The sequence below is a fragment of the Ranitomeya imitator genome, chromosome 7, assembly GCF_032444005.1.
Source record: "Ranitomeya imitator isolate aRanImi1 chromosome 7, aRanImi1.pri, whole genome shotgun sequence".
Classification (NCBI taxonomy): Eukaryota; Metazoa; Chordata; class Amphibia; order Anura; family Dendrobatidae; genus Ranitomeya; species Ranitomeya imitator.
This window is the reverse complement of record NC_091288.1, coordinates 224,470,690-224,614,868: the sequence shown is the minus strand read 5'-3', so window position 1 is coordinate 224,614,868 and position 144,179 is coordinate 224,470,690. Positions and strand designations below refer to the sequence as shown.

The window sequence follows — 144,179 nt, the reverse complement described above, 5'->3', positions numbered from 1 at the left end:
ATACAGGATCTTAAACAGCTGCATGAAGGAAACATATTCAAGAAATATAACTGTACTAGGGCAGAGATGACTGTTATTCAACAACTTGAACAGGACAACCACATTGTCATAAAGCCCTCAGATAAGGGCGGCAATGTGGTTGTCCTGGATACAGCACATTATCGTAACATGTGTGAGTCTCTTCTAAGTGATCGTGGGAGTTATGAGGTCTTGAGCAGTAACCCAACGGCGGAGTACACTATGGAGCTGAAGACTATCCTGGATGAGGGTATTGCTGTTGGAGTTATTGATAAAGTGGAGTATGACTTCTTGTTGCCTAAAAATACAGTTATGGCTACGATCTATTGCCTGCCAAAAATACACAAAGGGGTTTCCCCTTTGAAAGGGAGACCGATTGTGGCAGGCATAGACAATGTTACTCAAAATGTGGGAGTGTATCTCGATCGAGTGCTAAAACCATTTGTAGCATCTTTACAATCTTTCGTACAAGATACGCCTGATCTGCTTCGTAGATTGGAGGGGTTGTCTGTGGATCCTGGGGTACATTTGGGTAGCGTAGATGTAGAGGCTCTCTACAGCTCGATACCCCATGATAAGGGCCTTGAGGCAATTAAATACTTCCTGAGTACAAGGGGGTGTCAGTTCCGCGAGCATAATGAATTTGTACTGAGATTAATGCGGTTCTGTTTAACGCGCAATTTTTTCCTCTTTGACCAGAAGATCTACCACCAGCTCAGGGGCACTGCGATGGGGTGCCCTTGTGCCCCCACGTACGCAAATTTGTTCCTGGGCTGGTGGGAGGAGACGTGTGTGTTTAGAAGCGAGATGGACTTTAGTGGGTCCATTGAATTATGGACCCGCTATATTGATGATGTGCTGGTAATTTGGGGTGACTCTGCAGCAAATTTTTCATTATTTGTGGATCATCTTAATCGCAATGACTTAGGTCTTTACTTCACATCTGTGATAGACTCGTCAACACTACCGTTTCTGGACATCTTGATCAAGAAAGGTGATAGTGGGATCTTGACCACACGTACGTATAAAAAGCCAACCGCAACGAACGCATTATTGAAATGGGAAAGTAGTCATCCGACCCATCTAAAAAGAGGAATACCCAAAAGCCAGTACCTCAGGATCCGTAGGAACTGCTCCACAGAAGACGATTTCGAAGCACAGGCTAAGGAACTCCGTAGTAAATTCCTAGAAAGGGGGTATCCCCCTGATGTTCTCAAGCGGGCCTATAAGGAGGTTAAACAAAAGAATAGGTCTGAACTGCTAAGACCGGCCCATAGAGAAGAGGACGGAGGTCAAATGAGGCTCATTACCACGTTTGACAACGGTGCATCAGAAGTACGAAAAGTCCTCACCAAACACTGGTCCATACTGCTGATGGATCCAGATATTGGAAATCAGCTTACGGAGCGACCATTAATCACCTACAGAAGGGGTCGGTCATTAAGAGATAGACTTGTCAAGAGCCACTTTAAAAGCCCTGTGCTTAAAACATGGTTAACGAGCGATACAAAAGGGTGTTTTAAATGTGGACATTGTGTCGCCTGCTCACATATTGTCACAGGTGACAAGTTCACCAGTAATGTCACTGGGAAACAATATATGATTAGAGAGTTCATTAACTGCAGCACAAAGGGGATAGTGTATAAGGCCTCATGTGTGTGTGGGAAGGAATATGTGGGCAAAACCATTAGAGAATTTAAACGGAGAATAGGAGAACATATTGGAGATGTGAACCATAAGAGAGAAACTCCAATTGCACGACATATTAATAGTTGTCAGGGAGGTAATACAGACTCCTTAAAATTTATGGGTATTGAAAAAGTGGCGAAGCCCATAAGAGGAGGCAATTGGGACAAGGCCATTTTACAGAAAGAGACAAGATGGATATTCCATTTGAATACTGTAGCCCCAAGAGGGCTCAATGAGCAAATTAATTATAGCTGTTTTATTTAGGATCCTTGAATTGTGATCTGCTCTGAGGACTCATCTTTAGCTTTTGAACTGCCAATACTGTATTTTGAGATCTTAACTACCTAATTATACCATTTCTGAGGTTATTACCTATTATTTTGGGAGTAATGCTACCGGTTTCGTACTATCTATAATTTTCTGATGTGGTGAGATAGGGATAATCTGGCGGAATAATGAGATGAACCTGTAGATGTGATATCATTGTAGCCATTTCGTCTTTGCTGTATCAGAATTATGATGTGTTATACGGTTAGCAATTACATATCCAAGATTTTTTCTAATATATCCTCCGCTTAGTGTCATAGATTTTTTGTACCCCTATATAGGGGAAATATGATGAAATATGCCGTTAGAATTAGTGGCCGTTTGAGAGGTGAGGACGTTACGCACAAGCGTCCAAATAGTGACTCCCGGCCGTATTGGATATTGGGCGGTCTGTTTTCAGCTATGCGTCGTTTCACATGAGCGGTTACCATGGTGACCGCTATGTGCAGCGAGCGGCCGCTTTGAGAGACATAGGTGTAACGCTGATGCGTCTTGAATGTAACTTCCGGGTTGTGAACCGGATGTTATGCGGCCATTGCAAATACACACGCTTGGTAAGCTTAAGCGGCCACTATGGTGATGATGACGTATTGTGACCTCCAGTAAGTGAACCGGAAGTGTAGCTGCCATTTTGTGAGGCATGTGCAGCGGAGCTATGGCGTGTGATAGCGGCGGAATTTGAATGGGTGAGTCACCATGATTGGACACCTTGTCATAATGTTCTGTGTAGTCTATATAAGTGATTAAAAGGGGCGTGGCGACATACCATCGCAAGCCCTAGCATTACCAGGACAGAACCCTAGTCCCCTTGAGAGAGCTTTGTTCCCTATTTGAGTGTATAGGTCCCCTGAGGAGTCGTGGAGAAGACGAAACGCGTCGGGATGCACAGGGACAAATAGGGCTATATGTTTAAGGGTCAGATGTGGACTGCCCTTGTAAGGGCGGGAGTTTTGGGACCAGGGCCATACTAGCCTTTACAGGGCATATTAGGTCTGTATGTCATCCACTCCCTCTATGGAACCTGGTTGTCTGGAAATCAGGAGGAGATGATCGGTACCTGTACAGCCGATGGGTGAGATCCTTCCTTTTATTCTGATTTTTTGTTTTAATTGATAACATATGCAATCAGGTTTAGAAGTCCACAGAGAGACAGTGTTTTGTATCCCTCTAATAAGAGCATCGTGTATGATGCCGGGATTGATAAATTCACGGTCTACTTATTATTTTCTTGATTAGGCATCCTATCTAATCAGAAGTGGTTATTGTGTATTTTCAGGGACTCTTGTGTGTAAGAGGTACTATATCTCTATGATATGCTAGTCCGGATGGACGCTTTAGTTGATAAAGTGAGATTTTAATTTGCACTATATCACGTCTTTATTGTTTTTTTTGGGGTAGTTTTTTTAGAAATATATTAATAAAAGTTATATTTTATATTAGTTTCTCTTAGCTGTGTTATATTGGTAGATTGTTGGCCAAGTCAGTAAGTGAATCTTTTTCTTGATTGGTGGGTTACTTGATTGAGGGGACAGTGGCCAGGTGAACAACAGGCTCACTATCTAGAATGGTGGCCATGTCACCTATGGGGCTTTTTCTCAGTATGAGGGTATGTGGCCAGTTTGGAAGGTGTGTCTTTTTCTCGATTGGTGGGTCACATGGTTGGTGGGTTGATGGACAGATCAGCAGGTGGGTCTTTTTGGATATTAGTTGTCTAGTTGAGCGTTCACTTGGTTGGTGATTTGGTTGGTAGGTTGGTTTCCAGGATAGCTAAAGAATCAGTTCTGTGTCTCATGACATGCACATTTGGTGGTCAGGTTAGCAGGTGGGTTGTCTATCTGAAGGTTCGCTTGGTTAGTGGTTTGTAAGGTTAGTAGACAGTTAAGTAGGTAGGTCACTTGGTTGGTGGTTCGGTGGCAAGATATTCAGATGCGACTTTTCTCAGGTTAGTCATTGGGTACCTAGGTGGATAATTTCTATGGCTGGTGGCTGAGACGCTTGGTCAAGTTAGCAGGTGGGTGTTTTGGTGGCATGGTTCGATAGCTACTTGTCCTTACGAGTATGTGGCATTATCTCCTTATAACTTCTTTAACAATTTCAAGAAACCAGACAGATCTGCGGTTCTGTCCCATAGAAAGATGCCCTGAAGTGAAGCTTCTCCATTGATGTCTGCAAGTTCTTTATAAAGTGTATCTGATTCAAAGTACCCGAAAACTGTGTAGTAATTGTTCAGAAGTATCTGTGACCCTCTTAATAACATGAAATCCAGTTTGTGCCCACTAGTGGAACACTGCACTCCTTCTTGAGTCCTGAAAATAAAAGTGCTTTACATTCTCATTCCAGAGCACTTTGCTGAACCCTTCGCTTCAGTGTGGAGGACAAGGAACAGAAACCACTGGTCACATGACCTCATACAAAATACAAAGAGAGCAAGAACTGATCAAGGAAAAAGAGGTAGAGATTGTGAGGCTCCAAGATCTGGTAAGTACGATTATCAGACTGTAACATGGCACAGACATGTGTATATATGCATGGTGTCCACATCTCATCTCCTCTGTCTTCACAGCTCAACCTTCAATATATAGAAATCAAATCTTTGCAGGAAGAACTTCAAAAACTTCGTGAAATGTTACAGCAGAATGACCGCGACAGCGTTCTGAGACAAGCAGTGTCCGACCGTGATGAAGCCATTATGAAGTAAGTCAGCACAATGGGCAACAAAGAATAAAATCATGTTGATGGGAAGGCGGGTGTGTGGGATGAGGTATGACAGGATGGCGGGTGCCAGACACAACATATGACCGGATGGCGGGTGCCCGAGGCACCATATGAGCGGCATCCCAAAATGAAGTATGAGCACCTGGCGGGTGTCCAAGACGTCTGAGTCGAGGGCAGGGGCCTGAGGCGATGTACGCGTGGATACTGGGGTTGACATACGAGCTGATTGCGGGTGCTCAGGACAATGTACAAGCAGATGGCAGGTGGCTGGGACAAAGTTCTTGTGGCTAGTGAGTGCCCAAGGTGCCATACAAGCGGCTGGTGGGTGCCCAAGGCGCCATACAAGCAGCTGGCAGGTGCCCAAGACTACGTACAAGTGTCTGTCGGGTGCCCAAGAAGACGTATGAGTGGATAGCGTGTGCCCGAGACAACATACGAGTAGATGCCGGGGCCGATGTCCGCTTATGGCGCGTGCCCGGGACAATGTACGAGCAGATGGCAGGTGGCCGGGATGTTTCAGCAGCTAGTGGGTACCAGTGCCGATGTATGAGCAGTTGGCAGATGCCGATGTACGAGCAGCTGCTGGGTACACGAGACAATTGACGAGCTAATAGTGGGTGCCAGGGTTGACGTACGAGCTGATGGCGGGTGCCCAGGACAACTTACAAGCGGATGGCGGGTGCCCAGGACGTACGAGCAGATGCTGTGTACTTGGGGATGTCGTATGAGCAGATGGCAGGGGCCTGGATAACTGGTGATGGGGGCAGAGAATGAATAAGGTCACAATACACACATATCACTTCTTCCTCTGTAACTTGTCTACTACTGGTGGTGCAGACTGACCAGGTAAATGCCTTCTATCCTCTACAGAAAAGGAGAATTGGAATTGGAGTTGGCAAAATGTCGTCTGGAGAAGGAGTCAATGAGTCGTCAGCTCCTAAGCGCAGTGGAACAGAAGGTGATACTGAGTCAGGAGCTGGAGGCTTGGCAGGTGAGACCAGGACATGGTGCATTATCTGGGCAGTGTCTAAAGAAGCTCTGGGATTAGAGGGTCAGCAGAACCTTGGAGCTGGGGCACTTAATTCTCTGCAAATCAATTGGACGTAGTGAGTGGTGGGGTGGTGCACAGTATGTAGGATGCCACCTCTGCCCTTAGAAGGCGATTATGGGATTGTACTAAGTGGTCTCGTATGGGTGGCAGATACCATGCGGGCAACAGATTGGAAGGCAACGCGCCCATGTACCTGCGCCCAGTGGAGAGGTCCATGAGAGTCTTGGTTCTTTTCTATCCAACTGATCTTTTTTCTGTTCTACCCACAGGACGATATGCAGATTGTTATCAATCAGCAGCTGAAGTCCCAAAGGGAGCAGGAAAGGACGATCGAAACTGCACCATCCACCCCCACCAGAAGAGACAGCCGACGAAGACCGCGAGATGGCGGTAACAGCATCTTTTCAATCTTCAAGAGGAATTAAGATGAGAGGCTGCTCTGAACCTTCAGCGTACTCTGGAGAAATGGCCAGGATCAGGGACAACCTCCCACCATATAATCGAGCATGGCTCGGAGAGTCACTCACCCCGACGAGTGACTGCACAGAGCTGGATAGGCCCTTGTGACCATCCAACCCCCAGCGAGAGGACAGCAAATCCCACCTGACTACTACACCCAGCAGAACCAAACGCCGGTACATCTGACACCGGGTGCTCGCTTTTATACCAGAGGGTTGTATCAGCTGCCTCTTCTGTCACCCTACAGGGGCCAAGTCCAGCTCTCATACACCCCTCCACATCTCACCCGGTTGTGGGTGGAGCTAGCTTGCGTCCACGTGCGGCTGTCTGCCGGGCTGTACAGTCACTTCTGTATATACTGTTCATTATGTATATAAATATATAGGACTATTTTATAATGTCTCCATGCCTGTAATAAATGGAAATGCAGAGTGAGGAGTGGACTGGAGGGGGGTGCAGATGGAAGAAGCGAGCAGCACAAATGTGGAGGGTGTGAGCGCCACATGCATGGAGGGCAGAAGGAAAGAGAGGGAAGGAGCCAGCGCCACATGCACGGAGAGCATAGGGAGGTGGAGCAGTGAGCGACTGCACATCACATGTGCGGAGAGCGAGGGAGCAAGCACTACACATGTGGTGGGAAGAGGGAGCGAGCATGCATGGAGGGCGTGTTGTGTGCGGCGGGCTTCGGGAGAGGGAGTGAGCGCTACACATGTGGAGAGGAGAGGGAGCGAGCATGCATGGAGGGCAGGGAGTGTTGTGTGAGGAGGGCAGGGGGAGAGGGAGGGAGCGAGCGAGCGCTACACATGTGGAGGGGAGAGGGAGCGAGCATGCATGGAGAGCAGGGGAGGGAGTGTTGTGTACGGAGGGCAGGGGGAGAGGAAGTGAGCACTACCCATGTGGAGGGGAGAGGGAGCGAGCATGCATGGAGGGCAGGGGAGGGAGTGTTGTGTGCGGAGGGTAGGGGGAAAGGGAGGGAGCGAGTGCTACCCATGTGGAGGGGAGAGGGAGCGAGCATGCATAGAGGGGCAGGGGAGGGAGTGTTGTGTGCGGAGGGCAGGGGGAGAGGAAGTGAGCACTACCCATGTGGAGGGGAGAACGAGCGAGCATGCATGGAGGGCAGGGGAGGGAGTGTTGTGTGCGGAGGGTAGGGGGAAAGGGAGGAAGCGAGCCCTACCCATCTGGAGGGGAGAGGGTGCAAGCATGCACGGAGGGCAGGGGAGGGAGTGTTGTGTGCGGAGGGTAGGGGAAAGGGAGGGAGCGAGTGCTACCCATGTGGAGGGGAGAGGGAGCGAGCATGCATAGAGGGCAGGGGAGGGAGTGTTGTGTGCAGAGGGTAGGGGAAAGGGAGGAAGCGAGCACTACCCATGTGGAGGGGAGAGGGTGCGAGCATGCACGGAGGACAGGGGAGGGAGTGTTGTGTGCGGAGGGTAGAGGGGAATGGAGGGAGCGAGCGCTACCCATGTGGAGGGGAGAGGGAGCGAGCATGCATGGAGGGCAGGGGAGGGAGTGTTGTGTGCGGAGGGTAGGGGGAAAGGGAGGGAGCGAGCACTAAACATGTGGAAATGAGGGAGCATGCATGGAGGGCGGGGGGTGAGCGAGCATGCATGTAGGAGAGGGAGTGTCGTGAGTGAAGGGAAAGGCTAAAGGGAGCTAGCACCATGCGCATGGAGGGCAGAGAGAATGAGCAGGAAGGCAACTAGCGCCATGCATGTGGAAGGCAGGTGAATGGTGGGGGGGAGTGAGCCAGCATATGGTGTGTGTGTATATGTGGTCCCTGGTGATATACTGCCCTGTCTATATACCAATTTCCAAATCATTACACAAATGTTCTTTTCCTCGGATTTTCCTGAACCCTGCAGGCGTACAATGTCCAATCATCGACCGTTACAGGATAAATCAAATTTATTGGACAAATCTCCCAATGAGATCAGGATTTTATTTCAAAATTTAAAAAAAACTCAAAAAGCAGCAAATTCTCCTGGAGATTGAGAGTCCGGACATTTTCTGGGTTGTGAAGAGCTGAAATCGGTGATCTGTGGGAGCTGCATCATTGAACGTCACATTACTGACATCAGAAGCTTCTCCACCGGGAACCTCCTCAGGCCGAGTCCACATCACATCGGAGATCCTGTGATTTCATCTCCACAATTTGGCCTCCATTCATCTTGGGAGTCTTCGGAGAGTTTCTGCTTGAATTTTACCGCGGGAAGTCAGTCGCCCCCAGAGCTGCTGTGATCACCCCCCACCCTCATGGATCTGTAGAGGATCCTCCAGCGCTGAGGTCAGGGAAGGATGGTGGCAGTGTAAGGAGGTGGACTGTATCACCCTGTTCCTGTCCATAAAGACAATAATCGCGTAATGTAAATAAGGTCGTGCATTTTATATACTGTATATTTATATGTAGATATATTAGTGCCATCTGAAATGTGAACTATGGATGGTGGTTTTAGTGTGTATTGTAATAGACTGTGATTTGGCAGTGACCAGCATGGGGTGAGACACAGACTAGGGCATAAGATAAGAATAGGCTTAGTACACGCTCTCATGGGATGGTTACTGTGGTTAGCTTGATGTTTAGGATAAGATACAGTTAATGTTGGAACGAGCCCAATGTTGGGTCTAGTGCTACTGAAAAGAAGACAATTCCTGGTAGGGACTCAGATAGGGAAGTGCCATCACAAGGTTAAGTTCAAGTGCAGTGCACTGCTAGGGCCAGCAAGACAGTGGGAGGCCATACTGGTATCCCTTGCAGAGATTCCAGCAATGTCAGGAGCACAAAGCTCAGTTGGGCTGATGGACGCATCGTGCCCTCTGGAATTCAGAGGACAATGGATGCGGAATCATGTGTAGGGCAGGTGGCTGGTCCCAGGTGCACTGCGGAAATGGAGAAGAAATCCCTGGTGCTGAATGAGTCAATGGGCTTGGGAATAGTCCAGGAGGAACTAGTGGTAGGGCTGAAGATGAGTTGTGCGAAGGAAGGAGCAAGAAGTGCTGTGCCCTATCCCGCATGGTACAACTTGATGAACTTGAATTGACCATTAAACATTTGCTTGTTGCAATAAACTTTGTGTCCCCTGAGTTGTCAGTGGTTGCTCCAGAAGATGGAGGCCTGGAGACAGTGGAGGCCTGAGGCCTACAAGTGAGTGTGATGCTCCCAACACCTGCAAGTCCACTGGGACTGGGACACTATTTTCCTGTAAATTGCCAGAGCGAAACTGGACAGCAGCTCCCTCATATCTACTGTTACCGGCCACTTTTCATTTACTAAAGAGGGCAGGATCCAACCATGCATCCAGAAGACTTGATGTATGCAGGGAAGGATCCAGTGAAAACAGAGATGGCGCCGGACACAGACTGCAAGATGGCGGTGAGTGGTGCGAAATAGTAAGACCAACCCGGCAATCGTGGGCGTAAGAAGTGGACTGGCACGAAGTGGCTCCTTCAAATAGGACGGTCTGTAGTGAGTGGTGCCAGCCCCAATGGGCGCGGCGTAAGAAAAAGAAACTATGCCCGTTTTACCCAAACAAAGGAGAACAGGTGGAGACTCCCAGGAAACGGGCAAGGGAAACAAAAGAAGCCCAACCACAGAATGGACAGAGCAAGGAAAGATCACACCTACGGCAGAGCAGGCCAGTGCCAATGTTGGTGAGTGAGGAGGCGAAGCAACAAGATAAGACAGACCGTTACAACTTAACCATTGAAAGCGATGGCTGATGCTATGGCATCGCGCTCTGCGGTGGGCCCAGATGGGCTAAGTGGAAAAGGAAGATGGCGCAGCTGGAGCAAGAGGTGCAAACGGGTTGACTTAGATAAGTGGAGGCCCCAGAGGAAATCCCAATGCAGGCCCAGGATCCGAAGCCTGACCCCAATACAAAGGTTCCACCGCAGATCCCGAAAATCCCGAAACGGGAACCTGATTTCAAGGTGCAGGTGGCAATATGGCAGAGTGGCCCCCATACCATAGCTACAGCAATACATGGAAGAGACCCCAGCCCACGCTATGGCCAGATGGGTGGAAAAGGTCATTCAGCAGCAGAAGGAATGGGAGAAATGGGTGAGGGCTGCCCCACTATAGCGCCAAGGAGGTTTTGAGGTTGGTGACTGGATGACCTGCGGTCCCAGAGGGTTCCAGTGAGGTTGGGGCTTTAGCATCACTTCTTGCTACATTTAGCCAGGAGTTTCAGACCTTTTTGGTCATGGTGAGTAAACCCCCGGAAAAGCCCAAATCCCAGAGGGAGGCGGTATTGTGGGAGCCACAAATTGTGGGCACTAAGGTGATCTTGTGAGGCGATCTGTAAGTTGGTCTCCCATGCAACTTCAAAAAAGGAGAGGTGTCCTAGAAAATGAATATCCATAAGGCCACTCCAGGGAGGGGGTCGTGACCGTATCGGGGGGCTGCGATCAAATCTGAGACGTCATAGAAAATGAATATCCATAAGGCCACTCCAGGGCGGGGGTCGTGACCGTATCAGGGAGATGCACATTTCTTGAGATCAAATCGGAGGTGTATATACCATACGATCACTGTTATTTCTCCAATACCGGGCCCTGTAATGGAAGCAGCTAGGTGGGATCAGTGAGACCCCCTGGCTGTGATCTTTGACAGTGAGCATGGAGATGATTTTGCTACGGACGACGCAGTTTTTCTTTTTGTACCACAAAAGAAAGTGTTCAGTCAGTGAGGCGATATACTTTGTCGATGTTGTTTCTACACCTCAAGGCCACGAATCTATTCACACTTAGGTTCCTGTGAAAGACCTAATGTTTCCGTCCTCGTCTGAGGCATTGCACGATGTTACGCTCATCAGCTACAAAGCACCTGTAAGAATACAAAAAAGAAAAAAAAGAGCATGAACCGCACATCCCAAAATCATACGTTGATCTAATGCCGCTAGGCAAAAATTAGTACAACTGAATATGAGGTTTTCAGTTTAACATTCTGATCAGACTGTATGAAGCCCACTGCCCCTTCACGGCAAACCTCGTAGTGGGTCCTATCGCCCTAACGGAGCAGAGCCGTGCGGCGCCCACCGCCACAGCGGCCATGCACCAGCAGGTCGGACGGCCTGTTGCCCCACAGCACCCATGCTGCAAGACTGAGTCCCCAAGACTCCAGACCGCGCCGCCCCACCAGCACAAAGCCACAGCAACAATGTTCAGTATATAAATTTTTGCCTAGCGGCTTTAGATCAACGTATGATTTTGGGATGTGCGGTTCATGCTCTTTTTTTTTTTTTTTTGTACAAAACCTGTAAGAATACAGCCAAACGCAAGGAAACCCCCCCTAAACGTCACAGTGACAGTGACAGTGACAGTTACAAACCAGAAAGACCACAAGGGCCGGTGAACCTCTCCGTAGCATAGCGATGCAGGGAAGAAAAAGTGCCGGTGATTTGTAGCCAAGGGGTATGCGCTATATTTATTACACACGCACTTATACCTTATACTTCATATCCCTGCAGTAGACTGCTTCATCACGTATACCATCAGATGACGAGGAAAAAGCTAACATATTAAACACCTTCTTCTCCACGGTATTCACGGTGGAAAATGAAATGCTAGGTGAAATCCCAAGAAACAATGAAAACCCTATATTAAGGGTCACCAATCTAACCCAAGAAGAGGTGCGAAACCGGCTAAATAAGATTAAAATAGATAAATCTCCGGGTCCGGATGGCATACACCCACGAGTACTAAGAGAACTAAGTAATGTAATAGATAAACCATTATTTCTTATTTTTAGTGACTCTATAGCGACAGGGTCTGTTCCGCAGGACTGGCGCATAGCAAATGTGGTGCCAATATTCAAAAAGGGCTCTAAAAGTGAACCTGGAAATTATAGGCCAGTAAGTCTAACCTCTATTGTTGGTAAAATATTTGAAGGGTTTCTGAGGGATGTTATTCTGGATTATCTCAATGAGAATAACTGTTTAACTCCATATCAGCATGGGTTTATGAGAAATCGCTCCTGTCAAACCAATCTAATCAGTTTTTATGAAGAGGTAAGCTATAGGCTGGACCACGGTGAGTCATTGGACGTGGTATATCTCGATTTTTCCAAAGCGTTTGATACCGTGCCGCACAAGAGGTTGGTACACAAAATGAGAATGCTTGGTCTGGGGGAAAATGTGTGTAAATGGGTTAGTAACTGGCTTAGTGATAGAAAGCAGAGGGTGGTTATAAATGGTATAGTCTCTAACTGGGTCGCTGTGACCAGTGGGGTACCGCAGGGGTCAGTATTGGGACCTGTTCTCTTCAACATATTCATTAATGATCTGGTAGAAGGTTTACACAGTAAAATATCGATATTTGCAGATGATACAAAACTATGTAAAGCAGTTAATACAAGAGAAGATAGTATTCTGCTACAGATGGATCTGGATAAGTTGGAAACTTGGGCTGAAAGGTGGCAGATGAGGTTTAACAATGATAAATGTAAGGTTATACACATGGGAAGAGGGAATCAATATCACCATTACACACTGAACGGGAAACCACTGGGTAAATCTGACAGGGAGAAGGACTTGGGGATCCTAGTTAATGATAAACTTACCTGGAGCAGCCAGTGCCAGGCAGCAGCTGCCAAGGCAAACAGGATCATGGGGTGCATTAAAAGAGGTCTGGATACACATGATGAGAGCATTATACTGCCTCTGTACAAATCCCTAGTTAGACCGCACATGGAGTACTGTGTCCAGTTTTGGGCACCGGTGCTCAGGAAGGATATAATGGAACTAGAGAGAGTACAAAGGAGGGCAACAAAATTAATAAAGGGGATGGGAGAACTACAATACCCAGATAGATTAGCGAAATTAGGATTATTTAGTCTAGAAAAAAGACGAATGAGGGGCGATCTAATAACCATGTATAAGTATATAAGGGGACAATACAAATATCTCGCTGAGGATCTGTTTATACCAAGGAAGGTGACGGGCACAAGGGGGCATTCTTTGCGTCTGGAGGAGAGAAGGTTTTTCCACCAACATAGAAGAGGATTCTTTACTGTTAGGGCAGTGAGAATCTGGAATTGCTTGCCTGAGGAGGTGGTGATGGCGAACTCAGTCGAGGGGTTCAAGAGAGGCCTGGATGTCTTCCTGGAGCAGAACAATATTGTATCATACAATTATTAGGTTCTGTAGAAGGACGTAGATCTGGGTATTTATTATGATGGAATATAGGCTGAACTGGATGGACAAATGTCTTTTTTCGGCCTTACTAACTATGTTACTATGTTACTATGTTACTATGTGTCTCACCTGTTCATAGACTGGTGACCTCCGCTTGTCACTTGTCTCATATGCATATTGTGTGGGGTGTTGGACGACGGCCATAGTACATACATGCTTAAGTTTTCCAATAAAGATATTTCTGTATACATAGTCTCTATTGATTGCATCAGGTGTGCTATACTGACCCGTGTGTACAAACAGATCCCCTCTGATCATATACTGACCCCTGTGTACATATAGATCCCCTCTGATCATATCCTGACCCCTGTGTACATATAGATCCTCTCTGATCATATACCGACCCCTGTGTACATATAGATCCCCTCTGATCATATCCTAACCCCTGTGTACATATAGATCCCCTCTGATCATATACTGACCCGTGTACATATAGATCTCCTCTGATCATATACTGACCCCTGTGTACATATAGATCCCCTCTGATCATATCCTAACCCCTGTGTACATATAGATCCCCTCTGATCATATACTGACCCGTGTACATATAGATCTCCTCTGATCATATACTGACCCCTGTGTACATATAGATCCCCTCTGATCATATCCTCACCCCTGTGTACATATAGATCCCCTCTGATCATATACTGACCCCTGTGTACAAACAGATCCCCTCTGTACACAGGGGTCAGTATATGATCAAACAGATCCCTGTTACGGAACTGCAACACAGGACTAGGGTAGAAGGGGGAAAACTGACCCTGCACTATGACTAGGCTGATACCCTACGATGGAGTGGGCGACCCATTCCTTGCGAAAAGACCCGCCGATGATCCTAGGTTAATCTCAAGCGAAGACCTATACATAGTGGGAAGGAGGTCCCTAAAAGATCTAAGGACTGGGTACAAAAACGGGTCAACTCCTAAGAGAAAACTCAGAGAAGGCTGCAGATACCAACTGAAAACAGAAACTAAGACTAGCATAACCAGAGGTCCCAGTAGTGCACAAATTATACACACAGAAAACAAAGCAAATCACCTAGCCAGAACTAAAGCTGATTAACACTGTTGTCCAGCAAGGACTGGGAGGCAGGTGCTGGTTCATAAAGAGTGATACAATCACCTGACCCAAGACAAACCCAGCACCAGAGGGAAAAGAGCAGCAGCCAGAACACCACAAGAAAATGGTGAATAGTCACAAACTAAACAGATTCTAACAGTACCTCCCCTTTAACGAGGATCCCCTGGATCCTCTAGGCCGGGCCTTATTCGGAAACCTCCTGTGAAAAGCCTTAATTAACCTTGAGGCTGAGACGTCCACAGCTTTCACCCAGGAATTGTCCTCGGGACTGAAACCCTTCCAGGACACAAGATACTGTAACCCTCCTCTGTGTCACCTGGAATCAAGAATGCGTGAAATCTCAAACTCGCAGTCCTCAATTGGAGGAGCAGACGGCATAGCCACCTTATCTGGCGTGTCAACTTTCTTCAGAAAAGATACATGAAAAACTGAATTAATTTTCCAAGACGAAGGAATGTCTAATCTCACCGCTGCCGAGTTGACAATCTGAACCACTTTGAAGGGTCCTACAAACTTTGACCCCAACTTTTTAGAAGGGATCATCAAACGCAGATTCCTAGAGGACAACCAAATCATGTCCCCAACAACAAACCTCGCCTCCCTTCTAATCTCTTGTCAAAATATTTCTTAGACCTCCTATTAGCCTGTTTCAGATTATGACGCACACTGGTCCAAACCTTTTCCAAATTTCCAGAAAAACTCTCCTCCTCAGGCACCGGTGCCCCCATCCTAGAAAAAGGACCAAAAGATGGATGCTTCCCAGTACAACAAAAGAAAAGGATAACACCCAGCCGAAGAAGACGTATGATTATTGAGAGCAAATTCAGCTAATGGTAAATATTCCGACAACATCTCCTGATTTTCTGCTCCAAAACATCTAAAAAACTGCTCAATGTCCTGGTTCTTCATCTCGGTCTATCCACTGCACTGCGGATGATAACCTGATGAAAATAACAAATGAACCTTAAGTCTGTCACAAAAAGCACGCCAAAAGCGAGCCACAAACTGTGGCCCCCTATCTGAGACAATGTCCATGGGAACACCATGGACTCTGACAATCTCTTCCACAAATGCCCTCGCAAGTATCTTAGCGCAGGGTAATTTACTGAATGGGACCAGATGACACATCTTACTAAACTGGTCCACAACAACCCAGATGACAGAAAAACCCTCAGAGACCGGCAGATCGGTGATAAAATCCATTGCAAGATACGTCCATGGTGAACTAGGAACCTCCAAAGGGCAAAGCAACCCTGCAGCCAGGGCATGAGAAGCCTGAGACCTAGCGCACACGGTACACTGACGCACCCACTTGACAATTTCTCTTAGCCACCCCGGCCACCAGAAAATCAGACCAATCGACTTTCTTGTTTCAGCAATCCCTGGATGACCTGCCAAACGAGACACATGACATTCCGTAAACAAAGATCTCCTCAGGGCTTTAGGCACAAATAGTTTCCCCATATGGAATGTTAGTTGGTGCCACATCCTGGGCTTTGAGAATGCCATTTTCCAACTCAGGATCTAATGCTGCCACCACCACCCCTCTCTGCAGAATAGATTCCTTCTTTTCAGTATTAACCGTTGGGGAGAAACTACAAGACAGAGCATCAGCTTTAACTTTCTATGTCCCAGGGATATATGTCACAGAGAAATGGAACTGGGCAAAAAACAATGCCCACCTAGCTGGACGGGCATTGAAACGTTTAGCAGCATCCAGATAGATCAGGTTCTTATAATCAGTAAAGACTTGTATAGGATGTCTAGCGTCCTCCAAAAAATGTCGCCAATGCTCAAACGTAAGCTTAATAGCCAGCAATTCTCGGTTCCCAACATCGTAGTTGTGCTCCGCCTCTGAAAATTTCTTAGAAAAGAACGCACAAGGATGCACCCCATCCTCTCCTTCCTGTGCCTGAACCTTCGCCGGGTCCATCTCAAAACCATCACTGGATATAAAGTACCCCAAAAAACTAATTTTTTGTACTGCAAACTTGCATTTCTCCAGTTTAGCAGAGAGTGTGTTTTCTCTCAGAATCTGTAGAACCTCGCGGACTCTCTGCCAATGCGACTCCAGATCGGACGAGTAGATCAAAATATCATCCAAATAAACAATCACACTCCTACTGATCAACGGCCTCAGGATGTCGTTAATGAAATTTTAAAAGAATGCCGGAGCATTTGTAAGGCCGAAAGGCATAACTAGACACTCTAAATGACCCTCTGAGGTATTAAAGGCTGTGTTCCATTCATCGCCTTCTTTTACACGCAGCAAATTATATGCCCCACGGAGATCGATCTTAGATAACCACTTGGCTCCTACTAATTGGTTAAACAAATCCGGAATTAGCGGCAAGGGGTAAGGATTGCACACCGTGATCTTATTAGTCTCCCTGCAATCCAGACACTGCCTAAGACCCCATTTTTTTTGTTTACAAAAAAAGAATCTTACAACCACAGGGGACTTAGGGTACCGTCACACAGTGGCATTTTGATCGCTACGACGGCACGATCCGTGACGCTCCAGCATCATAACAATATTGCTCCAGCGTCGTAGACTGCTGTCACACTTTGCAATGTATGACGCTGGAGCGATAATTTCATGACGTATGTGCGATGTAGAAGCCGTTGGTTACTATGCGCACATCGTATACAATATCGTGCACACCTTTGTTACACCATGCGATCATGCCGCCACAGCGGGATACTAGACGACGAAAGAAAGTTTCAAACGATCTGCTACGACGTACGATTCTCAGCGGGGTCCCTGATCGCAGGAGCGTGTCAGACACTGCGAGATCGTAACTATATCGCTGGAACGTCACGAATCGTGCCGTCGTAGCGATCAAAATGCCACTGTGTGACGGTACCCTTAGACGGTTTTATATGACCTGCAGCTAAACTAGCCTGTAGGTTATTCCTTTAAGGCCTCCCTCTCGGGAATTGTCAGATTAAATAAACGACTCTTAGGAAGTGTGGCACCTGGGACAAACTCAATAGCGCAATCGTAAATCGTAATCTCTATGAGGTGGTAGAGCTTGTGACTCCACCTCTGAAAATACTTTCCAGAATTCCTGAATGGCTTCAGGTAGCTCACTTTTCACAACAGCAGCAATGTGAACATCACAACATTTCCCATAACACTTCTGACCCCAGCATCTTATCGTACTTGATGACCAGTCCAGTACAGGATTGTGCATCTTTAACCAGGGTAATACCAGAACAACTGGAAAAGGCAATTTATCAAGTACAAACAAATCTAAAGCTTCCTGATGTTCCATAGTCACAGTGAGTGGAAACCCGGTGACCTTTCGAGAAACACACCCATGCTCTAGAGGAGTGTTGTCAATCGCCACTACAGGAAAAGGGCATGATAAAGGTACAGAATCAATCTTATACTTGTCTAGAAATTGTTGATCAATCAAATTAAGTGCAGAACCACAGTCCACCATCACTTAAAAATCAATTGAATGACCACGACAGGTAGAACTACCAGAAAAAGAAACTCCTGGTGACCGTAAAAATGCACTGCAAACGGGAGGGATACTCTGACTGGCCTTTTTTTTTCTTTCCTTATGCGAACCTCGCATTGCTTAATAAAATGGTCAACCTTACCACAATACAAGCATAGCCCCAGCGAGAACCTCCTCTCCCTCTCCTGGGAACAAGAGAACATCGCCCCAAATGACATGGGTTCCCCGCTGTCGACGGGGCTATCATGAGAGACTGGATCTAGCATTATAAGACGCCCCCGGAAGAAGTGAGCAGCGAAACGGCGCCCGTTGGGCGGGAGGGAAAGATACAGGACACGATCTGGCGGTAAGCTCCCTGGTTATATCAGACCCTCATTATCAGCACTAGCACCTTTTGTATTGCATTCTTTGCACATTTACTTTATTATACGTGATAATTACGGTCTTTTACTGTTAAATCTTTATTTATATACCGGGATATGACGCTGGTCCTTATCATATAGGGGACCTGGTAGATAGATCTTTTACTATACATGTTGATAAATATATCTGCCTGCTCCCTCTATGGGTTATTAACTATCTGCTACATGCCATCCCAGGATTTACAGACATATATAGTAGGGACAATTATTGGCTGTCAGTTTATATATATAATCCATAGCTTACCATTGCACTGTGCCTGTATAGCTTGTCCCTCCTTATGGAGTTTTTTTAGCCCTGTTTTATTGTTTAGGTTTTATAATTATTTCAATAAAAATTAATTTTTTAATTTTCCTGCCTACATCACTTATTATCCACGGGCAATTGAACCTGTATGGATATTGTTGTTGAATCTTATGAGAGTGTTTATTGGGCAAATTACCCACCTATGGACATTTAGTAACAAACTAGCATTGAGAGTCTACTCTTCACTCCACCTTTCTCTTAATCTTCTATCCACACAGATAGCTAACTGCATAGCAGTTTCCAAAGTATCAGGTGCATCTTTAACTCTTTCACTCAAACCTGCTAAAAACTGACTCTTGAGCGCTGGGTCATTCCACCTGACCTCTGCGGACCATCGTCTGAACTGAGTGCAATACCTCTCAGCATCAACAGAACCCTGTTTAAGCCGTCTGAGCTCTGCCTCAGCTGATGTGACCCGATCAGGATCATCGCATAACAACCCCATAGCAGAAGAAAATGCTTCTACTGATGTCAAACAAGGATCATCAGGATGTAATGAAAATGTCCAGATTTGGGGTTCACTTCGCAATAAAGACATAATAATCACCAAACGCTGTAATTCACTCCCTGAAGATCTGGGTCTAAGCCGAAAATATAGTAAAGATGCATTTTTAAACGTAAAAAATTCCTGCCGTTTACCAGAAAAAAAACTCAGGTAATCCTACCTTAGGTTCTTCAGAGCGTGCTCCAGAGTAATTACTCACGTGCTGTTGCAGGTCGGCTACTTCTACAGTTAACCCTTGCAAGCGTTGAGCAAGTTCTTGGACACTGCACATATTAAAGGAATCCGGGAGAGAATTTTCTTTTTTATGTGTGGCTGGACAAACTGTTATGGAACTGCAACACAGAACTAGGATAGAAGGGGGAAAACTGACCCTGCACTGAGACTAGGCTGATACTCTACGATGGGGTGGGCGACCCATTCCTTGCGAATAGACCCACTGACGATCCTAGGTTAAAGGGAACCTGAATTTGGCGGGACCAGTTTTTGGTCTTATGGGCGGAGTTTTCCGGTGTTTGATTCACCCTTTCCTTACCCGCTGGCTGCATGCTGGCTGCAATATTGGATTGAAGTTTATTCTATGTCCTCCGTAGTACACGCCTGTGCCTGGAGTTGATTTGAGGTGTGGTGCTGCATTTGGAAGGTTTTGCTGTGAAGTAAACATGCGGTCAAAGGAGCTCTCCATGCAGGTGAAACAAGCCATCGTTAAGCTGTGAAAACAGAAAAAATCCATCCAAGAAATTGCTACAATATTAGGAGTGGCAAAATCTACAGTTTGGTACATCCTGAGAAAGAAAGAAAGCACTGGTGAACTCATCACTGCAAAAAGACCTGGGCGCCCACGGAAGACAACAGTGTTGGATGATCGCAGAATAATCTCCATGGTGAAGAGAAACCCCTTCACAACAGCCGACCAAGTGACCAACACTCTCCAGGAGGTCGGCGTATCAATATCCAAATCTACCATAAAGAGAAGACTGCATGAAAGTAATACAGAGGGTTCACTGCACGGTGCAGCCACTTATAAGCATCAAGAAGAAAAAGGCTAAAAACATCTAAAAAAGCCACACAGTTCTGGAAGAACATTCTTTGGACAGATGAAACCAAGATCAACCTCTACCAGAATGATGGAAAGAGAAAAGTATGGCGAAGGCGTGGTCCAGCTCATGATCCAAAGCATACCACATCATCTGTAAACCCGGCGGAGGCAGTGTGATGGCGCGGGCATGCATGGCTGCCAGTGGCACTGGGTCACTAGTGTTTATGGATGATGGGACACAGGACAGAAGCAGCCGAATGAATTCTGAGGTCTTCAGAGCCGCCATACTGTGGGCTCAGATCCAGCCAAACTGATTGGTCGTCATTTCATACTACAGATGGACAATGACCCAAAACAAAGCCAAAGCAACCCAGGAGTTTATTAAAGCAAAAAGTGGAATATTCTTGATTGGCCACGTCAGTCCCCTGATCTCAACCCAATTGAGCAGCATTTCACTTGTTAAAGACTAAACTTCAGACAGAAAGGTCCAGAAACAAACAGCAACGGAAAACCACCGCAGTGAAGGCCTGGCAGAGCATCAAATAGGAGGAAACACAGCGTCTGGTGATGTCCATGAGTTCAAGACTTCAGGCAGTCATTGCCAACAAAGGGTTTTCAACCAAGTACTAGAAATGAACATTTTATTTAAAATTATTGAATCTGTCCAATTACTTTTGGTCCCTTTAAAAACAGGGTGGCACATGTTAAGGAGCTGAAACTCCTAAACCCTTCATCCATCTGATCATATACTGACCCCTGAGTATATATAGATTCCCTCTGACCAAGGACCGGTTAGACTAGCCTCTTTTGATATGGGTAAGTATTACTTTTAACTCTCTTACGGCTGCGGCCCTTTGTGGGGCTTAAATCTATCTGACTGGTTATTAATACCTGCTGGGTTAAATGGTGAGGGTGTGCTTTAGAGCAATGGAGGCCACTTGACCTGTTATGTTCTATATATAGGCCTCCCTCCCCTTGTTTCCCTGTATATTTATACAATATGCAACTAGTCTTACTAACCCACTTGGCCTTTATCTATTTCCCGCATAGTGTACTGTAGTTGTTGGATACATTATATTATACTTGGTGTACCCATTATGGAGGTATAGTCTCACCGTTCCTTATTTTTTGGAATTTGGTCATACACCCATTTTTACTATGCCATCACTTGATATATTGATTGCTCTGTTGTTCTGTACATATGCCTTATAATAGCCCTGTGTGTTTTTTATCTTATCTTATATTTAATAAAGATTTTCACGTTTGTTTAATAGTGGCATGTCCGTTTGACTCATTTGTTCTCCTGTTGTCCTAGATATGCTCGGAGTCGTTTTTTGCCTCTGATAGATATGCTACTTAGCATATATATGCTAGTTTATGCATGGTAATACCAGTAGATGAATATGTTTTTGGGACTATTTGTGTTATTGACCCCTGATTATATTTAGATTCCCTCTGATTATATACTGACCTATCTGTACATATAGATCTCCTCTGATTATATACTGACCCGAGTATATATAGATCCCCTCTAATCATATACTGACCCTTGTGAACATATAGATCCCCTCTGATTATATACTGACCTATCTGTACAAATAGATCTCCTCTGATTATATACTGACCCCTGTGTATATATATAGATCCCCTGTTCTGTCCTCACTAAATGAGACAGGCCCACGTAGCTATACAGTCAGCTAAACCGCTATACCGGAGTCCAATAAGGAGACTGTGGTTGAGTCTGTGCTTTATTAAACGTAGTGGTATATTGATGCGGTGAAACTGTGAACAATGATATACATAGAATCAGTGCATGATATAGAACAGATACATACATCACATGATGTACATTATGCATAACATTTAGAAAACTAGTAACTGAACTAGGAGTACAACTGGCTAGGCTAGGCGAATATGGAGCATAAATATCTACAGAAAGCATAAAGACATACCGGCAATGCAATCGCAAGGGGGATGAAGTGAAGCGTCTTTCCTTGAAGGCAAACTGAAGAAAGTAAAAGGAAAAATGGAGGGAAATGGAGGCTGAGCTACCATAATGCATTGCAAAGGAGGAGGAGAATCAGACATGGATAATACAAACACAGAAGATTGAACTGCCAACATAACTCTGACCGCTAGAGGGAGCCAAAGCACTAAAAACAAATAAAGATATGAACAAATTGTATGACGGAGACAGAACACTCCCCGTCTGACATCAACGGATGTCACTACTCCTTTCTTCTGAAGGCAACAATAGGACCAGTTCAGATACCGGTCTGGAAAATGTCTTAGGTTCATTCCCTTTGGTCTTTAGCTCAACTTTGTGGATGTTGCCATCCTTGCTAGGGAACGGTGCGGTAACTAGACCAAGTGGCCACTGGTTTCGATGAATTTGACAGTCTTTTACAAGAACAAGGTCGCCTATGTTCAGATTAGGTTTAGTAGATTGCCACTTCGTACGTGGCTGCAGGGTAGACAAATATTGTTTGCGCCACCTGTCCCAGAAAGCAGGGTGGATAAAAATCAATGTTTTTTTTTTTAAAAATCAAAAAAATCAGATTTTTTTTATTTAAATCGGATTTTTTTCAATAAACTGCTTTTTGAGGAAAATATTTTACCATCCAAAGGTTCTTCCATCATGAGATAAAGCTGAGTTGTTTAACTCAGTAGAATAAAGGCTGTATATGTGTAACATTCACAATGCCATGCTCTTCCAGAGGTTTCTGTAGGATTAGTGGGCAGTTTCTCTCCTATATTATCACAGACGCTCGCTTTACTTACGCAGTTCTCAAAACTGAATTTGACTCCGCAGAGGTCCCAGCTTCTTCTTCACGGCAAAAATGTTACAACATGAACAGAGTTGAGAAAAAGACCTTAATCCTATTGTTCTACAAACCTATGAATACAGAATCAACCCCTTCAGTGCCAAGTCCAAGAAGTTAGACAATATGTTTCTGATTGTTTGGAGTGGAATAGATCTGCACAACACAAGAAGAATGTGAATCTAAGTGTGAGGAGGAGGAAGGGCAAGCAGACAAGAAAATGAAAGTGAAACTTTGAGCACAATACTGCAGCATAGCCACAGACAGACAAGTCTGGATCTGTTTGTGTGTACGATCTGAGGTTTATTACATTCTTTCCTTATAATGGCAGCAGGCCGTAAAAGAGACCCAGTTTGGGAATATTTTAATGAAGCTCCTTCGCCTATCGGTAAGGCAGGCATGCGTGCAAAATGCAAACGATGCAACAAAGAGATGCAAGGCCTGATGGCACGAATGAGGCAACATCATGAGAAGTGCGGTGATGAAGATGACCAAAGAAACACTTCTGAACAGGCAGGATCTTCAGGTTGGTAAACATTTTTATTGAATCCTATTTCTAAAGACTGAACTGTCATGTGTGAGAAAAATTATATTTCTTATTATTACTGCATGTTACTGTCATTTGGTACAGTTATGAAGAAAAACAAATATTCCTTTTGGGGCAGGGGCAGTGATGTGTTGTGTACAATAAGCAGAAATTGTATAAACAATAAAATAACAGCATTGACTTTTTTTGTTTAGGGGAATTCATGGATTCTGGAAACTATCCACCTCCAAGATCACCATCATCCTGTTCTACAGTTTCAGAGTTATCCATCCAGGATAGTGCTTCATTAGCAGCAGCATCATCATCAGACTCCCACAGCCACATATCACCATCACCCAAAAGGAAGAAAAAACCTTTACCTCCTGGAACCACCATAGATAGGTTTGTGATTAAGAACTAGCAGATTAGAAAAAGAGTTGATTGATGAAAAAATTGCCCAGTTTATTTATGCAACGAACTCTTCTTTCCGTCTGACTGAGAACCCACATTTCATTAATATGGTTCAGTCACTGAGACCAGGATACAGTCCACCCAGCAGAGCTGATGTTGCAGGGAAACTGCTGGATCAAGTGTATGACAGAGACATGGAGCAATGTGCAACAGCTCTGGAGGGTAAAATTGTTAACCTATGTATTGATGGGTGGAGTAATGTCCACAATGATCCTATTGTATGTGCTTGTATAACAACAGAAGAAGGTAAAGTCTTCATTGCACAAACAACTGATACGTCAGGAAATGCACACACAGCAGAATACTTACAAGAAGTGGCAGTAAAAGCTATAACGACATGTGAACAAAAATTCAAATGTCTAGTACGTAGTTTGGTCACTGACAATGCTGCAAACGTATCCAAGATGAGAAGAGATTTAGAAGAGCAGGGAGGGAATACAAAGCTGCTAATAACATATGGTTGCAGTGCTCATTTGCTGCACCTCTTAGCCAAAGACTTAAGTGTTCCAGAAATAAAGGCTAATGTTGTTGAAATTGCTAAATACTTCCGTAATAATCATTTTGCTGCAGCAGCTCTGAAAAGGATGGGTGGAACCAAGCTAACGCTCCCACAAGATGTTAGATGGAACTCTGCGGTGGACTGTTTTGAGCAGTATATCAAAAACTGGCCTATTCTGATGACACTTTGTGAAGAAAATCGAGATAAAATAGATGGCACTGTCACGGCCAAAATCCTCAACATTGGGCTTAAGAGAAATGTTGAACATATGCTGAGCTTCCTGAAACCCATCTCTCAAGCTTTAAACAAAATACAGAAAAATAGCTGTTTTATTGCGGATGCTGTTGAAATTTGGAAGGAACTGAGTGAACACTTAAAAACAGAACTACACATGGACAGATTTAAATTACAAGCAGTAAACAAACGAATGGGACAAGCACTGACTCAAGCTCATTTTTTGGCAAATATTGTCAATATCCAATATCAGGGTCAAAACCTAAGTGCTGAGGAAGAGGAGTTAGCTATGACATGGGTATCCAGCAATCATCCATCTTTAATGCCAACTATAATAAACTTCAGAGCTAAGGGGGAACCATTCAAGAAATATATGTTTGCTGAAGATATTTTAAAGGGAACCTGTCACCCCGTTTTTTGAGATTGAGCTATAAATACTGTTAAATAGGGCCTGCGCTGTGTGTTCCTATAGTGTATGTAGTGTACCCCGATTCCCCACCTATGCTGAGAAATAACTTACCAAAGTCGCCGTTTTCGCCTGTCAATCAGGCTGGTCAGGTCGGGAGGGCGTGGTGACATCGCTGGTTCTTCCTCAGCTTTACGTTGGTGGCGTAGTGGTGAACAAGCAGCGCGCGATCTGCGCTGTCATCCCTTTCGTCGGTGGGGGCGGCCATCTTCCTGGGGCCGCGCGTGCGCAGATCGAGTGCTCTGCTGCACGGGGCTTCAGGAAAATGGCCGCGGGATGCCGCGCGTGCGCATTAGAGATCGCGGCGGCCATTTTCCCAAAGCCGAGTTTGCATCTCGGCTTTGGGAAAATGGCCGCCGCGATCTCTAATGCGCACGCGCGGCATCCCGCGGCCATTTTCCTGAAGCCCCGTGCAGCAGAGCACTCGATCTGCGCACGCGCGGCCCCAGGAAGATGGCCGCCCCCACCGACGAAAGGGATGACAGCGCAGATCGCGCGCTGCTTGTTCACCACTACGCCACCAACGTAAAGCTGAGGAAGAACCAGCGATGTCACCACGCCCTCCCGACCTGACCAGCCTGATTGACAGGCGAAAACGGCGACTTTGGTAAGTTATTTCTCAGCATAGGTGGGGAATCGGGGTACACTACATACACTATAGGAACACACAGCGCAGGCCCTATTTAACAGTATTTATAGCTCAATCTCAAAAAACGGGGTGACAGGTTCCCTTTAAGGAAGGTCACACCAGTAAACTGGTGGAAGTCACTTAAGCGCTTGGATTTAGAGACTGTTCAAGTAATGATTTCACTTTTAACAGCGGTAGCTTCTTCTGCAGGCGTTGAAAGAATATTCTCTTCCTTTGGACTCATTCATTCTAAATTGAGAAATCGGTTGGGACCCAATAAAGCAAGAAAGCTTGTTTTTCTTTTCCAGATTATGAATAGGAACAAAGAAGAAGATGATGATGAAGATGACGACAAGTGAGCTACAGAGGACAGCAGGGACAGTAGTATTTAAGTTTTTCATGTGTCGGCTGGGCTGACAGTCTAAGTTTCTTAAAATATATATATATATTTTGTTTAGCCAAATTAGTTAACAAACATGGATGTTTGTTTAAGCAAATAACTTATGCTGTAATGTTGTTATTGTTTCAGTTGAATAAATCTATTTAAATTGTTATTAAGGTCAGGATTATTTTTCTCCTTCCTAAGTACAACAGAACAGTGGTGTCCAAATATGAATGATTAACCCATTAAACTGGGGAGAAAAAAGTAATATAAAAAGTGATTCTAAAAATCTTCATCTACTTGCATGTTAAAGTAGCAAGAACTAATTTAGGTAGAAACTTTGATTTAAATCACTGATTTAAATCAAGCCTTACTGACTAGTGATTTAAATCGTGATTTAAATCAGTTAGATTTAAATCAAATCCACCCTGCCAGAAAGTATTTGCAAGACTTTGTACCTGTCTCCATTGGCGCTTGTAGAGGTCCTTAGCGTTGAATCCTCCTGGAGGGGCACTGGATAGTCCCGTTTTCTGGGTAAGTAGAGTAGCTGGAGTCAATAACAAGGGCTCCTCAGGGTCATTAGGAACTGGAACCAGGGGTCTTGCATTTATTATAGCTACAGCTTCAGCCATGAAGGTGATTAGGCTTTCGTGGATGAGCCTCGCTGCTCCTTTACATTTTTCCATGTCACGCGTTCTGGTGGTCCTGAATGAGCGAGCTATACGAGTCAGGCAGGTAATGGCTCGAGTAAGGGTACCGTCACACAGTGCAATTTTGATCGCTACGACGGCACGATTTGTGACGTTCGAGCGATAAAGTTACGATATCGCAGTGTCTGACACGCTCCTGCGATCAGGGACCCCGCTGAGAATCGTACGTCGTAGCAGATCGTTTGAAACTTTCTTTCGTCGTCTAGTGTCCCACTGTGGCGGCATGATCGCATGGTGTAACATATATCGTATACGATGTGCGCATAGTAACCAACGGCTTCTACATCGCACATACGTCATGAAATTATCGCTCCAGCGTCGTAGATTGCAAAGTGTGACAGCAGTCTACGACGCTGGAGCGATATTGTTACGATGCTGGAGCGTCACGGATCGTACCGTTGTAGCGATGAAAATTGACCTGTGTGACGGTACCCTAAGTGACTTCCATCTCGAGAATCTGTCGAACCTGCAAGATTCAAGCTGGATAACAGAGGTCATTGTATGTAGTGTAGACACCTGAGGGCGGATTTCAGCATCTGAGTCCTCTCCTACTAGTTCAAAGGTGTCTGGAAAACATTCCTCAATGTACAATAGTTTTGGTCCAGAGAGCCACGTTGTGCTTCCTAGTCAACTTGCGTCAACTGCTCTAGTTGCATGATCTGCGGGATTCTGGTCTGTGGGTATGTAATGCCACTGCTTTGGATGAACTGATCTCCTGATTCGTAGCACTCTGTCATTGACATAAACGTAGAATCGCCTGGTTTCGTTGTGGATATATCCCAGGACTACTTTGCTGTCTGAGTAGAACTTGGCCTGTGTCAGGTCGATATCCATTTCGGATACGATGAACTCCGTTAACTCAATGGCTAAGACTGCGGCACAAAGCTCTAACCTGGGTATAGTGTGATCTGGTTGTGGTGCGAGTTTGGCCTTTCCCATGATGAAACCAATGTGGCACTGACATTTGGAGTCTACAGTTTTGAGGTAGGCAACAGCGGCAATTGCCTTGACAGAAGCATCTGCAAATACGTAGTCTTTGGCTTTGTATTTCAGTAGATGGCACAGGGGTGTATGGTCTTGGCACATGCAGGTTGGAGAGTGCTGCTAATGAGTTCTTCCACTCTTCCCACTGGATCCTCTTGTCAGGTGGCAGAGGTGCATCCCAGTCAGATGTTTCCCTAGTTAAGTCTCTTAGTAGGGCCTTGCCTTGTATAGTAACAGGAGCTGCAAAACCCAAGGGATCGTACAGACTGTTGATGGTAGACAGGACGCCTCTACGTGTGAAAGACCTTTCTTCCTGGCTGACCTGAAAGGTGAAAGTGTCTGATTGTAGATTCCAGAGAAGCCCAAGGCTGCGTTGCATTGGTGCAGGGTCTGACCCCAGGTCCAGGTCTCTGAGACCATTACATAGGTCCTGAGAAGGGAACGCTTCCATGAGTTCTTGGCTATTTGAGGCTATTTTATGAAGCCTAAGGTTCGAGCAGGCAAGCATGTCCTGGGCTCTCCTGAGAAGACTGATGGCAGTCTCATTTTAAGGCATGGCTTTTAGACAGTCGTCGACATAAAAGTCCTTTTCTATGAATTGTCTGACATCTGCTCCTCCTTCCTGAGCCGACCTTTTGAGTCCGTAAATGGCGACTGCAGGTGAAGGACTGTTGCCAAAGATGTGCACTCTCGTGCGATACTCTGTGACTTCTTTAGTAGGATTATTGTCTCTATACCAGAAGAATCTTAGGAAGTTCCTGTCTCTCTCTCTCACAAGGAAACAATGGAACATTTGCTGGATGTCAGCGATGAAGGCAATGGAATCCTTACGGAAGCGCATAAGTACACCCAGTAGTTTGTTATTGAGGTCTGGTCCTGTCAGTAGAACGTCATTCAGGGAGACATCATTAAATTTAGCACTGGAATCAAACACGACTCTGATCTGGCCTGGTTTTTTAGGGTGGTATACTCCGAACATGGGTAGGAACCAGCATTCTTCAGAGTCTTTGAGAGTGGGAGCTAGTTCTGCGTGACGGTTTTCAAAAATCTTTGACATGAAGGAGAAAAAGTGATCTTTCATCTCTGGTTTCTTTTGCAGATTACGAATGAGAGAGGAGAAACGTTGTAATGCCTGATTTCTGTTGTTCGGTAGACGTGGTCTGTGGGTTTTGAAGGGAAGAGGTGCGACCCAGCTGTTGGTCTCATCTTTAAGGAGTCCCTTGTCCATTACCTCTAAGAACAACTTGTCCTCTACCGACATTGCCACTTGGTTGTCCTGTTTAGTTCTCTGGAAGACTGTGCACCCTAACTGATCCTCATAGCTTCCCGACACTATATTGCTGTCGTGAGTAAAGTCTATTAAATGGTTGGGCAGTTGGATGCTGTGTGGCAGTTCCCTGACATGGAACTCATTGTTACAAGGTTGAAACAGAGATGGTCGTCCTTTCTCCAATGTATTTGTCAGCATGCTTGTCACAGAAGATGGGGCGTGCATGCATCCCAAGCATACTTTGCCAATTATGACCCATCCTAGGTCTAGCCTTTGGGCATAGGGAGCATTGTGGAGTCCATTGATATGACGTCTCACTTTATGAACCTGCAGGATATCTCTCCCCAACAGCAGAATTATCTTGGCCTGATGGTCGAGTTCCGGTATAAGGTGTGCTATTCGTTTTAAGTGAGCGTAATGAATTGCTACATCTGGTGTAGGGATTTCAGATCTGTTGTCTGGGATCTGGTTACATTCGATGATCGTAGGTAGTGGTAGGCAGAATTGTCCGTCTAAAGACTCGATTTGGTAGTCAGTAGCTTTCCTGCCTGTTGTCACAGTACCTGCACACGTCTTTAATGAGTAGGGAGTGCTTGGCCCTTTGATGTTGAATAGGTCAAAGAATGTTGATCTAGCCAAGGATCGATTACTTTGATCATCCAAGATAGCATACAGTCTTACAGCTTGGTCTCTATGGCCCTTCGGGTATACTTTGACGAGGCATATTTTTGAATAGGACCTACTGTCTATTGTCCCTTTGCAGACCTCGGTACATTGTGAAGTGATCTCCAGCGTAGCTGTATCAGTGTTCCTTTCCTCCCCGCCATGCCCACTGTCAGCTGGCGTGTTTTGTGTACTCCATGGAGCTGGGCCAGGGTGTAGAGCGGTGTTATGATCTGTGGTGCTACATTCTGTGCATTTTACACTGACCTTGCAATCCTTGGTGAGATGAGTTGTGGACGAGCAGCACTTGTAGCAGATACCGTTTTCTTTCAGGGAGCTTCTGCGATCTGGCATAGATTTTCCTCTGAAGGCTCTGCATTTCAGGAGAGGATGAGGCTTCTGATGAAGTGGGCACTGCTTGTCAGGGTCCTGCACCTTTGTCTCCGATTGGGAGCAGCCAGCAGACCTGTAATTAGAATCTGAAGAAGAAACATAAGTCTTGTGTACTGCCACAGATGTTCTGCGTGGATTTGCAGGTGGTGATGGTGTGGCATATGGTATTGCAAAGTCAAAGCTGGGATCGTTTCTAATTCTCGCTTGTTGGTGTATGAAGTCTACAAAAATGGAGATGGGAGGGAATGGAAAAACCCTAGTCCATGCCCTCATCATCTCCCGCCTTGACTACTGTAACCTCCTGCTCTGTGGCCTCCCCTCTAACACTCTTGCACCCCTCCAATCTATTCTAAACTCTGCTGCCCGACTAATCCACCTGTCCCCCCGCTATTCCCCGGCCTCTCCCCTCTGTCAATCCCTGCACTGGCTCCCCATCACCCAGAGACTCCAGTACAAAAGCCTAACCATGACATACAAAGCCATCCACAACCTGTCTCCTCCATACATCTGTGACCTCGTCTCCCGGTACTTTCCTGCACGCAACCTCCGATCCTCACAAGATCTCCTTCTCTACTCCCCTATTATCTCCTCTTCCCACAATCGCATACAAGATTTCTCTCGTGCATCCCCCCTACTCTGGAATGCTCTACCACAACATATCAGACTCTCGCCTACCATCGAAACCTTCAAAAAGAACCTGAAGACCCACCTCTTCCGACAAGCCTACAACCTGCAGTAAACACCGATCAGCCAAACCACTGCATGACCAGCTCTATCCTCACCTACTGTATCCTCACCCATCCCTTGTAGATTGTGAGCCTTCGCGGGCAGGGTCCTCTCTCCTCCTGTACCAGTTGTGACTTGTATTGTTAAAGATTATTGTACTTGTTTTATTATGCATACCCCTCCTCACATGTAAAGCGCCATGGAATAAATGGCGCTATAATAATAAATAATAATAATAATGGAACGCTGTGTTTGTATTTGTACGTGGAACCATGTGTGAGCCACCTCTCCTGTAGATTGTAGGGCAACTTCTGGACTATAGGGTTAACACCTCTGGCTGTGTCGAGAAATGCAAGTCCCTGTAGGTCGTCTTCGTATTTGGCAACTTGGACTTCCTTTAGCAGGTCGCTTAGCTCTCTTAAGTTTCTGGAGACCTTTGTTAGATATTTTAGGAAACTCATCAATTCTTTTGAACAAGGCTCTTTCTATTACTTCTGCTGAGCCGTAACACTCATCCAGTCTTTTCCAGATCTCAGGGTGGTTTATATTAAGGTCTCTGATCCTTACTGCGTGTTTGACTGACTCTTCTCCCAGGTACTTGACTAACAGGTCTATCTCTTCCCTGTGTTGTAGCCCCAAGTCTCTAATGACATTTTGGAAGGAAGCTTTCCAAGCTCTGTAACCTTCAGCTCGGTCAGTGAATTTCATGAGTCCCTTGGCAACCAGTTCACGTCGTGTGAAGAACTTGGCAAATTCTGTCGTGAACCGGTTGTCAGCAGAGTATACTGGTGATGGGTTGCCCTGATAGTGATGTGAGGTGCGTTCGTACCTGTTAGTGTCCTCATGGTGGAGCCAGCCGGTGTCGTATTGCTTCGGCCTGATGTACAGTGTGTCAGCAGGGTGATCCACGTTGGTTACCTGATGAGGGGCAAGGTAGTCATTAGCAGAGTTGTTTTGCCTCACGTTTTCGAGTTTGTTTCTGTCCTGGAGCTGAGCCTCGTGACGACTCTCGCTCACTTCGCTGGAGGTGTCGTATTCTGGTTTTGGTACTGGTTCAGGGTTATAGTTTGGATCAGGAAGTTCATTAACATACTGAGATGTGCGTTGTGGTGAGTCTTGCAGTGGAAACTCCAGACTCGACGTACTGCTTTGGCTATGCAGCTTGGGGTTTTGCACGGCTTCTAGCGATTCTGCTTCGGCGAGGGCTGCGGCAGCTTCCCTTTTTGCTGCTAGGCTTTCTAAGGCGGCATCCACACATGCCTTCTCTAACTGCGTTTTTCTCTCTTGCTCGGCTCTCTCATGATCTATGCGTGCTTTTTCTAACTGCAACCTTCTCTCTTGATCGGCTCTCTCTAAGCGCGACCTTCTCTTCGTCGTCTAGGCGTGCTTTTTCTAATTTAAGTTGCATCTCTTGGTCAGCAAAGCTCGCTCGTATTTTGGTGGCTTCAGCATTTGCGCAGGCAATGGCGACCGCGCTGCTGATGGATGTTGTCTTTGAGGAGACGGAAGTAACAGATCTTGTCCTATGCGATTTGTGAGACATGGTGTCTTGGGAAAGTGCTTGGCTGTGCAGAGATTGCTGTAGCTGTCTTTAGTCTCTGTGTAGCCGGTGACCTGAATCCCACTAGTTGGATGGCTGCCGTTTCACTGTTCTGTCCTCACTAAATGAGACAGGCCCACGTAGCTATACAGTCAGCTAAACCGCTATACCGGAGTCCAATAAGGAGACTGTGGTTGAGTCTGTGCTTTATTAAACGTAGTGGTATACTGATGCGGTGAAACTGTGAACAATGATATACATAGAATCAGTGCATGATATAGAACAGATACATACTACACATGATGTACATTATGCATAACATTTAGAAAGCTAGTAACTGAACTAGGAGTACAACTGGTTAAACTAAGCTAATATAGAGCAGAAATATCTATAGGAAGCATAAAGACATACCGGCAATGCAATCGCAAGGGGGATGAAGTGAAGCATCTTTCCTTGAAGGCAAACTGAAGAAAGTGAAAGGAAAAATGGAGGGAAATGGAGGCTGAGCTACCATAATGCATTGCAAAGGAGGAGGAGAATCAGACATGGATAATACAAACACAGAAGATTGAACTGCCAACATAACTCTGACCGCTAGAGGGAGCCAAAGCACTAAAAACAAATAAAGATATGAACAAATTGTATGACGGAGACAGAACATCCCCTCTAATCATATACTGACCCCTGTGTACATATAGATCCCCTCTGATCATATACTGACCCCTGCACATATAGATCCCCTCTGATCATATACTGACTTCTGTGTACACAAAGATCCCTTCTGATCATATCCTGACCCGTGTACATATAGCTCCCCTCTGGTCATATACTGACCCATGTACATATAGATCCCCTCTGATTATATACTGACCCCTGTGTACACATAGATCCCCTCTGATCATATACGGACCCCTGTACATATAGACCCCCTCTGATGATATACTGACCCCTGTGTACATATAGATCCCCTCTGATTATATACTGACCCTGGGTACCTGCGTGCCAGGTCCGAAACTGAAGGGGCTGCATCCTCTGTTTCCGGGGGAAGGCTTAAGAGAGTCGGACCTTTCCCAGTTGACGGGGGGAAGCCTGAGGGAGCCGGACCAACCCTTGAACCCAGGAGGGTGGGCGGAGCCAGAAAAAGGCGTGCAGTGACGGAGACATAAAAAGAAAAAGTGCGCAAAGCAAGTCAGTCAGGCACCGGCTCAGAGCAGTGAGGAGGGCAGCGTAGTGAGCAGCGCGCAGAACGGTGAGGGCGCGCTCTGCTTCCCTCATCAGAGAGTATCGGAGTGGTAACGGGCCATATAGAAGGAGCCCCCGTCGCCTGCAGAGCAGAGCCATGCGGAGCACAGCCGTGCCCGCAGAGCAGAGCCAAGCCGGGTGCTGCAGCAGTCAGACAGCGGAGTGCTCCGTCCAGGGAGCATCAGAGCCACACAGACCAGTGTCCGCTGTCACCCCCCCTCCCCGTCAACAGCAGGGACAAGAGAGAGACGGGCAGTGTGTGCCCGGTGACCGTTATAAAGCCAGGTGCCAGATGTTACAGGATCGTGAGTACCGAGCGCGTGGCGCCTGAAAGAGACCGGGAGCGTGACCGTTATCTACATCCTGACTGCACTAGTCTATGTCAGCCCAGAGACTTGTGACCTGACTTCGCCAGCGTATGTTAGCAGAGCTGCGCTAGGATCGTACAGGACTGTGGCCCTCACCGTTAAGTAGTCACTACAGTATATGGACTAGGGGCAGTGGAAGGAACCGGAGACCGACCACTGTCACCAGAAGACGGGGTATTGCTTGCTGAACCCCATTTGTCAGGAAATAGGAAGTTCTGATTACTTCAATTACACATACAGGGCTCTCAGCTGCAGTTTCCTGTGCCTGCCAGCAGAAGGCTGGAATCCTAAGCCACTCTCCCTCCCTCCCCCCTTCTATATAGTGTAATGTGAGCCCAGTGTGCTAGAATCACTGAAGACTTTTATGGCTCTGTGCTGGGACAGACAAGTCTCCTTAAACCACTTATTCCCCCCTCCCACCTGATAATGGCTAAAACTGGTCCAGAAAACATGGGATTCTATTGTTCTTTTAAGGTTATGTATATTGGCACCGATCAGGGCTAGAGATATAAGGATTATATATTCCGTATATCCATCGAAAGATCTATAACTCCCTGAAATCACTAGGAGCTAAACCCAACAAGTGCAAGGATCGGTTTTCTCCGTAAGCGGGTTGTATAACTACGCCGTGTTTACACTTAAAAGAATCGCCCCAAAGTGGTGAACATCCTGATCATTGTGTCTTTTGTATACGAGATTCATGCAGTGAGCTATGTATAAAAATTGTTGCCATAACTCTTAGAAAAGGGGAGGATTCAGCCTTTAAGTGAGGTCACCACATGGGGAGTGCTTTGGTTTTAGGCTGGGAAATAAGTGAGAGAAGCAGCAGTCTCTACGTGTCTTTTGTCCGGGGTCTAGCTGAGAGACAGGGGTGATGCATCTGGATATATGCTCGCCCATCCCCCACAGCACACGGTCAGCTATGAGATAAGATGACCTAATGAAATGTAAGTGCTTCTTCCAACTTTAATCCCATTTTATTTGTAATTGTACTGTACATACGATACTTGTCTTCTTTATAATATCTTTTTATAATTCTGTAAATACTGCCTACCTTTTTGGAGTAAAATATAAAATTACTAGCTTGGTCTCTCCCTGCTCTATAACAAACTGTCATGATGTCTGAAGTGAATTACGCTACTAATTTGGGTGGGCTCCGGACCCATTATTAAGAAATCGGAGCTATTGGCAGTGGATTTGTCCTGTGCGTTTGGGAGTCTTTGTAGTGACGGCGGCGTTGATAATTATTGTTTCCGCCTGAGTGGGAGTAGATATATCACCCTCGCTGCAGTGTGCCAATTAGCCAGTATAAAGTAAGGCAGCCATTCTGGTGACTAAGTATCCAAGGTGCAGTACCCGGTCTAACCTGAGGGTAAGGGGTGCCAGAGAGCTGCAAGTTCCAAACCAGAACTGGGCTGTGGGATATAGATAAATCCCTTTCAGAAAGAACTAGGGGCAACCAAACAACCCCGGTTCATGACAAATTGGTCTGAGAGGTGGGGATGATAAAGGTATCCTCCCCGTGAACCGTGACACCATTAGTAAAGACACCACACCAGCTGTTGTGTCCTCAGTAGGAGTTTAAGTCTGTGGAGCTTTTGACACATCTTTGTCATAGGAACTGTGGTTACCAGAGCCGTCATTCTTATTCTTGGACTCTCCTATGTTCCCCTGTATTCCCTATTCTGCCTACATTTTACCTCACGTTTTCCCTATCTCCCTGCATGAAGTAAGACCTTGTTTATTAAAACCCTTGATCTGTCTCCTGTCCATCACTGCATCCTGCAACCTGCTTACGCTTGGCGTAGTCGGCAGGATGCAGTCTGCGGGCGCAGGGGTGGCAGACCAAACAGTGATGGTGCGATATGTTATGTGGGTATCATTTTATGTATATTTATATTTTACTGATTATCATGGTGTTCTGTTGTAGGATGAGTTGTTATTTGCCATCTGATGTCAGCCCCACAGTCCTGTACTGTTATCTCTCCACAGGGTCAGTGAAAAATGATGTTTGCTAATGACATATTGAACTAGCTTGTTGAAACAATGAGCCCCTGCAACCCACCCCCCTAACCTGTGAATGAGGGAGACTTGTAAAAATCAGGGAGGTGAGACACAGATCAGTCTTGTGTGGAATGATGATGTGAACACAGCACGTCAGAGAGAAGGGGGAAGCATATGGACCATTTTTTTATCCTGTCTGCTGGATTATTGGGCTCTCATCTCCTTGGACATTTATCCGGTTACTGAACTGCATTCGGCTTCTGGACTATCTTATCCTTTGTGTGGTTGATCTTATTTGGACCTTTCGTGTTTTTGCCTAAATAAAGATTTTGGAATTGTTCACTATTCTCTTGCTCTGTTGATTGTTTGGTATCAGAGAAGGACCTTGTGACAACTGGTGGCAAGCAGTGGGATCAACAGAGCGTAACCTAATGGAGAACCACCCACAGAGTGAGTACAGAAATTGGATTGTATCCAGTTTACAGGAGAGAGCCAGAGACCTGGGCCTGAACTACCAGGGACTGACTAAAGAGGCCTTAATTGACCTACTGGTGGGTGCCAGCCCGGCCACTTGCTCCCATATGTCTGAAGGACGAGCACTGGAGACGAGGACCCCTACCCCAAGAAGCCAGTGGGTGGTGTGGTACGAAGAATAGATGGCAGTTCTGGGCCCAGGCGTCTCTCAGGAGTACGAGGAGGCTGCCCGCCGGGCACAGCGGAGTCAAGAAGCAATCGAGCTTGAAAGAGGAAGTAACGCAATGTGGAATGTAAACCCAACAATCCGGGAGCCTGTACGGATCACCCGGACAGAGGTTAAGACATTTGATGAGGCTTCCGGAGATGTGGAGGGTTTCTCCAAGGACTTTGAGCAGAAGTGTGCTGTGATAGAGGTGCCCCACTCTGGCTGGATGCGTTTGTTAGTGGGACTCCTGAACGGGAGCCTGGCGGAGGCTTACTGAACCATTGACTCACAGCGGAATCATGGATTATAACATTGTAAAGCAGACTATCCTGGATTACCATGCTATCACCCCAGACTCATATAGGGCCAAGTTCCGAGACCTCCCATGCACCACGGGGGGATCGTTTTGGATGTATGCACATAAGATGTTCCAGACATGTCGGAGATGGCTGGAAGCAGAAAATGCCCTTACTGTGGAAGATGTTATACAGGCGTTCCTTATAGAACAATTTCTTGCCAAGTGCCCCGCAGAGGTACGGGAATGGGTCCGGGAGCGCACGCCGTGTACCGTGGATAGAGCTGCAGCCCTGGCAGATGAAGCCCTTACTATCCGACCGCAATGGAGGAGGCTTCTGGACAATGAACCACAGCCTTCTCCCGCACCCCATCCCCCTCCGATTATATCTGCCCTTCCACCTAGTCGCAAGCCGATGACAATCACACCTCACAATCCTGGGCCCCAACAGTTCCGACCACGACCTGGGGGTATCACAGAGAGGAGATGTTATGGGTGTGGGAAACCTGGACATTTGCAGTCGGGCTGTCCCTCAAGGATTTGGAGGGAGTCCCACCTCATCCAGTACATCTTGTGCACTCCATCCCGCCTGAGGAAGAGCTACCACCACCCCGACCAGAGTGGACCACCGACCACGGCACCATAGATACCCCTCCTGGAGTGTACGGACTCTGGCCTTTGTCCATCAGAAATACAGAGCAACGGCATTACCACCTGCAGGATGTCTTAATTGATGGATACAAAGTGTCGGGATTTAGAGACACGGGGCATTCCTGAGTATCGCTGATCCCCATGTGGTTTGACCCGAGGCGATTTACCAGAGTCCGGGAATTCCCATTGTCTTGGCGTGGGGTGTCCACAAATATATACAGCGAGTTTTGGTACATTTGCATTATGTTTTTGGAGAAAAACGGTGTTGGATTGGAGTTATGGAAGGACTTCCTGCAGATATCCTCCTTGGAAATGACATTGGGGAGTTACAAAGTCATTTTGTGGGAGCAGAAGGTCCGTGGGCCTCTCACTCTTCTGAAAGAACAATTGGAGGGATATCACAGATACAGGAACGCCCATCATTCCCTACGTTCAAGAGTTCAGAGTCTGTCTTGCCCAGCTAGCTACCTTGGCTAATGAACATCAGTGAACGGCCCAGTCCAGTCAAAAAGCCTGGTATGACCATAAAGCCATGACCTGGTAATTTATGGACAAGTGCTCATGATTATTGCAACCCCTGCCACTGTACAAGGAACTATAAACGATTGAACAATGTGGACTAATAGGCCTCATGGCGTGCTCACTTATTATGAGGGGGGAGAGGTTGTGATGGTGCGATATGTTATGTGGGTATCATTTTGTGTATATTTATATTTTACTGATTATCATGGTGTTCTCTTGTAGGATGAGTTGTTATTTGCCCTCTGATATCAGCCCCACAGTCCTGTACTGTTATCTCTCCACAGGGTCAGTGAATAATGTTGTTTGCTAATATGCTAATGACATATTGAACTAGCTTGTTGAAACAATGAGCCCCTGCGACCCACCCCCCTAACCTGTGAATGAGGAGGGAGACTTGTAAAAATCAGGGAGGTGAGACACAGATCAGTCTTGTGTGGAATGATGTGAAAACAGCACGTCAGAGAGAAGGGGAAGCATATGGACCATTTTTATCCTGTCTGCTGGATTATTGGGCTCTCATCTCCTTGGACATTTATCCGGTTACTGAACTGCATTCAGCTTCTGGACTATCTTATCCTTTGTGTGATGGATCTTATATGGACCTTTCGTGTTTTTGCCTAAATAAAGCTTTTGGAATTGTTCACTATTCTCTTGCTCTGTTGATTGTGTGGTATCCGAGAAGGACTCTGTGATACAAGCGGTCAAGGGAGCCCTAAGGGCCAGTATGCCTTTGGGGGCAGTATGGAGCAACCTCCCAAAGTTTACTGGAAGTAACACCATGTTGTGGAGCTGGACTGAGCGTGTCAGAGGGATGATGAGAAAGCACCCCATGACCCCTGCGTTAGAGGCTTTGATGGCCCTAGACGAAGAAGCAAGGGATTTCGTCATGCTGCAACCTACCCATGAGCGAGACACTTTTGACAAGGTGTTACAGATAATAGAGGAGACACATCGTGAGCCTACGGACGTAGGGGAGTTACGTATGCGCTTATTTAGGCGTATTCAAAGAGCGGGGGACACTGTGACACAGTATATGAATGTACTACAGGAAATCCACACTGCCATTATTAAGAAAGACAGCGCAGGCGTAGGATCCCCTGACCTAAAGGTACCGTCACACTGGACGATATCGCTAGCGATCCGTGACGTAGCAGCGTCCTGGCTAGCGATATCGTCCAGTGTGACAGGCAGCAGCGATCAGGCCCCTGCTGTGATATCGCTGGTCGGGGAAGAAAGGCCAAAACTTTATTTCGTCGCTGGCTCTCCCGCAGACATCGCTGAATCAGCGTGTGTGACGCCGATTCAGCGATGTCTTCGCTGGTAACCAGGGTAAACATCGGGTTACTAAGCGCAGGGCCGCGCTTAGTAACCCGATGTTTACTCTGGTTACTATCGTTAAAGTAAAAAAAACAAACACTACATACTTACCTTCCGCTGTCTGTCCCCGGCACTGGGCTTCTCTGCTCTGGCTGTGAGCACAGCGGCCGGAAAGCAGAGCGGTGACGTCACCGCTCTGCTTTCCGGCTGCCCGGCGCTCACAGCCAGAGCAGAGAAGCCCAGCGCCGGGGACAGACAGCGGTAGGTAAGTATGTAGTGGTTGTTTTTTTTACTTTAACGATGGTAACCAGGGTAAACATCGGGTTACTAAGCGCGGCCCTGCGCTTAGTAACCCGATGTTTACCCTGGTTACCGGCATCGTTGGTCGCTGGAGAGTGGTCTGTGTGACAGCTCTCCAGCGACCAAACAGCGACGCTGCAGCGATCCGGATCGTTGTCGGTATCGCTGCAGCGTCGCTAAGTGTGACGGTACCTTAATGCTGCGAGACCAGTTGGTGACAGGCTCGCGAGACATGCTATTAAGGCAGGCTTTGCGGGAGCGCTTGTGGATAAACCCATGCATGACGTCTGGGGAGCGAAGCGCACATACACAAGCAGGAACAAAGGGTTTCAGCCTTGACAGGGATGGTCTGGTGATGCAGAGTACCCACCCCAAACAAGGAAGAGCCGAAGTGGTCCTGCAAATTATGGCAAGTAATGCAAAGAATATGGAAAGAAGTCGAAGGCCTGCAGAAAGCCCTTGCTGCTGTCTTGGAGCCCAGAATCAAACAGAGGAAATTCACAGCGAAGGATGGAAGGAGTTAGAGGAAAGGTGCGGAGCATCAGAAGTACCCCATCAGTAGCTCCGAAATGTGCTTCCAGGACGTGGAGTGAACAGCGTTTACAGATGGGATACGCTTCCCGCAGAGACAGACGATCCAGAAGGAAGCGCCCACTAGACAGGCGCAGAAGTGAGTGCTGGACATGAGGAAGAGTGGGACACCTGTCCAAAAATTGCACTACCCAGGAACAACAATGGCGAACAGCTCACACCTTCGATAGTATGGAAAATTGGAGAGAATGCCACCCCTTGGAAAAATGGTATGGCGAGAGGAGAGGAACCGAACCTAGAGCCAGATAGAGCGACGACAATGGATACCAAGAAGATATGGGTGTTCACTGTCCGCAGTGACATGTCTGCGCTGTCCATGTGCGTGAAGACGAGTCTGGTAGAACTCCAACCTGGATCCGAAGGTCCCGTCTGTGAGATTCGTCCCGAAGGGAAAGAAGGGGCATCTGCCCGAGTGGTCCACCGGAGTAAATCGCCCACCACAAGCTCTTGACAAAGAAAAGGTGACAAGTGTTCCTGAGACACCCGCTCCTACAGTTCCCGTTTATGAGAAGGAAGAGTCACTAATCTCGTCCTCTGAAGTGGAAAGTTTGCTGCCCAACAACTCAAGGGACCCTGCTCCATTGGAAGACTTGCAAGATGCACCTGAGGTACCCCTGCTAGAAGCTATGGATGATGAAGAGGAAGAAGGTTCTGAGACATTCCCTCCGGCAGCTATGGATGATGAAGAGGGGGAATCTCCCGACCCGCCATATGTTGACCCAGAAGAGGAACAGACTCAGGAGATTGCTGCTCCGTGGAACCTGCATGAACTCCCATTATCTGCCCCTCGACCCGAAGTTTGGAGTACCTATAACCAGCCTTATTGGCAAAAGATGGAGCCAGGAAGGCAGGAGTGACTGCGAAAATGATGGGCATCTATCGACCCTCAGAAGAGCGTAGTGGAGTATGAAGGGTTCTCGCCCGTGGAGTGGAGAGCTAAAAGAGAGGGGGAATGTAAGGGGGTCGATGAGGCAGCGGGTACCTGCGAGCCGGGTCTGGAACTGAAGGGGCTGCATCCTCTGTTTCCGGGGGAAGGCTTAAGAGAGTCGGACCTTCCCCAGTTGCTGGGGGGAAGCCTGAGGGAGCCGGACCATCCCTTGAACCCAGGAGGGTGGGCGGAGCCAGAAAAGGGCACGCCGCGACGGAGACAAAAAAAGAAAAAGTGCGCGAAGCAAGTCAGTCAAGCACCGGCTCAGAGAAGTGAGGAAGGCAGCGAACGGAGCAGTGCTCAGAATGGTGAGTGGTGCGCTCTGCTTCTTTCATCAGAGAGTATCGACGTGGCAATGGGCCTTATAGGAGCCCCTGTTGCCTGCAGAGCAGAGCCATACGGAGCACAGCCGTGCCCGCAGAGCCAAGCCGGGTGCTACAGCAGTCAGAGAGCAGAGTGTTCCATCCGGGGAGCATCAGAGCCACACAGACCAGCGGCCGCTGTCACCCCCCCCCCCCCCCCAGTCAACAGCAGGGACAAGAGACGGGCAGTGTGTGCCCGATGACCGTTATAAAGCCAGGTACCAGTCGTTACAGGATCGTGAGTACCGAGCACGTGCTGCCTGAAAGAGTGCGGGAGCGTAACCGTTATCTACAACCCGACTGTACTAGTGAATGTTGGCCCAGAGACTTGTGACCTGACTTCATCAGAATATGTTAACAGAGCTGCGCTGGGCTCGTGCAGGACTGTGGCCCTCACCGTTAAGTAGCCACTACAGTATATGGACTAGGGGCAGTGGAAGGAAGCGGAGACCGACCACTGTCACCAGAAGACGGGGTATTGTTGTTCGCTGAACCCCATTAGTAAAGACACCGCGCTATCCGTTGTCGGCGCCCTTGAGTCCTCAGTAGGACTTAGGGTATGTGCATATGTTGCGGATTTCCTGCGGATCCGCAGTGTTTTTGGCAGTGCAGAAACGCTGCAGATCCGCAAGTGATTTACAGTACAATGTAAATCAATGGTAAAAAAAAAGCTGTGCTAATGCTGCGGAAAATTCCGTGCAGAATCGCTGCGGATTAAAAGAAGTAACATGTCACTTTTTTCGTGCGGATCTACAGTGTTTTTGTACCCATTCCATTATAGAAATCCACAGGGGTAAAGAACGCAGTAAATCCTCAAAAAATCTGCAGTAAATCCGCACAAAAAACGCGACAAATCCGCACCTGCATTTTCTGCCAAGAGATGAAGAATCCGCACCAAAAATTCCTAAACCTAATTCGCAACGTGTGCACATAGCCTTACAGTCTATGGAGCTTCTGACAACTTAATCACAGGAACTGTGGTTACCAGAGCCGTCATTCTTATTCTTGGACTCTCCAATGATCATTGCACCCCTGTATGCCCTATTCTGCCTACATTTTACCTCGTTTTCCCCATTCTGCCTACATTTTACCTCGTTTTCCCCATTCTGCCTACATTTTACCTTACGTTTTCCCCATTCTGCCTACATTTTACCTTACGTTTTCCCCATTCTGCCTACATTTTACCTTACGTTTTCCCCATTCTGCCTACATTTTACCTTACGTTTTCCCCATTCTGCCTACATTTTACCTTACGTTTTCCCCATTCTGCCTACATTTTACCTTACGTTTTCCCCATTCTGCCTACATTTTACCTTACGTTTTCCCCATTCTGCCTACATTTTACCTCGTTTTCCCCATTATGCCTACATTTTACCTCGTTTTCCCCATTCTGCTTACATTTTACCTCACGTTTTCCCCATTCTGCCTACATTTTACCTCACGTTTTCCCCACTCTGCCTAATTTTACCTCACGTTTTCCCCACTCTGCTTACATTTTACCTCACGTTTTCCCCGTTCTGCCTACATTTTACCTCACGTTTTCCCCATTCTGCCTACATTTTACCTCACGTTTTCCCCACTCTGCTTACATTTTACCTCACGTTTTCCCCATTCTGCCTACATTTTACCACACGTTTTCCCCATTCTGCCTACATTTTACCTCACGTTTTCCCCACTCTGCCTACATTTTACCTCACGTTTTCCCCATTCTGCCTACATTTTACCTCACGTTTTCCCCACTCTGCTTACATTTTACCTCACGTTTTCCCCATTCTGCCTACATTTTACCTCACGTTTTCCCCACTCTGCCTACATTTTACCTCACGTTTTCCCCACTCTGCTTACATTTTACCTCACGTTTTCCCCACTCTGCCTACATTTTACCACACGTTTTCCCCATTCTGCCTACATTTTACCTCACGTTTTCCCCACTCTGCCTACATTTTACCTCACGTTTTCCCCATTCTGCCTACATTTTACCTCACGTTTTCCCCACTCTGCTTACATTTTACCTCACGTTTTCCCCATTCTGCCTACATTTTACCTCACGTTTTCCCCATTCTGCCTACATTTTACCTCACGTTTTCCCCACTCTGCCTACATTTTACCTCACGTTTTCCCCATTCTGCCTACATTTTACCTCACGTTTTCCCCATTCTGCTTACATTTTACCTCACGTTTTCCCCATTCTGCCTACATTTTACCTCACGTTTTCCCCATTCTGCTTACATTTTACCTCACGTTTTCCCCATTCTGCCTACATTTTACCTCACGTTTTCCCCATTCTGCCTACATTTTACCTCACGTTTTCCCTATCTCCCTGCATGGAGAAAGACCTTATTAAAACCTGTTAACCCTTGCTGTGCCTCCTGTCCGTCATGGCATTCCGCAACCTACTTACATGTACCTATAGATCCCCTCTGATCACATAGATCCCCCAGCTGAGACCAGGGGCTGGACATGGCGCCCCCGCACTACAGAGACCTGCTGTTGCCTGCAGCTGTGTCCGGAGCTGATTCATTCCTGCCGGACAGTCTGGGGAGGAGATAAGAGGAGGAAGAGGAGGAGACAGCGGAGACGTCCAGGGACAGCAGCACAGACAGTGAGTACAGAGACCCCCGGGACCAGAGACCGCAGCGACAGGAGACCCCCAGAAAGTGTGACAGAGGCTCAAAGAAAGTGTAAATAGTTATAATGTGTCTGTAGATGTGATCATATACTGACCCATGTGTACATATAGATCCCCTCTGATCACATACTGACCCCTCTGTACATATAGATCCCCTCTGATCACATCCTGATCCCTGTGTACATATAGATCCCCTCTGATCACATCCTGACCCATGTGTACATATAGATCCCCTCTGATCACATACTGACCCCTCTGTACATATAGATCCCCTCTGATCACATCCTGATCCCTGTGTACATATAGATCCCCTCTGATCACATACTGACCCCTCTGTACATATAGATCCCCTCTGATCACATCCTGATCCCTGTGTACATATAGATCCCCTCTGATCACATCCTGACCCATGTGTACATATAGATCCCCTCTGATCACATCCTGACCCCTGTGTACATATAGATCCCCTCTGATCATATACTGTCCCCTGTGTACATATAGATCCCCTCTGATCACATCCTGACCCCTGTGTACATATAGATCCCCTCTGATCATATACTGACCCCTGTGTACATATAGATCCCCTCTGATCATATACTGTCCCCTGTGTACATATAGATACCCTCTGATCATATACTGTCCCCTGTGTACGTATAGATCCCCTCTGATCATATACTGTCCCCTGTGTACATATAGATCCCCTCTGATCATATACTGTCCCCTGTGTACATATAGATCCCCTCTGATCACATCCTGACCCCTGTGTACATATAGATCCCCTCTGATCATATACTGACCCCTGTGTACATATAGATCCCCTCTGATCACATCCTGATCCCTGTGTACATATAGATCCCCTCTGATCATATACTGACCCCTCTGTACATATAGATCCCCTCTGATCATATACTGACCCCTCTGTACATATAGATCCCCTCTGATCACATCCTGATCCCTGTGTACATATAGATCCCCTCTGATCATATACTGACCCCTCTGTACATATAGATCCCCTCTGATCACATCCTGATCCCTGTGTACATATAGATCTTATCTGATCACATCCTGATCCCTGTGTACATATAGATCTTATCTGATCACATCCTGATCCCTGTGTACATATAGATCCCCTCTGATCACATCCTGATCCCTGTGTACATATAGATCTTATCTGATCACATCCTGATCCCTGTGTACATATAGATCCCCTCTAATCACATCCTGATCCCTGTGTACATATAGATCCCCTCTGATCACATCCTGATCCCTGTGTACATATAGATCTTATCTGATCACATCCTGATCCCTGTGTACATATAGATCCCCTCTGATCACATCCTGACCCCTGTGTACATATAGATCTTATCTGATCACATCCTGATCCCTGTGTACATATAGATCCCCTCTGATCATATACTGACCCATGTGTACATATAGATCCCCTCTGATCACATCCTGATCCCTGTGTACATATAGATCCCCTCTGATCACATCCTGACCCATGTGTACATATAGATCCCCTCTGATCACATCCTGACCCCTGTGTACATATAGATCCCCTCTGATCACATCCTGACCCCTGTGTACATATAGATCCCCTCTGATCATATACTGACCCCTGTGTACATATAGATCCCCTCTGATCATATACTGTCCCCTGTGTACATATAGATACCCTCTGATCATATACTGTCCCCTGTGTACATATAGATCCCCTCTGATCACATACTGACCCCTCTGTACATATAGATCCCCTCTGATCACATCCTGATCCCTGTGTACATATAGATCCCCTCTGATCACATCCTGACCCATGTGTACATATAGATCCCCTCTGATCACATCCTGACCCCTGTGTACATATAGATCCCCTCTGATCACATCCTGACCCCTGTGTACATATAGATCCCCTCTGATCATATACTGACCCCTGTGTACATATAGATCCCCTCTGATCATATACTGTCCCCTGTGTACATATAGATCCCCTCTGATCATATACTGTCCCCTGTGTACATATAGATCCCCTCTGATCACATCCTGACCCCTGTGTACATATAGATCCCCTCTGATCATATACTGACCCCTGTGTACATATAGATCCCCTCTGATCACATCCTGATCCCTGTGTACATATAGATCCCCTCTGATCATATACTGACCCCTCTGTACATATAGATCCCCTCTGATCATATACTGTCCCCTGTGTACATATAGATACCCTCTGATCATATACTGTCCCCTGTGTACATATAGATCCCCTCTGATCACATACTGACCCCTCTGTACATATAGATCCCCTCTGATCACATCCTGATCCCTGTGTACATATAGATCCCCTCTGATCACATCCTGACCCATGTGTACATATAGATCCCCTCTGATCACATCCTGACCCCTGTGTACATATAGATCCCCTCTGATCATATACTGACCCCTGTGTACATATAGATCCCCTCTGATCATATACTGTCCCCTGTGTACATATAGATACCCTCTGATCATATACTGTCCCCTGTGTACGTATAGATCCCCTCTGATCATATACTGTCCCCTGTGTACATATAGATCCCCTCTGATCACATCCTGACCCCTGTGTACATATAGATCCCCTCTGATCATATACTGACCCCTGTGTACATATAGATCCCCTCTGATCACATCCTGATCCCTGTGTACATATAGATCCCCTCTGATCATATACTGACCCCTCTGTACATATAGATCCCCTCTGATCATATACTGACCCCTCTGTACATATAGATCCCCTCTGATCACATCCTGATCCCTGTGTACATATAGATCCCCTCTGATCATATACTGACCCCTCTGTACATATAGATCCCCTCTGATCACATCCTGATCCCTGTGTACATATAGATCTTATCTGATCACATCCTGATCCCTGTGTACATATAGATCTTATCTGATCACATCCTGATCCCTGTGTACATATAGATCCCCTCTGATCACATCCTGATCCCTGTGTACATATAGATCTTATCTGATCACATCCTGATCCCTGTGTACATATAGATCCCCTCTAATCACATCCTGATCCCTGTGTACATATAGATCCCCTCTGATCACATCCTGATCCCTGTGTACATATAGATCTTATCTGATCACATCCTGATCCCTGTGTACATATAGATCCCCTCTGATCACATCCTGACCCCTGTGTACATATAGATCTTATCTGATCACATCCTGATCCCTGTGTACATATAGATCCCCTCTGATCATATACTGACCCATGTGTACATATAGATCCCCTCTGATCACATCCTGATCCCTGTGTACATATAGATCCCCTCTGATCACATCCTGACCCATGTGTACATATAGATCCCCTCTGATCACATCCTGACCCCTGTGTACATATTGATCCCCTCTGATCACATCCTGACCCCTGTGTACATATAGATCCCCTCTGATCATATACTGACCCCTGTGTACATATAGATCCCCTCTGATCATATACTGTCCCCTGTGTACATATAGATACCCTCTGATCATATACTGTCCCCTGTGTACATATAGATCCCCTCTGATCATATACTGTCCCCTGTGTACATATAGATCCCCTCTGATCACATCCTGACCCCTGTGTACATATAGATCCCCTCTGATCATATACTGACCCCTGTGTACATATAGATCTTATCTGATCACATCCTGATCCCTGTGTACATATAGATCCCCTCTGATCACATCCTGACCCCTGTGTACATATAGATCCCCTCTTATCACATCCTGACCCCTGTGTACATATAGATCTTATCTGATCACATCCTGATCCCTGTGTACATATAGATCTTATCTGATCACATCCTGATCCCTGTGTACATATAGATCTTATCTGATCACATCCTGATCCATGTGTACATATAGATCCCCTCTGATCACATCCTGATCCATCTGTACATATAGATCCCCTCTGATCACATCCTGACCCCTGTGTACATATAGATCCCCTCTGATCATATACTGACCCCTGTGTACATATAGATCCCCTCTGATCATATACTGTCCCCTGTGTACATATAGATCCCCTCTGATCATTTACTGACCCCTGTGTACATATAGATCGTCTGATTATATACTGACCCCTGAGTATATATAGATCCCCTATAATCATATACTGACCCCTGTGTACATATAGATCCCCTGATCATATACTGACCCGTGTACATATAGATCCCCTCTAATCATATACTGACCCCTGTGTACATATAGATCCCCTGATCATATACTGACCCGTGTACATATAGATCCCCTCTAATCATATACTGACCCCTGTGTACATATAGATCCCCTCTAATCATATTCTGACCCCTGTGTACATATATATCCCCCTGATCATATACTGACCCCTGTGTACATATAGATAACCTCTGATCATATACTGACCCCTGAGCATATATATTTCCCCTCTAATCATATACTGACCCCTCTGTACATATAGACCCCCCCTGATCATATACTGACCCCTGTGTACGTATAGATCTCCTCTGATCATATACTGACCCGAGTGTATATATAGATCCCCTCCCCTCTGATCATATACTGACCCCTCTGTACATTTAGATCCCCTTTGATAACATACTGACCCCTGTGTACATATAGATCCCCTCAACTCATATACTAACCCCTCTGTACATATAGATCCCCCTGATCATATACTGTCCCCTGTGTACATATAGATCCCCTCTAATCATATACTGACCCGAGTATATATAGATCCCCTCAAATCATATACTAACCCCTCTGTACATATAGATCCCCCTGATCATATACTGACCCATGTGTACATATAGATCCCCTCTGATCATATACTGACCCGAGTTTATATAGATCCCCTCTAATCATATACTGACCCCTCTGTACATATAGATCCCCTCTGATCATATACTTATCCCTGTGTACATTTAGATCCCCTCTGATCACATACTGACCCCTGTGTACATATAAATCCCCCTGATCATATACTGACCCCTGTGTACATATAGATCCCCTCTAATCATATACTGACCCCTCTGTACATTTAGATCCCCTCTGATCACATACTGACCCCTTTGTACATATATATCCCCTCTGATCATATAATGACCCCTGAGTATATATAGATCCCCTCTAATCATATACTGACCCTCTGTACATATAGATTCCCCTTATCATATACTGACCCCTGTGTACATATAGATCCCATCTGATTATATACTGACACCTGAGTATATATAGATCCCCTCTAATCATATACTGACCCCTCTGTACATTTAGATCCCCTCTGATCACATACTGACCCCTTTGTACATATATATCCCCTCTGATCATATACTGACCCCTGAGTATATATAGATCCCCTCTAATGATATACTGACCCTCTGTACATATAGATTCCCCTTATCCTATACTGACCCCTGTGTACATATAGATCCCATCTGATTATATACTGACCTATCTGTGCATATAGATCTCCTCTGATTATATACTGACACCTGAGTATATATAGATCCCCTCTAATCATATACTGACCCCTGTGTACATATAGATCCCCTCTGATCATATACTGACCCCTGTGTACATATAGATCCCCTCTGATCATTTACCGACCCCTGTGTACATATAGATCCCCTCTGATCATATGATGACTTCTGTGTACATATAGATCCCTCTGATCATATACTAACCCCTCTGTACATATAGATCCCTTCTGATCATATGCTGATACATTGTTGCCTTTTTTACTTTTCCTTTTTCTGCCATTAATAGTTTTTTGTATGTCGTCTCATTGTTTTGTCATCAGAATCTGGTAATAATGTAACGTTGTGCGATTGTGGGGGAGTTTTTATAAACTTTAAGGAGCCTTCAGAATTATCCCCATTATGTGGTCAGGTTGAGTGTAGAGATCAGTGAATCTATGTGTTTTCTCTTCGTGTACAGGAAGAGCAGGGATTTCCTTCCCCTGAGATCAGCGAAAACAGCAACAGAGGCAAGAGCGAGCCGGAGAGTCCGCCGGACCGAGAGAGAGAGCCAGAGAGATCGTCTAACCTAGAGAGACCGCCTGACCGAGAGAGCAATAGAGAGCCGGAGAGACTGCCTACCAAGAGGGAGCCAGAGTAAAAGTCGGAGAGACGTCTGACCCAGAGAGAGAGCCAGACCAAGAGAGCCAAAAAGACCGCCTAAGCCAGAGAGAGAGAGCCGGAGAGATTGCCTGACCAAGAGAGAGAGAGAGCCAGGGAAAGCCGGAGAGACCACCTGACCAAGAGAGAGAGCCGGACCGAGAGAGCCAGAGACACGGCCTCACCGAGAGAGCCAGAGAGTGAGCCGGAGAGACCGCCTAACAGAGAGACAGAGCCAGAGAGAGACGGAAAGACCCTCTAACAGAGTGAGCGAGCTGGAGAGACCGCCTAATCCAGAGAGCCGGAGAGACCGCTGGACCGAGAGAGGGCCGGATACACTGTTTGTTAGAGAGCTAGAAACTCAGCGACTGCATAACAGAAAGGAGTCGGAGACAGTCAAATGGAGAAAGAAAGCCGGCAGACAGCCTGAACTAAAGAGACCCACTGCTGACGAGAGAGTGACGATGTGAAAATGCGTTTGGCTTTGCCGGTGAAGCTTTTCTTAATTTGAGAGAAAGGGAACGAGAGAATCATCTCGGAGGGAAGAGGACAGTGACGTTTTGGGCACTGAGGTCGTCCAGGGACTGGAGGCCGTGATACATCTGGGGCCAAGAAAGTCAGCGACATATTGTCATTGGCTCCAGGGTACAACAAGATTCATAACTGCAGACTGGGTAGTGCCAGACACCGGCGGACACCGTCATGGCTGCTAAAGACTATGATCATTTATTCAAGCTTCTGCTGATCGGAGACTCTGGTAAGTGCCTGGCAGGGAGCCTACTGTCACCTGGACCATGGAGGGACCTCCCTGCACCACCATCATGGCTGCTTTCTATCTTCTTGTTTTACTGGAGTTTTGGTATATGGTTGATTGTGTCTTCTGCAGGTGTGGGGAAGAGCAGCCTCCTCCTGAGATTCTCTGACAACTCCTTCTCCGGTGAGTGTGACAACTTTCCCAATGGGGCGCCAGCACTGTAACTTGTCAGATTCCCCGTGTCCATCACATTCCTGCTTCCATTCCATGATCTGCTCCCATCCCTTTCTGCAGTCCTCCATTATTACTCTACCTCATTCCAGTCTACTTCTTGCTTTTCCTTCTATTGGTCATGCAAACTCTGTCCTTTCTATTTCTTTAATTTTTCTGTCCTCCATACTTTGGCTCTCTGCCCTCACTTGGCGCCCTCCTCTCCCTGTGCTTGGCGCCCTCCTCTGCCCTTCTGCCCTTGCTTGGCACCCTCCTCTGCCCTTCCTTCTGCCGTTGCTTGGCGCCCTCCTCCGGCCTTCCCTTGTCCCCTGCTTGGCGCCCTCCGGCCTTCTCTTGTCCCCTGCTTGGCGCCCTCCGGCCTTCTCTTGTCCCCTGCTTGGCGCCCTCCGGCCTTCTCTTGTCCCCTGCTTGGCGCCTTCCGGCCTTTCCTTGTCCCCTGCTTGGTGCCTTCTCCAGCCTTCCCTCTGCCCCTGCTTGGCGTCCTCCTACTGATCTTCCCTCTGCTTCCCCTTGACGCCCTTCTCCAATCTTCCCTTGTCCCTTGCTTGGCGCCCTCCTCTGATCCTTCCCTCTGCCTTGTCTTGGTGCCCTCCTCAAATCATCCCTCTGCCTCCCCTTGGTGCCCTCCTCCAATCGTCCCTCTGCCTCCCCTTGGCGCCCTCCTCCGATCTTCTGTCTGCCTCCTCTTGGTGACCTCCTTCGATCGTCCCTCTGCCTCCTCTTGGTGCCCTCGTCCGATCGTCCCTCTACCTCCTCTTGGTGACCTCCTCCGATCGTCCCTCTGCCTCCTCTTGACGCCCTTCTCCGATCTTCCCTCTGCCTCCTTTTGGCACCTTCCAATGATCTTCCCCCTGCCTTCCCTTGGTGCACTCCTCCGATCTTCCCTCTGCCTCCTCTTGACGCCCTTCTCCGATCTTCCCTCTGCCTCCTTTTGGCACCTTCCAATGATCTTCCCTCTGCCTTCCCTTGGTGCACTCCTCCGATCTTCCCTCTGCCTCTTTTGGTGACCTCCTCTGATCTTCCTTCTGTCTTCTCTTGGTGTCCTCCTCTGATCTTTCCTGTGCCTCCTCTTGGCGCCCTCCTCCGATCTTCCCTCCTTCCCTCTGCACTTGCTTGGCGCCATCCTCTGATCTTCCCTTGTCCCTTTTTTTGCACCCTCCTCGGGGCATTTCCTCTACTCTCGCTTGGCGCCCTTCTCCGGGCCTTTCCTCTGTCCCCGCTTGTTGCTCTTCTCCGGGCCTTTCCTCTGTTCCCTCTTTCCACAGCCTTGTTTTTTCCGTTGCATTCTGTGCATCATTTTCCTTTCGTTGGACCCGTACAGGAAGCTACATAACAACAATCGGAGTTGACTTTAAGATTCGGACTCTTGTTCTGGATGGAGAACGAGTAAAACTTCAGATCTGGGACACGGCCGGTCAAGAGAGGTTTCGGACTATCACATCGACGTAAGCAAAATTATGGATGTTTGAGTGGGAACATCTCCCGTTGTGGCGAGTGCCCAGCTGGTGTAAGGAGACCTATAGGCTGTGCAATGCTCCTCTGGGAAATTAAATAGGCTAATCTAATTCAAAGGGGAAGAAGACAGGACCTCTAGTGCCACCTATTGGATGTAACAATTCTGAAAGTCCATCTTGACCCTTTATGAGCCTTGTCACAGGACTAAGGTTAAAATCCAAACAAAACTCTCCTGTTGTAGACGCGTGTTTTTAGGATGTTTGAACCTCATCAGAGCAAATCATAAGATGTGATTTAACTGGGTAAGAGGCCTCTAATAGGATCCTTGTGGAGAGCGTCCAGCCGGTCTAAGGAGACTTCTAGCCCATGCCTTGGTACTCAGGGAAATTAAATATGCAAAAATCCTCTCCCCCAGCCAAATACGACCTCCTGCTTAGCACTGATGAGGGGCAAATACCACAAAATGTGTGTCAGCAAATGGGGCAAAAGCCAAAAATGTGACACTTGGTCATGTGTCTTGGCTCCTTTAAGGGTTGATATTGTCTTTTAGGATAAGAAGCCACTTGCAACAAGTGGCAGTGGGGTTCTAGTCCTCTCCTCTCTGAAGAAGCAGGTGTGGGGTAGTCACGGGCTGGGTGGGCACAGTGGGGATGGCGCACGCTCAGCAGATAATCGCAGTGATCTGTCCAATCCTTTACTCAGGTATTACCGGAACACACACGGGGTCATCGTGGTTTATGACGTCACCAACCCTGAATCTTTTGTAAACGTGAAACGGTGGCTGCACGAAATAACGCAGAATTGTGACTCTGTGTGCACAGTGCTCGGTGAGTGCACCTCAGTGCAGAATATAACCTGGGGGGGGGGGGGGGGGGACCGAGGAGCAGCCAGAGCCAATGTGTCAGGAGCAGCCGTTCATGACCTCATGAGACTAACACCTGGCGAGGCACCATGTGCAGGTATTGTTCATTACTGACTGCCTCTCTGTGCTGCATATAATTGTTCCATCTCCTGTACTATACACTGCCTCTGTGTGCTGCATAGACTTGTTCCATCTCCTGAACTATACACTGCCTCTGTGTGCTGCATAGACTTGTTCCATCTCCTGTACTATACACTGCCTCTCTGTGCTGCATAGACTTGTTCCATCTCCTGTACTATACACTGCCTCTCTGTGCTGCATAGACTTGTTCCATCTCCTATACTATACATTGCCTCTCTGTGCAGCACAGACTGGATTCATTTTCTGAGTTTTCTGGCTGCTGCAGTTCATTGGTCTACTTGTTTTAGTGGCATCTGGTCCCTGAGCGCCATCAGTCCTGCAGAATATTCTGCCTGTGTCAACTGACCCCGGGATCCGGCACTGACCGCAGCTGTGTGCAATTTGCCATTACAGTGGGTAATAAGGACGACGACCCGTCCCGAAAACGCGTGGAGACGGCGGACGCCAAGAGGTTCAGTGACCAGATGGGAGTGAGGATGTACGAGACGAGTGCGAAGGAAAACCGCAACGTAGAGGAGGTGACACCCCGAATATGTCATGTATAGCCCTCCAGTGCTGATATAATCCCATGTGACTGCTATCAGCCCCTCTTATAACGCTCCAGTACTGATATAACCCCCAGACATTAGAGCAGATGTCATTCACCACTTTAGCAGCATAATATCTAATCGCTACCTGAGATTCTGGTCACAGGAAGAAGCTGAGACATTTGCCGAAATAAATCATTTAATATTACTTACAACAAAATTTGGAACCAGGGAAAACCTCAACTGAGCGCTGAGGATCAGATAAATGGATGAATGCACCATAGGTACAGAGAGCGGTGGCCGAAGTGCAGATGCTTCACCTCTGGTATCTCAGCCTGTGATACACGCTCCCTGCATCATATGGAAGTCGGTGAATCTGGGGAGGATATGAAGCTTTAATAGTGAAGGATTGAAAGTGGCCTTGGTGATATCCTCTGGGGTGGAGTGACACTCAGACCTTCACTTTGGACTCCGCTCTCTGTAGCCTTGGTGCATTTATCCGATCCTGTTTCTCGCTCGGTGCTCCGTTGAGGTTTTCCTAGTTTTCCAGTTTCATAATAACGAATATCGTAAATGATTTATTTCGGCAGATGTCTCTTCGCTATCCGGTGACCAGCGTCTCAGGTAGTGCTTTGATGTAGTCGGTTCTCGACTCCTGTGTCTGCCCTCAGCCTAGAGGGGGGCACTCCATGTACCAGCACTAGGCCAGCCTCCACCCTGTTGTGGCCCCGATACTCGAGGGACCCCAGATGCGGTGCTACTCTCATTTTTGGTCTTCTTTCCTGCAGATGTTCTTGTCGGTGACTCGTCTGGTACTGAGGATGAAGAAGGAATCCCAGGCCCGGCTGCGGCCCACCGAGGTGGTGACCATCACCAAGACCAAGAAGAAGCCCCATGTCAAGAGATGCTGCTGAGGCCTTGGGACCCACCTGGAGTTGCTGCTGTGTGGGAAACGCCCCGCGGCAAGGGGACGTGCATATATATATAGGGCGCGGACAGCCGCAGCTGTGCTCCCGTTCATTTATTGGCACCTTTCTAAACAGCATTCATTCTGCTTTACATTGACCAATCAGGCGGCAAATATAATGCCCCGCCCCTGAGGACATTCCGATTATTTTTGCATTCAGATGATTAACAGTTAATAATAAAGGTTTTGTATCAGCGCCATCTCCATGTCGTCATCACGCCGGAGCTCCGCCCTCTGCAGGCTCCGCCCCCTGCACCTCTGACATCACCACGTGCTCTTCTCCGGGACCTTCCAGCAACTCCTTATACTGACGCCTGAAGAATCCCAACTGTAAGTAAAGGTAGAGTCAGTACTGATACCGGTCCTTAAACCCTCTGTGCTGCTGTGGAGAGTCGCCTTACCTTGTGTAGCCCCGCAGTGATGACTGCCAGCAGCAGCAGCCCCCCCACACTGCCCCCTATAATCAGGGGGTAGTAGCTGTATTCGGGGGGGATCTCCAGTGTGGTCTGTGCCTGCAGTGTATAGGGAAGTGCAGAGTGAGATCAGGGACCCTCAGCCGCCCCACAGCTCGCGACAACCCTAACAAGTGCGGGCAACAACCTGAGCTCGGGTGAAAGGTCGCTCCCGCTCCAGGATGTGCTGGAAGAGCCGGCGATTGTAGACCACCTCTGCCGAAGACTGAAGGGAAATGCTCTGCAGCCCTGTCTGATAGCAGAAAACAAAAGTCTGCACCACCGACCATCATATACCGTCATCAGGCAGCATTATATGGAGCAGTTATAGGGGGGGCAGCATTATAGTAGTTATATTCTTCTACATAGGAGGCAGTATTATATTCTTGTACATAGGGGCAGTATTATAGTAGTTATATTCTTGTACATAGGGGCAGTATTATAGTAGTTATATTCTTGTACATAGGGAGCAGTATTATAGTAGATATATTCTTGTACATAGGGGCAGTATTATAGTAGTTATATTCTTGTACACAGGAGCAGTATTATAGTAGTTATATTCTTGTACATAGTGGCAGTATTATACTAGTTATTTTCTTGTACATAGTGGCAGTATTATAGTAGTTATATTCTTGTACATAGTGGCAGTATTATAGCAGTTATATTCTTGTACATAGGGGCAGTATTATAGTAGTTATATTCTTGTACATAGTGGCAGTATTATAGTAGTTATATTCTTGTACATAGTGGCAGTATTATACTAGTTATTTTCTTGTACATAGAGGGCAGTATTATAGTAGTTATATTCTTGTACATAGGAGCAGTATTATAGTGGTTATATTCTTGTACATAGGGGCAGTATTATAGTAGTTATATTCTTGTACATAGGAGCAGTATTATAGTAGTTATATTCTTGTACATAGGGGCAGTATTATAGCAGTTATATTCTTGTACATAGGGGCAGTATTATAGCAGTTATATTCTTGTACATAGTGGCAGTATTATACTAGTTATTTTCTTGTACATAGTGGCAGTATTATAATAGTTATATTCTTGTACATAGGGGCAGTATTATAGCAGTTATATTCTTGTACATAGGGGCAGTATTATAGCAGTTATATTCTTGTACATAGTGGCAGTATTATAGTAGTTATATTCTTGTACATAGTGGCAGTATTATACTAGTTATTTTCTTGTACATAGAGGGCAGTATTATAGTAGTTATATTCTTGTACATAGGAGCAGTATTATAGTAGTTATATTCTTGTACATAGGAGCAGTATTATAGTAGTTATATTCTTGTACATAGGGGCAGTATTATAGCAGTTATATTCTTGTACATAGGGGCAGTATTATAGGAGTTATATTCTTGTACATAGGGGCAGTATTATAGTAGTTATATTCTTGTACATAGGAGCAGTATTATAGTAGTTATATTCTTGTACATAGGGGCAGTATTATAGCAGTTATATTCTTGTACATAGGGGCAGTATTATAGCAGTTATATTCTTGTACATAGTGGCAGTATTATACTAGTTATTTTCTTGTACATAGAGAGCAGTATCATAATAGTTAAATCCTCAGTGTCCTCACTTGTGTGCTCCAGTCTGTTGTCACTTTTCCACTGATGGTGAAGGTCACCGGTGTCCCGTTCTCCAGATCTCTGATGTCACAGGTCATTCTGAGACAGATCCCCACTGAGCAGTTCTGTGGAAAGTGACAATGGTTGGGGCTAGTTATACTCGTGTCACGTTTTCTGTGCTGCTGTTTGTTTGATATGAGATTATTCGGTTTTTTTCTTGCTGCAAGCTTTTTACGTGTGAATTTGGGGTCAGTGATGTTGCTTCGATGGTGGTCTTGATGTGACGTGCTTTGGCTGCTATTACTCTTATGTTCTTGACAGTCCCTCCACCTCTAGCTGTAAAGCCCATGAGACCTGTGCCTCACATGATAACTACTGATGTTAGTAGGAACATAAGGTGGAACTTCTCTCCTTGTGGAGACCACCAAGCCTGTGACTTAAGGTACCGTTACACTAAACGACTTACCAACGATCACGACCAGCGATATGGCCTGGCCGTGATCGTTGGTAAGTCGTTGTGTGGTCGCTGGGGAGCTGTCACACAGACATCTCTCTCTAGCAACCAACGATCCGGGGAAAGACTTCGGCATCGTTGAAACTGTCTTCAACGATGCAGAAGTCCCCGGGTAACCAGGGTAAACATCGGGTTACTAAGTGCAGGGCCGCGCTTAGTAACCCGATATTTACCCTGGTTACCATTGTAAAAGTTAAAAAAAAAAAACAGTACATACTCACATTCTGATGTCTGTCACGTCCCCCGCCGTCAGCTTCCCTGCATATCACCCTCAGCACACATTTCACCACACATACACCAACCACGCCACATAAAAGTCGAAACACAAAAGTCGCCGCTCAAAACTCGCCACGCGCAAAACTCACCACATGCAAAACTAGGCTCACGCAAAACTCGACACACGTGCAAAACTCACCTCATGGGAAAACTCGCCACACGCAAAACTTGCACCCGCGGAAAAATTGCCACATGCACAAAAGTTGCAACACATGCAAAAGTTGCCTCACACAAAACTTGCACATACTCAAAAGGCACCACACATAAAACTCGCCACGCGCAAAACTCGCCATGCGCAAAATTTGCTGCACACAACTTACTACACTAACCTGTCACATGCAATTCGACACAGAAAAAGTTGCTACACGCATGTCGCCACACAAAACTCATCTCACAAAAGTCGCTACATGCATGTCACCACACGCACCTCAACACACACAACTTGACACACGAAACGCGCCCTAAAACACACACAAGTCTGGTATTATCCTTCAAAAATAAAAATCTGATTAATAAGCAGACAAACTACAAGAGCAACAAATGTACCATATAGGAAATCCGGCAGCTGTCAGTCACATGACCTGTCTATTATGTGTATGTGTGAGCTAATATATACTGCCAGGGGGGAGGGCTTCCTGTTGGCTGGGGATTTATCAGGCTGCCAATTTAGCTTACAAATACTGAGGTAAAAATATTGACCAAATAACGTGTGAACGAGGTCTAATACAGGAGGAAATGACATACAGATATATACTATGTACAGGGGAGATAACACACAGGTATATACTTTATAGAGGAGGAGATGACATACAGGTACATACTATATACAGGAGGAGATGACATACAGGTATATACAGGAGGAGATGACACACAGATATATACTATATACAGGGGAGATGACACACAGGTATATACTATATACAGGGGAGATGACACACAGGTATATACTATATACAGGAGGAGATGACATACAAGTATATACTATATATAGGAGGAGATGACATCACCGCTGTGCTCTGCTTTACGGCCGGCGCTGACAGTCAGTGCAGGGAAGCTGACGGCGGGGGACGTGACAGACATCAGAATGTGAGTATGTAGTGGTTTTTTTTTTTAACTTTTACAATGGTAACCAGGGTAAATATTGGGTTACTAAGCGTGGCCCTGCGCTTAGTAACCCGATATTTACCCTGGCTACAAGTGAACACATCGCTGGATCGGCGTCACACGCGCCGATCCAGCGATGACAGCGGGTGATCAGCGACCAAAAAAAGGTCCTGATCATTCCCCAGCGACCAACGATCTCCCAGCAGGGGCCTGATCATTGGTCGCTGTCACACATAACAAGATCATTAGCGGGATCGTTGCTACGTCACAAAAAGCATGACATTGCAACGATATCGTTAACGAAATCGTTGTGTGAAGGTACCTTTAGGCCCTGCAATGCTCCTCGGGGGAAATTATGCAAATAGCCTCTTCAGAAGGAAAAGGACTTGGTTTCTGGCGCCACCTTTTGGATGTAACAATGTAGGAGTGGTGGAGGTGTTCTACCCTGACACCACAAGTGGTTAAATGTATTTTATATTAATGTATGTTATCTGAACGTAAAACCCTCTGTGTCTGTAGTTTAGCTTAGTCTGGGGTAACTGCAAAGGCTGGCCCAGATTAGGGAGGAGGAAGTGAGAATTTGTGCAAGTTCAGATAGGTGCCTTCACACATCAGGTTTTTTGTTTCAGGCTAAATCTGGCTCTTTGGAGAAAAACCGGAACCGGAAAAAATAAAAACCGGAACTGGTTTTTCCCCCATTGACTTGTATTGGCGCCGGATGGCCCAGTGTTCCTTCCGGTTTCTTGCCGGCAAACAATCGATTCCGGCGTCTGGGAAAAAACGTCTACTGCAACGTTTTTTGTCTCCGGCGAAAAAGCCTGAAGCGCTTCCGGCTGTTTTCTAGAATGGAAGCCTATCGGAGCCGGAAGGTACCGATCCGGAAAATGGTGGATCCGGCGGCCTGATCCGGTTTTTTAAACTGAGCATGCTCCAAAAAATTTTTTTTTTATCCAATAATCTAGATAGGCTAGCCGGATCCGTCAAAATAAACGGATCTGTCGCATTAGTTTTTCACAATCTGCGCCAGATCCAGTTTTTCCAACATTCGCCGGATTTAGCCTGAAACAAAAAACCTGATGTGTGAAAGTAGCCTAAGAGAAAGTGTAGTGAAGTGACAGCAGTGGTCCTAGGCAGTAGGCTGCTAGGGACAGCGTGAGCTTGTTACTCTGTACAGTGGATTACCATACAACCCTTCAGTGCGAATCCGTCATGTCGGCCTAGGGACCTCGATATGAATGTTGGGGCTCTTGGGTGCATTAAGCCTGTGGATCTGCAGGAAAAGATGGACTCAAACTCTGTGAGAGGTAATGGTATGCAAGAGCACTGCTTGTGGGGGAGAAGAATTCCTAGTGCTGGAGGAGTTAGCAAGAGGGATGATCTGCCCATACCGAGAACTAGTGCTGAAGTTATGTCCTGTACCTGTGGGAAAGACTGTAACCTGTTGGGCCCTATCCTACTCGCTTCATTGTAATGACCATAGGCTGCCTAGTAGAAGTTTGACTGTTTTAATGAATTCAGTGTCCCCTGGATTGTGTGGTGAAGGTTCTGGAAGATGAAAGCCTGAAGCCAGTGGAGGCCTGCGGGCCACAATGAAGTGTGATGTACCCCACACACCAGGACTTTGACATGATTTTCCTGTAGGGTGCCAGAGCAAGCAGAATCAGCAGCTCGCCCACGACTACCTCGCACTGGCACCATACAACAATCTTAGCAGTCAATATCCACCCTTTAAAGAGTCTCACCACATGACCCATCACATGTCTGCAAATGGAGTGTCTGGTTTGGCTTTTTATCCCAAATCTTGTGATAAGGCTCCTTAAAGGGTCGCTATTGCCTTTTAGGAGGGCTACATCCCATAGGTAGCACCAGAGCCATTTGAAGAGGCTATTTGCATGTTGAAATAAAGGAAATTTCATGTCCGTAAGCTCCCGATGTATGCTGCCCTAGGAGACTCGACATTTACTGTGGCCTCCATACAGGTCATCCATAAATCTTGGAGAACGACTCTTCACTTTTTGACATTTTCCAGTGTTTCAGAGATTTTTGTATTGATCCTTGTATTTATGGCAGATGATGTATTGATTGATACTTACGAAAACCGGCTCCAGTTTCAGCAATTCTTTAAAGCTCTTAGCTCCCAATGGTTCCTCCAGATTGGTGACGCACATGGCATTCTCTGGCTGGAAGGACACAAACGCAGTCAGATTTCTGCTCCGGTCACATGTGGTTGATCGTTTCTGATCCTATCAATGCCAGGGAAGTGACCTGGCACAGACGCCGGTAAATAGACTATTTTGTAGTTGTTAGATGTGGTGTAACATAATGTATCTGTCAAGTCTTCAGTGCCCGTGCAACAAGCTCTATCGTAGCAGAACGTTCTCATGGCTAGTGTGGTCTTTCCTTCCAGATCCCCAGCTATGACCTTATGTCCTCTCCATATATTCCTTGTTTTGAAGGTCAAGCACTGTGTATTCTTCATGATTTTTTCTCCAGAAATTGTGTTACAATGTGTTGCTCTAGTAATCGTTAGAGGCAGTAGTTATGGGATCGGTACAGGAAGGCCATACGTCGACATCTTCTTGGACCTCCCAATTGTTGTGAAGAATTTTTTTTTTTAGTTAGTTAATTACAGTTGGTGGTTTTGGGTTGGGGTTGATGGATAAGGGCTGCTGGACCTGGACAGTAAGGGTATGTTCACACGTTCAGGATTTCCATCCTTTTTTTTTCAGGACAGTTTTTTTAAAAAACTGCAGCTCTTGGCAGAAAACGCAGGTCCTTTTTTTGTCCTTTTTTGATGCGTTTTTGATGCGTTTTTTGATGCGTTTTTTTATCCTTTTTTTACTGTGTGTTTCCTAGGAAGCTTTTTAGGGCTAAAATGGCTGAAAATACCCTAACCCTAACCCTACCCCTAACCCTACCCCTAACCCTACCCCTAACCCTAACCCTATTCTAACCTTAGTGAAAAAATTCTTAATTTTTTTTATTGTCCCTACCAATGGGGGTGACAAAGTGGGGGGGGTGTCATTTACTATTTTTTTATTTTGATCACTGAGATAGGTTATATCTCAGTGATCAAAATGCACTTTGGAGCGAATCTGCCGGCCGGCAGATTCGGCGGGCGCACTGCGCATGCGCCCGCCATTTTGCAAGATGGCGGCGCCCAGGGAGAAGACGGCCGGACGGACACCGGGACGCCGGGTAAGTATAAGGGGGGGAGATTAGGGCACGGGGGGGGCATCGGAGCACGGGGGGGCAGCCACACTCCGCCCACGCACTTCCGCCCGCTCCCCCGCACTTCCTGCTGCAGCGGTTCTGCACATCAAATCACAGTAAAACCCGCAGATATATTTTTGATCTGCGGGTTTTACTGCGATTTTGACCTCACAATGGAGGTCTATGGGTGCAGAACCGCTGCGGTTCAGGAAAAAGAATTGACATGCTCCTTCTTTTTTACCGCGGCTATTCAGCGCGGCTTTTTACACTAAATTCCGGATCATGTGCACAGCAGTGACTGTTTTCCATAGGGTTACATTGTTATGTACCCTGCATGGAAAACAGCTGCGGAACCGCAGCGGCAATACCGCTGCGGTTCCGCAGTAAAAAACGCACTGTGTGAACATGGCCTAAGAGGTCTTAGGTGAGAGGAGGTTAGGCTCAGAGTTGGTTGGGTCTTCTCCCATGAGGATGGAGCCCTCACCAATCTGATGCTTCACCTTCCAGTTGTCTATGCAGTCGTTTACTAGTCATTGGCATCGTTCTGCATTGGTGGTTCATTAGTTACTGACTTTTGAGGTATGATAACATTGACACGGTATTTGGTACCTGAGTGCTGGTGATGTTTGGTTTCACCCATACTGATGTGTTTCCCAGTTGGAGGGGGACCATGAATATGATGGAGACAGGCAGCTGGCGCTGGCCCAGATTAATCACCTGCAGGGGCAAGAGCAAGCGGCCATTCAGTGATTTCATATGACTTTGTGTATTATTGAGGTCTACAGTCATTGTTCTATGATCTGTGGACGTCCATGTGCTGTGTGTGCTCACCTGGTACACATGGTTGATGCTGTGGTCCGAGGATGAGAAATTCTGATGTTTACTGGTATTTTCTTGTCTGCACCAAATTCAGAGCATATATGTAAGGGCTGAGCCTTCTCTAAAAAGCCTCTAATCATAGACGAACAATGCTCTTGGACTGACATGAGGAAACTCTGAAGACAGGAAGACGATGGAAACCACCTCACTCTCAAATCTATTCCCAGGTCTCACAAAAAATAGACTTTCCACTAGGGTTCCACTTTCATGTTCCTCTTTCTCCAGCCTCTGTGGCTCAGACCATGGCCACTGCTCTTGCCTGTCATTGCTCGACTATTGTTTGCATAGACCCTTTCCAGTCAAAATATTTTCTTACTTCAGTGGTCACATACTCTATTGATGGGTCATTTGTACAGTAGTATTTGCTTGGGTGTATCTGTCTTTTAGCCCTCTTCATTACATGCTCACCTATTGATGGCCACATAGACTGAATAGAGGACTCTAACCCAAGACGATGCTATCAGCTGATTGGAAGGTCCTCCATTATCACTGTAGGGGAAAAAGAGTGTCACAACAGCTCAGATTTGGGAATGTCTAGAGCAGAGGTCTCAAACTGCATTCCTGGAGGGCCGCAAACAAGTCATGTTTTCAGGATTTCCTTGTATTGCACTGGTGATAATTTAATCACCTGCACAGAATGATTCCAGCACCTTGTGCAATGCGAAGGAAATCTTGAAAACACGCATGGTTTGAGGCCCTCGAGGAATGCAGTTTGAGACCCCTGGTTTAGATGGTCTTTTAGGATGGACTATGTCCCTGGTTGCTATGGAGCTTATACTATATACAGATTATGGTCTCCAAAGCCCTTAAAGCATGGTGTAGAGGTTTGAGAAGAGACCTCAAGACATTGCCAGATCCTCTCAAGTGTAATTGTTAGTTACCTGCTCACATTGGCTCTTAAAGTCAATGTCTCTCCCAGATCTGCCATCGGAGCTACGTAAAAACTGACCAAGAAGACTGCCTAAAAGAGATGCAAACCCTCAGTAAGACTGATGAGTATTGTCCACATTGTGTGGATGCCGTCCACATTCCCCTTGGGTTGTCTACATCTTCTTCAGACTGTCTTTCCTTTAATATTGAAAGGCTCTTACCGTAGTGTTGGGTTTCAGCAGAGGTCGGTTCACTCCACAATTTACCACTCTCTCGTTCTTGAGAGTCGAGCATGTGATTGTAATGTGCTTGTTGCTCTAGAGGATGAACAATTAAGAACGTTACCCAAGTGTCTCTGGACAAGACCTGGCCTTGACATGAAGACATACCTTGGTGAGAGTTACCCTGCGATAAGACAGTCCATGTGGAAAGGGAATGAGAACACGAGTGTTGTAGGAATCATCTCCCAGGTTCTTCACTGATACTGTGATATTGACATCATGAAACCAACCAACCACCAACTGCGTGAGACTGTCACAACACAACAAAAACCATCAAGAGGCCAACAGAACAGATACGGTCATCTACCACGACATTACAGGGACAGAGATACGGGTGGAAAATGTTTCTGAATTAATTGAGGCTGAGCGTTTTTTCCTTACTTGGTGAATGTCAGATTCACCCTCAGATCATCTTTGCACCCACCATCTCCGCCACAGTTCTCAAATAATATCTGTAAAAAGTAATGGTAATGCATTATTTCATCTGTAAGATGTTGGCACTGATGGCCAGTAACAAATATCCATAATCTTAGTTACAGCCGCGTAGCTGCAGTTTTAGGCCATCAATGGCTGGAGAGCGGTTCTACTTAAAATGGTAGTGTATAGTAACTAACTGAAAACCTGAATGGTGAGGAGCCATGGGTGCAGGTGTGTTCTGCTTTCCTACCTCTTTTATCAAAGTGGATCGTGAATCCTCACTCAGGATGGCATTTCCAATCAAGGAATAGTTGAGAGCAGCACGGAGAGGAGTAAAGTAGTCTTCCACACACTCCTAGGAAATTGGAGCAGGAGAACGATGAGAATACTGACTGTCCATGGTGCTAGGATGTAGAAGGTGTGGAAGCAACTTACCGGTAGCTCAACAGAATGATGCCGACAATTGTAATTATCATTTAAAGTCAATGTTTCCTTAATGGACCGTCCACCACTGGAGAAGAGGGCCCGTGTGTTAGTGTGGCCTGCATCCAGCAGGACATTGTATGTCAGCTGCCCAAAGTGTTCACCTAACCAAGAGAAGAACCTATCACTTACTGAGGATCCATGAGTGGGGACCCTACAGAGGCCACAGCCCCTAATGACCATAATATATATTCTTCAAAATCTCAGGTCCAGTCTTGTACATTCAGATCAGTGGCAGTTCTGATCCCACTGGTCACCTCATTGTGGAAATTGTTTTCCTGGAGTACATTCACGGCAAGATTGTTGTGTGAATCAAGTGTAGTCACGTCATTCCTCCTGTTCCTGAACCCTACTTGGAGCCCGTCAAACCTGGATCTAGTGGCAATTGCACATCTTTGTAGGACAATGTCAATACTTCTGTATTATATACAAGGAATATATAGGGGGATCTTGGTCTTCACTCACCAGAAACGTTTTTGCTTTTTAAGTGGACATTAAAACACACAGTGATGGTTGTCACGGGCCCATGTCTGTGGTAGTCTGCACATTCATAGAGACTGCGTGAAATCTCACTAGGATCAAACATTATGGAGACTGAGATATTCAGCACAGGACAGGATCTGCAAGAAGAGTCCATGGTGAATGGTTAGAAGTAACGGAGCCGCAATGATCATAGACTGAACATTCTGTGGATCGCCTGATAATAAATGAGACGCACAACAAATGTGATCATTTCTGGTGGTTTTAGTAGCCTTGCTGTAATGTGGAAAATATAAATGAAAATTCTTATTGACGCACATTGTCTACGGCAATGTTATCTGATGGGATGGAGAGGTTCTGATTTTATGAATTATCTTCCTGAGAATTATTTTTAAATATTTTGATGCCTGATTTTTATGATGAAAGTATTTTAGGACTGATATCTGTATTGAGACTAATCTAAAAACTGCAAAGCCTTGAAGCAATATGGGTCCCACAGCTGATGTTCTCCAGTATCACCACTGTCCTCTTCTCACCTGAGTATGAGAACTTGGCCTTCTCCCCCCACAATCAGGTCTGGGAGATTGTCCCCCGTCATGTCTACACTTCCAGTTAACGATCTTCCAAAGTACTTCATCATCCTACTGACCTGCTGACCAGAGATACGCTGCAAAGGAGAGACCATGACAGGCAACTATGTGGATAATGAATGCAATTTTAACACTAGGAGTCATGTGTTTTTAGTGTCACATATGCGTAAGATCTGCTCAATGTGGTAAGATCTGCTCAATGTGGTACAGCCAGTGGCGAGGACAGGATATGTGTGGACCTTCTCAACTGCAATGTCATGTCAATCTATTAGCCTCTACTCACCTGTACATAGGAAGCTTTAAAACCTCCATCCTGGCCAGAGAAGATGTATACTGAGCCGTGGTTGTTATCTTCACAGGGTGCACCCACAGCCAGGTCAGAAAATCCATCCCCAGTCAGGTCTGGAAGGATGGAGATTGCAGAACCAAAATGACCCACCACCTGGCTTCTGTCACCATGAAGAGTCCACAGACAGGTGAATGTGACATTCATGTTATCTGGAGCAGGAGAATCCACTATCTAAGACAAAAATTCTCAATAATTACACTAGAAACACCAAGGGAGTCATACATGTCATGACAAGCAATGATGAGACCCTCAGCCCAAATGTGCATCACTACTGTGAAATAGTCACCTTCTTCCCCTATCCCCAAAGATCTACAGGCATCATCAGATGGCCATTCTATCGCCGCCAAAGACTCACCCTTGTGATTGGGCACAAAAAAACAAGACCACCTGGAGAGTCAGCAGAAAAATGTGTTGGAGCCCCGACCAGAAGTAAAGACCAAGAAGAATTCACATGGAGCGAACAGAGCACAGAACCAAAATATGAGCCAATCTGCAAGGACAAAACATTGAGGGTCATCAACTGTCTGTAGAGTCAGTCACATCTGTCTGGGGTATACTACACTACTCAATGAACACTCCATGTGTACTCCGCTCACTACATGTCCTGCCTGCTCCATGTCTTCTCTACACTACTCCCTGCCTGCTTTATGTATACTCCTGTGTACTCCGCTCACTACATGTCCTGCCTGCTCCATGTCTTCTCTACACTACTCCCTGCCTGCTCCATGTCTTCTCTACACTACTCCCTGCCTGCTCCATGTATACTCCTGTGTACTCCGTTCACTACATGTCCTGCCTGCTCCATGTCTTCTCTACACTACTCCCTGCCTGCTTTATGTATACTCCTGTGTACTACGCTCACTACATGTCCTGCCTGCTCCATGTCTTCTCTACACTACTCCCTGCCTGCTCCATGTATACTTCTGTGTACTCCGCTCACTACATGTCCTGCCTGCTCTATGTCTTCTCTACACTACTCCCTGCCTGCTCCATGTATACTCCTGTGTACTCCGCTCACATGTCCTGCCTGCTCTATGTCTTCTCTACACTACTCTCTGCCTGCTCCATGTATACTTCTGTGTACTCCGCTCACTACATGTCCTGCCTGCTCCATGTCTTCTCTACACTACTCCCTGCCTGCTTTAGGTATACTCCTGTGTACTCCGTTCACTACATGTCCTGCCTGCTCCATGTCTTCTCTACACTACTCCCTGCCTGCTTTATGTATACTCCTGTGTACTACGCTCACTACATGTCCTGCCTGCTCCATGTCTTCTCTACACTACTCCCTGCCTGCTCCATGTATACTCCTGTGTACTCCGCTCACTACATGTCTTGCCTGCTCCATGTCTTCTCTACACTACTCCCTGTCTGCTCCATGTATACTCCTGTGTACTCCGCTCACTACATGTCCTGCCTGCTCCATGTCCACTCTACACTACTCACTGCCTGCTCCATGTATACTCCTGTGTACTCCGCTCACTACATGTCCTGCCTGCTCCATGTCTTCTCTACACTACTCACTGCCTGCTCCATGTCATCTCTACACTACTCCCTGCCTGCTCCATGTATACTCCTGTGTACTCTGCTCACTACATGTCCTGCCTGCTCTGTCTTTACACTACTCCCTGCCTGCTCCATGTATACTCCTGTGTACTCCGCTCACTACATGTCCTGCCTGCTCTATGTCTTCTCTACACTACACTCTGCCTGCTCCATGTATACTCCTGTGTACTCCCTCACATGTCCTGCCTGCTCCATGTCTTCTCTACACTACTCTCTGCCTGCTCCATGTATACTCCTGTGTACTCCGCTCACATGTCCTGCCTGCTCCATGTCTTCTCTACACTAATCCCTGCCTGCTCCATGTATACTCCTGTGTACTCCGCTCACTACATGTCCTGCCTGCTCCATGTCTTCTCTACACTACTCCCTGCCTGCTCCATGTATACTCCTGTGTACTTTGCTCACATGTCCTGCCTGCTCTATGTCTTCTCTACACTACTCCCTGCCTGCTCCTTGTATGCTCCTGTGTACTCTGCTCACTACGTCCTGCCTGCTCCATGTCTTCTCTATACTACTCACTGTCTGCTCCATGTATGCTCCTGTGTACTCCGCTCACTACATGTCCTGCCTGCTCCATGTCTTCTCTATACTACTCACTGTCTGCTCCATGTATGCTCCTGTGTACTCCGCTCACTACATGTCCTGCCTGCTCCATGTCTTCTCTACACTACTCCCTGTCTGCTCCATGTCTTCTCTAGACTACTCCCTGCCTGCTCCATGTATACTCATGTCCTGCCTGCTCCATGTCTTCTCCATACTGCTCCCTGTCTGCTCCATGTATGCTCCTGTGTACTCCGCTCACTACATGTCCTGCCTGCTCCATGTCTTCTCTATACTACTCCCTGTTTGGTCCATGTATGCTCCTGTGTACTCCGCTCACTACATGTCCTGCCTGCTCCATGTCTTCTCTACACGACTCCCTGCCTGCTCCATGTCTTCTCTACACGACTCCCTGCCTGCTCCATGTATACTCCTGTGTACTCTGCTCACTACATGTCCTGCCTGCTCTATGTCTTCTCTACACTACTCCCTGCCTGCTTCTTGTATACTCCTGTGTACTCCGCTCACTACATGTCCTGCCTGCTCCATGTCTTCTCTACACTACTCCCTGCCTGCTCCATGTATACTCATGTCCTGCCTGCTCCATGTCTTCTCTATACTACTCCCTGCCTGCTCCATGTATACTGATGTCCTGCCTGCTCCATGTCTTCTCTATACTACTCACTGTCTGCTCCATGTATGCTCCTGTGTACTCCGCTCACTACATGTCCTGCCTGCTCCATGTCTTCTCTACACTACTCCCTGTCTGCTCCATGTCTTCTCTAGACTACTCCCTGCCTGCTCCATGTATACTCATGTCCTGCCTGCTCCATGTCTTCTCTATACTACTCCCTGCCTGCTCCATGTATGCTCCTGTGTACTCCGCTCACTACATGTCCTGCCTGCTCCATGTCTTCTCTACATGACTCCCTGCCTGCTCCATGTATACTCCTGTGTACTCCGCTCACTACATGTCCTGCCTGCTCCATGTCTTCTCTATACTACTCCCTGTCTGGTCCATGTATGCTCCTGTGTACTCCGCTCACTACATGTCCTGCCTGCTCCATGTCTTCTCTACACGACTCCCTGCCTGCTCCATGTCTTCTCTACACGACTCCCTGCCTGCTCTATGTATACTCCTGTGTACTCCGCTCACTACATGTCCTGCCTGCTCTGTCTTCTCTACACTACTCCCTGCCTGCTCCATGTATACTCATGTCCTGCCTGCTCCATGTCTTCTCTACACTACTCCCTGTCTGCTCCATGTCTTCTCTACACTACTCCCTGCCTGCTCCATGTATACTCATGTTCTGCCTGCTCCATGTCTTCTCTATACTACTCCCTGTCTGGTCCATGTATGCTCCTGTGTACTCCGCTCACTACATGTCCTGCCTGCTCCATGTCTTCTCTACACGACTCCCTGCCTGCTCCATGTCTTCTCTACACGACTCTCTGCCTGCTCCATGTATACTCCTGTGTACTCCGCTCACTACATGTCCTGCCTGCTCTGTCTTCTCTACACTACTCCCTGCCTGCTCCATGTATACTCATGTCCTGCCTGCTCCATGTCTTCTCTACACTACTCCCTGTCTGCTCCATGTCTTCTCTACACTACTCCCTGCCTGCTCCATGTATACTCATGTCCTGCCTGCTCCATGTCTTCTCTATACTACTCCCTGTCTGCTCCATGTATGCTCCTGTGTACTCCGCTCACTACATGTCCTGCCTGCTCCATGTCTTCTCTACTCTACTCCCTGCCTGCTCCATGTATACTCCTGTGTACTCCGCTCACTACATGTCCTGCCTGCTCCATGTCTTCTCTACTCTACTCCCTGCCTGCTCCATGTATACTCCTGTGTACTCCGCTCACTACATGTCCTGTCTGCTCCATGTCTTCTCTACACTACTCCCTGCCTGCTCCATGTATACTCCTGTGTACTCCGCTCAATACATGTCCTGCCTGCTCCATGTCTTCTCTACTCTACTCCCTGCCTGCTCCATGTATACTCCTGTGTACTCCGCTCACTACATGTCCTGCCTGCTCCATGTCTTCTCTACTCTACTCCCTGCCTGCTCCATGTATACTCCTGTGTACTCCGCTCACTACATGTCCTGCCTGCTCCATGTCTTCTCTACTCTACTCCCTGCCTGCTCCATGTATACTCCTGTGTACTCCGCTCACTACAAGTCCTGCCTGCTCCATGTCTTCTCTACACTACTCCCTGCCTGCTCCATGTATGCTTCTGTGTACTCCGCTCACTACATGTCCTGCCTGCTCCATGTCTTCTCTACACTACTCCCTGCCTGCTCCATGTATACTCCTGTGTACTCCGCTCACATGTCCTGCCTGCTCCATGTCTTCTCTACACTACTCCCTGCCTGCTCCATGTATACTCAGGTCCTGCCTGCTCCATGTCTTCTCTATACTACTCCCTGCCTGCTCCATGTATACTCATGTCCTGCCTGCTCCATGTCTTCTCTATACTACTCCCGGTCTGCTCCACGTATACTCCTGTGTACTCCGCTCACTACAAGTCCTGCCTGCTCCATGTCTTCTCTACACTACTCCCTGCCTGCTCCATGTATACTCATGTCCTGCCTGCTCCATGTCTTCTCTACACTACTCCCTGCCTGCTCCATGTATACTCAGGTCCTGCCTGCTCCATGTCTTCTCTATACTACTCCCTGCCTGCTCCATGTATACTCATGTCCTGCCTGCTCCATGTCTTCTCTATACTACTCCCTGCCTGCTCCATGTATACTCATGTCCTGCCTGCTCCATGTCTTCTCTACACTACTCCCTGCCTGCTCCATGTATACTCAGGTCCTGCCTGCTCCATGTCTTCTCTATACTACTCCCTGCCTGCTCCATGTATACTCATGTCCTGCCTGCTCCATGTCTTCTCTATACTACTCCCGGTCTGCTCCACGTATACTCCTGTGTACTCCGCTCACTACAAGTCCTGCCTGCTCCATGTCTTCTCTACACTACTCCCTGCCTGCTCCATGTATACTCATGTCCTGCCTGCTCCATGTCTTCTCTACACTACTCCCTGCCTGCTCCATGTATACTCAGGTCCTGCCTGCTCCATGTCTTCTCTATACTACTCCCTGCCTGCTCCATGTATACTCATGTCCTGCCTGCTCCATGTCTTCTCTATACTACTCCCTGCCTGCTCCATGTATACTCATGTCCTGCCTGCTCCATGTCTTCTCTACACTACTCCCTGCCTGCTCCATGTATACTCAGGTCCTGCCTGCTCCATGTCTTCTCTATACTACTCCCTGCCTGCTCCATGTATACTCAGGTCCTGCCTGCTCCATGTCTTCTCTATACTACTCCCTGCCTGCTCCATGTATACTCATGTCCTGCCTGCTCCATGTCTTCTCTATACTACTCCCGGTCTGCTCCATGTATACTCCTGTGTACTCCGCTCACTACAAGTCCTGCCTGCTCCATGTCTTCTCTACACTACTCCCTGCCTGCTCCATGTATACTCAGGTCCTGCCTGCTCCATGTCTTCTCCTCCTCTGCTCATCTCTATCTATTCCCATGCTCGGCTTTATGGATCAGGTCCAGTTCTTCTCCATCGTTGGCCACTTTCTCGATAATACCCACTATCACCCTCCATTCACTGTCACCTGTTCTCCTGTGGTGGTGGCCACCTGATGCCAGGACAAGGTGTTTGGGTTTCTTCTATAGAGGAGGACTCTTCCCAGATGCTGGAATCGTGGTGCGCCGATGGCAATTAAATCCCGATTCACCAGCTGCATGGCATAGCCTGGCAAATGTAGGGGCAAGCTTGCGTTAGGAGATATAAGAGAGCTATCATTTATAAATCACACACAGAACTCTATAGAACATAGAAGTTGGCAGCCACCAGCATCTGTTTCTGTTCTCACCCATATATGAGTCCTTCATGTCAGTCCCATCCTCAGGGGCATTTATCCAGGTCGCCTTCTCCTGCCCAGTTCTGTAACTGTATGCCCCTCCTGCCCAGTTATGAGCACCAACTGCCCCCAGGATCACGCCATCCTGTGGATCAGAAATACACCGATATACAAAGGGGCCTAAACTGTGGCGCTTCCCACACCAATACACAATCCAAGCAGAAAAAACGGGGAGCATGTGCCAGTAATAAAATTTCAATAACTTTATTAATAATGATGTCCACCTTAATGTATAGAATATATGTGTTCCCAAGCAATATGGTCACTATATATAATAATATAAATTACAACCCTATTCGTGATACTTTAGACATTTATCTAATATATAGGGATCTACTACCCGGCTGGGCAGTTCTACTGTGCATTGGTATCTTCATTTTTTTTAATTTTAATAACTTTTTTTTTTTGTACATCATTATTAATAAAGTTATTGAAATTTTATTACTGGCATATGCTCCCCGTTTTTTCTGCTTGGCTGGTGTGGATCAGAAATAGTTTTTAATTCACGAGCGTGGGCTCTTGCTGGATCGCTCATATTATAACTGTATATGAATGAGTGTTTAGCTATGTGAACGGGATTTTAGTATAATAGAGGAATAATGTCGGTGACTATGGTAAGGAGAGAGGTGTAAGGGGTTAAGTTTCTCCTTGTGGAGAGTGACATACCAGCTCTGGCTCCTCTCCCCACTCTGGTCACTCTCCATAAGGAGAAACCTTACCCCTTAGACCCCAGTCTAGAGCCTCTCACCTCGCCAAATTAGTTCTCATGCTTCGCACTGACGAGGGCCAACAGCCCGAAACACCGTGTCTGCAAATTGAGATATTTATTTGTCTTTTATCCCAAGACATATTGCACGACTCGTTAAAGGGTCGAATGTGACTTGTAGGATCGCTGCTTCCAATAGACGGCACTATAGAGTTTAAGTCCTCTTTTTCTCCGAAGAGGAAATTTGCATATGGTAAGGAGATACAGCAATGAGCAAATTACTCATCTGCTAAATATATGCCCTTAATATGCGAGTGTCCATATAGGCCGTACATGACTATATACTTGCATCATCTTCCATTGCTGCATAAAAGTGGTAATAAAGATCTAAGAGTAAGTCATCGGATATACTAGGTGGGGCGCAAATGTCGTCAGCTGAGCCTTACTGAAGTCAACAATGCACTGAACCCTTCTTGAGACACTTCCATCTGAAACTTATCTCCACTTAGAGACTGTAGACCTGGTAATAAAAAAGTGGAAAAGAGTAAGAGGAGGATAATGAAGAGATGAGGAGGAGACAGATAAACACAAGGAAAGTAATAGAAGATGGCAGACCGCAACACAAGAAAGACAGGAGGAGGAAGAAGAAAGTATTGAGGAATGAAAGTAGATGAGAAGATAAGCGACATATACGAGGGCCATCTGAGGAATTTTTTGAGATTTTGGAGAACAGACCTATGAATGAAGGTGGAGGAGAACTAACCGATGAATGAAGGTGGAGAACAGACTAAGGAATGAAGAGGAGGAGAACAGACCAACGAATGAAGGGTAGAGGATATAGAGAACACACCAAGGAGTGAAGAGAAAAGAAGGAGGAGAGTAGACTGATGAATGAAGAGTTGAGGAGATAGAGAACAGACCGAGGAGTGAAGAGAGGAGAAGGAGAGTAGACCGATGAATGAAGAGTTGAGGAGATAGAGAACAGACCGAGGAGTGAAGGGTAGAGAAGGCGGAGGAGATAGAGAACACACCAAGGAGTGAAGAGAGAAGGAGAGCAGACCGATGAATGAAGAGTAGAGGAGATAGAGAACAGACCGAGGAGTGAAGGGTAGATGAGTTGGAGGAGAACAGACCGAGGAATGAAGGGTAGAGAAGTTGGAAGAGATAGAGAACACACCAAGGAGTGAAGAGAAAAGAAGGAGAAGGAGAGCAGACGATGAATGAAGAGTAGAGGATATAGAGAACAGACCAAGGAGTGAAGGGTAGAGGAGATGGAGGAGAACAGACAGAGGAGTGAAGGGTAGAGGAGATAGAGAACAGACCGAGGAGTGAAGGGTAGAGGAGATGGAGGAGAACAGACAGAGGAGTGAAGGGTAGAGAAGGTGGAGGAGAAGAGACCAATTAATGAAAGTGGAGGAGATAGAGAACACACCAAGGAGTGAAGAGAGAGAAGGAGAGCAGACCGATGAATGAAGAGTAGAGAAGGTGCAGAAGAACAAGCTGGAGTCTTGGGTTCAATCTCCACTAAGGACAACATCTGCAAAGAGTTTGTATGTTCTCGCCGTGTTTGCGTGGGTTTCCTCCGGGTACTCCGGTTTCCTCCCACATTCCAAAGACATACTGATAGGGAATTTAGATTGTGAGCCCCAACGGGGACAGCGACGATAATGTGTGCAACCAGTAAAGCGCTGCGGAATATGTTAGCGCTATATAAAAATAAAGATTATTATTAACTGAGAAATGAGATAAAGAAACCTCAGAGCAAGCCTGAAATATCATATAAGTGTTACTCTGTAATAATCAAACAAATTTATATAAACAATAAATATTTTAGTGAGATGCACAACTAAAAAATAAAAACTAAAAGTTAGTTAAAATCAAGAAGCAATGAAGGGCAGGCCACTGAGAGAAACAAAATAATGAAGCTAGGAAACAATACAAGGGATAGCCACCGGATGGCAGAATACTACCAAGGAATGATAACAGTTATATATATCTACTGTATCTACAGGGGCGTCTCACACAATGAGAATATCATCAAAAAGTCAATTTATTTCAGTTCTTCAATACAAAAAGTGAATCTCCTATATTCTATAGTCATTACACACAGAGTGATCTATTTCACGTGTTTATTTCTGTTAATGTTGATGATTACGGCTTACAGGCAATGAAAACCCAGAAGTCAGTATCTCAGTTAATTAGAATACTTTATAATACCAGCTGGAAAAATGATTGTAAAATCTGAAATGTTCCCTAATGAAATGTCTGTTCAGTAAATGCCCTCAATACTTGGTTGGGCTCCTTTTGCATCAATTACTGCATCAATGCGGCGTGGCATGGAGGCGATCAGCCTGTGGCACTGCTGAGGGGTTATGGAAGCCCAGGTTGCTTTGATAGCAGCCTTCAGCTCGTCTACATTGTTGGGTCTGGTCTCTCATCTTCCTCTTGACAATACTGCGTAGATTCTCTATGGAGTAAGGTCAGGCGAGTTTGCTGGCAGAAGAATAGGGCAGGTGAATGAGAACAGACTGAGGAATGAAGAGTAGAGAAGGTGGAGGAGAACAGACAGAGGAACGAAGAGTAGAGAAAGTGGAGGAGAACAGAGGGGTAATGAAGAATAGGGAAGAATAGACCTAGGAATGAAGAGCAGAGATAGTGAAAGAGAACAGACGAGGAATGAAGAGTTGAGAGGGAGAGGAGAAGAGACCAAGGAACAAAGAGTTGAGATGGTGAAGACGAATAGACCGAGAAATGGAGAGAGTTCATAAGGTGGAGGAGAGCAGACCAAGAATGAAGAGCACAGAAGGTGGAGGAGAGCAGACCAAGAGTGAAGAGCACAGAAGGTGGAGGAGAGCAGACCAAGAATGAAGAGCACAGAAGGTGGAGGAGAGCAGACCAAGAATGAAGAGCACAGAAGGTGGAGGAGAGCAGACCAACAATGAAGAGCACAGAAGGTGGAGGAGAGCAGACCAACAATGAAGAGCACAGAAGGTGGAGGAGAGCAGACCAAGAATGAAGAGCACAGAAGGTGGAGGAGCGCAGACCAAGATTGAAGAGCACAGAAGGTGGAGGAGAGCAGACCAAGAATGAAGAGCACAGAAGGTGGAGGAGAGCAGACCAAGAATGAAGAGCACAGAAGGTGGAGGAGAGCAGACAATGAATGAAGAAGACAATTTGGAGGAAAACAAACTGAGCAATAAAGACAGATGAGGAGAAGATGTAGAAGAGACCCAGGAATGAAAAGAACGGTGAGGAAAACAAACAAAGGAATGAAGATTAGATGCATAGAAGATAGAGAACAGATAATTCTTTTCAATCTTCTCCTTTTTTCATTCCTCAGAGTCAGAAATAAAGACAGTTGAGGAGAAAATATACAGTAGGAGAACACATTGAATGTCAGATGGGTCATTGCTCATTTGTGTCAGATTACCTTCAATAGCAAAGATTTTGTCTTCTAACATCTTATGTAAAGTTTGCAATGCAGAGAAATTGGTAACCTTAAAGACATGATCTTCTGGTTCCGGAGAGGCTATTGACTTCAGTTCATTATAGGCCGTAGGGAGAGAGAACACATTTCCCACCTGTTGGTCATTTAGGAAAGAAATTTGGATATAAGGTGCAGGGAAAAGCTGTGTAATCGTACGACGCATACCTACCCCAATAGCGAAGCGCCGCACCCCGATCCTGTTGGCCTCCCGGGTGGATTCTGATGATGGAGTGCTATCCATGCGCGATTCTCCATCTGTTATTATAATCAGAAGCTTCTCCGCATTCTTACGAGTGCCTCTTCTTGGGTCAAACAGTTCTTTACTAGGAAAGGTCAGGAAAAGTTATAGCAATGACTTACTCCAGAAGAAATCCTCTGTTCTATATGGTACATTGAGGTTCACTCTACAAACAGTATCACACATGATAGGATTAGCTACACCAACGTAGCAGACAGTATCACAAATCAGAGGCTTGATACAGTTCCTACACAGCCAGTATTACATATGATAGGACTTGCTTCATTTGCTGTGCAGACCGTGTCCGGCCACGAACTATAAGTAGGTGAAGATCTTACATGGCCTCCAGGATGGCCGTGCAGGTCCGTGTTGCTTTTCCTTGCTGATGGGTTATTCCACTTGTCAATGATTTAGGGTCTCTTATTTTTGAAAAGTTTGTAAAGTAAAAATGCGTTTCAAATTCTTTGGAATATTGCATGAGGGCAAACTGGGGAAACGAGAGGGGAGAAACATGAGTTCACCATCAGGCAGATATTATAGGGTCATTATAAGAAAGAGAAGAGCAGATACAGGAACAGGACATGGGCCTGACCAACAGCCATCATCTCCATCATGTGCACCACAGTATGTCTGTACAATGTCCTCATCGGGATCTTTTCAGCTTCAGGTTACACATGTGATCTTCCAACAGTTTGTAGCTGGCCAATGTCCAGTGACTCGGCTGTAGACTGGTGGAGGAGGTCAGAGACTCAGTGGTGGTGAAGATCGTGTTACCTGAGTGTTACTGTCGCTAAAATCCTCCATTATTGTAGTGATAAAATCCAGCATTAATTGGAAATCAGCAACAGTGATGCTGCCAGAGCCATCGATGAGGAAGGCGATGTCCAGGCCACGGAGAGAGCATTCTGTGGAGAATATGGCGGAATAATGAGAAGATGTCACACAAACATCACAAATAACATTGAGATATGGCACTTTCCATGAGCACATAAAAAAGACATTGACGACAGAGATCCAGAAAAACTAACGCAGAAGCTGAAAAAAGAAGACGCATTGAAGTGGAAATACAAATAATAGAGGCGTGGACAAAACATGGAAAACAGACGGAAGCCCAGAAAAAATACAGGAGCTCACGAAGAATGGCAAAAACATGAAACATGAGGAGAAGGCACTCTACTAAAAATGTAGCATCTTGGGAGATGTTTGCAGGCCTTCAACAGCCGATTGAAGGTGAATATTTCTGCACTTGATGGCAGCAAGTTACATGTTTGAAAGCCCAAGTAACAGATCTAAATGTGCAGCTGACAACACTCAGGAGCACTGTGGACCTGGGAAGGAGTTTAGAGATCATTGAGCGGCTCTGGCTGGGGACAGTGATATGGAGGAGGGTGGAGGTGAGGAAAATCAGGACAGAGTACCTAGCTGGGTAAATGTTACAAGAAGGGGTAGGGGGAAAAGTGCCAGTTAGCCTAGCCCTGATCTGACACAACCTAGTAAATCTGCCTGTTTGGCTGATATTGTGGATGGAAACCCAGGACTAGAATCACTACAGCGAGCCCAGAACTAGGATCACTACAGCAGGTCCAGGACTAGAATCACTACCGCAGGTCCAGGACTAGGATCACTACCGCAGGTCCAGGACTAGAATCACTACAGCGGGCCCAGGACTAGGATCACTACAGCAGGTCCAGGACTGGGATTACCACAGCAGGTCCAGGACTAGAATCACTACCGCAGGTCCAGGACTAGGATCACTACCGCAGGTCCAGGACTAGAATCACTACAGCGGGCCCAGGACTAGGATCACTACAGCAGGTCCAGGACTGGGATTACCACAGCAGGTCCATGACTAGAATCACTACAGCAGGTCCAGGATTGGGATCACCACAGCAGGTCCAGGACTGGGATCGCTATAGCAGGTCCAGGACTGAGATCACTACAGCTGGTCCAGGACTTCGATCACTACAGCAGGTCCAGGACTGGGATCACTACAGCAGGTCCAGGACTGGGATCACTAAAGCAGATCCAGGACTGGGATCACTACAGCAGGTCCAGGACTAGGATCACCACAGCAGGTCCAGGACTGGGATCGCTATAGCAGGTCCAGGACTGGGATCACTACAGCAGGTCCAGGACTGGGATCACTACAGCAGGCCCAGGGCTGAGATCACTACAGCAGGTCCAGGATTGGGATCACCACAGCAGGTCCAGGACTGGGATCGCTATAGCAGGTCCAGGACTGGGATCACTACAGCTGGTCCAGGACTTCGATCACTACAGCAGGTCCAGGACTGGGATCACTACAGCAGGTCCAGGACTGGGATCACTACAGCAGGTCCAGGACTGGGATCACTACAGCAGGTCCAGGACTAGGATCACCACAGCAGGTCCAGGACTGGGATCGCTATAGCAGGTCCAGGACTGGGATCACTACAGCAGGTCCAGGACTGGGATCACTACAGCAGGCCCAGGGCTGAGATCACTACAGCAGGTACAGGACTGGGATCACTACAGCAAGTCCAGGACTTCGATCACTACAGCAGGTCCAGGACTGGGATCACTACAGCAGGTCCAGGACTGGGATCACTAAAGCAGGTCCAGGACTGGGATCACTAAAGCAGGTCCAGGACTTCGATCACTACAGCAGGTCCAGGACTGGGATCATTACAGCAGGTCCAGGACTGAGATCACTACCGCAGGTCCAGGATTGGGATCACTACAGCAGGTCCAGGACTGGGATCACTACAGCACGTCCAGGATTGGGATCACTACAGCAGGCCCAGGACTGGGATCGCTATAGCAGGTCCAGGACTGGGATCACTACAGCAGGTCCAGGACTTCGATCACTACAGCAGGTCCAGGACTGGGATCACTAAAGCAGGTCCAGGACTGGGATCACTAAAGCAGGTCCAGGACTTCGATCACTACAGCAGGTCCAGGACTGGGATCATTACAGCAGGTCCAGGACTGAGATCACTACAGCAGGTCCAGGACTGGGATCACTACAGCACGTCCAGGATTGGGATCACTACAGCAGGCCCAGGACTGGGATCGCTATAGCAGGTCCAGGACTGGGATCACTACCGCAGGTCCAGGACTGGGATCACTACAGCAGATCCAGGACTGGGATCATTACAACAGGTCCAGGACAGGGATCACTACAGAAGGTCCAGGACTGGGATCACTACCGCAGGTCTAGGACTGGGATCATTACAGCAGGTCCAGGACTGGGATCGCTATAGCAGGTCCAGGACTGGGATCACCACAGCAGGTCGAGGACTGCGATCACTACAGCAGGTCCATGACTAGAATCACTACAGCAGGTCCAGGATTGGGATCACCACAGCAGGTCCAGGACTGGGATCGCTATAGCAGGTCCAGGACTAGAATCACTACAGCAGGTCCAGGACTGGGATCGCTATAGCAGGTCCAGGACTGGGATCATTACAACAGGTCCAGGACAGGGATCACTACAGCAGGTCCAGGACTGGGATCACTACCGCAGGTCTAGGACTGGGATCATTACAGCAGGTCCAGGACTGGGATCGCTATAGCAGGTCCAGGACTAGGATCACTACTGCAGGTCCAGGACTAGGATCACTACCGCAGGTCCAGGACTAGAATCACTACAGCAGGTCCAGGACTGGGATCACTACAGCAGGTCCAGGACTAGGATCACTACCGCAGGTCCAGGACTAGGATCACTACCGCATGTCCAGGACTAGGATCATTACAGCAGGTCCAGGACTGGGATCACTACAGCAGGTCCAGGATTGGGATCACCACAGCAGGTCCAGGACTGGGATCACTACAGCAGGTCCCGGACTGGGATCACTACAGGAGGTCCAGGATTGGGATCGCTGTAGCAGGTCCAGGACTGGGATCACTACAGCAGGTCCAGGACTAGGATCACTACAGCAGGTCCAGGACTGGGATCACTACAGCAGGTCCAGGACTGTAATCACTACAGCAGGTCCAGGACTAGGATCACTACAGCAGGTCCAGGACTAGGATCACTACAGCAGGTCCAGGACTAGGATCACTACAGTGGGTCCAGGACTAGGAATGTTACAGCAGGTTCAGGACTGGGATCACTACAGCAGGTCCAGGACTAGGATCACTACATCAGGCCCAGGACTGGGATCATTACAGCAGGTTCAGGACTGGGATCATTACAGCAGGTTCAGGACTAGGATCGCTACAGCAGGTCCGGGACTGGGATCACTACAGCAGGTCCAGGACTGGGATCACTACAGCAGGTCCAGGACTGGGATCACTACAGCAGGTCCAGGACTAGGATCACTACAGCAGGTCCAGGACTGGGATCACTACAGCAGGTCCAGGACTAGGATCACTACAGCGGGTCCAGGACTAGGAATGTTACAGCGGGTTCAGGACTGGGATTACTACAGCAGGTCCAGGACTAGGATCACTACAGCAGGTCCAGGACTGGGATCACTACAGCAGGTCCAGGACTAGGATCACTACAGCAGGTCCAGGACTGGGATCACTACAGCAGGTCCAGGGCTGAGATCACTACAGCCGGTACAGGACTAGGATCACTACAGCAGGTCCAGGACTGGGATCACTAAAGCAGGTCCAGGACTAGGATCACTACAGCAGGTCCAGGACTAGGATCACTACAGCGGGTCCAGGACTAGGAATGTTACAGCAGGTTCAGGACTGGGATCACTACAGCAGGTCCAGGACTAGGATCACGACAGCAGGTCCAGGACTGGGATCATTACAGCAGGTTCAGGACTGGGATCATTACAGCAGGTTCAGGACTAGGATCGCTACAGCAGGTCCAGGACTGGGATCGCTATAGCAGGTCCAGGACTGGGATCACTACCGCAGGTCCAGGACTGGGATCACTACAGCAGATCCAGGACTGGGATCATTACAACAGGTCCAGGACAGGGATCACTACAGAAGGTCCAGGACTGGGATCACTACCGCAGGTCTAGGACTGGGATCATTACAGCAGGTCCAGGACTGGGATCGCTATAGCAGGTCCAGGACTGGGATCACCACAGCAGGTCGAGGACTGCGATCACTACAGCAGGTCCATGACTAGAATCACTACAGCAGGTCCAGGATTGGGATCACCACAGCAGGTCCAGGACTGGGATCGCTATAGCAGGTCCAGGACTAGAATCACTACAGCAGGTCCAGGACTGGGATCGCTATAGCAGGTCCAGGACTGGGATCATTACAACAGGTCCAGGACAGGGATCACTACAGCAGGTCCAGGACTGGGATCACTACCGCAGGTCTAGGACTGGGATCATTACAGCAGGTCCAGGACTGGGATCGCTATAGCAGGTCCAGGACTAGGATCACTACTGCAGGTCCAGGACTAGGATCACTACCGCAGGTCCAGGACTAGAATCACTACAGCAGGTCCAGGACTGGGATCACTACAGCAGGTCCAGGACTAGGATCACTACCGCAGGTCCAGGACTAGGATCACTACCGCATGTCCAGGACTAGGATCATTACAGCAGGTCCAGGACTGGGATCACTACAGCAGGTCCAGGATTGGGATCACCACAGCAGGTCCAGGACTGGGATCACTACAGCAGGTCCCGGACTGGGATCACTACAGCAGGTCCAGGATTGGGATCGCTGTAGCAGGTCCAGGACTGGGATCACTACAGCAGGTCCAGGACTAGGATCACTACAGCAGGTCCAGGACTGGGATCACTACAGCAGGTCCAGGACTGTAATCACTACAGCAGGTCCAGGACTAGGATCACTACAGCAGGTCCAGGACTAGGATCACTACAGCAGGTCCAGGACTAGGATCACTACAGTGGGTCCAGGACTAGGAATGTTACAGCAGGTTCAGGACTGGGATCACTACAGCAGGTCCAGGACTAGGATCATTACAGCAGGTTCAGGACTGGGATCATTACAGCAGGTTCAGGACTAGGATCGCTACAGCAGGTCCGGGACTGGGATCACTACAGCAGGCCCAGGACTGGGATCATTACAGCAGGTTCAGGACTGGGATCATTACAGCAGGTTCAGGACTAGGATCGCTACAGCAGGTCCGGGACTGGGATCACTACAGCAGGTCCAGGACTGGGATCACTACAGCAGGTCCAGGACTGGGATCACTACAGCAGGTCCAGGACTAGGATCACTACAGCAGGTCCAGGACTGGGATCACTACAGCAGGTCCAGGACTAGGATCACTACAGCGGGTCCAGGACTAGGAATGTTACAGCGGGTTCAGGACTGGGATTACTACAGCAGGTCCAGGACTAGGATCACTACAGCAGGTCCAGGACTGGGATCACTACAGCAGGTCCAGGACTAGGATCACTACAGCAGGTCCAGGACTGGGATCACTACAGCAGGTCCAGGGCTGAGATCACTACAGCCGGTACAGGACTAGGATCACTACAGCAGGTCCAGGACTGGGATCACTAAAGCAGGTCCAGGACTAGGATCACTACAGCAGGTCCAGGACTAGGATCACTACAGCGGGTCCAGGACTAGGAATGTTACAGCAGGTTCAGGACTGGGATCACTACAGCAGGTCCAGGACTAGGATCACGACAGCAGGTCCAGGACTGGGATCATTACAGCAGGTTCAGGACTGGGATCATTACAGCAGGTTCAGGACTAGGATCGCTACAGCAGGTCCAGGACTGGGATCACTACAGCAGGTCCAGGACTAGGATCACTACAGCAGGTCCAGGACTGGGATCACTACAGCAGGTACAGGACTGGAATCACTAAAGCAGGTCCAGGACTGGGATCACTACAGCAGGTACAGGACTGGGATCACTACGGCAGGTCCAGGGCTGAGATCACTACAGCAGGTACAGGACTAGAATCACTACAGCAGGTCCAGGACTGGGATCACTACAGTCAGTTCAGGACTAGGATCACTACAGCAGGTTCAGGACTGGGATCACTACAGCAGGTCCAGGACTGGGATCACTACAGCAGGTCCAGGACTGGGATCACTACAGCAGGTCCAGGACTGGGATCACTACAGCAGGTCCAGGACTGGGATCACTACAGCAGGTTCAGGACTAGGATCACTACAGCAGGTCCAGGACTGGGATCACTACAGCAGGTCCAGGGCTGACATCACTACAGCAGGTCCAGGACTAGGATCACTACAGCAGCTCCAGGACTGGGATCACTACAGCAGGTCCAGGACTGGGATCACTACAGCAGGTCCAGGACTAGGATCACTACAGCAGGTCCAGGACTGGGATCACTACAGCAGGTCCAGGGCTGGGATCACTACAGCAGGTCCAGGACTGGGATCACTACAGCAGGTCCAGGGCTGACATCACTACAGCAGGTCCAGGACTAGGATCACTACAGCAGCTCCAGGACTGGGATCACTACAGCAGGTCCAGGGCTGAGATCACTACAGCAGGTTCAGGACTAGGATCATTACAGCAGGTTCAGGACTGGGATTGCTACAGTCAGTTCAGGACTAGGGTCATTACAGCAGGTCCAGGACTAGGATCACTACAGCAGGTCCAGGACTAGGATCACTACAGCAGGTCCAGGACTGGGATCACTGCAGTCAGTTCAGGACTGGGATCACTACATCAGGTCCAGGACTGGGATCGCTACAGCGGGGCGTTGCTCCTAGCAACCACAAAAACTGCTGTAGAAAGGAGGGAAATAAGAGTGCAGCAAAGATCAGACAAATGGTGGTGGTGGGGACTCTGTAATTAGGAGGACAGACAGAGTCATCTGCCACCGAGACCGTGAATGCCGAACAGTGTGTTGTCTGCCGGGTGCTTGGGTTCGGCATATTGCGGATCGGATAGACAGATTGCTGGGTGGGGCTGGGAAAAACCCAGCGGTCATGGTACACATTGGTACCAATGACAAAATTAGAGGGTGGTGCAAGGTCCTTAAGAATGATTTTAGGGGACTAGGAGAGAAGCTGAAGGCCAAGACCTCCAAGGTGGTGTTTTCAGAAATACTGCCAGTGCCATGAGCGTCACTAGATAGGAAGCGGGAGCTTAGGGAGATAAATGAGTGGCTTAGGAATTGGAGCAGGAAGGAAGGGTTTGGGTTCATGGCTAACTGGGCCGGCTTTGTTCTTGTCTACAGGCTCTACGGTAGGGACGGGCTGCACCTCAATGTGAAGGGTACGGCTGTGCTGGGGGAAAATGGTCTGGCGGATGGAGAAGATTTTACTTTGGGATCTGGGGGTAGGGAGGGTAGCTGTGCTAATAAGGGGATAGATAGAGTAGACAGAGGGAGGAAGTAGGGGTCAATGAGGATTTAGGGGGCTGGGATATGCAAGGAAACGGAGCACAGTAGGAGTAACATGTGCTAATAATATTAAACGTCTGCAGGCAAATGCAAGAAGTCTCGCAAACAAAATGGATGAACTGGAGACTCTTATGTCCCATAATACGATGTGGTGGACATTATGGAAACCTGACTGACGAGAGCCATGACTGGATGACAACATAGAGGGTTACACTACATTTAGAAAAGACAGGAGACAAAGTGGAGGGGTGCATCTTCATAAAATCCAATTTAAGACCTGATGACATTGGGGGAGTTACAGCAGTGTAGCCTCACTCTAGGTAAATGTACATGGGGGCGGTGCTAATGGGAAGCTGCTAACTGGGGTTTGCTACAAGCCTCCTAATATAGAGGAACAGGAGGGAATGAAATGCTGCAGCAAGCGGTGATCGGGCTCTGGTAATGGGGGATGGTAACTGTGCAGACATTCCGCGGGGCAGAGAAGCTTCTGCGCAAAGCCGCAAGTTCTTATCCACAGTCCAGGACAATGACCTCTCTCAGGTGGTAGATGAACCGACCAGGGCAGGTAATCTGCTGGATCTGGTCCTGTCACATAGACCAGGGCAGGTAATCTGCTGGATCTGGTTCTGTCACATAGGCCAGGGCAGGTAATCTGCTGGATCTGGTCCTGTCACATAGACCAGGGCAGGTAATCTGCTGGATCTGGTTCTGTCACATAGACCAGGGCAGGTAATCTGCTGGATCTGGTCCTGTCACATAGACCAAGGCAGGTAATCTGCTGGATCTGGTTCTGTCACATAGACCAGGGGAGATAATCTGCTGGATCTGGTCCTGTCACATAGACCAAGGCAGGTAATCTGCTGGATCTGATTCTGTCACATAGACCAGGGCAGGTAATCTGCTGGATCTGGTTCTGTCACATAGGCCAGGGCAGGTAATCTGCTGGATCTGGTTCTGTCACATAGGCCAGGGCAGGTAATCTGCTGGATCTGGTTCTGTCACATAGGCCAGGGCAGGTAATCTGCTGGATCTGGTTCTGTCACATAGACCAGGGGAGGTAATCTGCTGCATCCGGTCCTGTCACATAGGCCAGGGCAGGTAATCTGCTGGATCTGGTCCTGTCACATAGACCAGGGCAGGTAATCTGCTGGATCTGGTTCTGTCACATAGGCCAGGGCAGGTAATCTGCTGGATCTGGTCCTGTCACATAGACCAGGGCAGGTAATCTGCTGGATCTGGTTCTGTCACATAGGCCAGGGCAGGTAATCTGCTGGATCTGGTCCTGTCACATAGACCAGGGCAGGTAATCTGCTGGATCTGGTTCTGTCACATAGACCAAGGCAGGTAATCTGCTGGATCTGGTCCTGTCACATAGACCAGGGCAGGTAATCTGCTGGATCTGGTTCTGTCACATAGGCCAGGGCAGGTAATCTGCTGGATCTGGTCCTGTCACATAGACCAAGGCAGGTAATCTGCTGGATCTGGTTCTGTCACATAGACCAGGGCAGGTAATCTGCTGGATCTGGTCCTGTCACATAGACCAGGGCAGGTAATCTGCTGGATCTGGTTCTGTCACATAGGCCAGGGCAGGTAATCTGCTGGATCTGATTCTGTCACATAGACCAGGGCAGGTAATCTGCTGGATCTGGTCCTGTCACATAGACCAGGGCAGGTAATCTGCTGGATCTGGTCCTGTCACATAGACCAGGGCAGGTAATCTGCTGGATCTGGTTCTGTCACATAGACCAAGGCAGGTAATCTGCTGGATCTGGTCCTGTCACATAGACCAGGGCAGGTAATCTGCTGGATCTGGTTCTGTCACATAGGCCAGGGCAGGTAATCTGCTGGATCTGGTCCTGTCACATAGACCAAGGCAGGTAATCTGCTGGATCTGGTTCTGTCACATAGACCAGGGCAGGTAATCTGCTGGATCTGGTCCTGTCACATAGACCAGGGCAGGTAATCTGCTGGATCTGGTTCTGTCACATAGGCCAGGGCAGGTAATCTGCTGGATCTGATTCTGTCACATAGACCAGGGCAGGTAATCTGCTGGATCTGGTCCTGTCACATAGACCAGGGCAGGTAATCTGCTGGATCTGGTCCTGTCACATAGACCAGGGCAGGTAATCTGCTGGATCTGGTCCTGTCACATAGACCAGGACAGGTAATCTGCTGGATCTGGTCCTGTCACATAGACCAGGGGAGGTAATCTGCTGGATCTGGTACTGTCACATAGACCAGGGGAGGTAATCTGCTGGATCTGGTACTGTCACATAGACCAGGGGAGGTAATCTTCTGGATCTGGTCCTGTCACATAGACCAGGGGAGGTAATCTGCTGGATCTGGTCCTGTCACATAGACCAGGGCAGGTAATCTGCTGGATCTGGTTCTGTCACATAGGCCAGGGCAGGTAATCTGCTGGATCTGATTCTGTCACATAGACCAGGGCAGGTAATCTGCTGGATATGGTCCTGTCACATAGACCAGGGCAGGTAATCTGCTGGATCTGGTCCTGTCACATAGACCAGGGCAGGTAATCTGCTGGATCTGGTCCTGTCACATAGACCAGGGCAGGTAATCTGCTGGATCTGGTCCTGTCACATAGACCAGGGGAGGTAATCTGCTGGATCTGGTCCTGTCACATAGACCAGGGGAGGTAATCTTCTGGATCTGGTCCTGTCAAATAGACCAGGGGAGGTAATCTGCTGGATCTGGTCCTGTCACATAGACCAGGGCAGGTAATCTGCTGGATCTGGTCCTGTCACATAGACCAAGGCAGGTAATCTGCTGGATCTGGTTCTGTCACATAGGCCAGGGCAGGTAATCTGCTGGATCTGATTCTGTCACATAGACCAGGGCAGGTAATCTGCTGGATCTGGTCCTGTCACATAGACCAGGGCAGGTAATCTGCTGGATCTGGTCCTGTCACATATACCAGGGCAGGTAATCTGCTGGATCTGGTCCTGTCACATAGACCAGGGGAGGTAATCTGCTGGATCTGGTCCTGTCACATAGACCAGGGGAGGTAATCTTCTGGATCTGGTCCTGTCACATAGACCAGGGGAGGTAATCTGCTGGATCTGGTTCTGTCACATAGGCCAGGGGAGGTAATCTGCTGGATCTGATTCTGTCACATAGATCAGGGCAGGTAATCTGCTGGATCTGGTCCTGTCACATAGACCAGGGCAGGTAATCTGCTGGATCTGGTCCTGTCACATAGACCAGGGGAGGTAATCTTCTGGATCTGGTCGTGTCACATAGACCAGGGGAGGTAATCTGCTGGATTTGGTTCTGTCACATAGACCAGGGCAGGTAATCTGCTGGATCTGGTTCTGTCACATAGACCAAGGCAGGTAATCTGCTGGATCTGGTTCTGTCACATAGGCCAGGGCAGGTAATCTGCTGGATCTGATTCTGTCACATAGACCAGGGGAGGTAATCTGCTGGATCAAGTCTTGTCACATATACCAGGGGAGGTAATCTGCTGGATCTGGTTCTGTCACATAGACCAGGGGAGGTAATCTGCTGGATCTGGTCTTGTCACAAAGACCAGGGGAGGTAATCTGCTGGATCTGGTTCTATCACATAGACCAGGGGAGGTAATCTTCTAGATCTGGTCTTGTCACATAGACCAGGGGAGGTAATCTGCTGGATCTGGTCCTGTCACATAGACCAGGGCAGGTAATCTGCTGGATCTGGTCCTGTCACATAGACCAGGGGAGGTAATCTGCTGGATCTGGTCCTGTCACATAGACCAGGGCAGGTAATCTGCTGGATCTGGTCCTGTCACATAGGCCAGGGCAGGTAATCTGCTGGATCTGGTCCTGTCACATAGACCAGGGCAGGTAATCTGCTGGATCTGGTCCTGTCACATAGACCAGGGCAGGTAATCTGCTGGATCTGGTCCTGTCACATAGACCAGGGCAGGTAATCTGCTGGATCTGGTCCTGTCACATAGACCAGGGGAGGTAATCTGCTGGATCTGGTCCTGTCACATAGACCAGGGGAGGTAATCTTCTGGATCTGGTCCTGTCACATAGACCAGGGGAGGTAATCTGCTGGATCTGGTCCTGTCACATAGACCAGGGCAGGTAATCTGCTGGATCTGGTCCTGTCACATAGACCAAGGCAGGTAATCTGCTGAATCTGGTTCTGTCACATAGGCCAGGGCAGGTAATCTGCTGGATCTGATTCTGTCACATAGACCAGGGCAGGTAATCTGCTGGATCTGGTCCTGTCACATAGACCAGGGCAGGTAATCTGCTGGATCTGGTCCTGTCACATAGACCAGGGCAGGTAATCTGCTGGATCTGGTCCTGTCACATAGACCAGGGCAGGTAATCTGCTGGATCTGGTCCTGTCACATAGACCAGGGGAGGTAATCTGCTGGATCTGGTCCTGTCACATAGACCAGGGGAGGTAATCTGCTGGATCTGGTCCTGTCACATAGACCAGGGCAGGTAATCTGCTGGATCTGGTTCTGTCACATAGGCCAGGGGAGGTAATCTGCTGGATCTGATTCTGTCACATAGATCAGGGCAGGTAATCTGCTGGATCTGGTCCTGTCACATAGACCAGGGCAGGTAATCTGCTGGATCTGGTCCTGTCACATAGACCAGGGGAGGTAATCTTCTGGATCTGGTCGTGTCACATAGACCAGGGGAGGTAATCTGCTGGATTTGGTTCTGTCACATAGACCAGGGCAGGTAATCTGCTGGATCTGGTTCTGTCACATAGACCAAGGCAGGTAATCTGCTGGATCTGGTTCTGTCACATAGGCCAGGGCAGGTAATCTGCTGGATCTGATTCTGTCACATAGACCAGGGGAGGTAATCTGCTGGATCTGATTCTGTCACATAGACCAGGGCAGGTAATCTGCTGGATCTAGCCTTGTCACATATACCAGGGCAGGTAATCTGCTGGATCTGGTTCTGTCACATAGACCAGGGGAGGTAATCTGCTGGATCAAGTCTTGTCACATATACCAGGGGAGGTAATCTGCTGGATCTGGTTCTGTCACATAGACCAGGGGAGGTAATCTGCTGGATCTGGTCTTGTCACAAAGACCAGGGGAGGTAATCTGCTGGATCTGGTTCTATCACATAGACCAGGGGAGGTAATCTTCTAGATCTGGTCTTGTCACATAGACCAGGGGAGGTAATCTGCTGGATCTGGTCCTGTCACATAGACCAGGGCAGGTAATCTGCTGGATCTGGTCCTGTCACATAGACCAGGGGAGGTAATCTGCTGGATCTGGTCCTGTCACATAGACCAGGGGAGGTAATCTTCTGGATCTGGTCCTGTCACATAGACCAGGGGAGGTAATCTGCTGGATCTGGTCCTGTCACATAGACCAGGGCAGGTAATCTGCTGGATCTGGTCCTGTCACATAGACCAGGGCAGGTAATCTGCTGGATCTGGTTCTGTCACATAGACCAAGGCAGGTAATCTGCTGGATCTGGTTCTGTCACATAGGCCAGGGCAGGTAATCTGCTAGATCTGATTCTGTCACATAGACCAGGGCAGGTAATCTGCTGGATCTGGTCCTGTCACATAGACCAGGGCAGGTAATCTGCTGGATCTGGTCCTGTCACATAGACCAGGGGAGGTAATCTTCTGGATCTGGTCGTGTCACATAGACCAGGGGAGGTAATCTGCTGGATCTGGTTCTGTCAAATAGACCAGGGCAGGTAATCTGCTGGATCTGGTTCTGTCACATAGACCAAGGCAGGTAATCTGCTGGATCTGGTTCTGTCACATAGGCCAGGGCAGGTAATCTGCTGGATCTGATTCTGTCACATAGACCAGGGGAGGTAATCTGCTGGATCTAGCCTTGTCACATATACCAGGGCAGGTAATCTGCTGGATCTGGTTCTGTCACATAGACCAGGGGAGGTAATCTGCTGGATCAAGTCTTGTCACATATACCAGGGGAGGTAATCTGCTGGATCTGGTTCTGTCACATAGACCAGGGGAGGTAATCTGCTGGATCTGGTTCTATCACATAGACCAGGGGAGGTAATCTGCTAGATCTGGTCTTGTCACATAGACCAGGGGAGGTAATCTGCTGGATCTGGTTCTATCACATAGACCAGGGGAGGTAATCTTCTAGATCTGGTCTTGTCACATAGACCAGGGGAGGTAATCTGCTGGATCTGGTCCTGTCACATAGACCAGGGCAGGTAATCTGCTGGATCTGGTCCTCTCACATAGACCAGGGGAGGTAATCTGCTGGATCTGGTCCTGTCACATAGACCAGGGGAGGTAATCTGCTGGATCTGGTTCTGTCATATAGACCAGGGGAGGTAATCTGCTGGATCTGGTTCTGTCATATAGACCAGGGCAGGTAATCTGCTGGATCTGGTCCTGTCACATAGACCAGGGGAGGTAATCTGCTGGATCTAGCCTTGTCACATATACCAGGGCAGGTAATCTGCTGGATCTGGTCCTGTCACATAGACCAGGGGAGGTAATCTGCTGGATCTGGTTCTGTCATATAGACCAGGGGAGGTAATCTGCTGGATCTGGTTCTGTCACATAGACCAGGGGAGGTAATCTGCTGGATCTGGTTCTATCACATAGACCAGGGGAGGTAATCTGCTAGATCTGGTCTTGTCACATAGACCAGGGGAGGTAATCTGCTGGATCTGGTTCTATCACATAGACCAGGGGAGGTAATCTTCTAGATCTGGTCTTGTCACATAGACCAGGGGAGGTAATCTGCTGGATCTGGTCCTGTCACATAGACCAGGGCAGGTAATCTGCTGGATCTGGTCCTCTCACATAGACCAGGGGAGGTAATCTGCTGGATCTGGTCCTGTCACATAGACCAGGGGAGGTAATCTGCTGGATCTGGTTCTGTCATATAGACCAGGGGAGGTAATCTGCTGGATCTGGTTCTGTCATATAGACCAGATTCTACAGGTCCTATGGAATTTCAGATCTACAGGTCTGGAAGCATTTGGGAAGCAATGACCATAATATGAGAAATTTCAATGTAGTTTTCAATCAAACATTCAAAAGAAGAAATGCCAAAACCTGGAACTTTGGGAAAACTGGGACCACGTCATGGTAACTGGCGATACCGACCATAAATGGGGCATTTTTAAAAGAAATACTACTAGAATCCTGTAGAAAACGTACACCCTCTGGTAATAAAATGTCCATGAATAAAAAGAAACCATTATGGACAAATAACACAGTACAAAGTTTAATCAGACTAAAACAAAGGGACTAGAAATCCCGAATGCTGAGAATATTGAAATAACATTTCAGGAGTATAATGATATATGTAAGAAATGTAAAAAAGAAATCAAGCTGCAAAGTTATCTACAGAGAAACAAATCGCCAACGACATTAAAATAAATCCCAAAAATGTATAGAAATATATTGTGGAGACACGGGAGTTAGTGGGTGTTCTCGTCCCCCTGGCCGGCTGTCTTTAGAAAGACTGCATGGACCAGGGCTCATTCCACTGAATGTCCGCGCTCTCTCCCCGTGGGCAGAACACTACTCAGACAACACAGGGTGAACAGTGTGGTAATTTATTGAACTATCAACACACAATAGCATATAGAACAGTCCCAGCAAATACCCAAGATGGTGCAAATTACAGAGTCTCACCCTTCCGCTGACTCCCGGGATTAGAGCTGCTTCCAGTGCCGAATACCCCCACCAGTGGCTCCCCGCTTTCGGCAGGCCCCCACAGCGAGGAGATAAGACAAGCTTAGGAAGCTGACCGAGAGCAGTGAGGTATGTGGCCAGGTGACCTGATTGTCCAAACCTGGATTCTTTAAGACGTCTCTGGGGATTCAGTGATGGTCAATGAAGCAGTCCTGTGTTCTTCCAGGTGGGGCCGTGGTCCCTTAAGGTGATATCCTGTAGTGTCACCCAGACCAGAAGAAAAAGTTTCTTTATATAGTTCACAACTGGCCTTCAGCCAGTATCCAGGGGACAGAGATGTGAATGAGGCCAACCTGCATTATTTGATTATGTAATCTATTTGCATAGTTTTTCCTCCTCTGTTTGGGAACACCACCAAACTCTCTAGTGACAGGGATCCTTCCTCGCTTCTAAGCATGACATCACTCTCCCCGTGAGGAAAGCAATGCCACTGTAACAACCAGGAACCTAGGGTGTTACACTCCCCCCCATTAAATACAGTACTCCCAGACTGGGAAAACAAAAACAACAGTACAGGACATATGCAAAACATTTTTGGGGAATGCATTTCAACTGGCAAAAACTTTTGCTTCCCTTTATGGGAGGTAATTAGCTTTGAACGTTGCAAAAGTTTATTACAAAGTAAAATATAACTCTTTCAAAATAGAACTTTCTATTACACTAAATATTAAATATGAAACGACGATTACCCCTATTTACATAAAAGTTTGTGGACCATTCACTGTCCATGGCCTCAGTGTCCTTTTAAAAAAAAAAGAATTGTTGAACTCTTTTTTTTACAGAAACCTTGCCAGGTTAAACGAATATTAACTATTCACAGTCTCAGTCACATCACTCTTTTTATTTACTTTTGCTGTTTCCAGGGCTGTTCCTGGTACTGGCTTCTTCCTGGCCTTGGAAGTTCATGGGCTAATGTAACTCCTGGTAACACAAAACGGTCAGGGCCAAATGGATCGCCCCGTCAGGGCAGCGGGGTACTCGGTACCGGGTCCTGCATTTCACAAGGGAATGTCACGGTGGCTGACCCGGTCCGTGGCCCTGGGACGTCCGTGTAAAAGGGAAAGGTCTTTAAAGGGATATGTTCGTGATGCCACCTGTGGTATTCGGTCAGGATGACCAACGCTGCTTTAAGGGGTCCGCTGGGGTGATGTTATGGCAGCTAGATGGTATACCTTCTCACAGGTGAAGTGTGTCCCCAGGGCTTCCCAGAGTGTAGATGGTGGATGGTGAGAGGCGCAGTGAAGAACGAGGACACAAGGTTGCAGTCTCTTTACCTTTTTACTGAAGGCTTCAGCATCCACAGTCCAGGGCACCAGATCACAGGGTAGGCCGGTTTGGAGGCAAATCCAGAGTCCCATTATCCAGGTGGAAATCAGTAGCCTTCCTTTGCGCTGCAGTGTTGTAGTCTCTTACTGCTAAGCTTCTCATAAGGTCCTCACAACTGTTGTAGATGTTATGTCTCTCTCTCTGTCCCCCAGATAGGATAGGACAAACCCGTATGACTGGTGGCTTGAGGCGGTTTATAGGGACTCTAGCACACCCCGGCCCCTGGGAGTTGCCACCGTGCCTCCTGGGTATAGGTCGGACAGGTACCGTAGAAATATCTGTCCTGCCGGTCTGTGAAGTAAAGCGTAGAGATCCTTACTCCCTCGGTATTCCGGCCACCGGATTTCTGCGCCTCAGAAGAAAGCAGCCTGCTCCTGGCTGATCTCCCTCTGATATCCTCTCCTTTGCTCTGCTTTCCTTCACGCTTACTACAATATGTTCTGCTTTCTATCTGTCTGTTTCCTAGGAGCTGCAGCACTTCAGGCCACAGGACTCCTCTACTTCCTGACAGCAACTGAACCCTTTCCCTCCAGATCAGGATGTTCTTATAGGGGAGTTCCTTAAACAGGCTTAGAGCTCCCCCTTCTGGTCTGTAGTGTGAACATGTTGCATGCATTGTGTTACCTGACAAAGAGTTCTCCTTCATTGCCTCCAAACATAACATCACTCTCCCTAGAAGAGAATGTTATTACTTCAATGACCAGGACTCTGGGGTGCTGCACTATGAAATCATGTACTATCAAATCATGTCCTGTGATAGGGGTCTGTGTGGCCTGTGTACGCATGGCAACTGGTGCTGTAGCCATGGCAGTCTCAGTGGTAGTCATTGTGCAAACTGTTGTTTTAGTGAAGGCATTGGGGACTGGTGCTGTAGCTGCGACCACTTTGGCACTAGATAGAATTGGCGCTGCTGGTGTCTTAGGCCTGGTAACTTTTAAATCAGGAGCAGAGTCTTTGTACTTCCTGATGTTCAAGGCATACCATCCCTTGTCGCCCATATGCCAGGTGTAGATTGCACTGTCCTCTGGATATAAGTCCCTGTCCGGGTGTCCTTCCAGGAGGTGAGATTGCACATCCCTTCTATTGACGAACACCTCTGATAAAAGGTCTGGCTCCTTTATGAATCCCCAGCTTCCTTTTAGTCTGAAGGCAACTACAATGCCCTGCCTGAGCGCACCCTGGTTTGCTTGTCTGTCTCTGCAAGTCTGGGCCTTGGCTTGCAGATCCCTCTCATCAAATGCTTTACGCCTGGCCTGGCGTTCTTTATCTTTCGCTTCCCACTTATGGGCAAGCTGCTGCTGATATTCCTCCCAGCTGAGGACGGCCATCTCTTCACCTTCCTTTCGATCTACCCCTGGGAATCCGATTAGGTCCGTTCCAGGGTTCACCCAGCGGTATACCGTCCTCTTGGCATATACTTCCCCCGGTATATTGGCAGGTTGAATCGGCCTCTATGCCAGAGGCCCAGTCCCATTCCCAAAGGGTCTGAACCCGGCCAGGTTCACAGCATGGTGGTGCACCTAATGGGCCCACTAGGAGTTCCTCTGCTACTGGGGCAAGGTCGGCGACAGTACCTGCTCTTGGCTGTGTCCCAATGTCGGTCGTCTCCTCCGCTGGAATCAGGGGCCGGCGGATAGGACACTGCTCCTGCAGCTTCACCTTCAGTGCCTCTTTCCATTTGGTCACAGTGCTCAGCTGCATCCGCAGGAGTTGGCCGCTGAGCTCCTCTACTTCCGCTTTCAGGAACTCCGGGACCTCTGTTGACAGCTTGCTGTGGCTTTCATCCTGGTTGCTGGGGAAGTCCTCAGCTTCCACCCCACGCTCCAGGTCCTTGCCACTCACCATCTTGTCATCCTGGTTCTTCTCTGTCCCTAGGTCCGGTTCCCGCTCTCTCTCCTGCAAGGGTGTAGCTTCTTCTTTTTCTTTCTCCCGCCACTTAGGATCAGGAGGTGGATATCACTTGCTGACTGGTATGTGCAGAAGTATTTAAAATGGGCGGCCATAGCTTTTAGCGCTCTTGTTCTAGTGCTGCCCACGATGTCACACCCCCAGTGCACAGTATGGGACAGCAATGGCGGCAATTCAATAGTTCACTAATTTCTCAGTAAAGCACAGTCTTTGAGGGGCAGAAGACCAAGTCTGCTTGTTCGGTCCATCCTGTTCCTGACGCCAAGTTGGAACGCCCGCCAGGTACTCGGTACCGGGTCTGGTACTTAAAGGGATGTGTCACAGCAGCAGTGACCTGGTCCGTGGCCCTGGGCGCCCATGTTAAAGGAAATGTCTTTAAAGGGGTTTGTGAAATAATAAAAGTTTGTGACGACACCTGTGGTACTTGGTGGGGGGGGGGGGCGACACTGCTTAAAAGGGGTCCTCTGGGGTGATGTTATGGCAGCAGGGATGGTATGGCTTCCTACAGGTGAAGCTGGGTCCCCAGGTATCCCGGTGTGGTTGGCAAGGATGGCGTGATGCCGGAAAATAAACGGAGGACACAGGATTACAGTCATTTTACCTGGTTTACTGATGAATTCAGGCAGCCACCGTCCAGGGTACTGGATCACAGGTACAGGCAAGGTCCAGCTGGCTTGGAAGCGAATCTGGAATCCCCTTTACCAGGTGGGGTTGGAAGCCTTCCTACTAGCATGGTGTTGTAGTACCCTGCTGCCTTAGGCCTCACACAAGGTCCTCACGTTTTCTCTCTGTCACCCTTGTAGGTAGGACACTACCTGTATGACAGGTAGCTCGAGCCTTTTCACAGGATCTCTATCACGACCGTGGCTCTATCTGCTACTGTGTCCTCAGGTGTTAATGGTGGATATGTAACTTGCAATCTGCTGTCCACCAGTTTCTGCCGTGGGTGCATTGAGTTATCCCCACAACCTTGGTCTTCCGGCTACCGATATCTGCGCTCAGCGTGGACGAAGCCCAGTCGCAGCTTCTCTCTCCAGCTCTCAACTTTCCTTTGCTCCTTTTCCTCCATCACACTTTCTACAGCTTGTTCTGTTCTTTTCTCTCTCCTTTTCAGGAGCTGCAGCACCTCACGTGGCTGCACAGCCCCTTCAGTCTTCCTGACTCTCTCTGTCTCTCTCACAAGCTGACTGTGCTCTGTCCCTCTGACAGACTGACTACTTTCCCTGCAGCCAGAATATATGGTAGCCAGGTAGCCAGGAGCTACCCACAAGCTGGATCAGAGCTCCCCCTTTTTGCCTGGAGTAAAAACATGTTGCATATTTGTGAATACCTGATAAAGGGATCCTTCCTTGCTTCCAAGCATGACATCACTCTCCCAGTGAGGAAATCAATGCTACTGTAACAACCAGGAACCTGGGGTGTTACACTAGCATGGACAATGTATGTAATCAACATATCAGCAAACATCATTGTTCAGTGGCCATGCATTACTGTTTTGCAAAGATAACAGAAAAGAAACTGTAGGAGATAATTTTAGAGGTAAATATTTGTCCTACAAGAAAAGTTAATACTTCAGACAACAGTTTATGATTCTTGGCCTACACAATTTACTTCCGGCATAATTGAGAAGAAATGCTGTGTCCTTGCATACATCAATGTCAAAAAGAAAAAAACAGATAGTATCGGCACCTTAAAAGATGATGATAACAAGATAATTACAGAAGACAAAGAAAAGGCTGAGATATTAAATTGCTTATCTCATCCGTGTTCGCCAATGAACTGACAGTTGCAGGGATCATTCAACAAGGCAAAAATTAAAGTTCACCACCAGATTTAACTAGGATGGAGGCCTCTCCTAAATTACACGGGATGGAAGTCTCTCCTATATTACACCAGATGGACTTCTCTTCTATAATACATGGCATGGAGGCCTCTCCTATATTACACGGGATGGCGTTCTCTCCTATATTACACGGGATGGAGGCCTCTCCTATATTACACGGGATGGCGTTCTCTCCTATATTACACGGGATGGAGACCTCTCCTATATTACACGGGATGGCGTTCTCTCCTATATTACACGGGATGGAGGCCTCTCCTATATTACACCAGATGGAATTCTCTCCTATAATACATGGCATGGATACCTCTCCTATAATACATGGCATGGAGGCCTCTCCTTTATTACATGGGATGGCGTTCTCTCTTATATTACACGGGATGGAGGCCTCTCCTATGTTACACGGGATGGAGGCCTCTCACATGGCATGGAGGCCTCTCCTTTATTACACGGGATGGCGTTCTCTCCTATATTACACGGGATGGAGGCCTCTCCTATATTACACCAGATGGATTTCTCTCCTATAATACATGGCATGGAGGCCTCTCCTTTATTACACGGGATGGCGTTCTCTCTTATATTACACGGGATGGAGGCCTCTCCTATGTTACATGGGATGGAGGCCTCTCCTATATTACATGGGATGGAGGCCTCTCCAATATTACACAGGATGGAGGCCTCTCCTATAATATATGGCATGGAGGCCTCTCCTACATTACACGGGATGGCGTTCTCTCCTATATTACACAGGATGGAGGCCTCTCCTTTATTACACGGGATGGAGATCTCTCCTATATTACTCAGGATGGAGGCCTCTCCTATGTTACATGGGATGATGGGATGGAGGCCTCTCCAATATTACATGGGATGGAGGCCTCTCCTGTATTACACGGGATGGAGGCCTCTCCTATATTACACAGGATGGAGGCCTCTCCTTTATTACACGGGATGGAGGCCCCTCCTATATTACACGGAATAGAGGCCTCTCCTATATTACACGGGATGGAGGCCTCTCCTCTATTACATGGGATGGAGGCCTCTCCTATATTACAAGGGATGGAGGCCTCTCCTATATTACACGGGATGGAGGCCTCTCCTCTATTACACGGGATGGAGGCCCCTCCTATATTACATGGCATGGAGGTCTCTCCTATATTACACGAGATGGAGACCTCTCCTATATTACACGGGATGGAGGCCTCTCCTATAATACACAGGATGGAGGCCTCTCCTATATTACACAGGATGGAGGCCTCTCCTATATTACACGGGATGGAGGCCTTTCCTATATTACATGGGATGGAGACCTTTCCTATATTACGAGGGATGGAGGCCTCTCCTATATTACACAGGATGGAGGCCTCTCCTATATTACACGGGATGGAGGCCTTTCCTATATTACACAGGATGGAGGCCTCTCCTATATTACACAGGATGGAGGCCTCTCCTATATTACACGGGATAAAGGCCTCTCCTATATTACACAGGATGGAGGCCTCTCCTATATTACACGGGATGAAGGCCTCTCCTATATTACACAGGATGGAGGCCTCTCCTATATTACACGGGATGGAGGCCTCTCCTATATTACACGGGATGGAGGCCTCTCCTATATTACACGGGATGGAGGCCTCTCCTATGTTACACGGGATGGAGGCCTCTCCTATGTTACACGGGATGGAGACCTCTCCTATATTACGAGGGATGGAGGCCTCTCCTATATTACACGTGATGGAGGCCTCTCCTATATTACATGGGATGGAGGCCCCTCCTGTATTACACGGGATGGAAGCCTTTCCTATATTACACGGGATGGAGGCCTTTCCTATATTACACGGGATGGAGGCCTCTCCTATATTACACGGGATGGAGGCCTCTCCTATATTACACGGGATGGAGGTCCCTCCTATATTACACGGGATGGAGGCCTTTCCTATATTACACGGGATGGAGGCCTTTCCTATATTACACGGGATGGAAGCCTCTCCGATATTACACGGGACGGAGGCCTCTCCTATATTACACGGGATGGAGGCCTCTCCTATATTATATGGGATGGAGGCCTCTCCTATATTACACGGGATGGAGGCCTCTCCTATATTACACGGGATGGAGGCCTCTCCTGTATTACACGGGATGGAGGCCTCTCCTATATTACATGGGATGGAGGCCTCTCCTGTATTACACGGGATGGAGGCCTTTCCTATATTACACGGGATGGAGGCCTCTCCTGTATTACACGGGATGGAGGCCTTTCATATATTACATGGGATGGAGGCCTCTCCTGTATTACACGGGATGGAGGCCTCTCCTATATTACATGGGATGGAGGCCTCTCCTGTATTACACGGGATGGAGGCCTTTCATATATTACATGGGATGGAGGCCTCTCCTGTATTACACGGGATGGAGGCCTTTCCTATATTACACGGGATGGAGGCCTCTCCTGTATTACACGGGATGGAGGCCTTTCATATATTACATGGGATGGAGGCCTCTCCTGTATTACACGGGATGGAGGCCTTTCCTATATTACACGGGATGGAAGCCTCTCCTATATTACACAGGATGGAGGCCTCTCCTATATTACACGGGATGGAGGCCTTTCCTATATTACACGGGATGGAGGTCCCTCCTATATTACACGGGATGGAGGCCTTTCCTATATTACACGGGATGGAGGCCTTTCCTATATTACACGGGATGGAAGCCTCTCCTGTATTACACGGGATGGAGGCCTTTCATATATTACATGGGATGGAGGCCTCTCCTGTATTACACGGGATGGAGGCCTCTCCTATATTACATGGGATGGAGGCCTCTCCTGTATTACACGGGATGGAGGCCTTTCCTATATTACACGGGATGGAGGCCTCTCCTGTATTACACGGGATGGAGGCCTTTCATATATTACATGGGATGGAGGCCTCTCCTATATTACATGGGATGGAGGCCTCTCCTGTATTACACGGGATGGAGGCCTTTCCTATATTACACGGGATGGAGGCCTCTCCTGTATTACACGAGATGGAGGCCTCTCCTATATTACATGGGATGGAGGTCTCTCCTATATTACACGGGATGGAGGCCTCTCCTATATTACACGGGATGGAGGCCTCTCCTGTATTACACGGGATGGAGGCCTCTCCTATATTACATGGGATGGAGGCCTCTCCTATATTACATGGGATGGAGGCCTCTCCTGTATTACACGGGATGGAGGCCTTTCCTATATTACACGGGATGGAGGCCTCTCCTGTATTACACGGGATGGAGGCCTTTCCTATATTACACGGGATGGAGGCCTCTCCTGTATTACACGGGATGGAGGCCTCTCCTATATTACATGGGATGGAGGCCTCTCCTGTATTACACGGGATGGAGGCCTTTCCTATATTACACGGGATGGAGGCCTCTCCTGTATTACACGGGATGGAGGCCTTTCATATATTACATGGGATGGAGGCCTCTCCTGTATTACACGGGATGGAGGCCTCTCCTATATTACACGGGATGGAGGCCTCTCCTGTATTACACGGGATGGAGGCCTTTCATATATTACATGGGATGGAGGCCTCTCCTGTATTACACGGGATGGAGGCCTCTCCTATATTACACGGGATGGAGGCCTCTCCTGTATTACACGGGATGGAGGCCTTTCATATATTACATGGGATGGAGGCCTCTCCTGTATTACACGGGATGGAGGCCTTTCCTATATTACACAGGATGGATGCCTCTCCTATATTACACGGGATGGAGGCCTCTCCTGTATTACACGGGATGGAGGCCTTTCATATATTACATGGGATGGAAGCCTCTCCTGTATTACACGGGATGGAGGCCTCTCCTGTATTACACGGGATGGAGGCCTCTCCTGTATTACACGGGATGGAGGCCTCTCCTATATTACACAGGGTGGAGGCCTCTCCTATATTACATGGGATGGAGGCCTCTCCTGTATTACACGGGATGGAGGCCTCTCCTATATTACACAGGGTGGAGGCCTCTCCTATATTACACGGGATGGAGGCCTCTCCTATATTACACGGGATGGAGGCCTCTCCTATATTACACGGGATGGAGGCCTTTCATATATTACATGGGATGGAGGCCTCTCCTGTATTACACGGGATGGAGGCCTCTCCTATATTACACGGGATGGAGGCCTCTCCTGTATTACACGGGATGGAGGCCTCTCCTATATTACACAGGATGGAGACCTCTCCTATATTACACGGGATGGAGGCCTCTCCTGTATTACACGGGATGGAGGCCTTTCATATATTACATGGGATGGAAGCCTCTCCTGTATTACACGGGATGGAGGCCTCTCCTATATTACACGGGATGGAGGCTTCTCCTATATTACACGGGATGGAGGCCTCTCCTATATTACACGGGATGGAGGCCTCTCCTATATTACACGGGATGGAGGCCTCTCCTATATTACACGGGATGGAGGCCTCTCCTATATTACACGGGATGGAGGCTTCTCCTATATTACACGGGATGGAGGCCTCTCCTATATTACACAGGATGGAGACCTCTCCTATATTACACGGGATGGAGGCCTTTCATATATTACATGGGATGGAAGCCTCTCCTGTATTACACGGGATGGAGGCCTCTCCTATATTACACAGGATGGAGGCCTCTCCTATATTACACGGGATGTAGTAATACTCCTTCCCCACACAGTGATTCAGTTTGGCTCACAAATTCTTCTTATGTGGAGACTTTTTAGCAAGAGATCAGTGGTTGGCATCATGGTGCACCTTTCACGACACCTTTATAGTCAGGTTTATAGAAAACCAATCTCCATTTAAGCTTATTTTTTAATTGTTTGGCCACAATCAGTGCACCCTGGAAAATGTATGGATATGCATGAAGAATATAAAGATTCTGCATAAATGTAAACATTGGAGATTATTATCAACCCTGAAAGGTAGCAGAGGTAACCAGTGGACTACCATGAATCCAAAAGACATAGAGGAGGCATGCAGGAGCTGTACGTATAAGAGCGTCTGCTGAGCAGTCACATTCTGAGGAGCAGATACCTGGAAGAGAAGGGGGCAGAGTTCTCAGCACCTGTAGACTGCCATCCAGTAGGTAACAGCGGCCATTCACATACATGTTACTTCCACAGCTTCTCCTCAGGGTTGGTCCACAAGCCTCATAGAAAATAACAGAAGAGTTACATTGTAGGAAGTGCATAGGATGAAGAACAAGGAACGTAGAAGTAAATAAAGTAGAAGCCAAAGGTAAAAAAAAAGAAATATCCAATAACAAAGCATATAAAAAATGACATAGAATAAAGAAGAATAATCCTACAACATAAAACATAAGACAAAGAATAAAGAAGAAGAATCCTATAACATGGCACATGAAACATGGGACAAAGAATAAAGAAGAATCCTAAAACATGGCACATAAAACATAGGACAAATAATAAAGAAGAAGAATCCTACAACATGGCACATAAAACATGGGACAAAGAATAAAGAAGAATAATTATACAACATGGCACATGAAACATGGGACAAAGAATAAAGAAGAATCCTAAAACATGGCACATAAAACATGGGACAAATAATAAAGAAGAAGAATCCTACAACATGGCACATAAAACATGGGACAAAGAATAAAGAAGAATAATTATACAACATGGCACATAAAACATAGGACAAATAATAAAGAAGAAGAATCCTACAACATGGCACATAAAACATGGGACAAAGAATAAAGAAAAAGAATCCTACAACATAAGGCATAAAACATAGGACAAAGAATAAAGAAGAAGAATCCTACAACATAACACATAAACATAGGACAAATAATAAAGAAGAAGATCCTACAACATAACACATAAAACATAGGACAAAGAATAAAGAAGATCCTACAACATAACACATAAAACATAGGACAAAGAATAAAGAAGATCCTACAACATAACACATAAAACATGGGACAAAGAATAAAGAAGAATAATTATACAACATGGCACATGAAACATGGGACAAAGAATAAAGAAGAATCCTAAAACATGGCACATAAAACATGGGACAAATAATAAAGAAGAAGAATCCTACAACATGGCACATAAAACATGGGACAAAGAATAAAGAAGAATAATTATACAACATGGCACATAAAACATAGGATAAATAATAAAGAAGAAGAATCCTACAACATGGCACATAAAACATGGGACAAAGAATAAAGAAAAAGAATCCTACAACATAAGACATAAAACATAGGACAAAGAATAAAGAAGAAGAATCCTACAACATAACACATAAACATAGGACAAATAATAAAGAAGAAGATCCTACAACATAACACATAAAACATAGGACAAAGAATAAAGAAGATCCTACAACATAACACATAAACATAGGACAAAGAATGAAGAAGAAGAATCCTACAACATGGCACATAAAACATGGGACAAAAAATAAGGAAGAAGAATCCTACAACATAACATATAAAACATAGGACAAAGAATAAAAAAGAAGAATCCTACAACATGGCACATAAAACATGGGACAAAGTATAAAGAAGAAAAATCCTACAACATGGCACATAAACATAGGACAAAGAAGAAAGAAGAAGAATCCTACAACATAACACATAAACGTAAGACAAAGAATGAAGAAGAATAATCCTACAACATAACATATAAAACATAGGACAAAGAATAAAAAAGAAGAATCCTACAACATGGCACATAAAACATGGGACAAAGAATAAAGAAGAAGATCCCACAACTTAACACATAAAACATGGGACAAAGAATAAAGAAGATCCTACAACATAACACATAAAACATGGGACAAGGAGTAATGAAGAAAACCTAGAACATGATACATAAAACAGGACATATAAAGAAGAAGAATCCTACAAGATGACATGTAAAATATAAAGGTAAGACATGTGAAAAAGACCGAGCCAATACTATGGCACCTGGACATAAGAAATAAAATACAGAGCACAAAGCTGTAAAATACTCAAGTCACCGACCAGTAACTGAAGAGGTTTCTCCTGACGGGACAGAGACAGCCCAAGAGAGATGTGATCATCGTCTGGAGATCCTGCAGCAGATCACAAGCAGGTCTGAGAATAGGATCATTCTGGACACATATGTTTTCTATTACATGGATTGAGCAATGTATCAGATCTTTATTTTTATCAGATCTCTCACTTGCTGGAATGTGAGCACATTATTACCAGGGATCGTGATGGGAAAGCAGCTCGTGGACTGTGGATCACAGCGATATAACTGACCAGTTTTATCTGTTGACACTGGATAGCAGGGGGCACTAACGATCACCCTGTAATGAGACACCAGACATGTCATGAGATGCCCTCTCCCCAAGGATGATTGTCATTTCTGGACCTTCTAGTATAGAGAATGCAGCAGATAATTCTCTCACCATTTTTCCAGCTGTATGACCTGGTGTCCGAAGCTGGGGTCACTGTTCTGGAAGACGACTGGCTGTTCTATGTCCACAAAGATGGTGGTGGCCAAAGATAGGACTGAAATCAATGAAAAACACCCAAGATGTAAGTATAATACCGCAAATAAATGCATGAGCGATGCTGTCCACTCCCAAATAGTTCCACTAGAATAATGTCCACTCCCTGGTCATCCACTGGAGTAATGTCCACTCCCTGGTCATCCACTGGAGTAATGTCTACTAGTCATCCACTGAAGTAATGTCCACTCCCTGGTCATCCACTGGAGTAATGTCTACTACTTGGTGATCCACTAGAATAATGTCCACTCCCTGGTCATCCACTGGAGTAATGTCTACTAGTCATCCACTGGAGTAATGTCCACTCCCTGGTCATCCACTGGAGTAATGTCCACTCCCTGGTCATCCACTGGAGTAATGTCCACTACTTGGTGATCCACTAGAATAATGTCCACTCCCTGGTCATTCACTGGAGTAATGTCCACTAGTCATCCACTGGAGTAATGTCCACTTCCTGGTCATCCACTGAAGTAATGTCAACTACCTGGTCATCCTCTGGAGTAATGTTCACGTACCCTTCATCCTCTTGAGTAATATCCACTTACTGGTCATCCACTGAAGTAATGTCAACTCCCTGATCATCCACTAGAGTAATGTCCACTACCTTGCCATCCACTGGAGTAATGTCCACTCCTTGATCATCCACTAGAGTAATGTCCGCTAGCTGGTCATCCACTGGTGTAATGTCTACTTCCTTGTCATCCACTGAAGTAATGTCAACTGTTATGATACGGTGGTCTAGGAGCAACATGGAACGAGCTCTGAAGGACATCGTAACTGTACTGACCGCAGTCCCTAAGCTCAACACAACACTAGAAGTAGCCGTGGAATGCTCCTAACTCTCCCTAGGCATCTCGTCACAGCCTAAGAGCTAACTACCCCTAAAGAAAGAAGCAGGAAAACTATCTTGCCTCAGAGAAAATCCCCAAAGGATAGATTAGCCCCCAACAAATAATGACTGTGAGTGGAGAGGGAAAAGACATACACAGAATGAAACCAGGATGAGCACAGGAGGCCAGTCTAGCTAAATAGATAGGACAGGATGGAATACTGTGCGGTCAGTATAAAACACTACAAAAATCCACGCAGAGTTTACAAAAAAAAACTCCACACCTGACTAAAGGTGTGGAGGGTAAATCTGCTTCCCAGAGCTTCCAGCAAGACAGAATTAATACACACTGATAAGCTGGACAAACATAGAAAGCACAGAATGGATAAGTCCACAATCTATGGACAGAAAAGAGCAAGCAAAAACTTAGCTTAGCTGAACTGGTCAGGATAACAGGCAACTCCAAAGAGATGTGAATCCAACCTGGAACCATTTACAAGTGGCACTGGCTGAAGACAGAGCCAGACCAAAATAGCCGAGCAGAAGAGAAGATAAGTGGAGGCAGCTGATGACAGCTAACTCCAAGGAGCAGCCATACCACTAGAAAACACAAGAGGGAGCCCAAGAGCAGAACTCACAAAAGTGCCACTTACAACCACCGGAGGAAGCCCAAGAGCGGAATTCACAAAGGTACCCCCCTCTTGAGGAGGGGTCACCGAACCCTCACCAGAGCCCCCTGGCAGATCAGGACGAGCCAAGTGAAAAGCACAAACCAAATCGGTGGCATGGACATTGGAGGCAACAACCCAAGAATTATCCTCCTGGCCATAACCCTTCCACTTGACAAGATGCTGAAGCCTCCGCCTCGAAAAACGAGAATCCAAAATCTTCTCAACCTCATATTCCAACTCTCCCTCAACCAACACCGGGGCAGGAGGGTCAACCGAGGGAACAACGGGCACCACATATCTCCGCAACAAAGATCTATGGAAAACATTATGGATGGCAAAAGAGGCAGGAAGAGCCAAACGAAAAGACACCGGATTAATAATTTCAGAAATTTTATAAGGACCAATAAACCGAGGCTTAAACTTAGGAGAAGAAACCTTCATAGGAACATGACGAGAAGACAACCAAACCAAATCCCCCACACGAAGCCGGGGACCAACACACCGACGGCGGTTAGCAAAACGTTGAGCCCTTTCCTGAGACAACGTCAAATTGTCCACCACATTAGTCCAAATCTGCTGCAGCCTGTCCACCACAGAATTAACACCAGGACAATCAGAAGGCTCAACCTGCCCAGAAGAAAAACGAGGATGAAAACCAAAATTACAAAAGAAAGGTGAAACCAAAGTAGCCGAACTAGCCCGATTATTAAGGGCAAACTCGGCCAACGGCAAGAAAGCCACCCAATCATCCTGATCAGCAGACACAAAGCATCTCAAATAAGTCTCCAAGGTCTGATTAGTTCGCTCAGTTTGGCCATTTGTCTGAGGATGAAATGCAGAAGAAAAAGACAAATCAATGCCCATCCTAGCACAAAAGGCCCGCCAAAATCTAGAGACAAACTGAGAACCTCTGTCAAACACAATATTCTCCGGAATGCCATGCAAACGAACCACATGCTGAAAAAATAATGGAACCAGATCTGAGGAGGAAGGCAACTTAGGCAAAGGTACCAGATGGACCATTTTAGAGAACCGGTCACAAACAACCCAGATAACAGACATCTTCTGGGAAACAGGAAGATCCAAAATAAAATCCATGGAAATATGCGTCCAGGGCCTCTCAGGGACCGGCAAAGGCAAAAGCAAACCACTAGCGCGGGAACAGCAAGGCTTGGCCCGGGCGCAAGTCCCACAGGACTGCACAAAAGCACGCACATCGCGAGACAAGGAAGGCCACCAAAAGGACCTAGCAACCAAATCTCTGGTACCAAAAATCCCAGGATGACCAGCCAACACTGAACAGTGAACCTCAGAAATTACCTTACTTGTCCATCTATCAGGAACAAACAGCTTCCCCACTGGACAGCGGTCAGGCCTATCAGCCTGAAATTCCTGAAGCACCCGCCGCAAATCAGGGGAGATAGCAGAAAGAATCACCCCTTCCTTAAGAATGCCAACCGGCTCAAGGACTCCAGGAGAATCAGGTGAAAAACTCCTAGAGAGGGCATCAGCCTTAACATTCTTAGATCCCGGAAGATACGAGACCACAAAATCAAAACGGGAGAAAAACAGGGACCATCGAGCCTGTCTAGGATTCAGCCGCTTGGCCGACTCAAGGTAAATCAGATTCTTATGATCGGTCAAGACCACAACACGGTGTTTAGCTCCCTCAAGCCAATGTTGCCACTCCTCAAACGCCCACTTCATAGCCAACAACTCCCGATTGCCGACATCATAATTGCGTTCCGCAGGCGAAAACTTTCTGGAAAAAAAAGCACACGGTTTCATCAAAGAACCATCAGACTCCCTCTGAGACAAAACGGCCCCTGCCCCAATCTCAGAAGCATCGACCTCAACCTGAAAAGGAAGAGAAACATCCGGTTGACGCAACACAGGGGCAGAAGTAAATCGGCGTTTAAGCTCCTGAAAGGCCTCAACAGCCTCAGAGGACCAATTCATCACATCAGCGCCTTTCTTCGTCAAATCAGTAAGGGGCTTAACCACACTGGAAAAATTGGCAATGAAACGGCGATAGAAATTAGCAAAGCCCAAAAATTTTTGAAGACCCTTCACAGATGTGGGTTGGATCCAGTCATGAATAACTTGGACCTTAACAGGATCAATTTCTATAGACGAGGGAGAAAAAATAAAACCCCAAAAAGAGACCCTCTGAACTCCGAATAGGCACTTAGACCCCTTCACAAATAAAGCATTATCACGAAGGATCTGGAACACCATCCTGACCTGCTTCACATGAGACTCCCAATCATCGGAAAAAATCAAAATATCATCCAAATATACGACCATGAATTTATCAAGATAATTGCGGAAAATATCATGCATGAAAGACTGGAACACAGATGGAGCATTAGAGAGCCCAAATGGCATCACAAGGTATTCAAAATGGCCTTCGGGCGTATTAAATGCAGTTTTCCATTCGTCACCCTGTTTAATACGAACAAGATTATATGCCCCTCGGAGGTCAATCTTAGCAAACCAACTAGCCCCCTTAATCTGAGCAAACAAATCAGTAAGCAAAGGCAAGGGGTATTGGAACTTGACCGTGATCTTATTAAGAAGACGATAATCAATACAGGGTCTCAAGGAGCCATCCTTCTTAGCAACAAAAAAGAAACCCGCTCCCAATGGTGACGAAGAGGGCCGAATATGCCCTTTCTCCAAAGATTCCTTAACATATCTCCGCATGGCGGCATGCTCTGGCACAGACAGATTGAAAAGTCGGCCCTTAGGGAACTTACAACCAGGAATCAAGTTAATTGCACAATCACAGTCCCTATGTGGCGGAAGGGAACTGGACTTGGGCTCATGAAATACATCCTGGAAATCCGACAAAAACTCAGGGACCTCAGAAGAGGGGGAAGAGGAAATTGACATCAAAGGAACGTCACTATGTACTCCTCGACAACCCCAACTAGTCACCGACATAGTTTTCCAATCCAGCACCGGATTATGTTCCTGTAACCATGGAAATCCCAGTACAACAACATCATGCAGGTTATGCAACACCAGAAAACGGCAATCTTCCTGATGTGCAGGAGCCATGTACATAGTCATCTGTGTCCAGTACTGAGGTTTATCCTTGGCCAAGGGTGTAGCATCAATGCCCCTCAAAGGAATAGGGCTCTGCAAAGGCTGCAAAGAAAAACCACAGCGTCTGGCGAATTCTAAGTCCATTAAGTTCAGGGCAGCGCCTGAATCCACAAATGCCATGACAGAAAAGGACGACAATGAGCAATCATGGTCACAGATAAGAGAAATTTAGGCTGTATAGTACTAATGGTAACAGACCTAGCGACCCTCTTAGTACGCTTAGGGCAATCAGAAATAACATGAGCAGAATCACCACAGTAAAAACACAGCCTATTCTGGCGTCTGAATTCCTGCCGTTCTGTTCTAGTCAAAATCCTATCACATTGCATAGGCTCAGGACTCTGCTCAGAGGATACTGCCATATGGTGCACAGCTTTGCGCTCGCGCAGACGCTGATCAATCTGAATGGCTAGAGACATAGATTCGCTCAAACCAGCAGGCGTAGGAAAGCCCACCATAACATCTTTAAGGGTTTCAGAAAGACCTTTTCTGAAAATAGCAGCCAGAGCCTCCTCATTCCATTTAGTGAGCACAGACCATTTTCTAAATTTCTGGCAGTATAACTCTGCCGCTTCCTGACCTTGACACAAGGCCAACAGGGTTTTTTCTGCATGATCCACAGAATTAGGTTCGTCATACAATAATCCGAGCGCTTGAAAAAATGCATCTACATTCAATAATGCCGGATCCCCTGTTTCAAGAGAAAAAGCCCAGTCTTGAGGGTCACCACGCAGCAAGGATATGATGATTTTTACTTGCTGAATGGGATCACCAGAAGAACGGGGTTTCAAAGCAAAAAACAATTTGCAGTTATTTTTAAAGTTCAAAAACTTGGATCTGTCCCCAAAAAACAAATCAGGAGTAGGAATTCTAGGCTCTAAAGCCGGAGTCTGGACAACATAGTCCTGGATACTCTGTACTCTTGCAGCAAGTTGATCCACACGAGAAAACAAACCCTGAACATCCATGCCAAAGCATATATCCTGAACCACCCAGATATCAAGAGGAAAAAGAAAAAGACAAACCAAAGCACAGAAAAAAAAATGGTTCAGAACTTTCTTTTCCTTCTTTTGAGATGCATTTAATTCATTTTTGGCCACTTGTACTGTTATGATATGGTGGTCTAGGAGCAACATGGAACAAGCTCTGAAGGACGTGGTAACTGTACTGACCGCAGTCCCTAAGCTCAACACAACACTAGAAGTAGCTGTGGAATGCTCCTAACTCTCCCTAGGCATCTCGTCACAGCCTAAGAGCTAACTACCCCTAAAGAAAGAAGCAGGAAAACTATCTTGCCTCGGAGAAAATCCCCAAAGGATAGATTAGCCCCCCACAAATAATGACTGTGAGTGGAGAGGGAAAAGACATACACAGAATGAAACCAGGATGAGCACAGGAGGCCAGTCTAGCTAAATAGATAGGACAGGATGGAATACTGTGCAGTCAGTATAAAACACTACAAAATTCCACGCAGAGTTTACAAACAAAAACTCCACACCTGACTAAAGGTGTGGAGGGCAAATCTGCCTCCCAGAGCTTCCAGCAAGACAGAATTAATTCACACTGATAAGCTGGACAAACATAGAAAGCACAGAATGGATAAGTCCACAATCTATGGACAGAAAAGAGCAAGCAAAAACTTAGCTTAGCTGAACTGGTCAGGATAAAAGGGAACTCCAAAGAGATGTGAATCCAACCAGTAACCATTTCCAAGTGGCACTGGCTGAAGAAAGAGCCAGGCCTAAATAGCCGAGCAGAAAAGACGATAAGTGGAGGCAGCTGATGACAGCTAACTCCAAGGAGCAGCCATACCACTAGAAACCACAAGAGGGAGCCCAAGAGCAGAATTCACAAAAGTGCCACTTACAACCACCGGAGGGAACCCAAGAGCGGAATTCACAACAGTCAACTACCTGGTCATCCACTGGAGTAATGTCCACTTCCTGGTCATCCAGTAGAGTAATGTCCACTTCCTGGTCATCCTCTGGAGTAATGTTCACTTACCATTCATCCTCTGGAGTAATGTCCACTACCTGGTCATCCACTGGTGTAATGTCTACTTCCTAGTCATCCACTGAAGTAATGTCCACTACCTTGTCAGCCACTGGAGTAATGTCCACTTCCTGGTCATCTTCTGGAGTAATGTCCACTTCCTGGTTATCCACTGAAGTAATGTCAACTCCCTGATCATCCACTGGAGTAATGTCCACTACCCTGTCATCCACTGGAGTAATGTCCACTCCTTGATCATCCACTAGAGTAATGTCCACTACCTGGTCATCCACTTGTGTAATGTCCACTTCCTGGTCATCCACTGAAGTAATGTCAACTACCTGGTCATCCAGTGGAGTAATGTCCACTTCCTGGTCATCCTCTGGAGTAATGTTCACTTACCATTCATCCTCTGGAGTAATATCCACTTACTGGTCATCCACTGAAGTTATGTCAACTCCCTGATCATCCACTAGAGTAATGTCCACTACCTTGTCATCCACTGGAGTAATGTCCACTTCCTGGTCATCCACTGAAGTAATGTCAACTACCTGGTTATCCAGTGGAGTAATGTCCACTTCCTGTTCATCCTCTGGAGTAATATCCACTTCCTGGTCATCCTCTGGAGTAATGTCCACTTACTGGTCATCCACTGGAGTAATGTCCACGTACCGGTCATCCATTGGAGTAATGTCCACTACCTGGTCATCCACTGGAGTAATGTCCACTACCTGGTAATCAACTGGAGTAATGTCCACTTACTAGTCATCCACTGGAGTAATGTCCACTCCCTGGTCATCCTCTGGAGTAATGTCCACTTACTTGTCATCCACTGGAATAATGTCCACTACCTGGTCACCCACTGGAGTAATGTCCACTACATGGTCATCCACTGAAGTAATGTCCACTTCCTGGTCATCCACTGGAGTAATGTCCACTAACTGGTCATCCACTGAAGTAATGTCCACTAACTGGTCATCCACTGGAGTAATGTCCACTACCTGGTCATCCACTGGAGTAATGTCCACTTACTGGTCATCCACTGGAATAATGTCCACTACCTGGTCATCCACTGGAGTCGTCACGAGTTTACCGTACCAGAGAAGAGCTAGAAGACCGCAGCATCTGATTTCTCCTACTCCTGCACTGATTGGAAGCTCTTCACCTTCATATTAAATTGTTCAGGTTTCTTTTAGCAGTGCAGGGGTTATTCTGTTGACTTGAAGCTCCTGGAACTTTGCTGCCTTGATGGTCTCAGCTGTTTGCTGTAGGCTGCCTGGTTCAGCAGCTGGAAGAGTTGGTTGAGGAGGCGTTTCGTGTATTTATCTAAAGACTGTTGCATGGTGATTTATCTGTGTGTGTATCCTCATCCTCTCCTTTTTTGTTTTTTCCTTCCTTCACTCCCCGGTGTTCCCTTCTGTTGTTTGTGAGGGCATATTTGATTCAGGAGCTCAGTAAGGTATGTGGCCCCGGCATCTTCAACATCCAAAGTAATCTGGGGAGCAGGGATAGCTGGGCGTCCATAGTGTTAGGGACAGGCAAGGATCCCCTGGCCCCGGGATATCCCACAATCAAGTCGTGACATTAACTTTGGCAGTAACCTGTTGACCAGTGACTGCTCTGACAGGGCAACTCAGCCTGGTGGTGGCAGAGCTAATCACTGTTGTTTTACAGCACCCAAACACGTCTGGTTTAGGGATCGCAACTCCCAGCCAACCCTTAGTGGAGCCCAAGATCTCTTTGCCTGACAGGTTCTCTGAGGAGCGTGATAAGTTTGTTGTTTTCAGGGAGGCCTCTAAGCTTTACTTTAAGTTATGTCCTCACTCCTCAGGAAACGAGGAGCAATGGGTGGGAATTGTAATTTCCCTTCTTCTGGGTGACCCCCAAGCATGGACAATCTCTCTATTGTCTGACTCCGGGGATGGTTGAGGAATTTGTTCAGGCGCTAGGTCATATATACAACGACCCCGACCCTCTCTCGCGAGTCCACACTACCTCAGCTGCAGGAGGGAGACTGGTGGATGGAGGAGTATTGCTAGAGAAATTTTCATTCCCTGGTTAAAAAGTGACATTGTTTACCACCTGTTATATTCCAGTCCTTGCGGTTGTCCTTGTGGTGGACAGTTTTGTCCTTCTGCACTGTACATAGCATTAGTACTTGGCCTCTATTAATATCATCGGTCACAGATCAATGTCACCTTAGCTCATCTGGCCAATCGGACCCCATGTCTGCTGGTTTTTGTCTGGGGGTCCACCATCACGACGTGTGCACTTGTGGACAGACAGAACAATGAGGCAATGGCTTGTACACTGTCAACAAAATGTGAACTAAGAACCTTGTATTCATAGATCGATGGATAAGATCTTTTCTGTGATAATTGAAGGAGATTTTTAGTACGGTAATCTGCGCTTTTTGCACCATGAATGTTTATTTAATTTTGCACATTGCACTTTATATAATTATTCACCTAGCCAGTGCGCTCCTTTATGTGTAGCTGGGCAGCTTCTGAAATTCATTGTTTAAGGGAATTTATTTATGTGATTATTAATGAAATTTAATACATTGGATTATACTCTAGTCCGATTTTGATCGAAAGTTTGTGCTAAAGTTGAGTTCTAGCTCCAAACCATAATGTTTGAATAAGTAGTGGGCAATATTGTGTTTAATATTGGGACTGGTCTTGGCCTCACACCTGCTGCTCTCGCTCGTTTCTGGGACAGGTCCTGGCTTCACACCCACTGCATCTGCTCATTTCTGGGTCAGGTGCTGATCTCACACCCACTCGTTTCCGGGTCAGGTCCTGGCCTAACATCTGCTGCACCTGCTACTGTAACTTCTAGGACAGGTCCTAGCCTCACATACGCCTCACTCCCTAGTTTCTGGGATAGATGCCGGCCTCACACCCGCCTCACTCCATAGTTTCTGGGATAGATGCCGGCCTCACATACGCCTCACTCCCTAGTTTCTGGGATAGATGCCGGCCTCACACCCGCCTCACTCCCTAGTTTCTGGGATAGATACCGGCCTCACATACACCTCACTCCCTAGTTTCTGGGATAGATGCCGGCCTCACACCCGCCTCACTCCCTAGTTTCAGGGATAGATGCCGGCCTCACATACACCTCACTCCCTAGTTACTGGGATAGATGCCGGCCTCACATACGCCTCACTCCCTAGTTTCTGGGATAGATGCCGGCCTCACACCCGCCTCACTCCATAGTTTCTGGGATATATGCCGGCCTCACACCCGCCTCACTCCCTAGTTTCTGGGATAGATGCCGGCCTCACACCCGCCTCACTCCCTAGTTTCTGGGATAGATGCCGGCCTCACATACACCTCACTCCCTAGTTACTGGGATAGATGCCGGCCTCACATACGCCTCACTCCCTAGTTTCTGGGATAGATGCCGGCCTCACACCCGCCTCACTCCATAGTTTCTGGGATATATGCCGGCCTCACATACGCCTCACTCCCTAGTTTCTGGGATAGATGCCGGCCTCACACTCGCCTCACTCCCTAGTTTCTGGGATAGATGCCGGCCTCACACCCGCCTCACTCCCTAGTTTCTGGGATAGATGCCGGCCTCACATACGCCTCACTCCCTAGTTTCTGGGATAGATGCCGGCCTCACACCCGCCTCACTCCATAGTTTCTGGGATATATGCCGGCCTCAGACTCGCCTCACTCCCTAGTTTCTGGGATAGATGCCGGTCTCACACCCGCCTCACTCCCTAGTTTCTGGGATAGATGCCGGCCTCACATACACCTCACTCCCTAGTTTCTGGGATAGATGCTGGCCTCACACCCGCCTCACTCCATAGTTTCTGGGATATATGCCGGCCTCACATACGCCTCACTCCCTAGTTTCTGGGATAGATGCCGGCCTCACACTCGCCTCACTCCCTAGTTTCTGGGATAGATGCCGGCCTCACACTCGCCTCACTCCCTAGTTTCTGGGATAGATGCCGGCCTCACACCCGCCTCACTCCCTAGTTTCTGGGATAGATGCCGGCCTCACATACGCCTCACTCCCTAGTTTCTGGGATAGATGCCGGCCTCACATATGCCTCACTCCCTAGTTTCTGGGATAGATGCCGGCCTCACACCCGCCTCACTCCATAGTTTCTGGGATATATGCCGGCCTCACACTCGCCTCACTCCCTAGTTTCTGGGATAGATGCCGGCCTCACATACGCCTCACTCCCTAGTTTCTGGGATAGATGCCGGCCTCACATACACCTCACTCCCTAGTTTCTGGGATAGATGCCGGCCTCACACCCGCCTCACTCCATAGTTTCTGGGATATATGCCGGCCTCACACTCGCCTCACTCCCTAGTTTCTGGGATAGATGCCGGCCTCACACTCGCCTCACTCCCTAGTTTCTGGGATAGATGCCGGCCTCACACCCGCCTCACTCCCTAGTTTCTGGGATAGATGCCGGCCTCACACCCGCCTCACTCCCTAGTTTCTGGGATAGATGCCGGCCTCACATATGCCTCACTCCCTAGTTTCTGGGATAGATGCCGGCCTCACACCCGCCTCACTCCCTTGTTTCTGGGATAGATGCCGGCCTCACATACGCCTCACTCCATAGTTTCTGGGATAGATGCCGGCCTCACACCCGCCTCACTCCCTAGTTTCTGGGATAGATGCCGGTCTCACACCTGCCTCACTCCCTAGTTTCTGGGATAGACGCCGGCCTCAGACTCGCCTCACTCCCTAGTTTCTGGGATAGATGCTGGCCTCACACTCGCCTCACTCCCTAGTTTCTGGGATAGATGCCGGTCTCACACCCACCTCACTCCCTAGTTTCTGGGATAGATGCTGGCCTCACACTCGCCTCACTCCCTAGTTTCTGGGATAGATGCCGGCCTCACACCCGCCTCACTCCCTAGTTTCTGGGATAGATGCCGGTCTCACACCCACCTCACTCCCTAGTTTCTGGGATAGATGCTGGCCTCACACCCGACTAACTCCCTAGTTTCTGAGAAAGATACCGGCCTCACACCCGCCTCACTCCCTAGTTTCTGGGATAGATGCTGGCCTCACACCCGCCTCACTCCCTAGTTTCTGGGATAGACGCCGGCCTCAGACTCGCCTCACTCCCTAGTTTCTGGGATAGACGCCGGCCTCACACCCGCCTCACTCCCTAGTTTCTGGGATATATGCCGGTCTCACACCCACCTCACTCCCTAGTTTCTGGGATAGATGCTGGCCTCACACCCGCCTCACTCCCTAGTTTCTGGGATAGATGCCGGTCTCACACCTGCCTCACTCCCTAGTTTCTGGGATAGACGCCGGCCTCAGACTCGCCTCACTCCCTAGTTTCTGGGATAGATGCTGGTCTCACACTCGCCTCACTCCCTTCTTTCTGGGATAGATGCCGGCCTCACATATGCCTCACTCCATAGTTTCTGGGATATATGCCGGCCTCACACCCGCCTCACTCCCTAGTTTCTGGGATAGATGCCGGCCTCACACCCGCCTCACTCCCTAGTTTCTGGGATAGATGCCGGTCTCACACCCACCTCACTCCCTAGTTTCTGGGATAGATGCTGGCCTCACACTCGCCTCACTCCCTAGTTTCTGGGATAGATGCCGGCCTCACACCCGCCTCACTCCCTAGTTTCTGGGATAGATGCCGGTCTCACACCCACCTCACTCCCTAGTTTCTGGGATAGATGCTGGCCTCACACCCGACTAACTCCCTAGTTTCTGAGAAAGATACCGGCCTCACACCCGCCTCACTCCCTAGTTTCTGGGATAGATGCTGGCCTCACACCCGCCTCACTCCCTAGTTTCTGGGATAGACGCCGGCCTCAGACTCGCCTCACTCCCTAGTTTCTGGGATAGACGCCGGCCTCACACCCGCCTCACTCCCTAGTTTCTGGGATATATGCCGGTCTCACACCCACCTCACTCCCTAGTTTCTGGGATAGATGCTGGCCTCACACCCGCCTCACTCCCTAGTTTCTGGGATAGATGCCGGTCTCACACCTGCCTCACTCCCTAGTTTCTGGGATAGACGCCGGCCTCAGACTCGCCTCACTCCCTAGTTTCTGGGATAGATGCTGGCCTCACACTCGCCTCACTCCCTAGTTTCTGGGATAGATGCCGGCTTCACACCCACCTCACTCCCTAGTTTCTGGGATAGATGCTGGCCTCACACCCGACTAACTCCCTAGTTTCTGGGATAGACGCCGGCCTCAGACTCGCCTCACTCCCTAGATTCTGGGATAGACGCCGGCCTCACACCCGCCTCACTCCCTAGTTTCTGGGATATATGCCGGTCTCACACCCGCCTCACTCCCTTGTTTCTGGGATAGATGCCGGCTTCACACCCGCCTCACTCCCTAGTTTCTGGGATATATGCCGGTCTCACACCCACCTCACTCCCTAGTTTCTGGGATAGATGCTGGCCTCACACCCGCCTCACTCCCTAGTTTCTGGGATAGATGCCGGTCTCACACCCACCTCACTCCCTAGTTTCTGGGATAGATGCTAGCCTCACACCCGCCTCACTCCCTAGTTTCTGGGATAGATGCCGGTCTCACACCTGCCTCACTCCCTAGTTTCTGGGATAGACGCCGGCCTCAGACTCGCCTCACTCCCTAGTTTCTGGGATAGATGCTGGTCTCACACTCGCCTCACTCCCTTGTTTCTGGGATAGATGCCGGCCTCACATATGCCTCACTCCATAGTTTCTGGGATATATGCCGGCCTCACACCCGCCTCACTCCCTAGTTTCTGGGATAGATGCCGGCCTCACACCCGCCTCACTCCCTAGTTTCTGGGATAGATGCCGGTCTCACACCCACCTCACTCCCTAGTTTCTGGGATAGATGCTGGCCTCACACTCGCCTCACTCCCTAGTTTCTGGGATAGATGCCGGCCTCACACCCGCCTCACTCCCTAGTTTCTGGGATAGATGCCGGTCTCACACCCACCTCACTCCCTAGTTTCTGGGATAGATGCTGGCCTCACACCCGACTAACTCCCTAGTTTCTGAGAAAGATACCGGCCTCACACCCGCCTCACTCCCTAGTTTCTGGGATAGATGCTGGCCTCACACCCGCCTCACTCCCTAGTTTCTGGGATAGACGCCGGCCTCAGACTCGCCTCACTCCCTAGTTTCTGGGATAGACGCCGGCCTCACACCCGCCTCACTCCCTAGTTTCTGGGATATATGCCGGTCTCATACCCACCTCACTCCCTAGTTTCTGGGATAGATGCTGGCCTCACACCCGCCTCACTCCCTAGTTTCTGGGATAGATGCCGGTCTCACACCTGCCTCACTCCCTAGTTTCTGGGATAGACGCCGGCCTCAGACTCGCCTCACTCCCTAGTTTCTGGGATAGATGCTGGCCTCACACTCGCCTCACTCCCTAGTTTCTGGGATAGATGCCGGCCTCACACCCACCTCACTCCCTAGTTTCTGGGATAGATGCCGGCCTCACACCCACCTCACTCCCTAGTTTCTGGGATAGATGCTGGCCTCACACCCGACTAACTCCCTAGTTTCTGGGATAGACGCCGGCCTCAGACTCGCCTCACTCCCTAGTTTCTGGGATAGACGCCGGCCTCACACCCGCCTCACTCCCTAGTTTCTGGGATATATGCCGGTCTCACACCCGCCTCACTCCCTTGTTTCTGGGATAGATGCCGGCTTCACACCCGCCTCACTCCCTAGTTTCTGGGATATATGCCGGTCTCACAGCCACCTAACTCCCTAGTTTCTGGGATAGATGCTGGCCTCACACCCGCCTCACTCCCTAGTTTCTGGGATAGATGCCGGTCTCACACCCACCTCACTCCCTAGTTTCTGGGATAGATGCTGGCCTCACACCCGCCTCACTCCCTAGTTTCTGGGATAGATGCCGGTCTCACACCTGCCTCACTCCCTAGTTTCTGGGATAGACGCCGGCCTCAGACTCGCCTCACTCCCTAGTTTCTGGGATAGATGCTGGCCTCACACTCACCTCACTCCCTAGTTTCTGGGATAGATGCCGGCCTCACACCCGCCTCACTCCCTAGTTTCTGGGATAGATGCCGGTCTCACACCTGCCTCACTCCCTAGTTTCTGGGATAGACGCCGGCCTCAGACTCGCCTCACTCCCTAGTTTCTGGGATAGATGCTGGTCTCACACTCGCCTCACTCCATAGTTTCTGGGATATATGCCGGCCTCACACCCGCCTCACTCCCTAGTTTCTGGGATAGATGCCGGCCTCAGACTCGCCTCACTCCCTAGTTTCTGGGATAGACGCCGGCCTCACATATGCCTCACTCCATAGTTTCTGGGATATATGCCGGCCTCACACCCGCCTCACTCCCTAGTTTCTGGGATAGATGCCGGCCTCACACCCGCCTCACTCCCTAGTTTCTGGGATAGATGCCGGTCTCACACCCACCTCACTCCCTAGTTTCTGGGATAGATGCTGGCCTCACACTCGCCTCACTCCCTAGTTTCTGGGATAGATGCCGGCCTCACACCCGCCTCACTCCCTAGTTTCTGGGATAGATGCCGGTCTCACACCCACCTCACTCCCTAGTTTCTGGGATAGATGCTGGCCTCACACCCGACTAACTCCCTAGTTTCTGAGAAAGATACCGGCCTCACACCCGCCTCACTCCCTAGTTTCTGGGATAGATGCTGGCCTCACACCCGCCTCACTCCCTAGTTTCTGGGATAGACGCCGGCCTCAGACTCGCCTCACTCCCTAGTTTCTGGGATAGACGCCGGCCTCACACCCGCCTCACTCCCTAGTTTCTGGGATATATGCCGGTCTCACACCCACCTCACTCCCTAGTTTCTGGGATAGATGCTGGCCTCACACCCGCCTCACTCCCTAGTTTCTGGGATAGATGCCGGTCTCACACCTGCCTCACTCCCTAGTTTCTGGGATAGACGCCGGCCTCAGACTCGCCTCACTCCCTAGTTTCTGGGATAGATGCTGGCCTCACACTCGCCTCACTCCCTAGTTTCTGGGATAGATGCCGGCCTCACACCCACCTCACTCCCTAGTTTCTGGGATAGATGCCGGCCTCACACCCACCTCACTCCCTAGTTTCTGGGATAGATGCTGGCCTCACACCCGACTAACTCCCTAGTTTCTGGGATAGACGCCGGCCTCAGACTCGCCTCACTCCCTAGTTTCTGGGATAGACGCCGGCCTCACACCCGCCTCACTCCCTAGTTTCTGGGATATATGCCGGTCTCACACCCGCCTCACTCCCTAGTTTCTGGGATAGATGCTGGCCTCACACTCGCCTCACTCCCTAGTTTCTGGGATAGATGCCGGTCTCACACCCACCTCACTCCCTAGTTTCTGGGATAGATGCTGGCCTCACACTCGCCTCACTCCCTAGTTTCTGGGATAGATGCCGGCCTCACACCCGACTAACTCCCTAGTTTCTGGGATAGATGCCGGTCTCACACCCACCTCACTCCCTAGTTTCTGGGATAGATGCTGGCCTCACACCCGACTAACTCCCTAGTTTCTGAGAAAGATACCGGCCTCACACCCGCCTCACTCCCTAGTTTCTGGGATAGATGCTGGCCTCACACCCGCCTCACTCCCTAGTTTCTGGGATAGATGCTGGCCTCACACCCGCCTCACTCCCTAGTTTCTGGGATAGATGCTGGCCTCACACCCGCCTCACTCCCTAGTTTCTGGGATAGATGCTGGCCTCACACTCGCCTCACTCCCTAGTTTCTGGGATAGATGCTGGCCTCACACCCGCCTCACTCCCTAGTTTCTGGGATAGATGCCGGTCTCACACCCACCTCACTCCCTAGTTTCTGGGATAGATGCTGGCCTCACACCCGACTAACTCCCTAGTTTCTGAGAAAGATACCGGCCTCACACCCGCCTCACTCCCTAGTTTCTGGGATAGATGCTGGCCTCACACCCGCCTCACTCCCTAGTTTCTGGGATAGACGCCGGCCTCAGACTCGCCTCACTCCCTAGTTTCTGGGATAGACGCCGGCCTCACACCCGCCTCACTCCCTAGTTTCTGGGATATATGCCGGTCTCACACCCACCTCACTCCCTAGTTTCTGGGATAGATGCTGGCCTCACACCCGCCTCACTCCCTAGTTTCTGGGATAGATGCCGGTCTCACACCTGCCTCACTCCCTAGTTTCTGGGATAGACGCCGGCCTCAGACTCGCCTCACTCCCTAGTTTCTGGGATAGATGCTGGTCTCACACTCGCCTCACTCCCTTCTTTCTGGGATAGATGCCGGCCTCACATATGCCTCACTCCATAGTTTCTGGGATATATGCCGGCCTCACACCCGCCTCACTCCCTAGTTTCTGGGATAGATGCCGGCCTCACACCCGCCTCACTCCCTAGTTTCTGGGATAGATGCCGGTCTCACACCCACCTCACTCCCTAGTTTCAGGGATAGATGCTGGCCTCACACTCGCCTCACTCCCTAGTTTCTGGGATAGATGCCGGCCTCACACCCGCCTCACTCCCTAGTTTCTGGGATAGATGCCGGTCTCACACCCACCTCACTCCCTAGTTTCTGGGATAGATGCTGGCCTCACACCCGACTAACTCCCTAGTTTCTGAGAAAGATACCGGCCTCACACCCGCCTCACTCCCTAGTTTCTGGGATAGATGCTGGCCTCACACCCGCCTCACTCCCTAGTTTCTGGGATAGACGCCGGCCTCAGACTCGCCTCACTCCCTAGTTTCTGGGATAGACGCCGGCCTCACACCCGCCTCACTCCCTAGTTTCTGGGATATATGCCGGTCTCACACCCACCTCACTCCCTAGTTTCTGGGATAGATGCTGGCCTCACACCCGCCTCACTCCCTAGTTTCTGGGATAGATGCCGGTCTCACACCTGCCTCACTCCCTAGTTTCTGGGATAGACGCCGGCCTCAGACTCGCCTCACTCCCTAGTTTCTGGGATAGATGCTGGCCTCACACTCGCCTCACTCCCTAGTTTCTGGGATAGATGCCGGCTTCACACCCACCTCACTCCCTAGTTTCTGGGATAGATGCTGGCCTCACACCCGACTAACTCCCTAGTTTCTGGGATAGACGCCGGCCTCAGACTCGCCTCACTCCCTAGATTCTGGGATAGACGCCGGCCTCACACCCGCCTCACTCCCTAGTTTCTGGGATATATGCCGGTCTCACACCCGCCTCACTCCCTTGTTTCTGGGATAGATGCCGGCTTCACACCCGCCTCACTCCCTAGTTTCTGGGATATATGCCGGTCTCACACCCACCTCACTCCCTAGTTTCTGGGATAGATGCTGGCCTCACACCCGCCTCACTCCCTAGTTTCTGGGATAGATGCCGGTCTCACACCCACCTCACTCCCTAGTTTCTGGGATAGATGCTGGCCTCACACCCGCCTCACTCCCTAGTTTCTGGGATAGATGCCGGTCTCACACCTGCCTCACTCCCTAGTTTCTGGGATAGACGCCGGCCTCAGACTCGCCTCACTCCCTAGTTTCTGGGATAGATGCTGGTCTCACACTCGCCTCACTCCCTTGTTTCTGGGATAGATGCCGGCCTCACATATGCCTCACTCCATAGTTTCTGGGATATATGCCGGCCTCACACCCGCCTCACTCCCTAGTTTCTGGGATAGATGCCGGCCTCACACCCGCCTCACTCCCTAGTTTCTGGGATAGATGCCGGTCTCACACCCACCTCACTCCCTAGTTTCTGGGATAGATGCTGGCCTCACACTCGCCTCACTCCCTAGTTTCTGGGATAGATGCCGGCCTCACACCCGCCTCACTCCCTAGTTTCTGGGATAGATGCCGGTCTCACACCCACCTCACTCCCTAGTTTCTGGGATAGATGCTGGCCTCACACCCGACTAACTCCCTAGTTTCTGAGAAAGATACCGGCCTCACACCCGCCTCACTCCCTATTTTCTGGGATAGATGCTGGCCTCACACCCGCCTCACTCCCTAGTTTCTGGGATAGACGCCGGCCTCAGACTCGCCTCACTCCCTAGTTTCTGGGATAGACGCCGGCCTCACACCCGCCTCACTCCCTAGTTTCTGGGATATATGCCGGTCTCACACCCACCTCACTCCCTAGTTTCTGGGATAGATGCTGGCCTCACACCCGCCTCACTCCCTAGTTTCTGGGATAGATGCCGGTCTCACACCTGCCTCACTCCCTAGTTTCTGGGATAGACGCCGGCCTCAGACTCGCCTCACTCCCTAGTTTCTGGGATAGATGCTGGCCTCACACTCGCCTCACTCCCTAGTTTCTGGGATAGATGCCGGCCTCACACCCACCTCACTCCCTAGTTTCTGGGATAGATGCCGGCCTCACACCCACCTCACTCCCTAGTTTCTGGGATAGATGCTGGCCTCACACCCGACTAACTCCCTAGTTTCTGGGATAGACGCCGGCCTCAGACTCGCCTCACTCCCTAGTTTCTGGGATAGACGCCGGCCTCACACCCGCCTCACTCCCTAGTTTCTGGGATATATGCCGGTCTCACACCCGCCTCACTCCCTTGTTTCTGGGATAGATGCCGGCTTCACACCCGCCTCACTCCCTAGTTTCTGGGATATATGCCGGTCTCACAGCCACCTAACTCCCTAGTTTCTGGGATAGATGCTGGCCTCACACCCGCCTCACTCCCTAGTTTCTGGGATAGATGCCGGTCTCACACCCACCTCACTCCCTAGTTTCTGGGATAGATGCTGGCCTCACACCCGCCTCACTCCCTAGTTTCTGGGATAGATGCCGGTCTCACACCTGCCTCACTCCCTAGTTTCTGGGATAGACGCCGGCCTCAGACTCGCCTCACTCCCTAGTTTCTGGGATAGATGCTGGCCTCACACTCACCTCACTCCCTAGTTTCTGGGATAGATGCCGGCCTCACACCCGCCTCACTCCCTAGTTTCTGGGATAGATGCCGGTCTCACACCTGCCTCACTCCCTAGTTTCTGGGATAGACGCCGGCCTCAGACTCGCCTCACTCCCTAGTTTCTGGGATAGATGCTGGTCTCACACTCGCCTCACTCCCTTGTTTCTGGGATAGATGCCGGCCTCACATATGCCTCACTCCATAGTTTCTGGGATATATGCCGGCCTCACACCCGCCTCACTCCCTAGTTTCTGGGATAGATGCCGGCCTCACACCCGCCTCACTCCCTAGTTTCTGGGATAGATGCCGGTCTCACACCCACCTCACTCCCTAGTTTCTGGGATAGATGCTGGCCTCACACTCGCCTCACTCCCTAGTTTCTGGGATAGATGCCGGCCTCACACCCGCCTCACTCCCTAGTTTCTGGGATAGATGCCGGTCTCACACCCACCTCACTCCCTAGTTTCTGGGATAGATGCTGGCCTCACACCCGACTAACTCCCTAGTTTCTGAGAAAGATACCGGCCTCACACCCGCCTCACTCCCTAGTTTCTGGGATAGATGCTGGCCTCACACCCGCCTCACTCCCTAGTTTCTGGGATAGACGCCGGCCTCAGACTCGCCTCACTCCCTAGTTTCTGGGATAGACGCCGGCCTCACACCCGCCTCACTCCCTAGTTTCTGGGATATATGCCGGTCTCACACCCACCTCACTCCCTAGTTTCTGGGATAGATGCTGGCCTCACACCCGCCTCACTCCCTAGTTTCTGGGATAGATGCCGGTCTCACACCTGCCTCACTCCCTAGTTTCTGGGATAGACGCCGGCCTCAGACTCGCCTCACTCCCTAGTTTCTGGGATAGATGCTGGCCTCACACTCGCCTCACTCCCTAGTTTCTGGGATAGATGCCGGCCTCACACCCACCTCACTCCCTAGTTTCTGGGATAGATGCCGGCCTCACACCCACCTCACTCCCTAGTTTCTGGGATAGATGCTGGCCTCACACCCGACTAACTCCCTAGTTTCTGGGATAGACGCCGGCCTCAGACTCGCCTCACTCCCTAGTTTCTGGGATAGACGCCGGCCTCACACCCGCCTCACTCCCTAGTTTCTGGGATATATGCCGGTCTCACACCCGCCTCACTCCCTTGTTTCTGGGATAGATGCCGGCTTCACACCCGCCTCACTCCCTAGTTTCTGGGATATATGCCGGTCTCACAGCCACCTAACTCCCTAGTTTCTGGGATAGATGCTGGCCTCACACCCGCCTCACTCCCTAGTTTCTGGGATAGATGCCGGTCTCACACCCACCTCACTCCCTAGTTTCTGGGATAGATGCTGGCCTCACACCCGCCTCACTCCCTAGTTTCTGGGATAGATGCCGGTCTCACACCTGCCTCACTCCCTAGTTTCTGGGATAGACGCCGGCCTCAGACTCGCCTCACTCCCTAGTTTCTGGGATAGATGCTGGCCTCACACTCACCTCACTCCCTAGTTTCTGGGATAGATGCCGGCCTCACACCCGCCTCACTCCCTAGTTTCTGGGATAGATGCCGGTCTCACACCCACCTCACTCCCTAGTTTCTGGGATAGATGCTGGCCTCACACCCGACTAACTCCCTAGTTTCTGGGATAGATGCCGACCTCAGACTCGCCTTACTCCCTAGTTTCTGGGATAGATGCTGGCCTCACACTCGCCTCACTCCCTAGTTTCTGGGATAGACGCCGGCCTCAGACTCGCCTCACTCCCTAGTTTCTGGGATATATGCCGGTCTCACACCCACCTCACTCCCTAGTTTCTGGGATAGATGCTGGCCTCACACCCGACTAACTCCCTAGTTTCTGGGATAGACGCCGGCCTCAGACTCGCCTCACTCCCTAGTTTCTGGGATAGATGCCGGCCTCACACCGCTGCACTCCCTAGTTTCTGGGATAGATGATGGCCTCACATCTGCTGCACTCAACTTGTTTCTGAGATGGATACTGGCCTCATACCCACTGTTACACTCAATACAGCCACACTCTTCTGATCTTGATTGATTATGGATGTCTGAGTTTCACTTGTTTTTCCTGCCTTCTGACAGCTTGTGCCTTCATCTCCTATTATTTAGTTTCTGATGGCTTTCTCACTTTTTTGACTGATCATGCTGCACGTTATTCTGTGCACCCACAAATAGCGGTCACAACTCTGAAGTTTGAATATCCAGGGCCAGGTTCTTCTTCCCTGTCCCTAATGCTAGGGGTGCCCTAGCTATCTCTGCTCCCGGATTACTTCTGATGGTGAAGATGCCGGGACCACGTACCTTACTGACCCCCATGAATTATAAATATCTGCCCCCCTTCCCCACTCAGTGAAGTGGTGACTGATAGTGTATGTATATATGCAAACCAGACTAACAAGGGAGGACGTACAGGGATAAAATAAAATTCCAAACATACAAATATGCACTCACAGACAACAGAGAGCAACACCGGGAAGTAAAGAAAGATAAACCAAATAACAGAGTGTGAGGATTTTCATAAAGAGAAATCACCAAGGAGCAGACAAAGATCAACACTCGAAACTGTTCTTCCAACAACCGACTCTTCCACTCCACACCAGGAAGTACAACACTAACTGGCAATCCAGATTGCCAGAGGCGAGTATATACAGTGGGGAAAAAAATATTTAGTCAGCCACCAATTGTGCAAGTTTTCCCACTTAATAAGAAGAGAGGCCTGTACTTGACATCATAGGTAGACCACAACTATGAGAGTCAAAATGAGAAAACAAATCCAGAAAATCACCTTGTCTGATTTGAGAAGATTTATTTAGCAAATTATGGTGGAAAATAAGTATTTGGTCACCTAAAATCATGCACCAGAAACAAAATTGTAGCCCTGCACCAGGCTGGGAAGACAGAATCTGCAGTAGACAAGCAGCTTGGTGTGATTAAATCAACAGTGGGAGCAATAATAAGAAAATGGAAGACATACAAGACCACTGATAATCTCCCTTGATCTGGGGCTCCACGCAAGATCTCACCCCGTGGGGTCAAAATAATCACAAGAATGGTGAGCAAAAATCCCAGAACCATACGGAGGGACCTAGTGAATGACCTGCATAGAGCTGGGACCACCGTAACAAAGGCTACCATCAGTAACACACTATGCTGCCAGGGACTCAGATCCTGCTCGGACAGACGTGTCCCCCTGCTTAACTCAGTACATGTTCGGGCCCATCTGAAGTTTGCTAGAAAGCATTTGGATTATCCAGAAGAGTATTGGGAGAATGTCATATGGTCTGATGAAAGCAAAGTAGAACTGTTTTGGTGGAAACAAAACTTGTCGTGTTTGGAGGAGACAGAATGCTGAGTTGCATCCAAAGAACACCATACCTACTGTGAAGCATGGGGGTGGCAACATCATGCTTTGGTGCTGTTTCTCTGCAAAGGAACCAGGACGACTGATCCGTGTACATGAAATAATGAATGGGGCCATGTATAGTGAGATTTTGAATGCAAACCTCCTTCCATCAGCAAGGGCATTGAAGATGAAACGTGGATGGGTCTTTCAGCATGATAATGATTCCAAGCACACCACCAGGGCAAAGAAGGAGTGGATTCATAAGAAGCATAAAAAGGTCCTGGAGTGGCCCAGACAGTCTCTAGATCTCTAGTTAAGTAAATAAGGCAGCACACTGCAACGCTGAAACATGCAAACTTGAAACACAAAATTTGAACTGCATTACTGCACTAGAAATATGAAAAATGAGAGCGTTTAGCGCATAAAAATGGCCAATTTTACGTGTACCTGGTAGCCCCTTTACGGCATCTCTCTTATACCAGGTCCTACACTTGCCTAACCTCGCTGAGAATAAATATCTCCATCTGAATGGGTACATGTGAAACCTCTTACTAGACTAAAATTCTCTCTCTCTGTGGAGGGGTATCGGACCTGCTGTAATTAAAACACCTGTAGACTAGGAGGCGGAGTGCACGATCAGAAGGCTAAAGAATACATTTCAAAAACCTGACTGGCACATCCAAACATAGACTAAGTGTGAACAGGTGCTGAACCCAGAGTCGCCAACTCTTATATAGTTAAGTAAATAACTGTTTTAATTACAGCAGGTCCAATACCCCTCCACAGAGAGAGAGAGTTTTAGTTTAAGAAGAGGTTTCACATGTACCCATTCAGATGGAGACATTTATTCTCAGCGAGGTAAGGCAAGTGTAGTACCTGGTATAAGAGAGATACCGTAAAGGGGCTACCAGGTACACATAAAATTGGCCATTTTTATGCGCTAAACGCTCTCATTTTTCATATTTCTAGTGCAGTAATGCAGTTCAAATTTCGTGTTTCAAGTTTGCATGTTTCAGCGCTGTAGTGTGCTGCCTTATTTACTTAACTATATACGAGTTGGCGACTCTGGGTTCAGCACCTGTTCACACTTAGTCTATGTTTGGATGTGCCGGTCAGGTTTTTGAAATGTAGTCTCTAGATCTCAACCCCATAGAAAACCTTTGTAGGGAGTTGAAAGTCCGTGTTGCCCAGCGAAAGACCCAAAACATCACTGCTCTAGAGGAGATCTGCATGGAAGAATGGGCCAACATACCAACAACAGTGTGTGGCAACCTTGTGAAGACTTACAGAAAACACTAGACCTCTGTCATTGACAACAAAGGATATATTACAAAATATTGAGATGAACTTTTGTTAACGACCAAATACTTATTTTCCACCATAATTTGCAAAATAAATCTTCCAAATCAGACGCGGTGATTTTCTGGATTTGTTTTCTCGTTGTGACTCTCACAGTTGTGGTCGACCTATGATGTCAATTACTGGCCTCTCTCATCTTTATAAGTGGAAGGACTTGTACAATTGGTGGCTGACTATATACTATTTCCCCCCCACTGTATAGGAGAGGGGATTGGCCGATACTGAACAGCTGAGATCTTCCAAGCAGGGAGGCTTCAGAAATTCTAAGCTAAACAGTTTAACCCCTACACTGCTAACGGAAATCTGGACCCATTTAATTTGAAGGCGAAGTGCTTCTAATCAGTGCTGGAATACTTTAAATCAGATGCAGCAGTCTTCTGGCCCTTCTCTGTGGTGGTAACCCGTGACAACAGCATAAGACGTGAGTGCAGAGACTGTCGCCATAATATGACCGATTCATCAGATCAGCAGGAAATTCTGGGGATGTTTGCACATCGCAGGGGCCGGCTCTGCTCAGCACAGTAGGGATCACACTGAGCCCATTATCAATGTCCTACTGACATCCAGGACCTGGGGCACATACCCTGCCCGCAGGAACATGACAAAGGGTAAACATGGAAGGCATTCACATGGAGCGTCAGAGAGGGGGGGGCGCAACAACGGATTAAGAAAGAAAACAATGTTCTGCTCTGCTGGGATGGGGCAGAGGGGTAATTATGTCTCAAATCATATAGAAACAGATGGACGGCACCACAGCTCTCATAAATAGTGTGAACCGCTCACCTGCAATGGAAGTCCAGACTTCTGATCACGGGTGCCTAGGCTGAAGCAGTAGACAGACGATGCGGTAATAGGAAGAAAAGAGCCAGCACTCACCGATCATCCAGGACAGGTAACTTTATTAAAGTGCGGTTAAACCATCTTCACGGCCGGGGGTGCTAGATAAGGAGAGCGGCAAGCATGACGACGGCCGTTTCGCGCCTAGTATGCGCTTCTACGGGTCAACCGTCTTGGATGATGAGTAATTATGTCTAATTGTCCTTCCCACATGTATCCTCTGCACCTTCAGGGGCTGCACCATGAGAATCCTGCATTGTCCGCCCCTGGAGATTGTCTTGGCTGCTCATCTCTTGTTTCACGCCGGTGGTGACCAGCAGGATATAGAGCGGGAGGACTGGGGGGATTAATAAATAGGATTTGGGGAGAAGATTACGTATATTGAATTGCTCTTTCTTTGCTTAGGAGTAGGTGGTCCTACAGTCAGAGATAGGCGTCAGTCACCATGTAAGGCCACCCACTGGACTCGTAAAGCTAGAAAAAGCAATTTAGGTCATCTCAATCTTCTCCCACAGTCTTTCATGTTGTCCTGCGCCTCCTAGTTAATAAACAGCTGCTGGGACAGCGGGAAAGGTTCCCCCTAAGGGGTGTTGTGTCTTGGAGACCACTGTATACAGCCATGGGGGGCTGTGGAGGCTCCAGCCATCAGATGTGCACTGATGTAAACGCTCTGACCAGGGGATCTCTGCCATCATGAGGGTGAATAGAAAATAAAGGGGAACTAAGGTTTAGATGACGACGCTTATAAATATCACTTCCTGATATCAGAAGGATTATAAGCATTTTATAATGTTATATGGGGGGGGGGAATTCTTATATCAGCCCTTATGGTTCTGGACGTAGTGCTCAGCTGTGGGCCCCTGACAACTCTTCCTGCTTCTCTGAAAATGATGCTGCCATTCTTGTGCATTTTCTGAGGGGTTCACATATATATGGGAGGGGAACAGCAAAGTCAGCAGACCCCAAATTAGTAACCGAGAGGGCACAGGGCCACAGAGACAACCCAGGGGCTACACCATCTTATGACATTAGAGATTCTGTTGACAAGTGTAGAGATTGAAAATTATGTCCCAATAATAGTCACAACAGAAAAGTCCTGACTAGTGATGAGTGCTTGTTCCTCGAGTTTTCCGAGCATGCTCGGGTGACCTCCGAGTATTCTGGGCGTGCTCGTATATTATGTCCCTGCAGCTGCATGATTTGCAGCTGCTAGACAGCCTGAATACTTGTGGGGATTTCCTAACAAACGGGCAATCCCTGCATGTATTCAGGCTGTCTGGCAAATCATGCAGCTGTGGGGACTCAGACATAATTTACGAGCAAGTCCAAGATATTCGGAGACCACCCAAGCATGCTCGGAAAACTCGAGTAACGAGCACACTCGCTTATCACTAGACCTGACCAATCTGAGAATCCAGAGGACAAGAGAAGATATGTCCAAATACGAAAATCCTGACCATAGGCATGTGATGATCGCAGGGGGGGGGGGGGGATTTTATACTATTACATGTCTTTCAAGATAGATTATCCAGTGCTTGATATAAGCGAGGGGCAGGTCATCATTTGTCATCTCTGAGAGAATGGGAGAAGTCTTGGCAACAAGAGGAGTTTACTATGTTCCTGGTGATGATCAGGTCCAGGAAGAACATGCTGAAGTACAGGTGCAGAATTGGAGAAGTCTTGGAGACAGGAGAAGTACACTTTGTTCCTAGGGATGATAAGGTCCAGGGAGAACATGCTGTAGTACAGGTGGAGAATAGAAGTCTTGGAGACAAGAGGAATACACTGTGTTCCTAGGGATGATCAGGTCTAGGTAGAACATGCTGAAGTACAGGTGCAGAATTGGAGAAGTCTTGGAGACAGGAGAAGTACACTTTGTTCCTAGGGATGATCAGGTCTAGGTAGAACATGCTGTAGTACAGGTGGAGAATAGGAGGAGTCATGGAGACAAGAGGAGTACGCTGTGTTCCTGGGGATGATCAGGTCTAGGTAGAACTGCTGTAGTACAGGTGGAGAATAGAAGTCTTGGAGACAGGAGAAGTACACTTTGTTCCTAGGGATGATCAGGTCTAAGTAGAACATGCTGTAGTACAGGTGGAGAATAGGAGGAGTCTTGGAGACAAGAGGAGTATGCTGTGTTCCTAGTGATGATCAGGTCCAGGGAGAACATGCTGAAGTACAGGTGCAGAATTGGAGAAGTCTTGGAGACAGGAGAAGTACACTTTGTTCCTAGGGATGATCAGGTCTAGGTAGAACATGCTGTAGTACAGGTGGAGAATAGGAGGAGTCTTGGAGACAAGAGGAGTACGCTGTGTTCCTGGGGATGATCAGGTCTAGGTAGAACATGCTGTAGTACAGGTGGAGAATAGAAGTCTTGGAGACAGGAGAAGTACACTTTGTTCCTAGGGATGATCAGGTCTAGGTAGAACATGCTGTAGTACAGGTGGAGAATAGGAGGAGTCTTGGAGACAAGAGGAGTACACTGTGTTCCTGGGGATGATCAGGTCTAGGTAGAACATGCTGTAGTACAGGTGGAGAATAGAAGTCTTGAAGACAGGAGAAGTACACTTTGTTCCTAGGGATGATCAGGTCTAGGTAGAACATGCTGAAGTACAGGTGGAGAATAGGAGGATTCTTGGAGACGAGGAGTATGCTGTGTTCCTGGGGATGATCAGGTCTAGGTAGAACCTGCTGTAGTACAGGTGCAGAATTGGAGAAGTCTTGGGGAGAGGAGAAGTACACTTTGTTCCTAGGGATGATCGGGTCTAGGTAGAACATGCTGAAGTACAGGTGGAGAATAGGAGGATTCTTGGAGACAAGAGGAGTATGCTGTGTTCCTGGGGATGATCAGGTCTAGGTAGAACCTGCTGTAGTACAGGTGCAGAATTGGAGAAGTCTTGGGGACAGGAGAAGTACACTTTGTTCCTAGGGATGATCAGGTCTAGGTAGAACATGCTGAAGTACAGGTGCAGTATTGGAGACGTATTAGAGATGAGGTAAGAGGTGGTAATAAGGTGGGAGATTGGTTACTGGGAGGGTGTATGCAGGATGGCCAGATGTGCAGCTCTACCTGGCAGGTAAGAGGATGGAGTTACCTTCATCATTACTATAGAACCTTCAGTTACAGGCGGCCATCACACTCTATGGAGCATCCTGAGCACATCGCTCCCTGCCCCTTCCAGAGCTGATTACATATAATACAGACAGAACACAGCAGATTATAGGCAGCGGTCACTTACCCTGGCATAGCAGCAGTGTGTGGAGCAGGGGGCTCTCCATGTCTGGGTGCACAGGGTGCCTGAGGTCTCACAGCTCGGTGCACTCTCTTCTCTTAGCTATGTCTTGTTGCTGTGAAGCTTCATTAGTGAAATGTGTGAAATTTCTGCAGAACTGAGAGTATTTATGGAGACAGTGATCTGAGAGTCCCTGCCTCCCGCCTCAGTGTCAGCAGACTCTGGAGGTATAGGCTGTGGGGTCCATTGATGCTGCAAATTCACAATGACGTGGCAGCGTATGGGGGCCACCATGTCACATAGATGTCGGTCCATCCGGTGTCTATCAGGGTCATCTGTGGGGTCAGAGGAAAAAAGGAGGTAATACAATGAAAAAGCAGCAGTCAGAGAAGGAAAAAAGTAAAAAGTCTTTGACCATCAGGTGATTGGCGGAGGAGAATCTTTCACTGCTGTTACAGTAAGGAAGAATGGACACTGCACAGAAGGAGGGACTCACAGAATCAGGAGCAGACTAAGGTGCAGTACCAGGCGCAGAAAGAGGGACCCATAGATTGAGGAGCAGATAAAGGTGCACTACAAGGCGCACAATGAGGAACTCCCAGAATCACGAGCAGACTAAGGCACAGTATTGTGAGGTGCAGAAGGAGGGACTCACAGAATCAGGAGCAGACTAAGGCGCAGTATTGTGAGTGGCAGAAGGAGAGATTGAGACAGATTGAGGAGCAGATAAAGGTGCAGTACAAGGCGCAGGAGGGACTTACAGATTGAGGAGCAGATAAAGGTGCAGTACAAGGCGCAGAAGGAGGGACCCACAGATTTAGGAGCAGATAAAGGTGCAGTACAAGGCACAGAAGAAGGGACCCACAGATTGTGGAGCAGATAAAGGCTCAGTACAATACACAGAAAGAGCGACTTACTGATTCAGGAGCAGATAAAGGTGCAGAAGGAGGGACTCTGTTATGTACCTGGTTAGGAGCACCCGGAATGACCTGATGGTTAAACTACCACAGGACAAGCTCTGGGAAGTGGGAGCTCTGCTGACCGCAACCCCTAATCCTATCACACAACTAGAAATAGCCGTGGAGCGTACCTAACATGACCTAGACGCCTCTTCACAGCCTAAGAGCTAACTAGCCCTGAAGATAGAAAATAAAGCCTACCTTGCCTTAGAGAAATTCCCCAAAGGTAAAGGAAGCCCCCCACATATATTGACTGTGAGTTAAGATGAAAGTCACAAACACAGAAATGAAACAGGTTTCAGCAAAGGGAGGCCAGACTTACTAAACAGACTGAGGATAGGAAAGGTATCTTTGCGGTCAGCACAAAAAACTACAAAAGACCACGCAGAGTGTGCAAAAAGACCTCCGCACCGTGAGTCGGTGCCATTCTGCATCCCAGAGCTTCCAGCTAGCAAGGCAAAATCATGATAGCAAGCTGGACAAGAAAACAATAAACAAATAACTAGCAGGGACTTAGCTTCTGCTAGAGTAGACAGGTCACCAGAAAGATCCAAGAGCGAACTGAACCAGTACAAGAACATTGACAGCTGGCATGGAGTAACGATCTGAGTGGAGTTAAATAGAACAGCCAGCCAAAGAATAAACTACGTCACCTGTGGAAGGAACCTCAGAAGCAGCAGCTCCACTCACAGCCACCAGAGGGAGCCCATAGACAGAACTCGCCGAAGTACCATTCATGACCACAGGAGGGAGTTCGAAAACAGAATTCACAACAGGACTCACAGAATCAGGAGCAGACTAAGGCGCAGTATTGTGAGGGGCAGAAGGAGGGACCCACAGATTGAGGAGCAGATAAAGGTGCAGTACAAGGCACAGAAAGAGGGACTTACAGATTGAGGAGCAGATAAAGGTGCAGTACAAGGCGCAGAAGGAGGGACCCACAGATTTAGGAGCAGATAAAGTTGCAGTACAAGGCGCAGAAGGAGGGACCCAAAGATTGAGGAGCAGATAAAGGTGCAGTACAAGGCGCAGAAGGAGGGACTTACAGATTCAGGAGCAGATAAAGGCTCAGTACAATGCACAGAAAGAGGGACTTACTGATTAAGGAGCAGATAAAGGTGCAGAAGGAGGGACTCACAGAATCAGGAGCAGACTAAGGCGCAGTATTGTGAGGGGCAGAAGGAGGGACTCACAGATTCAGGAGCAGATAAAGGTGCAGTACAAGGCGCAGAAGGAGGGACTTACAGATTCAGGAGCAGATAAAGGCTCAGTACAATGCACAGAAAGAGGGACTTACTGATTAAGGAGCAGATAAAGGTGCAGAAGGAGGGACTCACAGAATCAGGAGCAGACTAAGGCGCAGTATTGTGAGGGGCAGAAGGAGGAACTCACAGATTCAGGAGCAGATAAAGGTGCAGTACAAGGCGCAGAAGGAGGGACTTACAGATTGAGGAGCAGATAAAGGTGCAGTACAAGGCACAGAAGGAGGGACCCACAGATAGAGGAGCAGTTAAAGGTGCAATACAAGGTGTAGAAGGAGGGACTTACAGATTCAGGAGCAGATAAAGGCTCAGTACAATGCACAGAAAGAGGGACTTAGTGATTCAGGAGCAGATAAAGGTGCAGAAGGCGGGACTCACAGTTTCAGGAGCTGATAAAGGCACAGTACAAGGGGCAGAAGGAATAACTCACATATTTAGGAACAAATAATGGCACAGTATCAGGAGCAGAAGGATGGATTCACAGAATCGGGAGCAGTTTAAGGCGCAATACAATGGGCATAAGGAGGAACTCACAGATTCAAGATCACATTAAGGTGCAGTATGAGGGACTCACAGATTCAGGAGCAGATAAAGATGCAGTATGAGGGGCAGAAGGAGGAACTCACAGAATCAGGAGCATATTAAAGCACAGTACTAGGGGCGAAAGAAGGGACTCACAGATTCAGGAGCATATTGAAACATATTATTGTGAGGGGCAGAAGGAGGGACTCAGATTTGGAACCAGATTAAGATGCAATACGAGCTGCAAGAAGGACGGAATCCAAAATCAGGAGCAGATAAAGGCACAGTACAAGGGTCAGAAGGAAGGACTCACAGATTCAAGAGCAGATAAAGGCACAGTACGAGGCGCAGAAGGAGAGACTCACAGATTCAGGAGCAGATAAAGGCACAGTACGAGGTGCAGAAGGAGAGACTTACAGATTCAGGAGCAGATAAAGGCACAGTACGAGGCGCAGAAGGAGGGACTCACAGATTCAAGAGCAGATAAAGGTACAGTACGAGGTGCAGAAGGAGGGACTCACAGATTCAGGAGCAGATAAAAGGCACAGTTCGAGGCGCAGAAGGAGAAACTCACAGATTCAAGAGCAGATAAAGGTACAGTACAAGGCGCAGAAGGAGAGACTCACAGATTCAGGAGCAGATTATAGCATTGTATGGGCGGTAGATTAAAATGCATACTGAGGGACTCAAAGAGTGAGGAGGTGCACAAGGTGCAGTAGAGTGGGCACTTATATGTTATTAGATGGGTGGGCCTCATGAATATTTGTGATCTGTCATCTGCCATCTGGGGCCTGGCACCCATATTAGCATTTCCACTTCCCCAGGAGTTATGTTACTTAATGTTCAGCTGAAAAAGTATACTCACAGATAATTGGGATTAGTATTGGCACAAAAACTAACCAAAAAAGCTAATACCATAAAAAAAAATCAAAGTTTATTAATCAAGATATTTCCAAAAATCAAACATTAACATTACAGGCTTTAAAAACATCAACAACACCCAACAACTAGAATGAAGCGTGGGTCTATGTAACCTAGCCAAACGTTTGTGTAAAGAAGGGTGGGGGCATATACAGATACTTTCACCCTATTTATCCCTTCTTACACCCTACCTATCAGCGGAGGTTGGCACCCTCGTGGACTGTGGCAATGTGGCGCCCTGTCATGATCCCAATGGCAGGGGATCACTAAAGGACAAGCACAGATACAAACAAGCTCTAGGGCGATGGAACCTGAGCTGACCGCGACCCTGAACCTAACACACAAATAAAAGTAGCCGGGGAACGTGCCTACGATGATCCTAGACGTCTCGCTCCAGCCGAAGATCTAACTTCCCCTATTAGAAGAAACACAGACCTCTCTTGCCTCCAGAGAAATCCCCCACAGAAATAGCAGCCCCCCACATATAATGACGGTGAAATGAGAGGAAAGCACATACGCAGTATGAAAATAGTTTCAGCAAAATGAGGCCCGCTAAAGCTAGATAGCAGAGGATACAAAAGTGAACTGCGCGGTCAGCGAAAAACCCTTCAAAAAACCATCCTGAAATTACTTGAACTCATGTGCCAACTCATGGTACATGAGGAGCAATTTCAGCCCACTAGAGCAACCAGCAGCAAGAATCACATATCTGCAGGCTGGACTAAAAACCAAATAAAGCAAAACACCAAAACAGGAAAATCCAAACTTAGCTTGACCAGAAGGTTCTAGGAGCAGGGAGCAGAGGTAACAAGACACACTGGATACATTGATAACCGGCGAGGAAATGCCAGCAAAGCCAGGTTAAATAGGAAACTCCCATATCCTGATGGAACAGGTGGAACCCAGAGACCCAGGAAAGACAAGTCACCCAGTACCATCAGTAACCACCAGAGGGAGCCCAAAAACAGAACTCACAACAGCGCCCCACAAAAGTTTATTACATTATCGGTGATTGATACCTAGTATTGACTTGTGTTGGCTGGTGGTCTATAACCACTGTGTGTTTTTGTGCTGGTGTGTATATACCAGGTGTCTAGGGTTATATTCATAGAATTTAAGTTAAGACTGTTTAGTAAGGTACTCCTAGGGCTGGCAGGGCCAGCCGTCGAAGAGCGGTGGATGCCATATTGCTTCATTTCTGCACGCCATGGATGAGGGCATCTCTCTGGGCTCAGGACATATGACCATCTCTCCCCCACAGCCCAGGTTTGGTAACATCAGCATTTTAGCCACATGCAAATTTGGGCTGTTCATTTTGCCACCCGTAGTCACCTCCGGGCACATGTCGTAGATATATAGATTTTGTTTTTGAATGAGAATTTATTGCAAGAAAAGGAAACCTCGTGGTGAGAACCGTGCGTTGCCCGCGCATCCTGTGGTTTCACACAAGGTCCTGGGAACGGGTTAAACGCCTTCTCCTCCGTCATTACACCAGTGACTCACCACACCGCATCCTTCCTTGTAAACCAGGTAGATGAGGACGTGCCGTCCATGGCCTTCAATGGTGGAGACGCTGCTCCATGTGTCCTAGACTTTAGGAAGTATTCAGCCGGATCTTCTCATGTCTGTGCAATCTCCAATAATTATTTAATAAGTCATTTATGTCCATTACAGAAAATGCTCCCACCCGCCGTTGCTGCGACTCGTCAGGTCATGATCTAGAGCCTGGGCTTTAGGAGCAGCTTTATTGAGCCTGGGCTTTAGGAGCAGCTTCCTCTGTGGACCCCCCATGCTGCTTTCCCTCTACAGTGCCGGATTGTGAGTCTCTGGTTTGACTTTCCACTTCTTTACATAACTGCTATGATCATATACATTGCTTTTCTTCCCCCTTCTCAGCAGAGGACGCTCCTGTTTCAGTTGTCACTTCCATGGTCCCCTGCACGTCTCTGTGGGATGCTGCAGTTCCATCCTTGTTGGATTTTTTTATCACTTTTGCTCCAGTACCTGATTGATAAGTAAAGCTTTGCTGATCTTTGTGTAGCCTTCACCTTTCCTATGCACAGAAATGATTTTCTTTCTCAGGTCTTGTAGCATTTCTCTTCCATGTGGTGCCATTGCAGACAGCATGAAATGGGCAGGGGTGTACTTTGCTAAGTAGCGCTCTTTTATAGTCGCCCGTTTGCTGGACACACAGAATTTAACTGATCTGCCGGGGAGTTGTTGTTCATTAGAATTTGGAAGTCTAAACTTTATTGGTTTTTTATTGTCATTTTTGCTACATGGTCTTGAATGAACTTGTCAAGTAAATTACTTCTTTCTCGGTGCAAAATAACAAATCTTCTTTTGCAATCAATGGTCACATTTGTGGGAGTATTTTGTAGTATGGTATTATTGACAAATATGTTGGGGGTACTCATTTATGCTGAGCACTGTATATACAGCTCTGGCAAAAATTAAGAGACCACTGCAAAATTTTCAGTTTGTCTGATTTGTCTCTTTAGGCCGGGGTCACACTAGCGAGGAATACGGACGAGTGCTATGCGATAAAACATCTCACAGCACTCGGACCAATGTTATTCTGTGGGGCAGCTCACATCAATGTTTTTTTTCTCAGCCATATTATACGTGCAAGTGAAATCTCAGCATGCTGCCATTGTACGTACGTATCGTCCGAGTCTCGCCAATGCAAGTCTATGGGACACAGCGCTCATCACTCGGATATTATACAAGTGCTGTGTTTTGTACGCTGACGCCAGCAATGGAGGAGATGGAGAAATGAGTTTCTCTGCCTCCTCCGATGTGCTCTGTGCGAGAGGCTCAGACCACAGACACATCACACTCGGCTCCCGCTCGCAGCAGCGCAGGAGTCAAGGCTCATTAGCATATCGCATCCCATGCTCTCCCATCACGTGCCATACGCTAGTGTGACCCCAGCCTTATAGGTATATTTTTGAGTAAAATGTAAATTGTTATTTTATTCTATAAACTACTGACCACATGTCTCCGAAGTTCCAAGCAATACATTTTGTATTTATTTTCTGAAAATGAGAAATGGTGAAAATAACAAAAAAATGCATTGCTTGCAGACCTCAAATAATACAAAAAAACAAAAACAAGTTCATGATCATTTAGAAACAACAATACTAATGTTTTACCTCAGGAAGAGTTCAGAAATCAATATATTGTGGAATAACCATAATTGTTAATCCCAGCTTTCCTGCGTCTTGGCAGCTTTCCACCAGTCTGTCACATGGCTCCTGGGTGACCTTATGCCTCTTAGACAAGCAGTGAATGGCACTAGAGTGTATGATCTTACACAGATCGTGGGCTTAGCAATTTCTGACAACCAGGTGTCACGCAAGCTTGGGGTATACGGTGCTCTGCATAAATAGCAAAAAGCTGAAGGATCCACAGCAAAAGAAGAAAAATATATGCGGCACTCACCCAGTAGAAGCTATATAAACGACGGCCGTTTCGCACATGTGGACCCGTTGAAGCACACTCAGTGCGAAACGGCCGTCGTCCAGCCTCCATCACGGCACCTTCCTATAAACCTGATGTCCTAATGGATGTATGCACATTTCTTTTCCAATAAAGAGCACGTTTATATAGCTTCTACTGGGTGAGTGCCGCATATATTTTTCTTCTTTTGCTCTGGACCTTATGCCTCTCCTGGTACAATAATGTCAGCAGCTCTTCTCTGTGTGATGGCTTGTGACTCTCCATCTTCCTCTTTATCACATTCCAGAGGTTTTCAGTGGGGTTCAAGTCTGGAGATTGGGCGGCCATGACAGGGATGTGATGTGGTCCTCCTTCATCCACACCTTGATTGACCTAGCCGTGTGGCATGGAACATTGTCCTGCTGGAAAAACCAGTCCTCAGAGTTGGGGAACCTTGCCTGAGCAGAAGGAATCAGCTGTTTTTCCAGGATAACCTTGTATGCAGCTTGATTCATACGTCCTTTGCAAAGAACAACCTGCCCAATTCCAGCCTTACGGAAGTATCCCCAGATCTTCACCGATCCTCCACTAAATTTCATAGAGAGTGCAAGACACTGTGGCTTGTACGCCTCTAGGTCTCCGTCTAACCATTAGATGACCAGGTGTTGTGCAAAGATGAAAATTAGACTCATCAGAGAAGATTACCTTACTCCAGTCCTCTATGGTCCAATCCTTATGGTCTTTGGCAGTCTTCAGCCTGGCTCTCCTTTGCTTCTCATTGATGAAAGGTTTTTTTTCTAGCTTTACATGACTTGAGGCCTGCCTCTAGGAGCCTGTTACGAACTGTTCTTGCCATGCACTTTACCTGAGCTGCCATTTGCCATTCCTTTTGTAGGTCACTTCATGTCATCCTGCAGTTGCTGAGTGGCATTCGAATAAGATGACGGTCATCCCGGCCAGTGGATAGTCGTTTTCGCCCTCTGCCGGTCTGTAGCTTTGTTGTCCCCTTTTCTGCTGCTTGACCTTGTTGTAATGGACTGCCTTCTTAGAAATTTTAATGATGGAGGCCACATGACGCTCACTGTGTCCCTCTGCTAGTAAAGCCAGAATTGAGCTCTTCTTTTCCTCACTCAAGACTTTTCTTTTCAACTCCTTTGGCATGGCTAAAAGTTATTTTTTCATTCCTATTACTTTTGGGATATTACTAGCACTTGTTTTGCCGTCCAGATTGTCCTATTGCAGGAGGATTGTGATCACCACGGCAGGGTTTTTTTTATACTTTGCTTCATTAAATAAGATTTGGTTCAGGTAATCACCTAATCAGAAGCACATTAAGTAGAATGAGGTGGACTCTGGTTGGAATTCATCTGACACTGGAATGCAATGGCTGTTAGACACGGAGAGAGGCGGATTTTTATAAAACTGGGCAGTGGGCTCTTCATTTTTGCCAGAGCTGTATAATGTTTGAATTGGTGTCAGTACAATGTATGTGTGTTTGGTGTGTATGGTGTCCATCAGGCTGGAGATGCATTGTGTAAATACAGTACAGACCTTCAGCATTCTCACCACTCCACCATGTGCCACCAGTGCTGACACCGATGAGCACCTGAACATAGAGCAGCCATGTCCGGAGGATAAAGGACCCTGGAAGTGGGGTTCGGCCGGTCTCTGATCCATTTGTCAAACTGACAGCCGCTCAGAGAATGTGTAAAAAACTTTCTGCCTGAATTCAATTGTTCTCACATCTTTCAGGCATAAGTACAATTGTAGCCCTCACCACCAGCACTTCCAGATAAGGGCAACATCAGCAGCGTGATCAGTTCAGCTTCTCTCACTGCTGACGTAATATCTGCACCCCATGGGAGGTTGTCACCGGCAAGGTAAGTGCTCAAATAGAGCTGAAGACACAAGGATTTTATTTGGGAGAGTTTGAGAAAACAACATTATGGATGAGGGGCTAAATGTGTGAGCGGACAGTATGGAGGAGGGTGAAAATGTTTGAGGAGACAGTACAGGAGGAATATTCTGGTGATATATTCATGTACTGATGATGATTCTGGTGATAGGTTCATACACTGATGATGGTTCTAGTGATGTATTCATGTACTGATGATGGTTCAGGTGATATGTTCATGCACTGATGATGGTTCTAGTCAAGTATTCATGTACTGATGATGGTACTAGTGATGTATTCATGTACTGATGATGGCTCTGGTGATGTAATTGTTGCACCCCAGGGTCCTGGTCATCACAGTAATGTCGCTTTCCTCACGGGGAGAGTGGTATTACGATTGGAGGCAAGAAAGGATAACTGTCACCAGGTAACCACAAACATGCAACACATTCACACTCCAGGCCACAAGGGGGAGATTTTGATCCTATTACTACGTGACTTCCCCATATATATGCTGTGATTTTGGAGGGAAAAGCAGTCAGCTCTTTAGTCAGTCCCTGAGAGAGGCTGAGGAGAGAGAGGGTCAATGGAGCTGTGCATGCCACAGAGCTGCAGCTCCTGGGAAGAGACACACATAGAAAGCCATATATGTTGCAGCGAGCGTGCAGGAAAGCAAAGCACAGGAGAGGATACCAGAGGGGGATCAGCCATGAGCAGGCTGTCTCCTTCTGAGGCGCAGAACACCGGTAGCCGGAACACCGAGGCTGTAAGGACCTCCACGCCTTAAATCAGAGACAGGCAAGACAGCTAATTGCACATTACCTGTCCGCACCCACACCCAGGAGGCACGGTGACACCCCACAGAGCCGGGTCAT

At 47.8% G+C, this 144,179-nt stretch overlaps 3 protein-coding genes across 6 annotated transcripts in view; 2 read left to right on the top strand and 1 right to left on the bottom strand.

The window, feature by feature from the left end:
* BICDL2 (BICD family like cargo adaptor 2) overlaps positions 1–6,657 on the top strand; it is a 41,286-nt gene extending 34,629 nt beyond the window's left edge. For all 3 annotated transcript variants that reach the window (XM_069735188.1, XM_069735187.1, XM_069735189.1), the window contains exons 7-10: positions 4,375–4,512; positions 4,598–4,728; positions 5,620–5,740; positions 6,070–6,657. In XM_069735188.1, the coding sequence (XP_069591289.1) occupies positions 4,375–4,512; positions 4,598–4,728; positions 5,620–5,740; positions 6,070–6,225 (546 nt within the window). In that variant the 3' untranslated portion in view covers positions 6,226–6,657. The remainder of the gene's footprint in view (positions 1–4,374; positions 4,513–4,597; positions 4,729–5,619; positions 5,741–6,069) is intronic.
* Positions 6,658–44,364: 37,707 nt separating this feature from the next.
* LOC138645707 (ras-related protein Rab-35-like) lies at positions 44,365–55,730 on the top strand. 2 transcript variants are annotated; one of them, XM_069735185.1, is made up of 7 exons: positions 44,365–44,441; positions 50,415–51,350; positions 51,480–51,530; positions 52,900–53,023; positions 53,736–53,860; positions 54,430–54,554; positions 55,352–55,730. In XM_069735185.1, the coding sequence occupies exons 2-7, from the start codon at positions 51,296–51,298 to the stop codon at positions 55,475–55,477; spliced, it is 606 nt and encodes a 201-aa protein (XP_069591286.1). In that variant the 5' UTR covers positions 44,365–44,441; positions 50,415–51,295; the 3' UTR covers positions 55,478–55,730. The 2 variants fall into 2 exon arrangements, with proteins under 2 accessions (XP_069591286.1, XP_069591287.1); XM_069735186.1 differs by having other exon boundaries at positions 44,401–44,520.
* Positions 55,722–133,850, bottom strand: LOC138646244 (integrin alpha-M-like). The gene is made up of 37 exons (XM_069735711.1): positions 133,602–133,850; positions 133,033–133,184; positions 132,390–132,478; positions 131,299–131,409; positions 113,528–113,680; positions 113,160–113,290; positions 112,770–113,039; positions 110,282–110,321; positions 105,964–106,066; positions 105,758–105,861; positions 105,551–105,621; positions 103,588–103,702; positions 78,283–78,413; positions 77,847–77,995; positions 77,440–77,593; positions 77,214–77,364; positions 74,230–74,303; positions 73,030–73,162; positions 72,769–72,908; positions 67,372–67,510; positions 66,955–67,187; positions 66,618–66,748; positions 66,067–66,221; positions 65,554–65,705; positions 65,369–65,473; positions 65,083–65,153; positions 64,810–64,951; positions 64,642–64,737; positions 64,432–64,511; positions 63,959–64,039; positions 63,503–63,569; positions 63,281–63,388; positions 61,552–61,638; positions 57,576–57,689; positions 56,131–56,235; positions 55,932–56,042; positions 55,722–55,858 (listed from the first exon to the last, which is right to left on the bottom strand). Exons 1-37 carry the CDS (start codon positions 133,848–133,850, stop codon positions 55,745–55,747), a joined length of 4,611 nt encoding a protein of 1,536 aa, XP_069591812.1. The 3' UTR covers positions 55,722–55,744.
* Positions 133,851–144,179: the final 10,329 nt, after the last annotated feature.

Excerpts from the sequence above, each read along its gene's own strand:
- LOC138645707 (XM_069735185.1), top strand. The coding sequence starts at position 51,296 with ATGGCTGCTAAAGACTATGATCATTTATTCAAGCTTCTGCTGATCGGA. Across the intron at positions 53,024-53,735 it reads TTTCGGACTATCACATCGAC|GTATTACCGGAACACACACG; the intron begins GTAAGCAAAATT and ends TCCTTTACTCAG. Across the intron at positions 53,861-54,429 it reads CTCTGTGTGCACAGTGCTCG|TGGGTAATAAGGACGACGAC; the intron begins GTGAGTGCACCT and ends TTGCCATTACAG.
- LOC138646244 (XM_069735711.1), bottom strand. The coding sequence starts at position 133,850 with ATGTTCTACCTAGACCCGATCATCCCTAGGAACAAAGTGTACTTCTCC. Across the intron at positions 132,479-133,032 it reads ATCATCCCCAGGAACACAGC|ATTGGTCAGGTCTAGTGATA; the intron begins GTACTCCTCTTG and ends CTGGATTCTCAG. Across the intron at positions 74,304-77,213 it reads CAAAATCTTTGCTATTGAAG|GTCTACAGTCTCTAAGTGGA; the intron begins GTAATCTGACAC and ends TTTTATTACCAG.